Source organism: Chelon labrosus, assembly GCF_963514085.1.
Source record: "Chelon labrosus genome assembly, chromosome: 19".
NCBI lineage: Eukaryota > Metazoa > Chordata > Actinopteri > Mugiliformes > Mugilidae > Chelon > Chelon labrosus.
In genome coordinates this window covers 23,908,762-24,052,940 of record NC_140352.1, presented here as the reverse complement: position 1 = coordinate 24,052,940, position 144,179 = coordinate 23,908,762, and the positions used below count along the sequence as shown (strand labels likewise).

Sequence of the window (144,179 nt, the reverse complement as noted above, 5' to 3'; positions counted from 1 at the left end):
GGGGTGGTGGAGAGACTGATTTTACTACGAAGTGTTTACACATTGCACTGAAGTAGCCTATTCACACATTTCACTGATCACACAGTACTGTATGGCTGACCTATTGTAGACTGTGATTATCATCCTAATAGGAATGCATGTGGCCCCCAGCTTACAACCACACCTTACATTCATGAACATTAACACCTGTTCCAGAACAATGCCACAAATGCACCAGGAGCATCCCCCACAACTGGTTTGACTATGAATTGATAGGAACATTTTCTTATCAACAGAGACTAAGACAAAGAGCAGACATGCACAAACAGAATTTCTTTGTTTCTTTGTTTGAGAAAATACTGAGAGTGTTGAAGGTGGTTAGAAATCATTATAAGTAAATGAAAATGTTTAGATACAGCAATATATCTTTGCACTTTAGTTTCTAATACAATAAAATATGTAAATATGTAATATAATATAAGGCTAAAGGCTAGAATGAGTAAATCATGTGTAGTTTAAAGTTATATTGTGAAAATTTTAATTGAAGTTCCTCTCAAGACGTTCCTCTCAAAAACAGGGCTGTTTTGACTACCACTCTCACCCAACATTGTAATATCGCAACAATTATAAAACAAGCTCTGAATAAAATGTAGGGCATATTTTCCACAATAACTACATATGTTCATGTTCTAGACACTGTAATAAAAATTCAAAGCATTTTACTTACTTGAATCAGATGAATCCAGTCCAGTAAATTGAAGGGATGTTGCTCGATCAAAAAATTGGAGGTTGTGTGACTTCTTGACCTGAGGGCGGGCTTTATATACAAATGCTGGATCCAATCCCATTGTGAGAACAAACAATAGGACCCAGGCCCGGAGTGGCTAATCGGGAGGACCGGGACAATTCCCGGTGGGCCGGTCTGACTTTCGGGCCGCGAGGGCCGGTGTTCAATTATTATTTTTATTTATTTATTTATTTTGGGCCGATGTTCAGTCATGGCACTGAGTGGGTATCACGTGTACCGCTGTCGCTGGGCCGTCTCCACTTGCAGCTCTTTTCTTTTTCTTTTTTTGCAGACGCAGCCTGACGTAACACGTCCGTGCACACCGCACACCGTCAGTGGTGTTTGGAGCCTGGCTGCAGCCCCAGAAATGCAAGGGTGTTTGCAAAATGGAAAATAAAAATAGCAAGGGTGGCGCAGAAAAAGCGAGAATTAAAGGGGAACTCCGGCGCAAAATAAACCTGGGGTTAATAACACATGTGTACCGAGTTCGACCGTTCTCTGGTATTTGTTTTCATGCATTTGTTTTGTTAGTCAAATGTGACCAGTTTTCTTGCAAACCGCTATTTAGCGTATAACGCTAGCCAAAGTTCTCAATGCTGGTTTACATGTAGAGACCCTAGTTATGCTACCGTGTAAGTGTGGTGATATTGTGAGCCTTGTTAGTGGTATAGAAATAGCGATTTCTTTTTATGTGTAGGTGTGCCCCGAAGGCTAGCGTCATACGCTAATTAGCGGTTTGCAAGAAAACTGGTCACATTTGACTAACAAAACAAATACATGAAAACAAATACCAGAGAACGGTCGAACTCGGTACACATGTGTTATTAACCCCAGGTTCATTTTGCGCCGGAGTTCCCCTTTAAAAAGAGAAAAGCACTGGAGACAGATGCAGCCAAATGTGCAAAAATCGGCAGCTTTTTCAATAAAACGTGCTCGCGGTCTGAACGACCAATGAAGATGATGAAACGGGTGAGACAAGATGTTGAACAAAATGCAACTTTACCTGCACCATTCAAGTTAATTAATTAGCCTATCAAGTCAATGAATTGCGTGGCGTTGTAACATATAGCCTGTCTAACCTAACGTTACATAATTTAAATAATAGTATGATGCGACGTCACATAACTGGCCACAAACTTTCTCTTGTAGCCCCTTAGATGCAAGATGCATCACCAAGCACCAGCCATGAGCCCACAGGTCCAGAGTGTGCAGGTAAGATTTCTCATTAAGTGACTATTATTAGAATTAATATAATGAAGAGTATGGTGTAGACCTGCTCTATATGATAAATGCCCTGAGATAATTGATGATGATAGATGATTCAGCACTACAATAATGAAACTGACTTGAATTTTTAACTTGAAAAAGGGGAGATTTGTGTTGAGATTTATGACAATTTTTATGATTTAGTGTCAGAGGCAGAGCCAGGAGCCAGTGGTGAGGAAGAAACAGGTGAGCTAGTGTGTGAACAAGCAAGCATCAGTTCCAATAAAACCACTTTCTATGCCCAAATGATAGTAGTGGCCCGTTATACTTTTTATCATTAGTAATAGTAAAGTAATACGGAATAAGCCTGCCTATTTTGCCATTGAACAAAATCTTAATTGGTTCAGTCAAAAGTTTTGACTGAACCAGTAATGTCAATAATTCCTCCTTATATTTCACAATGCTGTTTCCTTTTTTTTTTTTTTTTTTTGGCACTCCTGAGATTCCATGGAATTCTGCTAGATCTACTTTTGACAAGTTGTTAAACCAGCCTTGAACAGGTTCATACAAAGGCAGGTCTCGGAAGAGTTACTTTAAAAGGGGAGTTAACATTGGGTGGGGTATGTATCATAATGACTCCTAAAACTCTGGAGGAAGGAATAACAGAGACTGCACAGGACACGTTTGCAGAAAGAATAATATACCTTGACAATGGAAAATTGTTTTAATATGAAGGATTATGCCGACGCTGTTGCTTTTCTGGGTCTCTTTTCTGGTTCAGTCAAAACTTTTGACTGAACCAATTACATTATTTTAATGTAACAGGTTGTGATCTAAAGTGGGCCGGTCTGAGGCATGAAACTCCAGGGCTGAAAATGAGTCCCACTCCGGCCCTGATAGGACCCAATGATCATGCTAATGTGGTTGGACCAAAAAATAAATAAATTTAGAGATTTTTTGGAGATTCTTGTAATTCTGCAACAGTGGGTCTTACAGGGTTAATGGAGTAAGTTTATATGTAGTGACAACACTTAAGCAGATAATAAGCCATGTGCGCACTATGATTAGCTGTGTATGCCCAGTTAGTTACCAGTCTGTGAGAGGAAAGGAGTAAATCAGCGTGTGTTGTTTCATTAGCTGTTGATCATGTCAGTTCTTGGTGAGAGTTTCCATCCAATGAAGAACGCCATCTTTGTCAGATCATGCAGGCTGGAACTCTCCACTCCATTGTTCTCCTTTCAAAGTTGTTTCTTGCTAGATTTGAATTTGTCACTGTTAATCACAATATTTTATTACTGAAAACATGTCATTGGGATTAAAGGGACTGCAATAGACTGGTTTAAATTACTTTCTTCAAATAGATCTCAGTTTGTTCATGTCAGTGATGGTTCTTCTACACACACAAAAGCCAGTTCTATTGTAATGCAGGTGACTGTCGAAGGAGGAATTTTTCCCTCTCCTTCAGCCCAGGTTCTTTATACCTATTGGAAAGGTTAGTTCGACTATGAATATACCACCCGACAACTTCTCTCCAATTGACAGTTTATTTAGCACGCAGAGAATAGGTACAGAGTCAGCGCTGAAACTTCAGCCTAACCACCTCATGGGTAGAAAAGGAGAAGCCCCCAACTATTTGTGCACAGGAGTTTTTTTTCTATCTGGGCTCCACCCAAGGACAATAGGAGGAGCGCGGCCTTTTCGTGTATCAGTAGTTTTCAATGTGTAGCCGAGGCTGGCTCTAACTGGTTTCTACAAGGTGAAATATTAGAGTGTGATGCATCCTATCTCGTGAGCAAGGCTGCAGCAAAGCGGTAAACAACCCCGTATCTGGTATGATAGAAGAAGAGCACTTCTTTCAGTTTTTGCCCTCACATAACTCTTTAATATCCAACAGGACACCTTGTTATATTTATTTATGATTCTGTATAAAATAAATTTATCCACCACGTCCTCATCTCTGCAGCCACTGGTGCAGTCTTGCCAGTCAAGTACAAGTTCTAGATGTTGCAATAGTGGTCTTAGTCACAGTCTGATGGTCCGCTGGATCCAACTCACTATAATGCCTCACCCTAGGCTTAGAACCAGCACTGGTGAAGTTTGGATAAGTTAATTTTACATATTTCTCATTTAATAACTGTGTATGATTGTTTCACCTTGGTTCATGAGGTCAATTAAGTTGCAAAAGTGACATTCCTTTGCTGAGTCATTTGTTCATTTCAGTCAAAATTTGAGAAAACATTTATCCTTACTGATGATTTAGGCAATCACCAGTAAAATATTTGACGAAAACCCAGATTCAGTTCTCTCATAATATGTACTGTATACTTGCTTACAGTCAGGTTATTTTTATTTATTTATTAATTCAGTTGTTGTGGGCAGCACAGCGGTGTAGTGGTTCGTGCTGATGCCTCAACAGCAAGAAGGTTCTGGGTTCATACCCACCGGCCTTTCTGTGTGAAGTTTGCATAGTTGTCCCTGTGCCTAGTTCTCCGGCTTCCTCCCACACTACTAACACATGCTTATTTGATTAACTGGTGAGTTGGCTGTAGGTGTGGATGTCACTCTGAATGCTTGTTTGACTTTCTATGTTTGCCCTGCAACCTATCCAGGACCTGACGTATGTGATAGGCTTCAGCCCCCCTGCGACTGGCTAGAGGACAAGTGGCTTCAGGTAAGGAATGAAAGAAGTTGTGACACATTGTAGGCCAAAAGCCTGTAGGCCTACGTTTCTTGATCTGCTTTCTACACCTTTTTGGAAATTATGAAATGATCTGCTTCAGAACAACTGAACACATCTGGGAGACTAGAAATAAACTCTTCTCCAATGTTGAGACATAGCATTGGTTTATTCTTTAAATTCTCCTCCGTATCTAAAATACAGGTGCAGGTCAGAGACGGATCAGAACATAACAATAAAGTTGATGAAATATCCACACTTACGCACACATACATATATCAGTATGTCGATACACTGTGAATTTACAGTATTCACGACATCATTACAGAAAACTTAATAATGATGCATCCCTACAGCATGTATTAAGATCATCACGAGGAAAACCGGTACACACCTCTTTAAATGATCTGCCAGTTCATATTAAATGATTACATTCTAATACTTACTTACAGTATTGTTGTCATTAGTTTATTTAATTTCCAGATATGTGGAACAACCAAAAAATTGCCGAAGAGAGAGAGCAGAACGGTTATATTAGCTAGGAAACAGTTACTGAGGGCTAAACTGTAGAATTATTTGTGACAGAGTGTAATATTTTTAATTATTATTATTATTTTGTTGTTTCCTCATCACTGCTGAACGCCTAAGCTCCAGGCTATATCAGCTGCTGCTGCCACACACCGCAATCTCAGAGGTAACAGTCAAGACGATTTGTGGGTAGACTAGGTCCCAGATTTTGAAAAGGAAGAATCTTCATGTTTTCCAAGTTTTCCAAAAGGGATTCACTAAACTAAACTAAACTGATTCATTAAATCATGCACAACATGCAGCGTTTTGAACTGCTCTTGACAATCTGAAAACAAATTTAGCAGTGTCAGTTGAGGTATTAAAGGAGAGCATGGAATAATCTAATATTAATCTTTTTTAAAAAATCAGTTTAAAGCAAAGCAACCTACAACTAATAAAAGAGGCAGTAGTATTTGACAGTCACATAAACATTAGACAGGTGATGTTGCTTTGTACAGTGCACAAGAGGATCACATTGGACACAGACTTGCATAAAGACCCTGAGTTGTAGAACACATTCGTTTGTGGAACAGGTTCTTGCATTAGGCCCAATGTGTGTCCGTCCAGTTAACTATAATAGTGACACTGTCTATATATGACCTTAGCAACGTGGATAGTACATTGAGTGTGCTGTCAGTTTTGTTTACATACAGAACCTTTTTACATAACAGCTGACACTTCCTGTCTAGACTTAGACTTCATTTTTTGGCTTAATCAAGTGTCCATTAAAGGTGATGTAAGCGTCAAAGTCATCACTGAAGATCGCATTCTCCCTTTCACCTTTAAATAGTCTGACCCACACTTGGTCATCCCTCTCAAGTTCCAACATCAGACTTTGGCTCTGCATGATGGACCGGTCACTGGGCTGGGCGTAGAGAATCACCACCTCCCGGTCATTGTGCATCACATGTAGATATGTCTCCTTCTGGTTCCATGTGTGCACATTCAGGCTGAAGTAGTAGATACCAGGCACATAGCAGTAGAACTTCCCAGTAAACATGTTGAAGTGGCCATAGAGGTTGACCAGCTCTGTGTCGAATACCAGCGTCTGGTAGTAGTCATTCGATTGAAGACCCTTTTTGCGGGCAACAGAGAAGGCTGCGAAGTAGGACTTGCAGGGCTCACCTGGGAGGCCCATGCTCCCTTTGCTGCCCTTTATGCCACCGGGACCGGGAAGACCCATCTGACCAGTTCTGCCTGCTTTTCCATAAGGTCCTCGTTCACCACTATCGCCTTTCTCACCTAGGAGCACCAGAAAGATAAAGATAAGAAACACTGCATGGATTACTGGGAAGACTGTCTTAAAAGATTTAATAGGGCATATTCAAGTGGATTATTTACCTTTGAGCAGAGTGATATTGATCTGTGGTACTATCTGGTACTGCGGGTAATGCCGTTGATGGGGGATCTCTTCACCTGGGTCGCAACATCGTCGACACTCCCTTGGCTCCTTGTGTCTTTATATAGAGTACAACCATACCAAGAGATTAAACTCAAGTCCAATGTAAGTTTTTGGGGTTAGTGTAAGCTAAGACTACTGTAAAATGCTTCCCTACACATTTTTAGTCTTTTACTTTCTCCCACTACTAAAATGTCTACTCAAATCAGTTTGGGCTTGATTTGGGACTGTAAGGTCACTGATTCAAATCAAGGTTTTGCCCACAACTGAGTTGCCTTGAGCAACCACCTAAAACATCTGAGGCTGTTGTGTGGTTAATAAAGGATAATAAAATATAAATGACAAAGCCAGTGAGACGCAGTCACTTATTCACTGTGAAATAGAGGTAAATAAATAAATGGGCAAATTGGGCTAGTCGTATTAAAGTGGATCTACCAAGCAATTTTCAAAAATAAGTCAGTGTCCCTCTCTATTTCGTATTGAATATTGAACTGCAAACACATGTAGACTGCCTAAAAGGATACCTGTCATCTCGATAGTAGCCCTTTGAGTCCATTTCTTCCCGACTGGAGTCTTCTCTGTCATTGTAGGGTGTCCGATACGGGTCCACTGAACAGGCCCAGAGGAGCAGCATGGCACACACACAAGCTGTGGACATCTACATTACACACAAAAACATCATTGCCCAAACACAACATAGACAGATAACTGAGGTATAGTGAACTTTGATATAACCATTCTTGGATCCGGAGTTCCTCTAGCCCGGTGATCACATTAAAGTAGGCTTGATTCATCCTTGGGCCCTTTGAGCTGTACCATCATAAATCTACCAGGGTCATTTGTCAGGTGACACAATTCTCTAGCTCTGACGATCTATCTTTTTACAAGTTGCATTCAACCAATTTAGGAACAGTTACTCAGCAGCTTAACCTGTCAACACTGTATCTATTTAGACTAAGCCATAGGTAGATCCAGCTGTCTTCACTAGGCAAATATTCTCTTGTTTGGTTGCCTTCTTTCACCTGAGCCTCATCAGGTCCCAGTAAATCAAAAATGATGCAATGAGTACTGGTAGGAACTACAAAGAATGATCCAAAACCAAAATAGAAATCCAAAATAGAATTTAAAATCCTTTTTTTCTTTCATACAAAGCAATAACCAAGCTCCATCTTAATGGTTTCCAAAGCTCCAATTCTGGGTTTGGGTGTGCATACACTCTCTCTACTTTTATAGTTTGGCTAAGATTTTGCTTTTGGATACTAAGGGCTGGCACAGGTGAACCTGAAACATCCATTTATAGACATAGGTTGCTCATGGACCTCCCTCAGGTCCTGTTCTCTCCTCTTATCTCTTTCTCTGCCATTATCTCTATCTCTCTCTCACTCCAACTAGTTTAGGCAGACCATCCACCCTCACCAAGTATTTCCGCAAGAGAGATTCATAGCAAAATCATTATGCTTCTAAATGTATAATGTAATTTTGAACTTACTATGTAAAGTGCCCTGAAATGACCTATGGTATAATTTGGTGATATATATCATTGATTAAAATTACAGATCAGATGATGAGGTGCCTCTTTCTATATGCTTACAAATCTGCTTTAATGACTTGAAACTTCAAAGAACTGTGGTCCACACATTATAAATACAGGCAGTCTGTAGATCAATGTATGAAGCAGAGCTTAGAATCCCAGGTCGGTGGACTGAACACATGAGATTAAGTGAGGATTAAGGTTTCCACTGTGAATGCAAAAGTCTTTGAACTACATCTTTAAAGACACAAAGAGAAGCATCACATCCAAATGGGCATTCTTGACACACACACACACACATACATTTCAAGCATGGAAGAAGATTACGGAATAATCCGTGAAGTTAAACACTGACTTTGAAGACAGCATACCTGCCCAATGTTCCGCCAACCATAGGCCAAAGCAGTCTGCTTTCATTCCACTCCATGGATCTCTTTAAATTTGATCCTTCAGCCACTATGCCATCTTAAGATAGTCTATGACTATCTTGAATCCATACAAACAGATGGCAAACACAATCACGTGATTGTCATTGTTGCAGCATGTATTTATCTCATCTTTGTACTGCTTTTAATTTCTAGTTTGTCTCTATAGGAAATCATGCAGTTTCAAGAGTGCATCCACAGATGCTCTCTGCTCCCATGAAAAAAATATTAGATTTCCCTGACCTATATTATGCGAATAACGTTTTGTTTTTTACTTCACACTCATTGAGTGCTCGGCCCTCGTGAAACAAACAACTCACACGATGGCTGGAAGGTTTGCAACACTAAAGCTGTTGCCAACGACAACTAAAGAAGACTCAGCAACCCCACAAGAGGTTGGGGCTGAGATTCCCACCAGTCCCTTTAGAACAGAACAAGACTTATGGATGAGAGGAACATATTCAAGGATCTCAACCAAGTCCAGTTGCTTTGTTTTAAATACTTGCATATGCCATGACCTTTAAATACACTGCTCAAAAATTCTTATAGAAACACTATGAAAACACATCAAATCCCAAGAGTGAACCAAATCAATCTGATTCGGACTGGGTAATGTGTTAGGAATGAAAGGATGCCACATCGTTTGATGGATATAAAAGGGCTCAACCTCCAGAGAGCCTCAAGAAAAAAGGGAGTTTTTCCTTGCCACCGTTGCCTTCAGGCTTGCTCTGGGGGTTTCAGGCCGGGTTTTTGTAAAGCGTCTTGAGACGATTTGTATGGTTATTGACGCTATATAAATAAAATTGAATTGAAAAATTTAATTGAATTCAAAGGTGAAAAAACTATGCGACAGGCTAGTCCATTTACCTGAAATTTCATTGCAGCAACTCAAAATGGTACTCACTAATTTGTAAGGCCCCCATTTGCTTATATGCATGCCTGAAAATGCTCCTAATGAGACGATGGATGGTGTTCTGGGGTATCTCCTCCTGTATCTGGACAAAGGCATCACTGAGCTCCTGGACAGTCTGATGTGCAACCTGGTGACATTGGATGGACCACAACATAATGTCCCAGAGGTGTTCTACCTCCAGCAACTGCCTCACTGCACCAGCACAGGGTCTGACAATGGGTCCTAACCCTAACCCAAGGATTTCATCCCGATACCTACTGGCAGTCAGGGTGCTGTTGTCTAGCTTGTAAAGATATGCCTCCCCAAATCATCACTGACCCACCACCAAACTGATCATTCTGAAGGCAGCATAACATTCTCCACAGCTTCTCCAGACCCTTTCATGTCTGTCACATGTGCGCAGGGTGAACCTGCTCTCATCTGTGAAAAGCACAGGACGACAGAGGACCTGCCAATTTTGGTGTTCTATGGAAAATACCAATCAAGCTCCACGTGCAGGTCAGTGAGCACAAGGCCCACTGGAGGACATCAGGCTCTAAGGCCACCCTCATAAAGTCTGTTCCTGGTTATTTGGCCAGAGACATTCACACCAGTGTCCTGCTGGAGATCATTTTGTAGCACTTTGGCAGTACTCATCCCGTTCCTACTTGCACAAAGGAACAGATAAAGGTCCTGCTGATGGGTTGAGGACCTTCTGCGACCCAGTCCAGCTCTCTCCTGTCTCCTGGAATCTCCTCCATGCTCTTGAGACTATGCTGGGAGACACAGTAAACCTTCTGGCAATGGCACGTACTGATGTTCCATCCTGGAGGAATTGGACAGTCTGTGCAACCTCTGTAGGGTCCAGGTATCGCTTCATGCTACCAGTAGTGACACTGACCCTAGCCAAATGCAAAACTATTGAAAAACAGTCAGTAAAGATGAGGAGGGAAAAATGTCACTGGCCTCCACCAAAGCAAAACTATAAAACCATTCATGTTTTGGGGTTTGTTCTCATTGTTGTCCTTCTAGTGCAGTTGTTGTTAATTTCATTAACACCAAAGCAGCTGATTAACTACCCCCTCTGCTACTTAACTGACCAGATCAGTATCCCAGATGTTAAATTGACTTGATGCTATCCTCCAATTAAAAAGTGTCTTTTTTAGCAGTGTACATAGAGAGGCTAATGTGAGATCATTTCTCCTATTAAAAAAGCAAGCAAGCATATTCTTCTGATTAATTAACTGTTCAACTTGATAGCGAAATTTAAAATCTGTCACTGTCACAGAATGCAACTGCACTGAACTGATTATTCTTCATTCTTGTATTACTTCATCAAGTTTTCCAACTCTACAGAGGGGCAGGATGGAGATTTGTGTGTGTGTGTGTGTGTGTGACAAAGACAGGGAGAGAAGCAAAGGTGCTTATGTGAGGTGGGTGGGTGCGTGCAGTCTCGCCTTATCTGTACCTGCAAGCCTTCACATGCTTCTAACAGCGTAACAGCCTATGCATCAGATTAGATTGGTGTGCACATGCTGTGAGCCCTGCACAGGTCTACCTTTATAGATCTATCTCCAAGGCAAAACTCCACTATTGACCCCCAAATATCTCTCAGTCTATTTACACAGATATACACCAAGACCTGCACCCTGGTCAACATAGACAAGCTGCTAGCATGCACAGTAATGTTGCAGATACTCATTTTCTGAGAGTTTAGATGGTAAACCCTGGAATGTTTAATTGTTCTTACAAAGAAAAGTGTTTGCTCATCTGTAGTTACAGTATAAAGTACAGCTCATATAGGCTTTACAGTATTTTTATAGTATAACCTGACCAGTTTATTTTGGCATGGATGATAACTTTGTAAAATGCTTTGCGATGAACCAAAGAGGCCAGTTGTGTTTACCATGGGGTCATTACCTCCAACGGCACCTTGCACTTGTCTGTTCTAAGGGGAGCTATGTCTTCCAAAAAACAGACCACCACTCGCATGGGACTCAACCTTCCACCAATCACCTTAATAGAGTCCAGTTGGGTTTCCAATGGGTGAATTATTTTCTGTTATCATTCTTGCTCTTAATGTAAGTCAATGCAGATATTTGCCTCTATTCATTATATTTTATATATTATCTTTTGATTTCAATATGTCCATATTACACAACTGGAAAAATTGCTCAGGCTTGCTTGTGTTGCTTAATCATATCATCTTGATTGGCACTAAGCCCTGACTATACAATGAGCAGCCATGCAAAACATTGTTGGGCGGTACTTGTTTTGCTTGAGTGCCATTAAAAAGGTTTTCCAACATATTTTCTATCTCACTGCTGAGCAGCTTGTCGTGGACTTATGGGTGTCTATACAGATATCTTAAATCTCAAACCTGCACACCCTATATTATTTCGAAATAATGTAGTGGCATATACAGTATGACATAAATAAAAGGCTAAATGATTCATGTGGATGAAAAAAAATGGTTGGGATGATGCAGTGGGTGATGAGAGATGCAACATTGGCTAAGGCTAAGTTCGGCTGTTAATTTGCTGTTTAGTACTGCAACTAGTAGCCAATAACGGAAAAATGTCTCCTTCAGCTATGAGCTCTACAGTATTTTATGAAATCAACATCCATCCATGAGTTCTTTTCAAGATGGCGCTGGACGTGCCAACAGCAAGTTACTGTAGGTCCGAGAGTTTTTCTGTGTTTTTGTGTGTTTTTGTGCTGTGTTGAGTCCTTTTCGTCGCCAATCTCAGTGGGAAGTTTAATCCTATGGATGTACATCAGGTGAGGTTTGGAATATGTATATTTTTACACATAGGTGAGGAGGGAGCTAAGAAGGATAAAAGCAAGGAAGGCTACTGGCCCTGATGGCATCCGCACCAGACTTCTCAAAGGCTGTGCAGATCAACTCTGTGGGGGTTTTCTGCACATCTTCAACTTGAGCATCAGTCTGGCGAGAGTTCCACTCCTGTGGAAAACATCTTGTGTGGTTCCAGTTCCCAAGACTGCACATCCCAGTGAGCCAAATCACTTCAGGCCAGTAGTCTTTACCTCTCACCTGATGAAGACCATGGAGAGGATCATGCTGGGCCACCTCCGTCATTTGGTACACAACAACATGGACCCGCTGCAGTTTGCCTATCAACCAGGCATAGGTGTGGAAGACGCTGTCATCTACCTGCTGCACAGATGTCTTTCTCACCTAGTTCTTTGACTTCTCCAGTGCATTCAACACCAATCAACCATCACTGCTCAAGGGGAAGTGGGAAGGAGCTGGACTTGACAGTAGCCTGGCTGCATGGACCACCGACTACCTCACCAACAGACCACAGTACTTGAGGATTCGCGACTGTGTGTCTGATGTGGTAGTCTGCAGCACAGGGGCGCCGCAGGGTACTGTGCTCTCTCCCTTCCTTTTCACCCTATACACATCAGACTTCAGACACAACACTGACAGCTGCCACCTCCAGAAGTTTTCTGATGATACAGCCTGGCAAGTCTGGCATGTATCTCAGGGTAACGATGTGGAGTACAGGCAGGTCATCACCAACTTGACTGGTGTGCTCTGAACCACCTGCACATCCATGCCAGCAAGACGAAGGAGGTGGTGATCAACTTCAGCAGGAAACCACTTCACGCTGGACCAGTGAACATCCAGGGCTTGGACATTGAGGTCATGGAGGAATACAAATACCTGGGTGTTCACCTCAACAATGAACTGGACTGGGCACACAATACAAACGCCCTGTAGAAGAAGGGCCAAAGTCGTCTTCACCTGCTGAGACTACTGAGGTCCTTTGGGGTGTGTAGGTCACTTTCTATGACTCAGTGGTGACTTCTGCCAGACCACTGCATACAGGATGTATACATCAGTAGGAGCTCAGAGAGGGACGGGAAGAGACTCAACAAGCTGGTCAGACAGGCCGGCTCCGTCCTGGACCGCTCTTTGGACTCCACCGAGGAGGTGGGTGAGAGGAGGATGTTAGCCAAGCTGACGTCAATCATGGACAACCTCTTTCACCCACTGCATCAGACTGTAGGAGACCTAAGCAGCTCCTTCAGCAGCAGACTGCTGCATCCACGCAGGTCCTTCATCCCAACTGCCATTAGGCTGTACAACACCAGCCTGAGTCAACAATACCCTACATCCTGAACTTGGCTTTGTTTTGTTTTTTTACACTTATTTTTTTGCACAAATGAATCTTTTTCCACTGCCTTATTTTGCACAAACCACTACCTCACTGTCTTGTCCAATGCAGTTTTAGCAATTATTTATTTTTTAAGTTTCCACCACCACAACGTACATACAGAATGTCTTCATATTTCTGTTTTTCTCTATATATTTTTCAGTGTTGTTATTTCTTTTCTTTTATTGTATTTTGTATATATTTTTGCCAAATTCCACACTACTGTGACAAGGAAATTTCCAACAATGTCTTACGGCTTCTCTACTTAAGTGAAGAGAGAAGACACTGGCCCAATGTTTTTTTTTCCATTTCGGTTTTGTTTGTGTGAATATGGACCCACAAAGTGTCATCTGAAGGTGAAAATGATAAATTCTGTGGTCTGGATATGCTTCATTATTAATAATATATTGCTTAAAAATAAAAGGAGCAATGGTAACTCAAACTGAGAATAACTTCCAGTCCATAAACACTGGTCTCATGGTGCTACATTCTGAAAGTGAAGTCAGCCTAACCACATCAAAATCCCCAGTCTGAGCTTTGTTGACAAGAAGATAAGTGAGAAGCTGCTGCTTCAGTGAGGTGGGTGGTGAGTCGAAGCTGTGCTCTAATCCCGCCAAGCGAAAGCATTTCTTTGCAACACTTGTCACAGAGCCTTGAATGAATTCACTTATAAATGTGTTTTTGTTTTGTTTTTGTTTTTAAAAAAATGTAAGAAGTACACTATATTTTACTGTACTGGGTGAAAACAGCTTGGTACTTCAGGAAAAGCTGATGATAGAAGTTGTCTGCCGGTTGTTTTAGACCTGTTGCATGGGGCAGGTTTGTCCTGTGATTCAGGGTGTATGTGTTTAGACATGTAAAATACCAAGTGAAATATTTTGCACATGGAGTATTAAATGAGTGTACCAGCCAGCTGGGTGTGCTCAACACGGTGAGAACAGCATGATGCCAACACACCTGGTCATGGATGACAATTTGTAACAACAAGCCACAGCTTTTTTTGATATATTTGTTTCTCTGAAGAATATTCTTTGCAAATAATAAAAAGCATACTTACTTTTGTTGTTACAATCCAGTATTTCTTCTCTGGCAATAAAAAGCTTCTGGCTTTCCTTTTTGTTTTTGTTCCACTCTGCTACAATCCCTGCTTTCTTTCTTAGGTCGTTGTCCCGTCTTTCCATCCACAAGTCATTCTTTTTCTCCTCAAACACACACACACAGTGAGGAGGGGGAAAAAGGGAGAAACACTGGCAAAGTGGGAGAGAGGAAGAAATCCTAAATGTTCTGAGGAGGAGGAAGAGGAGGAGGAGCTCCACGAGCAACTTTAACCTAAAGGGGAAAAAGAAAAACACAGAAGAAAAGCTTGTGTGGGAGGAACACAGAATACAACAAAAGGAGGGAGGGTTAAGACTGCAGAAGATTTGTCTCTATCATACTCTGTCAACATGAAACTGCTGTTTTGAACACAGTGCCAGATATGTTGACCCCAGTTTCCTTCAAATTCTCCACTGTTCTTATCATTATATCATCATCATATCAAAGTATTGGATGGAGCACCTAAAAGACAACAAGGATAATACTTGGGTCTATACTTGGGAGGGGAGGGGAGAGAGGGACACACAACAGTTAACATGCTATACAGTAATAGCACAGAATTGCATGACAAGTAGTAGATAGGAAATTAGAGGACAAGAGCTCTGTGCCACAGAAAAGAAAGTGGAGGATGCGAGAGAGGAGAGAAAAGAGAAAGAGGACATGTGTTCGGTGCATCGTCCCCCAGCAGCCCAGGCCTATAGCAGCATAACTGAGGGATGGTTCAGTCCAGCCCTAACTATAAGCTTTATCAAAAAGGAAGGTCTTAAACCTGACCTTAAAAGTAGAGAGGGTGTCTGCCTCCCGAACCCAAACTGGGAGCTGGTTCCACAGGAGAGGAGCCTGATAGCTGAAAGCTCTACCTCCCATTCTATTTTTTGAAATTTGAGGAACCACAAGTAGGCCTGCACTTTCAGACCCCAATGAGGTCTTTAAGATATGATGGAGCTAGGCCTTTAAGGGCCTTGTATGTAAGGAGGAGGATTTTAAATTTTATTCTAGATTTTAAAGGGAGCCAATGAAGAGAAGCTAAAACTGGAGTAATATGATCTCTCTTGCTAATTTCTGTCAATGCTCTTGCCGCGGCATTTTGAATCAATTGGAGGCTTTTTAAAGAGCTATTTGGACAGCCAGACAGTAATGAATTACAGTAATCCAGCCTGGATGACACAAATCCATGAACTAGTATTTCAGCATCACTCTGACACAGGATGTTCCTAATTTTGATGATATTACGCAGGTGAAAGAATGCAGTCCTGGTTTCTTGCTTTATGTGCAATTTAAAGGACATATCCTCGTCAAATATAACACCAAGCTTTTTCACAGTAGTACTGGAGGCCAAGGTAATGCCATCCAAAGAAACCACGTGATTAGATAATGAATCTCTGAGATGTTCAGGACCAAATACAATGACTTCTGTTTTGTCTGAGTTTAAGAGTATGAAATTACAGGTCATCCAAGCCTGTATGTCTTTAAGGCATGCTTGGAGTTTAAGCAGCTGATTCGTTTCATCTGGTTTCATGGATAAATATAGCTGGGTGTCATCTGCATAGCAATGGAAGTTTATGCCATGTTTTCTAATAATCTTGCCTAATGGAAACATGTATAACGTGAAAAGTATGGGTCCTAGCACAGAACCCTGAGGAACTCCATAACTTACTTTTGTATAAGCAGAAGAATCATTGTTGACATGACCAAACTGGAATCTGTCCGACAGATAGGTTTCAAACCAGTCTAATGCAGTTCCTTTAATCTTGATCTCACTTTCAAGTCTCTGTAGTAAAATATTATGATCAATAGTGTCAAATGCCGCACTAAGATCTAGCAGAACAAGTATAGAGACAAGTCCACTGTCAGAAGCCATGAGGAGAGGAGGGCTAAAGGAATTGATGGCTCAACAGAGCTGTGGCTCTTTGTCAGCCTGGCTACAGTGCTGAAAAGAAATCTGGGATTGTTCTTGTTTTCTTCTATTAATGATGAATAATATGCTGTTCTACCATTACAGAGAGCTTTTTTATAAGTTGTTAAACTATCTTTCCAAGCTATGTGAGCTTCTTCACAGTTAGTGGAATGCCAAATTCTTTCTAGCTTTCGGACTGCCTGTTTTGAACAGCGCAACTGTGAATTTTACCAGGGCGCTAGCCTCATCCGATTCATAACCTTCTTTTACAGAGGAGCAGCTAAGTTTAGAGTTGTACTAAGCGATGCTGCAGTGCTATCGACAAAATAATCTATTTGTGTAGGAGTTAAATTGTGGTTGCTGTCGTCCACATCATTGGCACATGGCACTGAGGTAAATAAAGAAGGAATTAATTCCTTATATCTAGTTACAGCATCATCAGATAAACATCTACTGTAATGAAATGTTTTTTCCAGTTCCTGTGTAATCCATTATTGTAAATTCAAAAGTTATGAGGAAATGATCGGACAAAAGAGGGTTATGAGTAAATACTGTTAAACCTTCAGTTTCTATGCTGTATGTTAGGACAAGATCTAAGGTGTGATTAAAACAGTGAGTTGTTCTGTTTACATTGTGAGAAAAGCCAACTGAATCTAATAATGATGTAAATGAAGAGCTAAGGCTGTCACTGACAACATCAACATGGATGTTAAAGTCACCTACTATAATGACTTCATCTGTTCTAAGTACTAAATCACATAAAAACTCAGAGAATTCAGCTAAAAACTCAGAGTAAGGAGCAGGTGGGTGATACGCCGTGACAAAAAGAATTGTTTTTTGTGTTTTCCGGTCTGGATGAGCAAGACTAAGAGTAAGACTTTCAAATGAATTAAAGCTCTCCACTGATCCTTTCAGCTGTATCAGCTGCTAATATTCCACATGCCTTGATTTCTGACAACAAAATGGGATGCAGGACTCACCCAACCCTGGTGCACCTGCTTTGTGGAGTCACTTTGCTCGTCCCCTTCAACATGTCAGGTACACACAGCAACACACACCGAGCTCTAAGTAATTTCCAGTACACACAGACAGACGGACAGAAACAAAAAAGAAACACTTAAGGGACAGGGGTTATCACACATTGCCCATCATAATCTCAAGCAGAGTTGACACAACATTCTCCACTCATCTTCCCCACACTCTCTCTCTCTTTGTCCTCTGGCACCTGACCTCACACCATACTTTTCAAAAACATGAGTGTGAAAGTTGAGCTTAACTCTGGAAATCCCATTTCTATTTAAGAACTGCTTTTGGGGCAGCACAGTGGCGAGATGTTTAGCACTGATGCCTCACAGCGAGAAGGTCACCGGTTTGAATCCATGGGCCGGCTGGGCCTTTCTCTCCGGGTACTCCGGCTTCCTCCCACCATCCAAAGACATGCTCATTAGGTTAATTGGTGATTCTAAATTGGCCGTAGGTGTGAGTGTGAATGGTTGTCTGTCTCTGTGTGTTAGCCCTGCGATGGACTGGAGACCTGTCCAGGGTGTACCCCTGCCTCTCGCCCGATGACAGCTGGGATAGGCTCCAGCAGATCCCCGCGACCCTTAACAGGAATAAGCAGGTATAGAAGATGAATGAATGAATGGGGGTATTTGCAGAGTGTTATTGTGTGTTTACACTGCTGAGAGAGTGTGGTCACCAGCAGTCCAGACCTAACTGCCAGGTCTGAACAGGGTCATAGCTTTGGATCTTTATTGCGATAACATGTACTCGACATGTGGCACAGAAGAAACCTGTAAGATACAATGAAAGTGCTTGTGGTGTATTGTATAAATAACAATTAATTTATAGTACAATGATTGATATACATACGATGTGTATAGATAGAGAATACTGCAAAATATCTCATGTAGCACCTGAGTAGAGATGTTTTAAAAGAAGATAGAAACCTGAGTTTGCATCAGGCTTCAAGGGTGAGACTCACTACACACACTTTTTGCACATGGAGCTTATTCTTGTGCAACACTGACAAGAGTAAGACAGAAATTCATTATCAATAATTAAATTATGGAGTGCGGTATTGTTCAAATGTGTCACTCTTACAAAATAACTGCATGCGATAATTTGAATCAAATGCTCCATATCGGTTGCATCAGTGACTCGACATGTGCTATAAATTTAGCCAGGCAATTCATCTTCTTTGTTGACCACACTCACCATAGGCCCCCTCTCAGGGCCGTCATTCTAAGCTCCATTTTCCCTGCCAGTTCAGCCACTGGATCATTGACTCAACTGTCCCTCAAGGCTGCCAACTCAGCTCTGCCTGTAGCTCTCAGTACCCTCCAGATGTGTGTCCATCTTCTGCTACCATCCTCCTTTTACATTTAAAGCTACAATGCAGGACTTTTGTCTCCCTCTTGAGGCCATGAGTGTAATTACACACAACAGCGTTGACACACCTGTATGCCCAGAATTGATTAGTGCCTTCTCTTCTTCCACATTCCAATGAGGGAAAGCCTTTCCAATATTAATCTGTGTTTGTCTATTTCTTTTTTAGTCTGTGGTCCTTCATGTGAGCTACAACTTTCTTTATAATCTGGAGCATCGTACTCTGTTAGTCTGCTTATTAGTCGATGCTGTTGTTGTAGTGTCTTTTTTGTAAATGCATCAAGTGTTTTATACTGTTTGCATTGCACTGTTGTCTTTGTACTGTTTGCACTGTCTGTCTGCACCATTTGCACTCCTTTGTATTGTCTGCACAAGCTTGTACACATGCTCTTTTTGTACATAGTCCTAAGTTTTCATGTAGCTCTTTGGTCCTGGAGGAATGTCCTCTTACCTTACTCTGTACTGCACCTGCTATATATGGTTGAAATGACAATTAAAAAACACCAGACATTTTGACCTTTGATCTATTTCATTCTTCTTGACTGCCAGAACCAATGTCATACTTCTACAGTGGATGCCACTGCTTTGTCTCCATTGCTACACTTTCTCTTCTTTTATCTCTGGCAAACCAGTGCACCAGCACAGGAATGTCTGAACTGAAACATGGAGACAGTTTTAACTACTGCAGCTCAGTCAGTATTGTGGGCTTGAATGGTGTTCATTTGCTGGATATGTAAACACAATAGCTGTGTTTTGCAGTAAACTTTCTGCTGAGTTGCTGTGCTATTTGGGTCCACTCTTGAGTGACATTATATGATAAAATACTGTATGTCAAAATAATAGCAAATAAACAATGTTCATTGGGTGTTGTGACTTATTCACATGGTTTCCAATTATCCATCTGTAAGGACAGAACATAACGGGTCATATCCGTTTGAAAGGACTTCTCAGCCAATATAAACAGCCAGATCTCTTATGGAGACAGGAAACAAAAACAAGGAGATGCTTTTTTTATCTAATGCAAGAGGACGTGAATCCTTGAGAGTTTGAAATATTGCCAAGTTTCAGCAGACACTTTTTCACGGAAGATCTAAAATCTGAGTTGTGCAGTTAGAAGAGCTTTGAAATGATGTGATGTTGTGTAAATCCGCCTATCGGCGTGTTCAACTCAACACTCTACAGTTTGGGGGGGGGGGGGGGGCACATTCACACTGCTCCTTCAGCCAGAACTCTCACCTTAGATCTTAGCAGTGAGAGTACCCTCAGCATATCACTTTGTAAAAGTGGACCCACATCTGTAGAGTAAGCAGGGCCTTCACTGGGGGAAAAGAAGAGGGTGGGTCATGAAAGCATTCCTTCAGTCAAACCACAAAACACTGACTCGAAAACATCTCCCTCCAACATACCATTTTAAAAACGTCATTCAGAAAACATCCTTTTGTTATTACGCTATTGCATGTGTTGAAACATGCATATATTCATACCACTTTTTTTTATTACAGCGGTAATCCTGTTGTCATCAAATGGACTATGAATGGGACTTGTTCGTCATGTTACAGCAGGTGGTTCAAATGAGGTACTTTTTTATTTAATTTTATCATATGTTCGTCATTAACCACATCATGGAGTGTCAAGTCCGTGACGACTGAGCAAACCCCAACTGATAAAGACATGCTGCTCCAGAAAAACTAGTCAGTGGATCTCATGTTAATGTTACTATTATGGTAAGCTATAGCTGCTTATCCTTTAGATGAGTGGTGAGATGCTGCCTGTACACACAACTATTCACTATTTACAGTAACGTAGATGTGTTTGGATTGTAAAAGGAAACCACACAGACACAGGGTGAATACACTGGTCTCCACCATAGACTGTATAAAGATAGACAGTGGAATAGCTCAAAAGTGAAGCCAAAGCAAGTAGAGCTTCCCCTGGTGTCTGGCTGCAGTATTGGTCATAAGCTCCACCACCTCCATAGTGGATGGGACTTGGGCTAAACTAAAACACTTAAATACACATCAGTTTTTTTATTTTTTTATTTTTTCAAGGATGGTTTCTATCATTTTAGGTAGTTAATATAATCCTGGTGCATGTTGTCCATTTGCCATGCCAACCACTATGTGAAGCGCTCCTGTAGGGCCATGAGAGTTGGAAAAAAATAAAATAAATAAGTACAGTGTATAATCCAATATTTATCTGTAACTGGTGGAGGTAGAGCAAAGCTTGTATTAATCAGCCTGGCTGAAGTGTGGGCGGGTCATCAATTACGTGGGTCCGCGTGGCGCCACTCTCGGACCAGCATCAGTATTGTTATATCCTGAGCATATACAGTTGATATAGTTTGTTTGCACAAAATTGACGTTGTTGAGGAAGTGTGCTGTGCCCAAAGTTTAATAAGTAATTCACTAACAAGACCACGCCTCTTGATATTCAAAGAAGTTTATTTGACCAGGTTAAAGAGAAGGGAAAGCTAGGAGATCGAACGGAAGGGTCGAGGGGTCGAGGGGTCAAGGGGAAGGGAAAGAGAATTGAGTAGCGACTGATGATGATCCTTGGAAGACTGGACGTAGGAACCCAGAGAGAGAGATTCAGGGTGGGGGCATATCTCTGGAGGCGTCGGCTCCTTGACCCCCTGGTTCCTGCAAAGAGATTGTAAAGGAGAAGAGAGAACAGCGAGGGTCGGGGTGGAGGGGTTTGAGAACTGAGTCAAACGGGCGAGGAGAGGTTAGGTGTGTCTATATAGGCAGGTGCGGGAAATTGGGTGCTTGAGCCGTGGTCCTGTTCCTGAACCTCAGTTACTTAACTTCATTTAAACACTTTGGTTGCTAAATATTTCTTAGGGAAATGTGTGGTTTTAATATTAGTCCATTCACAAAAAACATTCGCACATGGCTGGAGTTTGACTGAGAGTTGTTGATTCATTTCCACATCACTACTCTCCATGAATTTATTTTAGTTTAATAAAAAAGAAGAAGCTTAAGCTGAAAATTTTCTCCAGGACTGTTGCTAATTGATGGCACTATTTCCAATCATCCACTAGATGTCACCATTAGCCTGCACTCACACCGCTAGACAGCCTTCAAACTCTTCATATCAGCTATTTATTATTATTTGATGTTTATGACTTTAAATTTCCTTCCTGGATAGTCAGGATTCCACTGGAAAATATCTAATTTAGAACTTGTATTTATATCAAACATGTCAAACACAGACGCAATTGTGTGCAGGCAAAGAAAAATGTTAGAATAATATTCAAGGGTTGTGGGGTCTGCTGGAGCTTATTCCAGCTGTCATTGGGCAAGAGGCAGGGTACACCCTGGACAGGTCGCCAGTCTAACGCAGGGCTAACACAGAGAGACAGACAACCATTCACACTCACATTCACACCTACGGCCTATTTAGAATCACCAATGAACCTAACAAGCATGTCTTTGGATGGTGGGAGGAAGCCGGAGTACCTGGAGAGAACCCACGCAGACACAGGGAGAACATGCAAACTCCACACAGAAAGGTCCCATTCCTGCATCCTGATCTGTGGTTATTATGAAAGATACTTTTAGCCTGTAAGGCTATGATTCATTCATTTACTTATGTAAGGTAAGAATTTTATTGTTTGGTTGAAGCTCAAGTGAAAACACCCTATTACAACAGCCTAAATACTCAGTCTGTAGTAATGGGGTAATTACAGCTTCTTCTTTTCTCTCTACAAACTGATATATTTGACACAGTTAATCATTTAGAGTTGTTGATCAGGTCCTGTATTTGTGTTAATTTGTGCATTTAAGGTGGCCACTGTGGCATGCTGCCACTCTGCACTAGTTGAAGGTTCAACACAAAACAGAGCACGGAAAGGAACAGGTATAGGTAAGGTTAAGGAGAAAAAAAACACCATCAGTGAGACTGTTCTGTTTGTTTTTTTTGTGGTGTTTAGAGAACCAGTGGGGAACATACAGTTATATGTGGATAAAATACCCAGTAGATACAATATTGGATACAATATTAAAACTGAGTCATTTTCTGCTACACTATCACAGTTAGCCCATATTTAAACCATCACTATCTACACCACACATGCTGCATCCTTATCTACAGGCAATAATGCTACACAACACAGGCAGGTTGTCTGCTGGGCATATGACATACATTAAAATGTCCTTACCGCCATGTGTTGTGTGCCACCAAAACGCAGCTTCCATTAGAAAGAGGAATGTACTGTGGTTTTGGATGGCCTTGTATGGGTGATATTTAGTGAAATGAATTACAATCACAAATGATTTCTCTTACTAAATGTAAACTTGTTGTTAGAGAAGGTCACAGGTTCACATCCACCTATGTCCATGGCTTATACCTAGCAAATAAAGTTGCTTGGATTTGATTCATATGCCTCAAAAGATGCCCTGACATTTTATGCCAGGGCAACTGAGCGTTGCTCTTTAATTTTGCCACCTACTAAGGAGTTTGATCTTGTGCTTTTTTGTGACCTGGTTTAAAGCTGGGCGGAATTTTTAATTTCAAAAGCATCTGGACAGAAGCAAGCCCAGTCAACCAATGCTTTATCAGTCTGTACTTTTATAAGGTTAGTTTTTTTAAACAACTAACCGTATATGTTAAACAACAGTAATTGTGTCTGTGAAGGTTCTTAGTAGTCCAGGACATTTTATATCCCAAAACTTATCTGAAACCAGGACAACTGAATTAGAAGGGTTTCTTGAAGACATTTCGCCAGTAATGTACTCGCATATAGCTACTTGGATCCACTGGCGAAATATACCACACTGGGGCCCCTTGATTGTTACAGGATATTTGTACATTGGGCTGAGGGGTACATATGGTCCCATTTTGGGAGCACAGATTAGGATGAGTTTGATTTATTTTGTTTTTCATTTATTCTAAATATAGCACTGGTGCCTCACAGCGAGAAGGTCCCGGGTTCGAATCCATGGGCCAGCTGGGCCTTTCTGTGTGGAGTTTGCATGTTCTCCCTGTGTCTGCGTGGGTTCTCTCCAGGTACTCTGGCTTCCTCCCACTGTCCAAAGACATGCTGGTTAGGCTAATTGGTGAGTCTAAATTGTCCGTAGGTGTGCATGTGAGTGTGAATGGTTGTCTGTCTCTCTGTGTTAGCCCTGCGTTAGACTGGCGACCTGTCCAGGGTGTACCCCGCCTCTCGCCCGATGACAGCTGGGATAGGCTCCAGCAGACCCCGCGACCCTTAACAGGAATAAGCGGTTACAGAAGATGAATGAATGAATGAATGAATATTCTAAATAGTGTCACAACTGAAACAAAGAAGATTGCACATCTGTAACAGTCACCTGAAACCAAGAATAGTGTTTCATAACAACTAAAATGTGTATTTATGAAAAGGCTAGTTTGAGGTTAAAGGTTTATGTTACATTTAAATCCTTGCTGAGATGGTCTGAATGGAACTGTTAGAATAAGAGCTAAGCCTTTCCTTTGTGAATGAAAAAACTGGATAGACTTACACATTAGGTATATAGCCTGTTGTATAAGACCTACTCTCTGTGTTGTGTAGTAGGCTGATGCACATGTCAGGTTATTATTTTGAAGCTTGGACACGACAGTAAGACTCTAATGATTGGATTAAAGTGCCTCATCTCTGGCAACACCCCAGCCAGCTGAGAGTACATTCTGTCCTTGGGTGTGAAACACTTTACGTCTGCTGTTTTAAAAATGCAAAGTTACTGGAAAATTAGCATATATTTTGTTCCTGGACCAGTCTTTATGCAAAGTCTGAACCAAACAACATGCCAGGAGCCCGATGCTGTATGTCCCTCCGAATGAATAGAAAGTAATATGACCTCACCACCATGAGGAAGTCACCAGTCTATCACAGGGCAACAAACACATTCACACTCAAACCCACTATGGACGTAAACTGAGATCATCTGCTGGAGGGAATAGAAGACACAAAAGACATCCTTCACAAGTATCCATGTAGTCATTGTGCAATAACCCTAATGCATCACATTGCTAAATGGAGATGTCTTGATGTGGGAAACATTCAAATGTTTTTGTTTCTCATCATCTTTCTCAAAAAAAAAAAAAAAAAAAAAATAGCTATTAAAAGTGAGAACACTATGCTGTTGTGTTAGACTGTGTTTACATTAATCCCACCGTTTGTGGATGCAGCACAACAGACGCGAACGCAGACACGCTTTGGTACACGTGCCGGCCAGTTACCCAATCTCAAGAACAACAGTTCTGCCATGTGAGCTGCCTCTGCGCTGTGCTGATTGGCCCGCAAACAACCAATGAAAAAAAAGATCCGCATGCAGCCAATCAGAAAAAAAATCCACCAAATCAGTGGGCGTGGCTACAAAGCAGGAGCGCTGCTGGAACATAAGGCTTGAATTTTATGGCATCTGCGCCTATTAACACATCTTTCACCGTTATAGTGTCTCCTGCCATTGTTCATCAATACTAAATACATAATTTTTAGCTTTATCATCAGTCATTTACCACTCATTTTAGTTCCCCAAAACAGGCAGTATGTAGCTTAATTTGGAAAGTATAATCATATGATGTGTGCATTGGGGAAAGTACAGTGGTGCAGGTTTAATTAACTGTGCTGGAAGACCGTGTCAACCATGCTTTTGAAAGCTGCGACAAAACACTAAATATGCCTCAGTAAAAAATTTCTTATTAATTAAACTAGGATGGATCGTATTACATTCACAGAAGTCAGATGTTTTTGGTAATCACAATCTCATGTGCAAGGCGGAAAACGACTTGTTGACACACATTCGTGTATTTCCAAAACATAAATGAATCCGGGGCAGAAGTAGACATTGAGTTTTCATCACAGTTTATGTGACAAACCAAGCAGGGTCCAAAAATGCACATGCATGCTGGATGTAGACTGGTTTCATGCTGAACGGTGCACTTTGTCATCAGACATTAAGGACTGGACGTTTGTTTGTGGGTGTTTTTTCTGTCGGTGTCGCAAATATGTGCATGAAAATAAGTATAAAAAGTTATTTTTCCGTTAAGAATGAGTATAATAATTTGACACAGAATTCCACTGCTATAACAGCAACGAACAAGGACAGTAAAGCTGGACAAATAAAAGAAATAGTAATATATCAAATAACTAGTAACCTAAATAAACCTTCGATGTTCAAGTGACCAACTTTTTGACCTCGCATATTTTTTCCAAACACTTTACAACTTGTTTTTTCCCAGATCTTCCCTTTGTTGCTAGGGGAAGTGACGTGGAAGCGAGTGACAGCTTTCACGGTCTGAGAAAAAAATCAGACAGTGAAGTGAAGCTGCGTACGAACAGGGCTTAATAGTATCAGAAATTATCCGCATCCATCCTTACGTTTAGGGCAATAATGACCCCCAAAATAGGGAGAGCATAAACTACGCTTCTCAGACGATCGGGTGATAGCGATATTATACACCTTCGTTGCTCAGAAAGAAAAGAAAGTGATGGTGAAATTTGGATTGTTACAGAAGTACCTGGGATTCTGGGGGACGGGGGAGTGTGACTGAAGGGTGCTGTAGACCCGTTAAGGAAGGTGGAATATTCGCATAGGTAAACAAACAGGCGAACCGCTTTTGACAGTTAGGATAAGTGACGTTATTTACAGAGGTACAAGCTAAAGAACAGACGAAATGGAGCTGCGAGTGGGGAACCGATACAGACTGGGCAGGAAAATCGGAAGTGGATCTTTCGGGGACATCTATTTAGGTGAGTCAAATGTATCTTCTGCTTGCTCGTACGCGCACTAAACAATATTCCGTTGACATTTGTAACTTTGAAAGCATTCGAGCCCACATTATTTTACCTTCATGTCGTGCTTCTGTTAACCTTAGTTTACGTCGTCAAGCTAGCAGTTCTTTCTCCATATCAATGACCCGCTAAGTTAACAACTGTAAGCTGTTTACTCAAATAAATAGGCAAGGTGATGTGAAGTGTGAGTTTTAAGTACTTCCCTGTGTCGTGTTATTGCAGTAATTGGGATGTAGATGCCTCAGTTTGTAAGCTGACACTATTGTTGACTTAAGTTATTCTTTATAAACATATCCAGGGAATCTTGACAGATCCGCCTTAAGTTGCAGTTATTTACCAGTAGCTAAACGTTCATTTTCTCTCCACGACCGTATAATCTCTACATCATCCTCATCCTCACCATTGAACTAATTAGCCTGCGTTTGATAAGGCTACCTGAGTGGTAGGCATCCCTTTTGCCGTTCCGATGTGGCCTTATATTACATAAGATATATTAGTCCACATAGCTTAATAATGACTAACCAGTACTGGTGTGTCTGTGACAGTGTTAATGATATATCATGGTCAATCCCAAATGACAGATCTATGTTACCCCTTCAACTTGTGCCAAAGTCTGTTTTACAAAATTATAATACAAGTTAGTTTACAGTCCTGAATCCTACACATGAAATAGTTCAGTTTCTGTTTGCTTGAAAGTTTAATCTTGTTAAGACAGTTCTTTGTTCTGTTATTAGTATGATATATGCCTCTTGTTTGTCCAGATAGCTGCAGTAAACTGTCTAAAATTGATGCGATGAAATCTTCCTTACACAGCATGAGACACAATCCTTCCTGCTTTTTCAAATATCAAATTGACACCGTAGTCTTTGTTTCTTTGGAAAGAGGTTTGTGACAAAGCATAAACGTTGATAATACAATGTAATACACAGCGTGCATCATGTGGAGAACATTCGGCAGGAAACAGTCAGAGTTTCCATTTGCTGTTCACAAGAAAATTAAGAACAAGTAGCTCTTATGTAGTCTGTGAAAGCCTAAGCTAGCTTGGTCCTTATGGCTTGTCGGCTGAGTCAGGTTATGAAGATGACCAGCTACACCTGTCATAGCCCTAAGTACAACCCCCTTTCAGTTTTACAGTTTTGCTTCTTCTTATTATGTCACCCATTTGATGTACACCTTGAATTTACTGTTTAAGCAGTCATGTGTTTGTGATCTCCTAAGTACTGGGCACACAGGTTTTTCCAGTTGATGAAGTCATCGTTAGCTTTCAGGCAAATCAGCCTTTGATGGGCAGGCTTAGGAAACTTATCTGGAAATGGTGAGTTTGATCTTTCCGTGACATATACAGATACTAGAGGCTTCTGTTGTGCCTGCACACACAAATTTACTCTGTGTACCTTGTTTTAGGGCTAATGATTTGGTTCATTTATGCTACAGCAGAGAAAGTGCAAAAGTGCAAAAAAAGACATTTGTCATATATTTAGAAAAATATCAGACAATGTCAACATATTCATAATTAAATGAACCATAAAAAAAAAACATCAGTGTACGTAATTTCACTTGTAGAATTGCTCTCTTATCTCTCTCTATTGACACTGATGACTAAACCATCTTGTTTGAACAGGCTTCATTGGAATTGTCCAACTGAGGGCTTATGTTCAGCGTGAGCTCATTACCACAGACAGTTGATTGACCCATGTAGTGTGAGCAAAGAAGTCGTAGGTTCTGGCTGAGCAGGAAGGCAGATTAAAAAGTGTAGCGGGAGTTTAATGCATCTTAAAGTATTATTAAATATTACGCAGTGTCTGTCCAGCTTAAAAGGCTAAAGCCCCAACCTACGTATAGAGCTCATAACCCCTCTCTTTCTAGCTTACAGTTGGTTGGTACTGGATATTCCAGGATCTAATAAACCTCTTGTGTATTCCTTACCCTAAATCTTCCCAAGTGAAACATGCAGAACATAAAAATATTGTTTGTGTATTGAAGGCAACACTCGTCTGTATTCACACAACAGTCCAAGCCCGCTGTCATCATGGTGAATTTGGTGGTAGGAACCAAAGTCATAGACAACACTTGCTTCCAGTTCCACTTGTCGTTTGCCAAAGGTTTTTATTTTCCTATCAGTGTTACTGCTTGCAGAATTCTAATAAAATCCCATGGTCTCTTGTCTCCACATGGCTGTTAGTCGTGTCCTGTGTCTGCGTCCCTTAGCCTGCAATAACTGGTGTGCTGCCAAACTTCAGGGTGTAACGCAAGCTCTACAACTTTCATTCAAGGAGTGCGAATACGTAGACATTAATAGACCGGTCTGATGGTAACTGTTATGATCTTGGAGCATGCGGAGCTGAGGAAGTTGCCTGCCAAACCAAATGTGTTGTACCAAACAGTTGGAGAGGAATACACATACTGTTGTGCCCCTGTGCCTGGTCACAGAAACTGTAATATTGTGTCTAATGATTTCCTGTGGAAAAATGGGTTCCTGTGGATAACAAGAGCCTTCTTATCGAGACAGTACAATAAGTCATTCTCTTTTCCCATTCTTCCTCCTGACACTTCACATTTTACTGCCTTTAATATTGTGTTTTGTCTCCTGAAAGGCTCAGTTTTCAGTTGGCAAATGTTTGTTCAGGGTTCTTTATCCTGTTTGCAGTCGAATCATGACCTATAATAAAATTACAGTGGTGTGTTTCCAGGCTCATCCTCTGATTAAGAATATGTTTGGCTATAGCAGAGGTTCTTTAAAAGTAAAATGTACTTTTATTATACTAAAGGTTAATGACGACAAAAACAAGAATGCAAACAAAAATAAAGACTTACATTTTGAGCTTTGACTTGCTTGTATTCCCTTTCCTGTCATAGAAAGGAAAGGCCTGTGCGTTTATACCATTCCCCTCAATTTAGAATGCCCCAGACAACTGTGACTTCGTACAGTTGTGTTCCATGATGGATTGGGAGGTGGAGGGGTTTTAATGGAAAAGGTACAAGATCCAGTGAGTGCAAAGACCTGTTTTTTATGAACGACCACAAACGCACAGCACAGTAACTTTAGCTTTGTTTGAAAAAGCAGGATAAAGCTGGCTTTTACTTTTTTAAAGTGTTTTTGTGTAATTTAAATGAACTCATCTTTTAAGGTCACCATGTGTAACAATATTTGTTGTTTTGCAGGCACGGATATTTCTGTGGGTGAGGAGGTTGCAATAAAGTTGGAATGTGTAAAGACCAAACACCCCCAGCTCCACATCGAGAGCAAGATCTACAAGATGATGCAAGGAGGAGGTGATCTATTGGCTGACATGTTCTCCATCTTCTCATTTCCTCTCTCTCTGTGTACACTCAATCCAGATTTATGCTTTCCTATTCTGATGCATAATTGCATGATAATCTCTTTACTGCGTCAATTGAATCTGTTATCTTACCATTGTATCTTGTCTAGGGATGCTTTTGCAACCATCATCACATGAAACATATCTCCTGTATTTTGACAGTGTTTGTGTTCTTATATTATTGCATATATTGTTATGTTTTTGCAGTGGGTATTCCAACCATAAAGTGGTGTGGAGCAGAAGGTGATTACAACGTGATGGTGATGGAGCTGCTGGGGCCCAGCCTGGAGGATCTCTTCAACTTTTGCTCCCGCAAGTTCAGCCTCAAGACAGTCCTACTGCTTGCTGATCAGATGGTGAGCCTCGTCACTACACAGACATCCTTTATGTTGCTCTTGGATCAGTATTGCAAATGAAGTCATGCCATATTAAGTTTAACTCAGAACTACGTGTTTACAGATGTTCTTTTCTGATATTGATGCTGTTGAGAAATGTAAGCAGTGACAAGACAATTTTGTTCTTGCTGTTATTTAAATAATCAAACCATGACACTGTGTTAATGAAAATAAAGCAGTAGAAACAACATTTTTAATTAAATCGTAAAAACCGTGTAAGCTAATGTGGATTAAATTACATTACTTGTGTTAGTTATTTGCACTGATTTTCATGGCTCTCATGTACACTCAGGAAACCCCACAAATCTAACCTTGAATTTCCTCCAAAATATGACTTGACTATGGTATACAGAAGTCTGGCAGAGGGAAGCATGCGGTGTAGTGGCCTAATTTGGAATTCTCCTTTATTTCATTCTTGTCAACTACAGATCAGCCGCATTGAGTACATTCACTCAAAGAACTTCATCCACAGAGATGTAAAGCCTGATAACTTCCTGATGGGGCTGGGCAAAAAGGGCAACCTGGTCTACATTATTGACTTTGGCCTGGCAAAAAAATATCGTGACGCTCGCACACACCAGCACATCCCATATCGCGAGAACAAGAACCTGACTGGCACTGCACGCTATGCTTCAATCAACACACATCTCGGGATTGGTACAAAAAATAAATTTTATTCGCCTTTTTGACATGAATATGTAACTTTTTAGACAGTGAATTTGATATATTTTTTTTTTTTATGAGTGCAATAATAACCTTTTCTATATCTTTGTCTTCCTCTACAGAGCAGTCGAGGCGCGATGACCTGGAGTCCTTGGGTTACGTTCTCATGTACTTCAATCTGGGCTCGCTGCCTTGGCAAGGCCTGAAGGCCGCTACCAAGAGGCAGAAGTACGAACGAATCAGTGAAAAGAAAATGTCCACCCCGATCGAAGTGCTTTGCAAGGGATACCCTTGTGAGTCTCAACTTCTTTACGTTACTTTACAGTTTTTCTTGATTTCATAATTCCACATTGAACAGTGTACACTGCCTGGTCAAAAAAAAGCCAACACCTGAATTTAACTAACCAAATAGGTACGAGCCTCCTATTGGATAATTACTGCATGGGCTATTATTTTTCAGCTGGCAACAAATTATTTAACCCCAACTGATGCAATGAGCAGCTTCTCATTTCTTAAACAACCGTGTCTAAAGACACATCCTGTGGTCGTGGAAAAGATGTTAGTCTGTTTGAGAAGGGTCAAATCATTGGCATGCATCAAGTAGAGAAAACATCTAAGGAGATTGAAGAAACTACTAAAACTGGGTTAAGAACTTATTAAAAACTGGAAGGATAGTGGGGAACCATCGTCTTCCAGGAAGAAATGCGGTTGGAAACAAATCCTAAACGTCATCAGCGATCACTTAAACGTTCGGTGAAATCAAATCGAAGAAAAACAAAAATAGAACTCAGGGCTATGTTTAATAGTGAAAGTAAGAGCATTTCCACACGTACAATGTGAAAGATTGGACTCTGGAGCAATGGAAGAAGGCCATATGGTCTGATGAGTCCAGATTTACCCTGTTCCAGAGTGATGGGGGCATCAGGGTAAGAAGAGAGGCAGATGAAGTGATGCACCCATCATGCCTAGTGTCTACTGTACAAGCCTGTGGGGGCAGTGCTATGATCAACATTATGTGTCCAAAGAATGAGGTCAGCTGACTACCTGAATATACTGAATGACCAGGTTATTCCATCAATGGATTTTTTCTTTCCTGATGGAACGGGCATATTCCAAGATGGCAATGCCAGGATTCAGCGGGCTCAAAAAGAGTGGTTCAGGGAGCATGAGACATCATTTTCACACAAGGATTGGCCACCACAGTTTCCAGACCTTAACCCCATTGAGAATCTTTGGGGTGTGCTGGAGAAGGCTTTGCGCAGTGGTCAGACTCTCCCTTCATCAATACAATGCTATGTGTGCTGTAATCAAAGAGAAGGGCGGTTCAACGAAATATTAGTGTGTGTGACCTTTTGTTTTGTTTTGTTTTTTTTGGTGGCGACTTTTTTTTTTTGGCCTGGCAGTGTAATTCAAAAACAGTCCGATCATCTAAGAAATATTTTCTCCCTCTGTGTCACAGCTGAGTTTGCCACCTACCTGAATTTCTGTCGTTCGCTGCGCTTCGATGACAAGCCGGATTACTCGTACCTACGGCAGCTCTTCAGGAACCTGTTCCACCGACAAGGCTTCTCTTATGACTATGTATTTGACTGGAATATGCTCAAGTTTGTGAGTATTTCTCATAATGCCTTTTATACTAGCAAAATTAAAGACTGATGTTTTTGGATTGAAATGATTTTGCTCTTGTTTTTACATTTGATAGTCTTCTAGTTATATAAGTCATATTCGTTCTAGTCAGAATTTGTTCTTTATCGTGGTCTTATAAATGGTGTTTAAGCAGGGAAGACACAACTGAAGCATCCTCATTAGTTGTGGCTACATTGGCTGGGCCATCACTTTAGCCACACTGAAATATTGAGTATTTTCTATGATTGACTATTAGAACCTTCAGTACAAATATCCTTGTGAATTAGAAAGTTTGCATTTTCAGTTTTAGTGAAATAACTTCACGATGATTGGATGGATGGCTGAGAACTGGTATTCATGTCCCCCTCAGAATGAATTTTATTAAATTTTGTTCAAGAAACTAAAAAGTGCTTTCAGATCACTGTTTGTCTGCATTTTCTAAAGATTAGTCAAATTAGTCCGCCGGCATATGAAAAGCAGCTGATTCTGGGCAACATTTTTGCACAGATACAGAACGCCTGCAAGATTGACCAGGAGATAACTGGGATGTGTAAGCCCGTACTTTTGAAAAGGAGTAAAACTAGTAAGACGAGATTTTGGTGATAAAATAATTCAACCAGAAATAATATAATTTACCCAGAACTTAATTTAGAGCCCAGTCACACTAAGTACTTCCAGAGGTTCCTAGTCCCTGGTGAAGGTTTCTGCATTTCTGTCAGCCACAGCAGTAGAAAAAGATAGCTTGCTCACATGTCAAACACATTGAATGGCAAACCTTTCACCTGCATACCATCAGCATGTCAGTGCTGTCATTCCAAGAATGTTAGCCTGCTGAAGTTAACATGTAGCTCACAGCACCATTATGCGAAATACAGGTGTAGAGAGCACCAGCATGTCTGTAGACTTTTCTAAAATCCTCCTGGTGATAATTGCTGCTGTTACACACAGGGAGCCAACCGTGCAGCAGAGGAAGCAGAAAGAGATCGCCGGGTTCGGGAGGACAGATTGAGGCACGGCAGGAACCCAGGGGCCAGAGGAATACCTGCTGCATCAGGACGACCACGAGGAACCCAGGATGGAGCTCCACCAACCCCACTGACACCCACCTCACACACAGGTCAGTTCACTTCAGGTTGCCTCAGCATTGTACTCTGCATCTGTCAGAAAGTGATCCTGATACAAATACTGTAAAAGCCATCACCGTAATCTGTTTAAAGATTTTAAGATTTCAGTTCTAGAGTTCCATGAGTTTCAATGTGTGCTTCTTTCTGATGATCTGCAGTAAAGTTGCAGAAATATGTTTTGTGTAGCATATACGGTCTTCTGTGATATGAACACCACTAGTTTTGTGATTTCAGTTATTTTGCGCTGTATTTAAATATAGTTGACTCACATCTGAAAGTTATGAGATGATGTAAGTAGTGGTGAATTTGAAAAAATGTAGAGGATGTTGATTGTGTGTTGTTTTTCTTCTGTGATCTGCAGCAAACACGTCCCCTCGACAAGTGTCTGGCATGGAGCGTGAGCGAAAGGTCAGCATGCGTCTGCACCGTGGTGCTCCTGTCAATGTGTCGTCCTCAGATCTAACAGGACGGCAGGACACCTCCCGCATGTCCACCTCACAGGTACAAGACTCTGCTTTTATCTCACAGTGTCTTATAACATATGATCACTAAGTAGCAGCTCAACACTTATTATGTACAGCTTCATGTCCAACAAAGTTGGGACACTGTGTAAAATGTAAATGAAAACAGAATGTATTGATTTGTCTAATAATCGTAGTCTAATAAGACATCAGATCAAAGTTATTGTTTTTACATTACATGTGCTAAATTTGAATTTGACAGAAGTAGGATGTTCCAATGTTGGGAATGTTTCGTGGTCTCTATTTCTAATAGCTGGAACTTGTTCCAAAACCTGTATCCAATACAAATTAAAATGTTGAAATTTGTTACTGACTGATATTTTAATCAGGTAATATCCTGTCTTGCAATTTTCAATCAAAGATAGTGTTTAAATGACTTTTATTTACTTTATAAACAGTGTCTCTATTTTTTGGCAACAAACCTGAATATAATTTAATGTCACCCCAGGCTAGGTTTGAATTAAAGCAGGAGGAAGCTGTGCTTTTTATAGTAACAAGTAGCAATTATGTTTACATTAAATAAATAAATAGAAAAAGTGTGGTTAAAATTCATCCAAATTTGTATGTGGCAATTTGCTAAATATCGCTCTCCAATAATCAGTAACTACGGGTTTTTGTCTACATGATTTACAAAAGAGCCAGATCCAGGGCAGCAGAACAAAGTCCATATACTCATATATGCAGCACACCAGCCTCATGTTTCTTGTTAAACAGAAGTGAAGTGCTGCTATTCAGCCATTTTATTTCCAGTTGTGTGGTTGGTGTGGGTTGTGGGTTCTGACATATTGGGCCTTCTCTCTCCCCTCCCCCAACCTCAGAATAGCATTCCCTACGAACATCACGCCAAGTAGACGCTCGCCACGTCCTTGTGTGACGGCGGCAACACATGGTGAGTCCTGTTCATGAAGCACCAGAGATGCATGCGTCCCAACTCCAGTTCAACAGTGGCTGCCTCATTTTAGTCCTGGTTATCTGAAACAAAATCTCTAAAAACAAGTGACATAAGATGACAACATGATAGGCATCAGAGGAGATCAGTAGATTTAAAGCTCATGTCATTACAGAAGTACCTCTAACTGGTATTAGGTGTAAGCACCACCTTATCCAGTTTGAGATTGAGACTTATTACAACCTATTGATGTCATACTACGTAACACCGCCATAGCCATTAGAAGGTATATCTGTTTGGCTGTTGGTGACATCAGTGCTGCATTGTACCACCCTACAGTCACTGAGCGGTTAGATACTGACTGTTTTCTAAGCAGGAGGGTGCAGTCTTCTGAGAACTGTAGTTGATAATGCATCGCAGTGCATCCCTTCTCGGGTTTGATGTAATACAGTGGTGTGAAAATGTGTTTGCCCCCTTCCTGAGTCCTTTTTTTTTTTTTTTTTTGCATGTTTGTTACACCTAAATGTTTCAGATCATCAAACAAATCTAAACATAAGACAAAGATAACACAAGTAAACACAAAACGCAGTTCTTAAATGAAGGTTTTAATTATTAAGGGGGAAAAAAATCCAAACCTACATGGCCCTGTGTCAAAACGGTTTGCCCCCCTGTTAAAACATAACATAACTGTGGTTTATCACACCTGAGTTCAATTTCTTTAGCCACACCCACGCCTGATTACTGCCACACCTGTTCTCAGTCAAGAAATCACTTCCATAGGACCTGCCTGACAAAGTGAAGTAGACCAGAAGATCCTCAAAAGCTAGACATCATGCTGAGAGCTAGAGAAATTCAGGAAGAAATGAGAAAGAAAGTAATTGAGATCTATCAGTCTGGAAAAAGGTTAGAAAGCTGTTTGTAAAGCTTTGGGACTCCAGCAAACCACAGTGAGAGCCGTTATGCACAAATGGTGAAAACATGGAACAGTGTTGAACCTTCCCAGGAGTGGCCAGCCAACCAAAATTACCCCAAGAGCACAGCAACGACTCATCCAAGAGGTCACAAAATACTCCTCAGTTAAGGTCAGTGTTCATGACTCCACCATAAGAAAGCAAGACTAAAACTACTGCTGAGCTTAAAGAACATAAAGGCTCGTTTCAGTTTTGCCAGAAAACATCTTGATGATCCCCAAGACTTTTGGGAAAATACCATGTGGACTGACTTTTTGGAAGGCTAGTGTCCCATTACATCTGGCAAAAAAAAGTAAAAAATGACTTCATACCAACAGTAAAATATGGTGGTAGTAGTGTGATGGTCTGGGGCTATTTTGGTGTTTCAGGACCTGGAAGACTTGCTGTGATAAATGGAACCATGAATTCAGCTGTCTACCAAAAAATCCTGAAGGAGAATGTCTGGCCATCTGTTCGTGACCTCAAGCTGAAGCGAACTTGGGTTCTGCAGCAGGACAATGATCCAAAACACACCAGCAAGTCCACCTCTGAATGGCTAAAGAAAAGCAAAATGAAAGTTTTGGAGTGGCCGAGTTAAAGTTCTGACCTGAATCCTATTGAGATGCTGTGGTATGAAAAAGGCGGTTCATGCTCGAAAAAACCCTCCGACGTGGCTGAATTACAACAATTCTGCAAGGATGAGTGGGCCAAAATTCCTCCACAGCGCTGTAAAAGACTCATTGCAAGTTATTGCAGACGCTTGATTGCAGTTGTTGCTGCTGCTAAGGGTGGCCCAACCAGTTATTAGGTTTAGGGGGCAATCACTTTTTCACACAGGGGCCGGGCCATGCAGGTTTGGATTTTGTTTTCCCTTAATAATAAACACTTTAATGTAAAAACCTTTTTGTGTTTACTTGTGTTATCTTTTTGACTATATTTAAATTAGTTTGATGATCCAAAACATTTAAATGTGACAAACATGCAAAAAAATAAGAAATCAGGAATGGGGCAAACACTGTTTCACACCACTGTACCCCTTTAAACAGCTCTGTGCTTCCCCTGTGTTGATGTCTGAGACCATATCAGTCAGATGTCAGGCCTACTGCCATAGCATCCTAAAGTTCTTTACCTACTGTAGATGCATCCTCCTACTCCTGTTTTGCTTTGCTTGGTGCAGTCCCTTCTTATTGCGCCAGGTTTATCATACCCAGTACTTGAATGAGCTAAAGTTAGTGGTTTGCCTGTGGCTAAGAGCATGTCATCAGTTGTTCAGAAAGAGAGGTCTTTTTGGAACCCTCCAATTAGTTATGTTTCTTCTCTTTGAGTTTGTGTTAACTTGCTGTGACACAGAGATATGATGGTAGATTTGTTACAGTAAATAAAACCCAGTGGCAGTCAACCTACCACGACAAAGAGAGCCAGTTAATTTGTCAAACTTCCTACCTAGGAACTGTGTAGCCATTGTAAATGGTTCTTCTGTTTCCGTGGGTTCCCTCTTATTGTTTACATTGGCAACACGAGAATCTAAGTTTGAGTGTACAGAGACTACGCTTCAGCAGTGTTAGTATTTTAACAGTGTTAGTATATCTGCCCTAGTCTTTTGTCAGCTTTAACAAGTTCAGGTTATCACTTACGTTGTTGTCAAGCTACAGGCAGTAATTGAAAGAAGAAACAATGAATGACATTAAATCTTTCAACATACCGTGGCATGTTTGTGTGCTTCTAAATAAATACAGTCCAACTCATTTTCCTTACAGCCTGGTTATTATTTTGTACAGACTAGATTGTGATGTTTCAATAACTGGCTGCTAACTAACCACTATTATTTACATCATGTGCCTGCAGCTGCTTCACAGCTCTAACAGTGATCAGTACCTTCTCCTTGTGCACATTTCTTGCCTGATGCTGTTAGACTCCTGAAAGCTCGATGGCCTCATCACAGCAGAATTAAACTATTTTTCTGTGAAACACTATAAATATATCCCTTTTCTGTCCAGTTTGGTTTTCACCAAAAATATTTTAGTCTGTGTTCAGAGTGTTTAAATATTAGGATATTATTGTTGGCACCAATTAGCCACCTCTAATTTATAACTGTGCAGCAGTTTCTGAGCTTGTAGCCTATGAGGTTAACATATTGGAGGTGATTTTGAATCTCAATTAAAAGCTTCTACATGTTTCCCCAGAAAGAGTGCCAGTAGAGGGATATATCCATTGATATGAAAAGGATGTGGAGTTTTTGTTGTTTGTTTTGACCCTCCTGCTTCCTGTTCTATTTCTCCTACAGATGGTGTCTGGTGTACCGTCTCCTGGTCGTCATCTAATTGCTCCTCGATGAGCCCCACAATGCAAACTGGCGGAGCAAGCCCTGTTAACTCAGAAGTGATCTGACACACTAATACTACTACCACCATTCATTTGTACTACTTCAGCTATCATCGGAAGTCAGCTTCTGACTAGGCACCAACTGCTTTCTGAATGACTTCTCAGTACTGTCACCTCCTGAATTTTGTACACCGTGTTTCTATCATTCTGTTTCTTTTCCCATTTTTGTGCCGTCCCAAAACATTACACAGCGTGGGACGCAGGACTGTCTCTGTTCGGTTTTCGGGAAACATTTGCACAATCCCACTATATTGCACCAGATTCTGAGTGGGCTGTGGTTTGTCTAAAGCCAACATGGCAACCCAGTGGACACATTTGGCATTGATGACTCTACATTTACAGTGTCTGCTAGTTCACTGGTCAATAGAACAGCCTTGCTCTGCTTTTTGCAGTGAGGTGTGTGTGAAGCTGAACCAGCGGCTTTTCATTTCATGTATACAGTATATGTATGGGCAGAGTTAGAATGAGTTGCTTTTGGGTTTTTTGCTTTGGTATTTTTGACTGTTTCCATTCCCTCTTTTCACCAGTTTTTACAAGGCACCACCACACTCTCTTTATTAAATCTACAGCCGCTTGTATTAAATAAAAAGAAACAACTTCTTTGCATGTGTTAGAGGTGAGCCTTCATAGTTGATACTGAAGGCTCTAGTTGAACTCATGAACATACCAAAAATTAGCTTTGGTGGTGCAGGAGGTTGTGTGTTCACCCATAAGTTGACAAGATGTTTGTCTGTTCACCTTCAGAAACTCTGATGTACTCTGCTGAGCCCTGGTCCCCTTCTAATGTGTACAAAAGACATGTACTGTGTATAGGATAAGGGCATTGTCTGGCATAATTTACCAAACTTCCATTCATTGTGTGCAGATAAACATTCTTGTTTTTCTTATTTGTATTATTTTGAAGCTGTGAAACTCTTGTAATATTGATATGTAAATGTTTCCTCATGTTTTGTTTTCACTGAGCTGTAGGACAGTCTGAACATGACTCTAAAGCTTGGTCCAGGAGCCTGCAGGTCTTGGCTACCATAAGTGTAGTAGTCTCCTTTCTGTCTGCCCCCTTAAGAGCCATGGCGATGTTGCGGGAAGCAAGCAGATATGTTGCACTGAGGGTGAAAGACATTCTGTATGGCATGATTTCTGTCTCGGCTGCTGCTCTCAGTCTGAGAGATTTGGTGATCTTGTAAACTATGACGACATCATGTACACTGGTCGTGCTTTCTTTGTGAATCCTCTTATTGAACTGATTCTTTGAGAGTGTGGAGAGGAAAACTGACCATCTTCTCTTCATGGGCTTTTGCAGCAGCAGTGTGAGGGTTTTTGATATATTCAGCTCATCTGACACTCGGCTTTAATGTATAACTGCCCTGTACGTCAGAAAGAAATGGCCTGTTGTAATTCATTCTTACTGCTGTTCATTCTCTAAATTCAGATTTTGACCATTGACCTCTGGTCTGCTACTGTACACTTACTGAATTATGTAAGTTATCAGATCAGCAAGATTTAATTTCTCACATTTATATTTGCCACTGTATTTGTGTACTTAAACTGTAAATAAATCAATCACTTGTACCTTTTTTTAAGACTTTACTGTACCTGAGTGAATGAATGTGTTCAACAAAGACCAACAGGGTTGCCAAAAACGTAACTGGTTGGACCCGCTTTAGCCCTAAAAAACTGCTAACATTGTTAATGGCATATGTATTTGATGACACCTGTATTGGTGTTTTGTGAACTGTATCTCCTCCACAGTGAATCTCCTATTCAGGTGCTTTATTGGGCTGATATCTGGTGATTAATAGGAGATGACAGGGTGTGTCATTCTGCTGAGGAGGGTGGTACACTGGTTATTAATGAATGGTGGTGGTGTCAAGTGCCCATCTTTTAGACCATTCTGAATTTTTTTAATATTTTATAATATATCACTTTTATAGGACCTATACTAGCAACAGCACTAACGTATTTGTGAGAGGTGTGGTAGCACTAGTGTCTCCAATCTCAGTAAATGCGTAGGCTGTTTCCACTATAAAAACAGCAGATGTAAAGAGGCTTATTTTTACAGCCCAAACACAGCAGCAGTATCATCCACTCACGTTTGTAATTAGGTTAGTGACAGGCCAGCTCTTGGCATAGGTGGTTGCTTATTTTGGTTGGCGCCACCTGCTGGAGGAGGTGCAGTTGCAAGCCCTTAAACATAAATAAATAAAACAATAAATGAAATAAATAATAGTAATAATTTGCAGCCCCAACTGGTGCCCTTTCCTCATGCGCTGTATTGAAAATAAAAAATGAACAAATAGGAAAATTGAACAACTGTTGTTTCCTCATAATCTGATTGACCCTGCACTGAACCAGTCCTGCACCATGCACTGTGGAAGAGGGGAATAGGAAGAGTTATCAGTGCACATCTCAGGAAGCGGTTCCTATTGACAGATGTCATCAACAAGTCATCTTTGTCATATTGGTAACATAATCATGAAAAGGCCATCCAAGCCCTCAGAAAGCGGAAGAAAAGAGGAGGCGGAAAAAAACGTCCCAGTGGAGTGGTATGTCGTCTTCTCTAACATAAAAAAAAAATGCTGTTTGACTTGTCATTTGTACTAGCTAGTGATGTGATAATTATGTTGATCATATCAAGTAATAGTCTGTGCGGCAGCTCCATTTTTTGCTTGTACTGTACAGTAACAGGTAAATCTACCCCACATCTGTCCAGATGCACTGCAGAGAAGAACTTCTCCAAACTGGAGCTTGTCAAAACGTACCAGAGATCCACAACGTCCCAAGAGCATTTGAGTGGACTTGCTTTAATGACCATAAATCGTGAGGTTTCTAAGCTGGTATCAATTTCAAATGCAAGCTATCGAGACTTTGGATAAGATTTTAGTGCTACATTATACACTCACCGGCCACTTTATTAGGTACACCTTGCTAGTACCGGGTTGGACCCCCTTTTGCCTTCAGAACTGCTTTAATCCTTCGTGGCATAGATTCAACAAGGTACTGGAAACACAGTTTGGTCCGTATTGACATGATAGCATCACGCAGTTGCTGCAGATTTGTCGGCTGCACATCCATGATGCGAATCTCCCATTCCACCACATCCCAAAGGTGCTCTATTGGATTGAGATCTGGTGACTGTGGAGGCCATTTGAGTACAGTGAACTCATTGTCATGTTCAAGAAACCAGTCTGAGATGATTCGCGCTTTATGACATGGCGCGTTATCCTGCTGGAAGTAGCCATCAGAAGATGGGTACACTGTGGTCATAAAGGGATGGACATGGTCAGCAACAATACTCAGGTAGGCTGTAGCGTTGACACGATGCTCAATTGGTACTAATGGGCCCAAAGTGTGCCAAGAAAATATCCCCCACACCATTACACCACCACCACCAGCCTGAACCGTTGATACAAGGCAGGATGGATCCATGCTTTCATGTTGTTGACGCCAAATTCTGACCCACTACCATCCGAATGTCGCAGCAGAAATCGAGACTCATCAGACCAGGCAACGTTTTTCCAATCTTCTATTGTCCAATTTTGGTGAGCCTGTGCGAATTGTAGCCTCAGTTTCCTGTTCTTAGCTGACAGGAGTGGCACCCGGTGTGGTCTTCTGCTGCTGTAGCCCATCCGCCTCAAGGTTCGACGTGTTGTGCGTTCAGAGATGCTCTTCTGCATACCTCGGTTGTAACGAGTGGTTATTTGAGTTACTCTTGCCTTTCTATCAGCTCGAACCAGTCTGGCCATTCTCCTCTGACCTCCGGCATCAACAAGGAATTTGCGCCCACAGAACTGCCGCTCACTGGATATTTTCTCTTTTTCGGACCATTCTCTGTAAACCCTAGAGATGGTTGTGCGTGAAAATCCCAGTAGATCAGCAGTTTCTGAAATACTCAGACCAGCCCGTCTGGCACCAACAACCATGACACGTTCAAAGTCACTTAAATCACCTTTCTTCCCCATTCTGATGCTCGGTTTGAACTGCAGCAGATCGTCTTGACCATGTCTACATGCCTAAATGCATTGAGTTGCTGCCATGTGATTGGCTGATTAGAAATTTAAGTTAACGAGCAGTTGGACAGGTGTTACCTAATAAAGTGGCCGGTGAGTGTAGTTTTATGTTGCACCAAACCATCTTGCCTAGGGCACCAAAATGGCTAGATGGAACAGATGGTATACAGCAAGGTGCAACTTTTCAAAGAGTGGAGCAGTCGCATGCATTATCACCAGAATACAAAGACAGAGTGATTAATCAGTTTGCTTCCCAGAAATGTCATTCATGTGAGCAGCTCTTCAACTAAGGTAGATTTGTCTATCTAGACCTACAGTGAAAGGCAGTTACACATGTCCCCTTTAGCTTTCTTGTCTAGATATTTCCTGTCTCTCTTCAGAATTTTATTTCAGTTCATTTGAATTTGCTGCTCATTTTATCAAGTGAGTATGGATTTGTTCACCCAGTATCATGCCTGCTATCAGTCATATATTCTTTCGGACTATTGCCTCTTCAAGGAAGCCTTTTTTGATCAAGCGTACAATAAACCTACGCGACTCAGTGACTGGGCTCATCTCTAATGCCTTATGAGTCATGCCTTATGCCCTTGTTTCAGAAGGCAACAGAATGTTGTTAGTGGGGGCCTTTGAGGGGAGGGGCCTCTGTGGATCATCCCACAGATACTTGATCAGTTTGGGATCTAGTGAATTTGGAGGCCAGGTCAACACCTTGTGCTGTTCTTCATGTTTTTTGAGTTGTTCCTAAACTGTATTTGTGTGTGTGTGTGTCAGGCTGCATCCTGCTGGGGATGGCTGCTGCCATCAAGGAGTGTCATTGCTATGGGGTGGGGGTGCCTGGTCTAGTTTAGGTGTGTGGTACATGTCTAAGTAACATCCACATGACACAACCCTCTCCATTTACCTGGGCTTGGGACCAGCACAAGAAGTACACTGGCTTGTGACCCTCTGTGGCTGGATTCTTTTTAAGATAAGATATTTAAATCCATTATTGTCCCACATTGAGGAACTTTGATACATTGTGGAAATCTGCCATGGGAAGGGGCACGGTGTAGGCAAAGAAGAAATGTGTAGAGCTGCGCCATAACTAAGGCCTACCTAAAGTATATGGTAGAGTCCAAGAGTTTAGGCAGAGGAACAAATAAATAAGTTTTGTACTTGAACAATAATATTAATAACAAGCTAAAACTGTATATTACAATATATTGTATATGATTTATGAACTGTGGGGCGATTGCCAGAGATCAGCTGTGTGCAGTCCCAGTTCATCTTATTACCTATTCTGGCCTGTTAACAGGCTGAATGAAACGACGTCATTTGCATAGCTTTATCCACAGAAAATATATTTGTTGGGGTCAAAAAACACACATCACATGTATCTGAAGTGTGAGACATCACTCAGAAAAATAGCAGTAGAAGTGCAGCAGGTGGGTGCTTCGTCACCCAAGCAGGTTGTGGTTTCTCCCCAGTGTTGGTCTGTTTAGCTTTCAGTCGAACAGATAAAGACCCTGCAGTGCACTAAAGACACAGTAGACAAAATACATTCATCAGTGTACTGGGACTTACTTCAGCTTTGCTGGAGTGTACTAGAGACAAATGCGTTGAGTAGCAACTAGAGCAACTGTCCAAGAGTCACACAGCAATCACAAAACACACAACAAAGGCTTCTGTTACAGCAATGAGCAAACAGCTACATCACACACTGTAGTTCAGCTCTCCGGGATCACGTTGAGTGCAACAATATTACTGTAAATACATTTTTAACCTTTTTTTTTTTTTTTTTTTTTTTTTAAAGTGAATAGTCAATAAATAGTTGCAATAAATAAAACTAATGAATGCAGCAAAGTGAAAGGTCACACTCTTCAAGTCAGTCTGAGTCAGTAGCACACAAACCATCCACCCCATTCAGGTATCTACTTTCACACCGTGAAGACAGGGCCGCTCCGTTTACAGTAGCTCACGGGGTGACAAGCCAACCCTCTCCAAGACAAACCTTGACCTCCCTCCATGTGCTGACAAAGGCTGTGAGATGTAACTGAAATCCCTGAATGTAGAAGACATTCTGCTTTAAAGAAAAGTGTTGAGAACGGTGCAGAAAACCACAAATCAATTTCTTTGTTCTTAGATGCTGTGCATCTTTGAGTAGCCGGGCAAAGAAGTTATCTTACCCAGAAAAGCTGGTATTTGTTGGAAAATGAATTCCTTTTTTTGCTGTATTGGAGTGTATACTTAGTCTTTAACTCCAGGATAATGGTAATGCCCAGAAACTGACCAACGTGATGCATTAGAACCACTTCACGTAATACCACTTCTTAATAATGCGCGCTTGATACTGGTCGATATTAACTCAACTGGTCGGCCGTCTTTGAGGCTCCTCTGTCCATCTCTATGCCATGGATCGTCATCAGTACATGTACATCAGTACAGTATACAGTTTGTCTTATCAATAGTCTTGTCACTCATAATGATGTCTCGGTGTTCTCCTCCTCTATCTCCTTCACCATGTTCATGTCTTCCTCCACTTTAACAGAACTGGCTTTTCCATTCTCTTTTGGCTCCTCTTCGTCTTCGTTGCCGTCCACCCCACAGTTGAGCATCTCCTTCTCTGCAGCAGTCACAGCCATCTCCATTTTAGCCTCTGAGTCTACCTGTTTCCTACTAATGCAGAAGAAGTTGCCCAGGGAAATGACAAAGGCCGACAGTGTGACCTCAACGCCCGCCAACAGGAAGACGTACATATACTGTTGAGTAGCATCCAAGAGGCGACCTGGGGGAGAGAACGAGAATGTTGGTTTGATTGAAGTGACACAACTTCACCTCACCACATACCACAAGAAACATGTGGTAATATTGTACAAACAGTCAGAGGCTGCAACATGACTGCAGTGAATAGTTTAAAGCAACTGTCCATTTTGAGTGCATGCTCTGACCTGCTCCAGGAGGTCCCACTAGCACGGCAACGGCTTCCATCAGCAGCACCAGGCCGATGGCACTGGAGAACTTCTCTGTCCCGACGATAGCCATGAGGACCTCAAACTGGAGCGCTCCCACCATGCCATACGACATGCCGAAGAAGATACAGAAGATCACCAGACCTGTGTAACTATTTGCCTGAGAGAGAAGAAAAAAGCGCAACATATATTAATGATCAGGTCTTTCGACTGGATATACACAAATCAGGCCTAACATACTGTACATCCATACGCCATTCTATTTTTCTTGTAATACAGAACCCAATGCCACATTGTTACCTGTGATCCTACGAGGTCGGTGACCCCATTGAAGATCATAGCAAAGCTGAACAGGTAGACACATCTGGGCCGCATCCATTTCGTTCCTGCTATAAGTCCTGACGCAGGTCGGGCAAACATATCGACAAATCCCAAAATGGTGAGCAGCAGAGCCGACTTGGTGTCCTCGTTCCCCAGGCCTTTAGCATAGTTGACCACAAACACAGGGGGTACAAACAAGCCCAGCACCATAACAGATGCTGCAATGGTGTAGATGAGAAAACCTCTGTCCTTGAATACGCTGAAGTCTAATAGTTTCTTCTTTGCTTTGGGCTTGTCTTCGACCGCGGGAGTGATTTCCTCCACTCCCTGGAGCTTTTTGGGAGGCAACAGGGGCCTCATGAGGGCACCACAGGCACAGCAGTTGAGCAGCATGCCTCCCAATATGAGGAACCCACCCCTCCAGCCATAGTGGTACTGGAGTACCTGCCCCAGTGGGGAGAGACAGCACAGTGCCACGGGGCTGCCTGCTGCCGCCAAGCCGTTGGCCAGAGGACGTTTCTCGCTGAAGTAGCGATTCAGCATTATCAGAGATGGCTGGAAGTTCAATGCCAGACCAAGACCTGGGGGGGGGGTGACAGAAACACAATGCCAAAGCACTGTTACACACTCACACTGACACACACACAAACCAATGAGAAAACATTAGAACCACTCACAGATGAACAAATAATGCTAACTGTCCATTATAAAATGTGTGTGAAGATTCTGTCTTCCAGGTCTTGGTGTGTGGAATGTATGTTGAGACTCTACCTGTAATAACGCCAGTGCAGAGGTAGATGTGTATGATACTTGTGGCAAAGGAAGCCAGAATCATCCCCAGCGAGGCAAAGAGCCCTCCAACCATCATCACAGGTCGGCAGCCGAACTTGTTCACCAGCACGCTGCACAGAGGGCCTAAGAAAACACGGTTCATCAGTGTGCAGTACGAACATACAATATGTGTGCCCCCATTGAACAGTTTAATCCCTGTCCTTGGGTACCTGTGCCATAGAGCATGGCGAGCACTATTGAAGAGATCCAGGCGGTGTCACTGTAGCCGACGTCGAACTCTCGGATCAGCTCCTTGAAGAAGACGCTGACGGCCTTGGGGAAAGCGTAGGAGAAGCCAGTGATGACGAAGCACCCGGCCAACACCGCCCAACCCCAGCCGCCGTCCGGAGCCTTGACCCCAGAAGGCCCGTCGTCCACCACTGCTCCTCCCATTATACTCTGTGAGTGCTAAGGTTAGTCTCTATGAACATGGGGTGAAAAAAAAAACAAAAAAAAAACATTATTATTAACGGCATGGTAAGTATTTCATACCATACTCATGTCCTCAAGCACTTCATGCTTACAATAGACTAAAATAAGGCATATGCATTTGTTTCTAACACATTCATCAGTGCAGGGCGATGCCTTAGTTATTGATCATCTTATTGCTGTGTAACACTGCAGCAGGTTACTGTTGAAAATAAACAAGTTTGGTCAGACACTTTTTACAGTACAGCCCGTCTGTTTCAAAACTGTGTGTGGGACACGGGCTGAATTACTGTTGACAGCTTGTCAGTCCTATTCAGGCAGAGTACACAAACACTGTGTACATACAGACACATCCTTTTATTCCTGTCACAGCTTGCAACCTCTGTAGTGTCCCCTTACAGTACCACACTCTCTCACATAGTATTTCTACAGTTATTATACAGTTTAGTCATTCTAGCTTTGTGTAGCAATGTGATTCTTGTATGTGTTTAATATATATTGTTAAATGACTTGTCACATTGATGGCTTTAAATGGATTGGCTCCTGTTTATACACTTCATTATGTGCACTCGAGAAAAATGGATGCATTCACATGTAAAAATAAATGTTGACATAGCCTAAGAAAGATGGTTATTCAACTGGATGATCATTTTGGAGGAAGTGGTTTGGGAAATATGGATGAGCAAAAGGCCGACATCCACACTGACTGTAGAGCAGCTGGTCGGCCACTGATTTAACACATAGCATCCCAAAATACCAAGACTAGTATAGGCAGCAAACCATTTGCAGTTGTTCAGTGACTGATTCGGTATAAACTACAAATAATAAACATTTAACGTCACTGGCTATTTGTGTTGATTTTGTTGTGTTGTCTGGTAGTGGCTCAGTTTATCTCTGCTGAACCTTCCCTCACCACAAGAGGGAGCTCTCTGACCAGGGTTTATGAGCCGCTACTGTAATTTACAGAAAACTTCATCTTCAGTTTGATGAACTTACTCAGCATTTCACTTCAGGGGGATAATAATAAACCGTTTAAAGCTAAAGGATAAAGTGTCTGCATTCAAAGCCAAACTGGAACTGTGGGGATGTTGAGTTTAAAGGGGCATACTTAACAATTGGGCTCTGGGAGCATGTGAAACAGATGTGAACGGTAAAAAAAATAATAATCTAATTGATCAATTGATTGTTCTTCACAGCAACTAATATGCATCTCATTTCACAATGGCGTGACTAATTCTATGGAACTAGTTATACAGTTATTATACTGATGGTTACGGATAATTCTGAATAATTGTCCTTATAAATTGCATTCTATGCACTGTGCAACTCCCCACTGGCATTAGATCAACATTTAAGCATTTTACAGGCTCTGGCCCTGACCAAACACTCAAAGAACCATTTGTTTAAAAAGCAGAGGGGCAGGAAATTGCATGAGCCCCCTGTAAAGTGCAAGAACTAGCATTGCTAGTGGGCTAACAAAAGTTACTCACAAGTTGTAAAGTATACAGAACTGAACAGACTCTGGAATCATTAGCCTCTGCCACTGTCCTTAGACTCACACTTAGTATGATTTTTCTGACCACATATCCCTATTTTACATTTTCACCCACACCTTGCACTTCAGTAAGTTACACCACATAAATACTCCACACTTTTCCCTCTGCTAGATTACTAGTAATGCTTTGCTGCCATTGTGTTTCAGGCATTTCCTTGTGTTTCCCGTGTTCCCGTTCCCTGAATGTTTTTGTCCTGTCTCTACCTGCCTTCTGGAGTGATTACCTGTTGCCTAAAAGTTGACAAAAGGCTAGTCCACTGAGCACTGAGTCAATAAATCACATTTAATTCAACCTGAATGCGTTTGCAGTCTGAAGTCTATGTTTAATGGAACATACAACCAAGGAGGAGGTGCTGCTATGTAAACCTAAATCAGTGTATCTACAGACAGAGAAAATCAGGAACATCTGTATAGCACCTCAACAGAGTCCCCCTCCCACCGCACCCCCCACATCATAAACACCATCGAAAATGGCCCACTTTGACCCATGCAACATTCTGTCAGGAGTCCCAAGCATCACCACCAATACTAAAATAAGACCCTTACATTCCACAGGGACACACAGGGATCGTTTCATAGTCCCTGATACGCAGATGAAAGAAACTTGGCTGTTATCCTGCATTGTGTATGTGTGTGTGTGTGAGAGAGACAGACATAGTAAAACTGAAGAAGAAATCTTCTCCTGCCTGAACATGTCATCATCATCATGGACAGAGCTACACTGACATACTGACATGTGTTTTTCTGTAGTTACTGTAACAGTTTGGTTTGGTGAACTGTTGTCTTCTTGAAACTAACAGGCCTTTGTACCTACAAGTGTGAAAGTCCCCTATCATAATGCCATGATGCCTCAGTGAACAAAAAACAGGGTGAAGTGACCTATAGCATGAGCTCTATGGGAGTAAATTATAATGCACTTCCAATGAAGCACGTGAGATACTTTGCCCGTAAGATGCCCTGACAGTGTAGTCAGCTGACCACCGTGATATAAATTCCTATATCCTTTACACAGGCTGACCATTAGTAATAGAAAACATCTTTAAAAAACAGTTTTCCATTCAGTACAACTAGTTTGCTTGTCTTTGAGTCACCACTGACTTGGATTAAATATTATTAATGGTGCATTTGTAATGACTGTAGGTTGTAAATCGGATGTATATGTTTATAACACAAGTTATGTGCTGGAGGATGGGGACTTGCTGGCTGCATACATATTTGGGCGTGTATATGCTAGTATTTGGCACAAAACTGGAAATCAGCCGTATGGTGTGGTAAAATATTTAAGGAACCCCTTAAAGTATTATTTTCTCTATATGTACAGTATGCGACTACAACCTCTTGGCTTGGATGAGCTGGCACTCTGCCAGTGACTGGAAGCACCACCTTCAGAAGATGAACTGAAGGGATAAATCTAATATTTTGCAAGATCCAGGTTTGCTGATGGGCGGCTGATGTTTAAGGAGAAGATAGAAACAAGCCGTAAGCACAACACAACAGTGACACAAGGTCTGCTTATGATGAACCTGTGGACAAACAGTTCATGGTGTCTGTGGTGTATGGTTCTCTCTACCTAATGTAGGATTCACTTTCGATCAGAAACAATCTGGCTGTTTGTAGCTCTCACTTTGAATGCTGCTCATATCCAGGGTGTAATTGTTACAACTTTTTATTAGGTAGTTGTTTTATTTCTACACTGTGCGTCTATACGTAATTCCGTGACTGCTTGGAAACTCACTGTTTAGGATGCTTACGGATTCAATATATATAATGCGAATTAGAACCAGACAATGATGCCCACTGTGTCAGTCGGAGAGTTTATGCTTATTGTAATTGAGTTCAGCGCGTGGTGCTACTTTAAACGCCTAATGGCTGCCGCCGTCCTAGGGTCACGTCAGGTGAACGGCGTCGCTTTGTTTCAGTGAGTGGTCCCCGTTGGGAGATGATGCTGTGACATCATCTGCCCCACGGATGCCGCCGAGCGCACGTAGGCACGCCAGCTTCCTATGCGTCACCTAGCGAAGCACACGCTTGTCTAACAACTCCGAGGGCTCATTGCGTCACATTATGTCACTGACTGACAGATTCCCCCACAGAATCCCGGAACCCGGCGCCGACTGCTCTGCGTGGTCAATTCCGCTAGCTCCGTCTTTGTTTATTTGTCCAAGTTAACTGCTTTCCTTGTAAGGAAGAATGACAAGTCACTATTTTAGGGAAGTGTTTCGCTGTGCTAGATTTTATCATTTTACCACACAACAGTACACGCTCGAAAAGTTGATTATACTATGCCCCACCTCAAATTCTACTGAGCATTTATTCCAACCTTGCCCAGATAACAAGTTGCTGTTTTCAGTTTTTCACATAAAGTAGTCTGCTCCTTATTCTCGTACTTACTTGGCTGCTCAACCTGTTAAATAAGTGCGGCAGACAGATGTGTGTAACTGGGAGGACAAACCCAGGTGGCCTACGTGAGGACCGGGGCGTCGATCTTTAATGTGCATCCCCGCAGTCCAGGTGATCTAAAGAGGACCAGCTGGACCGGCAGCGGTGGCACATTATTCTCACAACCTCATCAGCATCATTCACAATCGTATTTTACACATTATAGGAGACTCTTCGCCCATCCGCTTTACTCTGTGTTGTTATCCATTCAGCCTCACCACCAACCTGTTACTTGTTACACAAGGCTATGGAATATCATAAAATACATTCAGAGAAGAAGGTAACACAGACACACGCAGAACCCAGTGGGTAGAAATAAGAAAAACAAAACTCATTCTTTACCTGCCGAGATGCTGTCGCCCTCCTCCAAGAAGCGCTTCTTCGTACACGCCGTGAGCGCGCATCCGGAGCGCGTCTTAAATAAACGGCGGCGCGCGGACAGGAAACCGTGATCATGCCGTGGTTTTGTCAAACTCCGGCCCCGCCCCCGAATGAATTAAATAAGACATCCTCAATGACCCTTTTGTCACTGACTCGTTTCGCTGTGTTTCGCAACCAACGTGTATAAACTGACCATATTATAAAAAAGAAGAAGAACAAAAACTGAATCAATATCAGATGGTTAAGATGTGACCATGGTCCTGCTGGATGCCAGCTGTGCTAAGGTTTACAGTCCCATAGCCTATAGGCTAGACATAAGGACATTATAAGTTTATCGCTTGCTATTTGTTCTCACTGCTTCACTGATTTGCAGTACTGCGTCTTGGGTTTTAAGCGTTTAAGTAGACAAGTAGACAAGCAGACAACTTAGTTCATTCTAGTGAAGTAGGACCAAGAACCATTGAGTATCACTGTAGCCGGGGACCAGTTTGACAGACGTACGATTTCCATGGAAACCGTGATCCCATGACAATGGAAAAAGCAAGGAAGTTATCGCCGAATGTTTTCATGTCTTGTTGACTATGAAGTATGAAGACTGATAAGCACAAGCGAAACTAAGTTTCTGTTGCTGTCTTGTGGTAAGTTACCTACGTTAACGTTCTAATTCACTGCGTCTGTTTTTACTGGACCTAAATGTACTTACACCATTGCACAATGGGAACGCACATTTAAGTCCACATAATGCTACATAAGTCCACATAATGCTACATAAGTCCACATAAAAATAATCATTTTTTTAAAAAATGCACTGTAGCTTCAAGTTTTGGTTTATGGTTAAGCAAGGTATTTTTTGGGGGGGCGCCCTTCAGAGTTTTCTACATGTCTCGTGCATCTGTTTATTAATTATTTGCACTTATCTATGAGTTGCAAAAGTGCGTGACTAAGTAAGTAAGAGTCAGCTCATGGGCAGATGCCCTGTGATTTTCTTTTAGAATTCACTGATATAATTCAGAATTCATTGGTCAACGATGACAAGCTGCCCTGGCTTAGATGCAGACATTACCACCCCCATGTTTCACAAAAAATAATAGTAAAAAAATATTTTCTGTCTTATGGTAAATGGCCTTGCTTTTATATAGCGCTTTTCTACCTGTTGGTACTCAAGGCTCTTTACAGTCACAGACTCATCTACCCATTCGCTCACACATTCACACACGCACTGGGAGCAACTGGGGGTTCAGTGTCTTGCTCAAGGACACTTCAGCATGTGGCACATTCCGGGGATCGAACCGCTAACCCTCTGGTTCGTGGACAACCCGCTCTACCTCCTGAGCCACAGCCACCCTGAGCCACAACCGTCCAGGCTTTGATTACATAAACATATTCTGTATTGCAAAATTGCAAAATTGCAAAAAAAAAAAATACATACAAATACATACTACAGAAATAATGTTGATATTTCTACAGGAAGTAAATTAACTATTAGAATATATAATTGTAAATGTAATAGAATGTAATAGAATATGTGCATTATACTACATGATGATCAATATTGTGGCTCCTAGGTGTTCTTTCGTTCCACCATGCATTCAGATGGGGACAGCGGACTGAAAGACCTGGAGGCCAAGCTAGCCAGTAAAGAAAAGGAACTGAAGGAGCTCCAGGCAATGAAAATTCAACAGCTGGGAAGTTCCCTAAAAAAGGCCCAGGAGGAGTGCTCCTCCCTCAGGTACCACTGCCTCCTCAGTATATACACTTGCCAATGGATAGCAGGTATTGACATTTGGCACATGTACTGCATTTTATCAATTTGGCTCTAGTTTTTCATCGAACATGTCTCTGACCATGCCTTTTGGCCAGACCTGTCATGAATTCAGTTCATGCTGTGGATGGGAGGCTTTGGACATTCTTTCTTTTGTAATGTTGGAATCAGTATAATTTATTTACTATATTATTTATACATACATCGGATTGAGCTCACTCGTTATTTAGTTTCTAGGAAACTAAAACGATCTTGACACCAGTCTGAACTCTGTTAGGCCTGAGTCAAGTTGCAAAAGAATATATTTCCTCACCCATCTCTCTATCCGTACAGATTTATTTGCGCAGGTTTTGAAATATGTGTCAGAGATATCAAAACAATGGAGGTTCGTGGGTTATCAAGAGTAACCAGGACATTGTATCTGGCAAGACATATTGCTATTGAAATGTTTAAATGTCATTTTTTTAATCCAACAAACTAAATTCTATCCACATCTGCTCAGATATCTTGCAGCATACAAATTAAAGCAAAAATATCTGACGCGAACAATATCACCCAAAAAAATGCCACAAGTAAATGTGTGACAAAACATGTCAAACAGTATGTTTAAGAAATGTATGGCCTTCCACGTTTAAGGAGCCTGACTTAGATTTTTAGTGGCTCCTTCTCTGGCATATATAGTTTTCTTGTACTTCCACACACACATACGCTGATCAGGCCACCTGCCTAATATTGTGCCTATTGTGCTCGGGGAATGGACATGGGCCTTCTGAGGGTGTCCTGTGGTGTCTGGCAACAGAATGTTGTTAGTGGGGGCCTTTGAGTCCTATGGGTTGAGGGGAGGGGCCTCTGTGGATCATCCCACAGATACTTGATCAGTTTGGGATCTAGTGAATTTGGAGGCCAGGTCAACACCTTGTGATGTTCTTCATGTTTTTTTGAGTTGTTCCTAAAGCGTTTTTGTGTGTGTGCCTGTGTCAGGCTGCATCCTGCTGGGGATGGCTGCTGCCATCAAGGAGTGTCATTGCTATGGGCTGGGAGTGCCTGGTCTGGTCTAGGTGGGTGCTACATGTCTAAGTAACATCCACATGAATGCCAGGTCCAAAAGTTTCCCAGCAGAACATTGGATTGTCACAAGATGGTTAATTTTATTCTTCTCCTTTCAGTGGTTTTAATGTACATAGACAGATGAGACTTGGTTTAAATGAGAGGCTCATGTCTGGGGACGGTGGTGGGGGGATTATACCAGCACATTCTAAAAGAGAATGACAGGACACCTGTCTGAGTTGAACCTAAAGAGAAACTGGGTCATGCAGCAAGACAACAACCCCAAGCTCACAAGTTGTTCTACAAAAGAATGGTTAAAGTATAACAAAATTAATGTTTTTGGAAGTCAAAGTCCTGACCTCAATCCAATAGAAATGTTGTGGAAAGACCTGAAAGCAAGCAGTTCATGTGAGGAAACCCGCCAACGTCTCAGAATTAAGAATGGGCTAAAATTCCCGTAAGCCACTGTAGACGACTGATCAGCATGTACCGGAAAGGTTGTTTTGCTGTTATTGCATAAGAGGATCACAGCACATACTGAAAACAAGGGTTCACATACTTTCACAACACACAGGTTTATACAAATGATTTCTTGAATAGATAAACACAGAAGTATAATATTTTAGTTTTTATTTGTTTGATTGGGTTCTCTCCTAATAGGGGACTTGTGAAAATCCGCTGATGTTTTGAGTCATTTTTATGCAGAAATGTTGAAAATTGTGAGGGGTGCACAAATGACAGCTCAAGGAATATAGCTGAGTACATTTTTTTATACTTTTTACAACTGTTACAATTATTGGATTGGATTTGACTTAATTTTTCAGTTTTCAGATGGACAACAATGACAAAAAAGCTAATGATGTCAACTTTATGAGTTATTCTTTTGAACACACTAATAGTATTGAATGCTTCTTTTGTCAGAGAACACTACCAGCAACTGAAAGAGGATTTCCAGTTCAACCTGGCCATCCTGGATGAACGAGACAGAGAGCTGGAAAGATATGATGTTATGACTGCCAGGGATCTCTCAGAGAAACAACACAGGTACAGTCTATCTGACTATAGATTCCATTGAAGAGCATGTACAATAAATAAAAAAGGTTAAAAAAATATATTATTACTGTACTCCATTGAAAAATATACAGAATATGCTTTGTGAAACTGCGCATGATATAGAAAATATACAGAAAAAATGGTCCATAGGCTTTTTGAGCTTGTTAGATATATTTTTCACTTTGATATGGTGTAAGGACTGCCATTATTTCTTTCTAAAAGAAAAGATGTTACACCTGTACTTTTCTTGCTATGTGCTATGCTATGTTAAAATGTCTCCTGCAAATTAGGTCCATGGATGACCTACTCTACCTCTACGTTCAGCCATTTTTGAATTTCATGCCATCATTTAAGAGATCAAATCCTGGACTTCCGGTTTCACAATCAGCATGTGCAACAAGCTAGTGCTAGCCACTCTGCTACATGTGGTGATTGTGACAAAAACAAAGAGAATATTCTATATATAATAAGATTTTTGAATCTTTTTGAAAAAATGTTAGCTATGACTAAATGGATGACTGAAATATCTTTCCTTTTGATTTCCAAGATGAAGGAAAGACACTATTTTAATCACATGTTGACTTTGCCTGAGGAATTATTAAATGCATTATATTAAATCAAGAAAGCAAGAAGAACAGTATTGGCCCAACAGAGACACTTTCTCAATCTGCTGTTACTTAAATGCTGCTCTCATTTTCAGGCAAGCAGAGCTGAGCCAGCTCCACATGCAAATCACCAAGCTGAAGGAGCAGAGAGCCAGAGAGGCCAGGGAGAGGCAGGAGGAGCTCCATAAAAATCACCACAGTGCTCTTCAGCACAGGCAGCAGTTGGACGAGCTAAAGAGGTGAGGCAAAATAATATTTCAGCTGCAATCAGCCCATTCTTAACTTAACATTGCCAGTGAAAACCATTGCCTTAATGCTTGAGGCCATTAAGCGGAGGCTTTTAAATGAAATGGGTATGTCTGATTGATTTATCTGTGAGGCTTCCTTGTAAATAGGGTCTATTTGCTTTCTTTTAAAGCTAATTTGTAGCATGAGAATGAGCCAAATAAAGTAGATACAACCTGGAGGACAAACCATCTTAGAGAATTGAGACAAAGTTAAATGATCTACATATAATGAGGCCTAAATTGAACAATGTCCTTTAAAGCTGGAGTTGACCATAGTTTTTGACAAAATGCAAGGGTGACAAAGAACATACTTGGTGTGTTCCTCTAGATGGCAGGAAATAAGAAGAGCATAAAGTGTTAGAAAACATTTTGGGGTCAGATCCAACCTAGCAAGCACAACAAACACGTCAGCCACTGGATACAGTCAAAGGCATTTTCAGCACCTGTTGACACTGTGTCTTCTGGAAGGCATGTGGTGTCGGAGATGAGTACAAACTTACCAGTAACTAAATGTTAGAGAATGAATGGCTGCCTTTGCTAATGTCATTCTAAAGCAATACGGTCAAATGCTAAACATTAACCATTTGACTGTTGAGAACTTGAAGCTAACTGTTAATTTTTTCCTTAATGAGTTTTAGAAGTGATAGAATGTTCAGTACACAAAGATTGAAAGGGGCTGTTCTTATTTATAGTTCACAATTTAGAAAGTTCTCAACCCCAAATTGAACTACTTCTTATTTTTTCCTCATTTCTTCTGTGCTTTATATAAGCTGCTCTGAACTATTCTTATTTAGTAGAACCTCTTCCTTCTCTATTTCCAGCTCCCAATCATTGCCATTTCCCAAAATAAATCACTTACTGTACTACCGTAGAATCATGGACAGAGATTGCTTTTAAAAGCCACAGCCGTTGAGCCACCGATAACGATTTCTTGTGAGCATTGTTTAATCCTACCAAGACCTGTAGGATTGTTCAACTCATTGTATTGTTTCAAATAAATTGCCAGTGTGACTGATGTTTAGGCCGGCAAACACAATTCATTTTTCAGCATTATATATTATAAAAGTTATGTATTAGATTGAGATTGTGTGTTTTAGAACTGTGGCTGAAGAAATTCAATCCCACATGGAGGAGTATGACCGGATGAAATTGGATTTGCAGTGCAGGATAAAAGACTTGGAAGGAGAACTTGCCCAACAGAGACAGGTGAACAAACACACATTTTCATTCCCATTAAGGTAAACGGTTCATAAAGAATATACAGATGTGACACAGTGTAAAACACAGTGGGCTATTGACACAAATCGACCAAGCAATGAGCTCTAGGTCTTGTGTTACAACCCGTCACACTTGGCTCAATACAGTGGTGAGCCATGCAGTCTGCACGACTAAAATAACTAATAGAGCAGCCAGACATTCAGCAGGGATCAGAAGCAGACCTTTAGGATGAACCCAGACAAAAGACACAATTTCTGAACCTATATAGTGGCTATTACACTGAGTTGGCTGACTTGTCCCAACATCAGGTAAGATGAGGAGATGCTAACACTGAGTGATAAATAGGGTGCATTTAGACTGGTGCTGGCTCTGGGGAGTGTACTTTCTGTTTACCTGACACTCTGATGACAACATGAAAGATTCATCATCATCCTCTCCTCACTTTATTCAAAAGTACAGTGGAGTACACACCCGTACTAGATTAGTGAAATGAAAATGACTCAGTGCCTATAATTTCTTTTAACTGCTATGTATTTATACATTTTTCTAAACTCATTTCAATGTCATGTTGTTGAAAATAAATTGCCAAAAATTGCCAGTTTACATTTTCACAACTGTATTCAGTAAACTGCTTGGTTCTGGTTCATGGTTCCTCAACTAAAAACAAGAACTAACGTAGAAGTAACTGGCCTATGTAGAAAAATATGAGGTCAAATATTCACAACTGCCTTGCAAATAAAAGTGATTTCAGTTGCACTGTAAACTGTTTGAAGTTGTTTTTTTTATATTGTAATGTAGTACTGCACAATACAAAATGCAACGTAGAGGCTTACATGATGCTACTGTTGTGTTTTGGTAAGGCAACTACAATATCAATAATTGTAATAGTTGTAAAAAGTATAAAAAAATATACTCAGCTATAATCTTTTTTGGGAAAACAGGAGATGACCTCAGCTTTTGACAGTGAACTCAGACAGCGGGAACATGAGTTCAACTTGAAAATGGATGAGTTGCGTGCTTTGGTTCTGTCTCATGATATCAAGGTGAGTAGAATGTCTCTTAGGAAACAGGGTGTGTGTTACTCAAATAATGAGTCTATTCATGTTGTCCATCTTTTGCACGTTTGTGGTGTAATGGGTACTCATACAATATTTATATAGTACAGTAGTATTCTAAATCTAAATAATCTAAGTAGATGAGCAGACTGCATGGTTTCATTTTATGGTTTGCATCTAATGTCACAATGGCTCTTCCTTCACACCTAATGCTGTTTTAATTTACCACTGCTTGTGCTTGTGTCCAGGTGAAGCTGCTTTCTAAAGAGTCTGAAGTTCACTGCCAAGCTCATCTTCAGGCCACAGAGGCTCTCAATGAATCCAGGGAATTCTGTCAGCAGATACAGACTCAACTGCAACACAAAGACCAGGAGATCAAAAACATCATTGTTATCAAGGACAATAGGTACGCTCTTGTAATGAGTGAGTGTGTATGTGTTTGTGAATGAGTTTAACATGAGAATATTTTCTGCCCTAGGATAAAGGAGCTTGGGGACAAGCTGAAGCAGAAAGAGACCCAACTAAAGGAGAAGAAAGATGAGCACATTAAGAAGTGAGTCATTAATCAATCAAGAGTCAGCTGCTGCCACTGGTACTAAATGAATAATCAAGTAAAAGAGAGAGAAGGAAAGAAAAATTTACAAATTTTTCAACATATACATTTCTTTTTATGCTTCCATACCAGCAACTGCGGTGTCCGGGGCATTTACATAGTGTCAACAATGGGATGTCTGAAGAGTTTTGAAGCTCAGTGTGAATGGCACCAGATGTTGCCATCTGACTAACTCCTGTCTAATCCACAAATGGTCAAAGAGGTGAACTGTGAGTGGAGCTGAGGTGGGCAGGTGATGTCAGATCAGATTCTCGTGACTTTTCTTGCAGTAATATGAATAAAAACTAAAGGAGAAACTGCCCAAGTATAAATAAATGCAAGGACATGCTCGTTTTACAGTGACCAAAATGTTTTATTCAAAACTAACCACCAAAAACGTGGTGTCAACAGACTGACAACACACAATATTAAAATATTTTTGTATTTGCAGAATATTACACAAAAGAGACAGGTAACACAACACAGGTAATTGTCTGCGTGGGTTCTCTCCAGGTACTCCAGCTTCCTCCCTCTGTCCAAAGACATGCTTGTTAGGTTCACTGGTGATTCTAAATTGGCCGTAGGTGTGAGTGTGAGAGGAAGTGTGAATGGTTGTCTGTCTCTCTGTGTTAGCCCTGCGATAGACTGGAGACCTGTCCAGGGTGTACCCCCACCGGTTACGGAGGATGAATGAGTGAATGAATAAAAGTTCACTTTTTTAAGGCGTTAAAGAGCTGCAACATGTCACTGGATGTGCTGAATTTGCACATAACAAGGCATTTCGATTTGTCTCTTAGCTTCCTTGTTAAGTCTTGTTCAGAAGCCATCTGCTGATCCTTGCGAGAGTCTGTCGTTGTCTGAATGATGTCAGTAAAAAGGTTCTTAAAAACTGAGAATGAGTTTTTGCAGTTTCAAGATTTCCTGTTATGTTAAATTAGACTTAGAAAAATGAAATACTTGCCGGTATACGATACAGTTTGAAGAGCTATCCGTGGTTCTGAACTGACAGCTCCGCCCATCTGTAACACACAGTAACAGACAGCGACACAGCGGTTGAGCTGTCTACTATGAACAAGAAGCTATGGTCTGGCATCTCTACGCACGTCTCTTTCCACCCTAGTAGCTTAAGGCTATGTTGGGCTGGCAAAAAAAAATGTTGTCGGTTGGTGAATGCTTGTTCATTAGACACAAATACTACATGCAGCTTGTGGTTTAGGCAGTGCACGTACAGTATTTCACTGCCCATATCTAATGTTGTCAGGTCTGTAATGGTAAATTCAGAACAAGAGTTGGAAGCGGTCTCTCTGTTATGCCAGTGGGTCCTACGTGCACCAGTGGTGTCTCTGGTGCTGTCAGCTTTAAGTATACCAGGATTCTTCAGTCTCCCTCACCGTTGTCTCTGTTACCAGTTGGGGATCCTTCTCGATGTTAAAATCCAGCAGAGACATGAACAGTCCACTTCTTCTCAAATGCCTTAAATTTACCCCTCAGTGGCAACTGCTGCCCACCAGTATCCACATGATCTCAACCAGAGAGGAAACATTATAATGCTTTCTTTTTATTTGATCCGTATTTAAGTGGATATAGCTCTACCTATTTCGTGCAGCTTCCTCTTTCTCTCCACATAGTCTTACAGGCCAGGTGTTCCTTTGACGTGACATGTTTGTGAAAGCCTTTGTTGGTTTCCGTGACATGCTTCCAGTCACTGTAGCCTTTTGTGGGGATGGCTGAGTGGAAAAGGCTCCCCTCCCCCAGGTAGTAAACAGTTTAGCATCTAAACTTGCAGCAGCAGCAGCAGCAGAACGTCTTATCGGCTTTCACTCCAGCTAGTGCCTATTCTAGTACCAGGCAGTGAAGACACATTTCCACTTCCATGCACACAGACTCATTAGGTTGGTGTGGTGCCTAACCTGTTTAGGTTCTGTCTACTGTCTTCTTCTGAAAGCGACTGCTTTGCCTGTGAACTTGAACTTACTGCTGTTGAAGGGGGTGGCGCAACAATTTTTTTGGCGGGAAATCTTTAACATGGAGATGTATGGGATTTGACTCTCCTTTTGAGCCAGCCTCAAGTGGCTCATTCAAGGAATTGCAGTTGGTGCTAAACACACACTGAGCTTCAAAACCACATTTCTACATTGGCCTCAAATTCAGTCCCAGAGTATGCCGTTTTTATTCAGGGGCATTATGTTTTCAGATTGGCCATGTATAACGTATGTACATCATTTTATGTTTATCTTCAAGTATCTGGGCTGCTTTTCTGTCGGATTTACTAAAACGACATTTGGAAATGTAATTGACGTGGTTAAGTGAACAGTAATAAGAAACCACTTATTTATATAAAGTTTTTATTTTTTCTTCCTTGTCCTGGTTTTCTAGTTTTCACACCTTGTGTCACATATCATAAAGGCTTGCCATGACAACAGTTTTGTCTTGGTATTCATTACAATCAACTAGTTGTTTAGTAGTATCTTCTCTTTTCTGTTCTAGAGATGTATCCTCAGTCAATCTTACCAGCATAAAATGTAAATAAACATTAAATAGCTAATATTGTTTATAATATTTTTTTATTTGGAATCTGTCTTCTCATATCTAACCATATGGCTGTTTGGTCAAGATTTGGGGATGTGGTCCGAGCTCTGAAAAAACGCGAAGCTCAACTGGAGACTCAGCATCAGGCCCACAAAGAGCAGCTGCAGAAGGCTGAGGAACACATTGTTAATCTTCAGCGAAATATGGAAGACCAGCAGAAGACGATGGAGCAGAAAGACGAGACAATCCAGAGGTGACACAGGCGGCACTTTTGGACCACAGGAACCTTTTCATAGTCCTATACCTAAGTACCCTATTTTGTTTGTGTGTGTCCACACCGCACGAATTACATTATTATGGTTCATAGACCTCAATTTCAATGGTCTATACAAAATATATTTATTATGTATAGAGCCTATTGCTGCATTCTAAGTGAATTTGTGAGCTTGAAGTTATTGCTGCCTTCAAATTAAACTTGTGGTTACCACATGGGAAGTCATGTTCACAAAATATGTGGCAATGAAGCGATCGCAAGAGCTCTAAGTTGTAAAGCGCCTTTAAATGGGGTTGTCAAGACACCCTATTGAGGTATTCATAGCCTCATAAGTGGAACGTCCGAGTTCACGAGTGTGACATGTTTGCTGTTGTGCTGTAATTTAGTAGCACAGTTTTCTTCATAATTTTATGATGTGCTTGAGGAAAATGTTGATATTCCAATATGGCTCAACTTTAAGAAGCCACCAGACTACCAATTTATCAAGCTAACAAGTGGGTAACTTGATGTTGGAAATACAAAGGGATAAGGATCTGAGTGTTTTCCTCAGACACATTATAAAATTGCAAAGAATAACTCTATACATCTATACCACAAGAGGGGGGAGTTTGTAAGACTCCTCTTGTGATCATGGTAGACACAACCCCATTTGAATGCATCGTAATGTGAATTGTTTGGTGTGAAACACTGATGAAACAAAGATGGGGAAAAAATAACTCAGTTGCTGTCTTTCTCTCTCTCTCTCTATCTCCCCCCTTTCTGTCTCTCACACACATGCACCACACATTGACAAACCTGATTAAATCTGTGTGTTTCAGACATAAGACTTTATAAGCAGTGTGCATACTGTGTGTGGACACAGCAGCAGGGACTACCATTGATGATATAGCCTTTTTTCCAGAGAAGCTGTGTTATATATAAACTGTGTGTGTGCCTGTCTGTGTTTCCAAAGGCTGCACATGGATGTAGAAGCAATCCGGACTGACTGGGACAAATACATCAAACAGGTCTCCAGTGAGATGGTTGTAAAAGATACTGAAATCATCACCCTTCAGGAGAGAGAAACTAAACTCAAGACTGAGCTGGAGAGGAGCAGGGAACAGATTGAAAGGTGAGAAGCCAGGGAAATGGGAAGATGTAGGGAGAAATGCAGATGAAAGAGGTGGGAAGGAAGAGACGAGATAAAAATATATATATATGATTACGTACCAAGAAGAGAATCATTTAACCTAAAGAGAATATGGAAGTTATAGAAAAGAGATTTAACGTGATAAGCGGATAAGCAAAATTACAAATATGACCTTTATGACCTGTTCCGAGTTGTCCTTTATGACTTACTATTTGTCTGTATGTATTTGTTGTTAGGTATAAGCAGCAGTTGAGTGCTGGTTTGGAGAGAGAGAGGGCTTTAGAACAAAGAGGAGTCCAAATGAAGCTGGAATGGCAGAGGCGCTGTGAGGACATAAAGGCTGAACACTACCTGGCCAGTGAGCAGCTGATACAAGACCTGACCCAGGCCAGAGACCAGGTGAGCCTCTCACACATGACACAACCTCTGCCACCACACACTATATGACATACAGTATGCATATGGCTGCATGCACTGCAAATGTGATTGGAAATTTCCTTTGAAAGGTTTTGAGTGCTTCAGTTTTGTAGATACAGAAAAAAAGCAGGTTAGTTAGATCTCTACAACTTGCAAATCCAATGTTGATGTCAGAGACTGATGGGCAATTGTGCAAAAGGCGTACAACAAGTTATTTCTGTTTGAAGACTCTTTGTGTGTTGGCACTGTGTAAATGAGGATCAAATGCTTGTCTAGCTATGTCAAGACAAAATATATTCCATGATTTGTATTTTTTAACATAGTTCACTGCACATCCTCATTTACGGTACTGTAGTTACACACAATCCTCTATATATGTGTATGCTACACTTAGTGGCTCTAGGTGCATAATGTGTCCAAGTAAACGTTTGATTAAATCTGTGTGATGGTAGGCAAACAGCAGCCTGTACTCATGTATAGGGCATTATGCCACTTGTTTGAGCAGTGCATTGATCTTTGTCAGTGTGCCGAGACAGAAATAGCAGAAGCACCTTTGTTATATCCTGGTTTGAAAGCCCAGGCTGATGATGCAGTCAATAATGGCACCAACACAGTTTTTCATCCCTGTCAGGCTAAAGCAGAGCTGAAGGAGAAAGAACAAGAACTGCGGGACGTGACTGTCTTACTACAATCTGTTAGAACTGAGAGAAATCAGGCAGTACAGGTGAGAGTCCACCCACCTTATACTATGCAGATTAATAGAACAATTAGGAGGTGCTGCTAACCTTCTAACTAAAACAATACAAAAAACATTATAACAAAAGTATAACTGTGTGATTACACAACACACGGGGTACGGATTCCTTGTTTTCACAACTCCACACATACACACACGCAGATAAGCAGAGTGACTTTAGTGCCGTATGATTTTCAGTGTGTTTCCTCTGTCTGAATTTCCTGTTTGTGTAACCACATCTGGTTGTCGCTTATCTGCATTTGAAGAGAAAACAAGCTGTTAGTGAAGCTGTAAAGTAGAGCAGCTCAGCAGCATAAAGCTCTAAATATTATGTTAGACAGCAGAAAAGCAGTGACACCATCTACATCTGTAGACCAGCTGACAAATCTCACACAGTTATTGAGGTTTGTTTCTAATGGTCCTGTTATGTCTGAATAAAGCCACAATGAGCATTTATGTAACAGACACGCCTGCATAACTAAAGCCAGCAGTGGTCCATATTGAATATCTGGAAAAGGGCACAGTCAGAAACTGAAACCAGACACTGTTTGTCCATAAATAACACTGAGCATCTTTTATATCCCGTAGGATTAATCACTGCTTTGAAAAGTCAATCAAACATGGCACATCTGCCGTTAACTAATCTGCTTACTTCTATACTATCGGTTATAAATTCAGAAAGGTCTTAAACACTAGCACTGAGATTCAAGTTCAGACTACTTCATTGCTGATTTACTTTTATAATAGAAGGGATACTGTTAAAAGTTAGTTAAAAGAAGTTGTATGCTTACCAACAAATGTACTAGAGGTTAGTGTCTTGGATGGAGCGTGTTTAAGTATAAAAATAACTTCAGGATTGAAGCTTTTTATAGGACTTAATGGCTGCGTGATTTATAAATGAGTCTCTAATAATATTAATTACTGTGCAGGAAGGGAGATATTTAAATGACTGAATTGCAAGCACGGGAGAGCACAAACAAGTTCAATTGGATCACACATAGCAAATACTAAGCATTACAATAAAATTGAGACAAAGATAAAAAAGGAAAAAGGTGAATACCATTACAAAAATATGGTGAGCAAATAAATATGTAGCATTTTAAATCTGTTTTAGAGATGGTATGCAAGGCATAATGAATACATGAAATGATTGTTATCCTCAAAAAAAAGCAGGCCTGATCAAAAGTACAATTATAAATTAATTATAGTGCATAAGACGCACCATTGATGCTCAGTTTAAACATTCAAGAAGATACAAAAAGTTAGAATTATTTAGTTCTGATGCAATTGTTAGTCTTTTACAATCTACAGATTGTCTAAATCCCCTAACCCCAAAACCTGAAAAAAAAAATAATAATAAAAAAAAAACCTTCTTCTGCAGGAGACTGTAAAATAAAGCTCCTGACGCTGACCAATATTAGTACGATAATCATAAAGGCACAGGTGAGATGACTGGGTTCAGCACTTCAAGCTGCTATGAGTGGCCTATCTTGTTTTGTCCACAATTTAAATGGAGTGGAAGCCAACAGTGTGCTGGTCAGGCTACGGAGCAGTCCTACAGAGAAGATTTCCTTTTCATCAAATGACACCTACAGAAACCAAAATGTTCTTTGAGCCAGTGCAGACTGTCCGTGAAGCAGCCATACCAGCTATGACACAAATCCAGCTGAATATCTCAAAATGAATTTACTCAGGGTATTAACAGAAGATGTAAATGATCCCTCTTAGGTTTAACAAATATACTGCAGGCTAGCCCCCACCCTGTCCGCACATGCACACGCACACGCACTCAAGAGTTGTCCTGTTTTTGGCCTTTGGCCTTTTGATAGTGTTCTGAAAAGTATGCTGGCCTTTTAGTTTGGCTCAGTGCCTCCCCAACATACCATACTCTGTGAGCTCCCCTGAAATCCACAGGGAAAACATACCATGGTCCTGTGATCTCATAAGCTAAATACTTGGAATGCATCTGTACATACTCAAAATATCATATAATTGTATATTTTTTATTTATTCACAGTACATTAGGTTGCATATTCTAACCTAATGGGCAGATGTCCCAACATGTGTCTGCCATGTCAAAAATATACAATACTGAATACCATTTAGATAGATAGATAGATAGATAGATAGATAGATAGATAGATAGATAGATAGATAGATAGATAGATAGACAGATAAATAGATAGATAATATAGAAGTGACATAATATAATATACAGTTTAACATCTGGTTATGCACAGAAATGACAAAATACAGGACAATGAGAACACACTGAAATTTTCATTTTAATTATTTTTTTTTCATCTATGTATCATCATTTGAACTATAATTATATTTTTTAATAACTTTAAAAAAAAATTGTTAAACATCCTAGGATGGTCCTGACTCAGTTTCTTTTACTATACCCTACAGTTAGCATAGAGTGGAAGTAGATCATTCAACACAGCAATATGTCAGTGAACCAACCAGCTGTATGCTCACATTCATGTCAAAATGTCACAGTGACAAATGACACCCAGAAATGTTTCCAGCGTTGAAGCCTAGTGCTGAAGGTTACAATTATGGAAAGCTGAACTTGGTATTTTATCTATTCAAATGTGTGGATGCCTGAATGAAGTGATATGTGACAGCCAGGTACCAGAGAATGTCCAAAAAATCCAAAGCTTATTGAAGAACTTCAAGTCATACATGAGAAAGCCACTAGCAAGCCTGATGTCTGTACTTAACTCTTGTGGGTTTTATCAAGGAAGATATATATTATCTATAAAGATAGATAAGATACAGATATATCTTATCTATCTTTACTTTCATTAACAGCTGAGCACTGCTTTGGTATCTTATTGCATGTGTTCAGATAAGAAGCACTCACAGCATAGTCATAATCTAGAATGAATGGTAGGTCCTTAGCGTGTCTATTGGCCATACCAGTGTTAAGGCACTTCTGAAATGTTGTTGCCAACATTTTGGCAATCTCCTACAAAATCAGCTCCACACAGTGTCTGTGCAGAGCTGCCAGATTTGTATGTTTTCTGTACAATTTGACAACTTAGCGCCAACAAAGTAACAAATCCCCCAATAAATGCAATAATTGTTGTCAAATTAAATCAATTATATGAGATAAAAACATGAAGTACATTGCTTTTTTCTGGATGAGTGTGTCTTTGTCAACCCACAGGGTCTCGCACCGAAGATCGATTCTCTGGCATCAGAAGAGATCCATCGTCTGCAGGAACAGAACCACACCCTGCGTGCTGTTGTTTCCCAGATGAGAAAGGAAATGGAGAGTCTCAGCCATGTCCAGCTCCATCCCCAGACTGAGACACAGGCCTCTTCTTCTCCGTCAGTTCAGCATCCAGGATTGTCTGCCACCACCTCAATTGCACCTTCAGCTCATACTCAGATGGATTCTGGACCACCTGCCCGATCCAATGACAAAGTCAACCCAGCAGGTGTGGTCAGCACTCCAAACGCAGCAAAACATTTTGCTGAATGACTACTGGAAGAAAATAGTAATAAGCAAATGTGGGCCCATTGGTTCTGATAATTTGTGCGTTAGGTTTAGGATAGTTTTCTTAGACAAACAAAGACGCCACCAAACATTTCCATTGGGTTGCTTTGTCATAGCTTGCACACATTACTTTGTCAGAAAACCTCATAAGCCTTGTTTTTTCATTTGTTAGTTGATGCAAATGACTCGCAACACTGATTGTAACCATGGAAACATTGGTCTGCAGGTGTCATTAATAGTTACCTTTGTACTTATAAGCCTGTGTGTACGTGGGTTAAATCTTTACGCTGTCTAACTACATTAAATAGTTGAATATAGTTAAATCTTATAACAGTATGACTTATAACAGTGCAGGTTAGTCTAAAACATCTTGATAAAATCTGCCCCAGGCTACACTCAGCCCTTGGAGCAGGAGGCGTCTATGGTGAGCTGGAACCTTAATGGGCAGCTGGGATCTGGCACAGGACTGCCCAGACTGGCTCCAGCCCCACACAAAACTGCACAGGACCAGGCATACACAGACAACTCACACTTAGAGAACCAAGGTCTTAAGCAAGGTATTTTGAATTCACCATTTGTGTTTGTCTTGTGTTAAATTAAGTGTTATTTAAATATTGCCAATTATAATGTGGCATGAAGGGCCTGCGGAACTTTAGGGAAAAAACATTCCCATCTTTGACTTCCAATACACCCCTGAAATATACATTATATTCCATATATTATATTTACAGTATATGCATGTAAACTTTGTTTTCATTTTTCTTTCTCAGATGGCCTGTGTCAGGGGGAACATGCCAACACTTCTGCTTTGACAATGGAGGACAGAGGAACTCAAACGGAACCTGTTCCTGCCACAAATATCATGGAACAGGTACTGAATGAAATCAGTATAGCTGAGGCTGGCCTGTCAGTTTAATTCACTAGTACATTCAGTTCCCACCTAGTTTAGTGCGGATGAAACACTTTCACAACTTCCTGCCCCTCCCTTTGCTTTATTTCCTTTACCAGTAGCACAGCTGGCTTCAGCTCTTGGACCAAACATTTATGGGTGTGGTATGGTGCCTGGTCAGGCCATGAGAGCTGACCAGTCAAGGCAAACTAGGATTTAGGTGTAGGGAACAGTTCTGCCTCAGTTTTTACAGGAAACTTGTAAATATGCACAAACAAATAGCACTTTCCCAGCTGTTTCATGGGGACTTTAAAGCTACTGATATCTGACGCAGCTGAAACAAAGGCAACTGGACTTTTTTTTAAAAAAAAGACATTTCACCACACTTTTGTTTGGCTGTACAAGCACCCGAAAGCTTGAGAACCTTCACAGACAAATGTCCAAACTCATCTTCCTTCCAGAGTGCACTGGTGCGTCAACTCCTAGAGGAAAACCTGTTTTTGCAGCAGGGGGCCTCAAGTCTGATGTCAGGAGCTGTGCATGAAAATGTCCATCGTGCTAAAAGTAACCCTCCTCTCCTGCATACAAGGCTGAAGAAGGCAGTGTCCTGGATTGCCCGTTTGAGTAGAGATAAGCAGCAGCTGATAGAGATGTGCAACTTCCTCCGTGCCCAAATCAGCACTGCTGGAGCACAAGGTACAGTGACAGATGACACGCACCATTACACACATCACATGACGTGACAGAGTTATTAATACTATGTGTAAGTAAAGGGAAGCAGAGTTACCAGTCAAGCCAGGCTTTTATTTAAGGAACTGACCATTCTTTTCCTACACAACAAATCAGGGAAACCACAAGATATGACACTGGCTTCAAAAGTTTCATGCAATGCAGTAAAATCCATTGCTATATAGGCTAACTGTCATCAGTTTCTCATGACATTGTGCCAGAGTCTTGCTGGTAAACATTTGTGGCCATCTGTCTGCTTTTATCACAGCTTTGCCAATAGGCTATTTGCAGTCTCTCCCTTTAATTAGCTAGTTTAGATCCCTGCTGCTCTCAAGTTTCTTTCTTGCATCTTGGCTCCTCCAAGTGGGGATGCAAGAGATGCGAGTAAAAGACACTCCCTCCATCATCATATTGAGGAAACAGCAAAGACCTCATGTTACACAGCATAAATGTATTCTAATGTGTGGAAACATTACGTAAAAACTGAGTCAACTGGCGCTTGATAAATACAAAACTTTAGCATCTCTGGAGTTGCTGGAGGTAGTCCTTGAAAACTCTCTGGGTCACCAGCCTGAGGACAGGGGAAGACAGCAGGGAGCATAATTGAAAGCACCCATAGTCTGTGTATTCAACAGAACCAGTGGAGCCAGAGAGGGACCCCTCCTCAGAGAAACAAGGAGACCAGCATGACCGGCTCTCTGTTCTGGAACAGCTGCAGTACCAGCTCACCACACAGGTATTTGCGCCAACTCTGTAGCGCAAGTCTCCTCAGATCTGTCTCTCACTAATAAACTGTCCTTTCTCCTGTTCATTCAAATATCTTCTATAATACATGTCTGGTGCTTGAAGTCATCCAGTATATAATCATTCACTATAACAATTCACTTCAATTCAATTCAATTTTATTTATATAGCGTCAATAACAATACAAATTGTCTCAAGACGCTTTACAAAAACCAGCCTGAAACCCCCAGAGCAAGCCTGAAGGCGATGGTGGCAAGGAAAAACTCCCTTTTAACGGAAAGAAACCCATGGTTCAGTCCAGCCCTAATTATAAGCTTGATGAAAAAGCCTGACCTTGAAAATAGAGAGGGTGTCTGCCTCCCGGACCCAAACTGGGAGCTGGTTCCACAGGAGAGGAGCCTGATAGCTGAAGGCTCTACCTCCCATTCTATTTTTTGAAATTCTTGGAACCACAAGTAGGCCTGCACTTTCAGATCAAAGTGATCTATTGGGATGATATGGTACAATGAGGTCTTGAAGATATGATGGAGCTAGGCCTTTAAGGGCCTGGTTGCCCTGACTAAGGCCTTGCTTGGAAGAGTCCTGATGGTTGCAAACTAATTCCATTTTCACAATAACTGATGCCGATCCTTGGAACACACAAATGTCTAGAAGTGGTTTTATACCCGTGCCCTGATATATGCCTTGTTGCAAATGTTATTACGGAGGTCTACAGAAAGAATAGTTTCTTATACTTCTTTGTAAATTCCATAACCTAATTTAAAACGTGTGTGTCTTTCTAAATCAAATCAGTTCAGTTTGCCACAGGTTGATCAAGATTAATATACAACTTAGAGAAAAACTGAGTGCCCTCAGGAAAAGGTCTGAACGAATGAATGAGTGACTAGTTTTGATTATTAAAACAAAATTATTAAACATTTTATCATCTACAACCGTCCCAAAAGTGAAGGGGTCTGCACTCTTGCTGAAGTGATTATATGTCTTACCTCTGGGGCGAACTACCCGAAAGGTCACAGAGGATGAATATTATGTATTTCTCTGTGATACCACCAGAGAGCACAGTGGCTCCACTATTGTATTTGCGCCGTCAGGAGTTGCAGTACGCTCTGAAGCAGAGGCCTTGCACTGTTGCTGAGCAGCTCGTCACAGGAACCAGCAACCAAGGCCCTTCCGCAAAAGGACATGTCAACACTCACCAGGGACACAAAACCATAAGCAGTTCTGAGGTAACAGCAGAACATCAAACGCTGCAGTAATTGATTACTGTGCAGTAAATTAATAAAAATGTATAGGATAGGAAGTGAAGCAAGTGCAGTGTTGTGGTGTCTCAATTTCAAGACTTACAATGAGTGAAATATTTTAATATGAAATAATGGCTTTCTTCTTCTTCAGAGCTCCAATTACAAAGAGAACACTCCTCCTCTCAGCCAGACACAGGCACAACCACTCTCAGGTCTGTCCAGGCCTCGGCTGTCATCAGAGGAATCGCTGCGGTCCTTGAACGAGCTGTGGGGGATTCTGGACAATGGACTCAGTCAATCTATTTTCTCAGAAGGTAACTACATCGATACAACTGACACAAGCACACTTTTCCCTCTACACAGATGATGCTTCGGTGGACCCACCCACAACTTAAGTTAAAAGTTCGACTTTCAATCTCAGTGTACAGGATGCTAAATGCTATGTGCCAGCTGTTTGATGAGACGTGGCGCAAAACACTCACCAATGTGCCTTCTGTTACTCCACTGCAATACTGACACAGTAATGAAATACCAGTCTGCCTAGAAGACCAACTGCCTCTAATCTGTTCCAAACTAGTTCAGCTTTGCTCAGTCAATATGTTACGACGCTAGCCTGTTGTTCATATAAAGGAAAAGTTCAAATGTGTATGTCAGCTGTTATCACCTAGCACATATCAGACTGCATAAATGACCAGTATTATTAATGGGTCATACTCTGCATACAGAAATCTTAGGTTACATGATAGCTTATAGGTTAGAAACTTTGCATATCCATGCACATTTAACGCCCTGCAGCTAAGTGACCTCATGTACATAAAACATACAGTCTATGTGGATTTAGACAGTCCCAGATTCTTTACCCAGCCTTTCTTTACATGACCTTACTGTTGTCTAATAGACGTTATCTCATTGGTTAGGGACAGTACATCCATAGAATGTCTCTTTATCAAAATATGCAGCTTCTCTGTTGGGTAGGAGTCAAGGACAGATAGACAGACTTGTTCTTACTCAATGCGCGGCTCTGTCAGCTCTCCAGGGTACAGTTTCTCAACCAGAGCAGCAGCCATGCCAGGCTGAGGCGGTGTGATCAGCATCATACCATTTAATAATTGTGAAACCAGAAAAACCTGGCACAAGGTTTGAATACACGTGATGACTGATGATAACGGCACTGAGTAGGTCAAAGAGTTTATTAAAGGTAGAAACAGCTGCGTGACCATTGATTAATTTAAATGTGAGCAAGAGGGTAATGTACAAAAGTAAGCAGTTTAGAAAAGGGTATCTATAGATTTCAAATTTAGTTTTATCTTTGACTCCATGTGAATTTCAATTTAAGATTACATCTACTCTGCTTTACTTTAACTGTTATCACCAATGTGAGGAAACAACTGAATGACCTCTTGTTGTTAACAGGTTTGAAAGGGTTCAACAAGTTGAAGTCTGATCTGAACAAAATGCTGAACCCTAAATTGCTTTAAATGTGTATATGTTGCTTTGGATCCTTGAAGTGTGTACTTGAAGATAAACAGCACTATTATTTAGTTTGGTGACTCCCAGTGACTCCCAGTGACTCCCATGCTTCATGGGTTTTGTCCAATTCAATGCCTTTATGAATAAAAAACAGTGAAGGCCCCATATGTGAATCTTTGAGAATAGCACTAGCAATATTCAAATAAAGATAATATTTATTTAAATTAAGATCCAAAAACATTTTATGCCACTGATGATCACGCACCTTGTAACACTAATCCCGTCAGACAGCCCAAAATTTGTGAATAGACTTGGTTAAAGTTGTGTCATCTGTGGCAGGCACTGAAATTACACTTCTCTTGTCTGCACCCAAAGGTGAAGGTGACCTCAGCAGGAAGGAGATGGCTACGTCTGGTGGTTCTGAAGTCCAGATGATGGTGTGTGGTAGCGCTTTTGCTCACAACCAGCCATCTACTCAGGTCCAGCAGAGGAGTAACCCCTCTACAACACCATCAAGCTCTACCAAGACCAGCAGACCTGCAGTCCGTGGCAGAATGAACAAGATCAGAAACTACAACATTAAAGACTGACATAGGACATAGGACATAGGACAATCTGTCAGATCACTCCCATACCTCTGTGAAAGCAGTTTTTAAATTCTTCTAAGACTCCGCAGTGGCTTTTACATGTCTAAACTAGCCCTGATTACGTCAGTAATGTCCCTGGAGTTAAATTAAACAGAGGGAACTTGACAAAGGGACAATACGTTTCAGTGGGCTTAAATGAAAAGGTTAAAACTACATTGTTTTTTTTTTTGTTGTTGTTTTTTTGGTTTGACCCATACTAACTGAAGGCCCAGATATCTCAGTCTATGCTGCTTTGATTAATGCCATTCATTTGTAATTGACGTATTTTTGATTTTCTTGAGATACCATGCTACCGGTCTGGAAGATAGCTGGCCTTCCATCTAAAAGAGGCCCAAAGCAGTGTTAAACATCTTTACCTTGACTCTACCAAGTGCCTGGTAAGAAGGGAGGTTTGGAGAGAAGAATGGCATTTAAATTAACTTTTCCCCACTTTATTTTGTAGCTTTTGAATGCATTTGATATAAAGATGAAGATAACTGTTTGCGTAGTTTTTATTTGTAACTGACATAGCTATTGCCCACTGCTTGTGTGTGTGTGTGTTAATGGTCATCAGTCTTGTTGAGTTGGGACATTTTCTAAGTTTTGAGGAGATCAGGCTAAGTTACTTTACTCTGCGCTGTTGTGTTTGACTCAAGTCTCAATAGTCTCTGTGCTTCCATCAGGGACCTCAGTAATTGGGTTCTTTAGGGACAGACTGGCCCCTGATAATAAAAGTAGGATATCTGGAGCTCTCTGCCTCTGAAACACTGCCTTTAACACAGAGGGTTACCCAAACCCCATGGACTGATCTCTTCAGCCATACTGCACCCCAACCATGAGGCTGGGTATCACAAACTCTCATCTTGCTGGGATCTGATAGGAGCACCTTACAGCAGTGCATTGCAGTTGTACAGATGGAGGTACTCTGACTGTCTTGTGTCTCAGAATCCAGATAAATACTGTTATTCCACCTCTGCAGGAGACATAATTGCCACTGTACCACTTTCACCTTTTCTTCCCAACACAGTTGCATGTGACAAGTGTGCCACTGAATCCAGAAATGGAGGCAAATAAGCTCGTCCTCTGCAAAAGATCTCTTTTTCCTCTCAGGTACACTGATGTCAGGGCTGGCCTCATCCATCTTTTAAAGACGTGTGGCATTAGGGACGGGTTGAATGTAAGGGCAGCTAACTGACATCATGAGCTTACCTCTCTTTGGTTCTGGAAACATGGTACACCACTGAAACACTGACCTTATGCCACTGTCAACTTTAATTAAATGACAGACTTACACTGAGAATAGCAAAAGAGGCAAAACCCTGATTCGTACGTGGTACTTATAGATGATATGTACAGGAGGTCAACATGGCATGTCTGCGACTTTGTTTGTCTAAGACTGTTTCAGAAATCAAGTTTAACAAACTCTCATTGCAACCCTGAACTCTGAGTTAGTTCAGTCAACTTTGAGTATGCTGATTATGAATTAAGTCGTCATCAGCAGAGCTTCAATACAATGATTAAACACAGCTAAATAAACAGTGGAGCCATTTTTATCCAGTGGACTAAGAAATATGCCTCTGTGCCACTGATGACCATGACATTTATCTCACATAACGCAAGTGGGGTGATGTACAAATGAGTGAACACTATTACATTTTATTCTGTGTAGTTCACTCATTCATCACTTACCCAACTTGGTCTTCATTGATATATTTACCGTATATTACATTAACATTTTAAATATGTAATGTATGTATAAATAAAATGCAAGTGACAGCAAGTGAAACTGGTTTAAACAAATAAAACTTTATGAACCTATACTTGTAGCATAATTAGTTTCACCAGCATTTAATGTTAATATCTTAACATAGTCCAGTTTTACAATCTTGAAGGCCGTTCAGCTGCACCATAGTCATCCTCACTCACGTAATCTCCAACATGATATGCTAGCTATGATAGGAACATTCTGTCAATGCAACCAGTCACATCGTGACAAGTGAATGATCATTGATCATTGTTTTATGTCTCTGAAACGTCATGTAGATTTGTTTTATTTAAACAGTTATTACCTAAGTAATTTATGGTAAATGTTTAAGTGCGGGGGAACTGGTTGACAGCTTACATAGTGCCACTATGTTATAAAGGATAGTGTGCAAATCTATAATGTGGTTGAGCAATACTTGACTTGTTCTATCAAGGTGAGGTTTTCAGACAGGAGAAAAAACTCAGTGTGCTTCATTGGTGGAACTAAATTCATATTCAGTGACAATGATAATGGTGTACACGGTCTTCCTTGCAGTGTAAGCTCATATTCATTATTTTAGCAACAATATGGAAATCTGAGCCACCGTGTAAAGCACCCTGCAGCTCAACTAAATTCCAATAGCAGCATAGCATCATGCTTACAATTATTATAAGAATTCTAATTAATCTGCACCACTGCTGATTGTTAATCTAATCATCATGAGACAAACTTATTCCCAGTGTGCTACATGATAATGAGGCTCCCTGGTACACTTGTGTTGACAGGCCCAGACATAAAGCTTAGCTACAACTACAGCAGCAGTCCAGGTTATGTCAAGTAAAAACTGCTGTAAGAAACATCTGGTTTTCTTGTTACAATTCAACTACAGTGTGTAAATTTGACAGAGACTCGCCAGGGTACAGTTATGAATACAATCTTGAGCAAAGATAGGACACCCTGGCAGTTCATGTTTAATGCACCGACCATAAATGGAAACGTCCCTGATTTGCATCTGACTGGGGAGCTTCGTTGAAAGTAATCATAAACTTCTCTCTCCACTCATTTCCTCCTCCTTCTCTTCTCGCATCTTTCAACTAAAGAAGACGTAAAAATACCTTCTTTTTTTACTATCACCATCAGAGAATATACTTGCTGAAGGTATAATCAATACATAAATCCTATATATAGTCAGATGCGTTTTTAAATTAATTCAAAGAATTCATATTCTCCTTCACTGTGCGACACTCATAAAATCTGCAATACACAATCTACTGCTATTTTGCTTTGAAATGTATGATCGTGAAGTCAGTAGGTACTTAATTCCAGCCAGTAGAACCTGTCTGTCTGTTCCACTGTTGATCTCAGGTGCACTGTGTGCTTTCAGACACTTGTTATCACCGTGCTGTTACAGTAGGTCAACAGGAGAAAAACTCTTTTTTCAAACTGTTTCCTCACAACATCATGCCATCTGAAATGCTGAACTCTCATAACCCCTAGAAGTCACACGAGCTTTTCCGGGCTGCGTCACCGCTCGGCCCCGCCTGTTAATCACCCTATCTCAAAACAGTACCCGCCCACCTGTTGCGATTGGAGGAGCCCTCACACCCCCGCTCCGTGAATGGTCAATTCAATTGTCATCCAGAGTGCTTCCTGGTTTGAGCCCTCGTGTCCCAACGCCGGGATGTACCTTCGTTTTTCAAGAGAAGTTACGTAATGTTAAACTTGAACAAGAAAGGGATTCTCAAGCTTCTATTTATATATAAGATCAATAGGCGGACGAGTTTTTATTATTATTGTTATTTTTTTTAATAAAAGTTCTTTAATATGTTGTGGGCCTAAAATAGCAATAGTTCTCAGTTAAATTGAGAAAATATTCATATTTAATTTTTAATAAAATAAGGACATATTTGCGTTTCCGTATTTAATAAATAACTAAATATTCATGAAATAAAATAAAATCTTTCTAAATATTACAAAACAGAGTAGGGATCCACGCTGTCAAGTCAAACTAAAGGCATCAGGTCTTGTTTTTAGCCATGCTAACAATGAGTCTCTGTAAACCAGTCTACCATTTAAAACATCTCGACTAAATGGAAGCGATAGAACAGATAATTGTTTTCCCAGACAGTGTATTCTCATGACCCTTTCTCGTCGATTAGGATGCCATTCTAGGAACAGAATAGAAATATTATTTTGTTAACAGAAAATTATTATTAAAAAAAAAAAAAGTCATAACTTTCTCTCCGCTGCCACCGGTAGCTTTTTGCTGAGTCACGCAGATGGACGTTTTTCAAATAAATCTGTGTTGCATACTATAAACTGTAATATAAACTGTTAAAATCAGCGATGATAGGTTAGCCGGCAACTGTCATTCTGTTGTCTAGATGAGAGTCAGTCTGAACTCCAGTAACCCCGTCTCAACATTTTATTTTTTTTTCTCGGGGCCGTCCAACGAATTACTCCATCGCTGGCTGGCTCACGGAGCCCTGCCTCTTCTCTCATTGGACTGCGCGGCCAAGCGGCTGTCAGCCCATGTGGCGTGGCCAGGCAGAATGTGAGACACTTAAATTCATCAGGGGGAAAAAAGAGATTCAAAGAAGCACGGAGGGTAACCCTCACAGCAAGGAAACGATAAGTCTTCTTACACTGTGGACCAACTGAAGCTAGCTAGGTGAAGTTGCTCGAGAGAATACACGCGCTAGTATTTAACCAAGTGATTCGAGTTCATCATTTTTTGGGGACATTTGAACACAGGTAAGTTCTCTAACGGTTCCACCTGATAACATTTAGTCACTGACTTTATCTCTACTGTTAGTACTGTAAATATCTGTGTCTTTGTATCGACTTATGACTTAAATAAAAAAGGAAATACTGCGACATGACTTGACATTATTAGCTTTAGTTTCTTCTATTTGACTTCTGTGTGGTCGTGTATTCTGCGTTCATGGTCTGATGTATGCAGCTTTTGTTTCCTGTCCAGCGTTTGGAAATGGTTCTATTGATGGTTCTGGCGTTTCTGCTTCTCTACAGTGTTGCACTGTGGAATTGAAACGACAGTACCGTCACTTTAAATGGAGAGGATGTGTTAAATATGGGGGGGTATTTGCAGACAGTCGTACATCATCACCAGGGCAGTTCTGCTTTTACTGTTCTAAACTCTGGCTCTAGTCCTAAACGCCAGCATCAGCTCGGTTGAATGCAGGCTGTCTGGTAACCGGTCTGAGAGGTTGGAACTAATAATGCCACCGCAGCGTCACATCAGGAACATTTCCAGAAGTTGTCGTGCTTGTCCGTCTGGTCACATTTCGGTAGTTTAAGAGTGTTCTTAGGGATGCCTTCATTTTGATTCCTGTTGGGATGCTGCAGCACTCCCGTCTCTGGCCCAGTGTCACAAGAGAGACGCTGGTGATGAGCCACTTTTGTCCACTGCCATGCAGGTCACTGAGGCCTGTACAAAGTGTGCCAGGTTGGCTGGAGGATGAATGACATTCATTCTTCATCCCATGCTGCAGACTCATCATTTCCTGCACAGATTTGAGGGTGGCTCCTGTGCCTGCTGGATGACAATCTGAGATGTCCTCTTTTGTTGTGAGTGACTGGCACAGTGTCTGGCTTCTACATGGCTCAGTTAAACAAGAAAATACTAAAGATGGCATAAAGAGGCTGTACTAAATTCCATGATCTAATGTAGTTTGCTCAATTTGACATGCGGTTGAGGAATTTCTCTCCCTCTCTCTCTCTCTCCTCTGTGTGGTCATCATTCTTTCTTTTCCACCACGTTGGTCATCAACCAACAACAAAAAATCACAAATGATGTAGGAATGAATCCAAAATTTGCACATGACATACAGTAGAAATGTTAGATGCTGAAATTGTTAGCCATCAGAGAGGTGTCTGAATGGTCCCACATTCTGCAGAATGACACTAGGTCAGCCAGTCAGTCCTTCAGAATCTTCCTCTACAAGAAGAAGGAGTCCGGCAGTGGGTCATATGGCAGACAGTGCGATGTCAACATCATGGAGTCTGTCTCGGATTACATGCAGGGGCAGAAAGGGCAGAGACAGACTAAATTCGCAGAGGTATTGTGGAAAGATGTTTGGAAGAACGTATGCAAATGCATCTAGGATAATTGATGCTGTTATTGCTGATTTTACAACTGTGAGAAAGAATAACTGATCAGAACTCAGCATATGAAGTGAACTGGTTTTTGTAATCTAGGAACAAGTTGTTCCTTTTCTACTCCGTGATGATATTGCTTCCTGCAGAGTAATGATAGGGTTTGGCAGTTGTCGTCACTGTGTTTCCACCTTCAGGGGTTTTTAACAAAATGGCGACAAGTCATTTCTTATTGTGGTGTTCTGTTGGCTGAGCTGAGCAGGCTAATATCCAGAACGATCCGGCTAAAGAGAAGACGGTGAGGGATATGTCTAGATGATATCCTTGTTGGCATCATTGTGTGTGTCTGCTGTCATGTGCAGGGTGTTAGTATGTGATCTGGGTCAGGTAAGGCTAGTTACTGCACTGACGGTGCTGCATCAGATCTAATCCATGGCCAGTCTTTAGTCCAAATCCTTTCAGGCAGTGAGCAACAGAGAGGCCAGAATAGCCTCTGATAGCATGACTGACTTGTGTTCACCAGTCTGATCATCTTCACTTTTATTCGTTGTGTGGAATTCAAACATGTTTCCCTTCATTCTGCCATCAAATTCTTATATGGCACATCATCAGTGGCATGCAGTGAGATGTTGCCAGTTCTGAACTAGTGTTCAACTAATGAAAAATGAATTTACTCATTACTCGATCAACCAAAGGTGAACTGACAAAAACAAAAAAAAGGAATAGTTTAAAAAGGTTATTAACTGCTCATGACTAGTGAGAAAGCAGAGCAGATAGATCCTTAAGAGATGGCATTAACCTCTTTGTGTTTGGAAATCTTTTGAAGTAGGCTACTGTCTATAAACAGATGAGGCTTGTGAATACAACATTACTGCTGTATATGTAGAAAATAGCTGGCAATATGCATTACAGATTATCATAGCAGTGTGTGGAGAAAGATTAATGCAACCAAAATACAAAAAAAAAATCTGGATAAGTAAGTGAAGGAACATGATGCTTAACACATGATGCATGCAGCTGAACACGCCACCCAGGAATTAACCTTCTGTCTTGATAGTGGGCCACGGATTGCTCATCTCGACAAAGTACTCCCCTCCATAACTGCATGGATTTATCTCTCGTTGTATTCAGCTGCTTTGCTGTCTCTATGATACTTTACCTGTCTGCTCATGTGTAAACAGCTAGTTACTGTCAACAAATCAGAAGAGCAGCCTAAAATCCTCTGCTGTGGTTTTGGAAAACCTGTTTTTCATCCAGTTCTATTTTAAATGTCCTGTCATTGTTTGCATCCACTTGTTCCCTTGTTGGAAGTGTCTCCACAAACCAGTGTGGAGTTATTTTGTCCGCTCACCTTTCCCCTGGTTGAACAGGGCCAGTATGAAATGAATGTCGGTCATGCTTTCCATATGAACAGCAGTGCAGCTGTTCTAGAGGTTAGTGGTAGGGTAACACCTTGCTGAATGTCTTGACTTACTCCCTAACAGACGTGGACAGCTGATGTGAACTGTTGCAAAGTAAAGATGCGTATTTGACAACAATGCATGCCACGTGCTGGTAAGACATTTACTGCTGCGAACATGTGCAGATTATGAAATTCATAAAATGAGTATGGCCGCGACCTTCTGAGCTATGTGGACACAATTTGAGTTTAAGGCATGTCATGCTTCTATTTTGGGTTAACTTCTTCATATGTGTAATCATTTGATGCTTCTGTTTGTCTTTGATCAATTTGTCTCTCTTGATATTATAACAACACCCTGAAATATGTTTCCCAGACTATGCGCTCTACGGTGGGACGATGACTTGCGTTCATATTATGGTTCGTGTACAGTAACACCGTCCCCAGCTGCTAGCTCATCGGCTGATGCGTCTGGGCCTGCTGACACAAAAAGGCCTGACCTAGAAAGTGCGAACAAAGACCAAGACAGACACACACATACACAGTACAACATGGATGTGCCCATGGACACAGAGTAGTCTGTCGGCAGACTCCATTGTCTGCTGTAAGTGCTCTTTCATGCGTAACCACAGGGACTCATTTCCAAACCTGCCAGTCAACAATTACATATGCTCCAATACGGAAGCATTTTAGTGTAAATTAATATTTTTAAATAACTGACACAAGGGCGTCATTTAAACATCTTGCACGTCAATTTTTGTCGCAGTGAAAAATCTGAAGGCATTCAGTGTTTCAGCGTATTCCTTCTCTTGTTTTTTGTACAGTTTATCAGTGATTGTTGCACTGATGAGATGTGGCAGCACAGCTTGCTCTCACTAAACCAGTTATCCGCAAAATCAGCTGAGTAGGGAGCCACGTAATGCATTCAGGAATTTGAATTCTGTTTCAACCGATTCTTCAAATTCCAAGAGAAGGTGCAGGTCTAAATGGAGACTTTAGAAAACTGTAGCGTGTTCCTGTTATTAAATGAATGTATTGCAGACAGAAGAGAATTGTAATGGTTTATAACATTATTTGTGCTGTTAGTGTTTAACACATGACATCAAGGGTGTTGTGTCTCAAATTGCAAATAAATGTTGTTTGCCTTTGTATATATATTTAGCTAGAGAGAAAATTATGTTTCACATTACACAGTCCACCAAGCACATTTCCAATTTGGTGAAAAGGGGGCCAAAAAACTGATGGACCAATTTAGTTTTAAATTGGTCCATCAGTTAATCCACATGACCTTTTATTCCTTGACTTTTGAGTGGTTATTATAATGTACAATAATGCAAAAGTTCAGTCCAAATCCTGATTGGAGATCCATGTCTGGCTGAATGGGGGATTTCGACTTGGTCATGTACTGTACATCAGGGATATCAATCATACAGCCCACGGGCCAAAACCGGCATGCTAGAGGATCTAATCTGGCCCGCGGCATGAATTTGCAAAGTGCAAAATGTGGAAATTCATAGAAAATTACTGGTATTTTTCTATGTTCAACATGGTTCCTGAACGATAGATCCTTAAGAGATGGCATTAACCTCTTTGTGTTTGGAAATCTTTTGAAGTAGGCTACTGTCTATAAACAGATGAGGCTTGTGAATACAACATTACTGCTGTATATTTAGAAAATAGCTGGCAATATGCATTACAGATTATCATAGCAGTGTGTGGAGAAAGATTAATGGAACCAAAATACAAAAAATCTGGATAAGTAAGTGAAGGAACATGATATTATCATAGATTAAAATAGCTGGCAATATGCATTACAGATTCAACATGGTTCCTGAACGCACCATTTTCTTGTGGGTATGGACAGGTGTCAATCTGTTTTATTAGCCAATTAGTGATGTTCAAGTTAACCTACCAGGTAACCAGATGGGTGGGACCGAGAGGAGAGAGACGGAGCGAGAAAGACAGTCACCGCTAAAACTTAGTGTGATTTAGTGACGTATCTTCCTGCACGACTTCGTGTATTTGTTTGCTGGAGAGACTGGACGCTTAGTGGGAGCCTTTTCTGTCGGGAATTCTACTTAATTGATGCTAAACCTGACCACACTGTGGACTGTTGCTAATTAGCTCCTCGTGCTAGCAGTATGAGAGACTTGTTCTTGGGAAACAGTTGTTGCACCAAGCTGCTGAGAACCTACTTGATGCTTATGGATGTGGACGGAGCCTGAGAACGTGTTTCTTTACCACAGTGACAGGACACTGCTGGAGGAGGGGGTTGCCAAACTATATCTAATAGCACTCTGCATCCTATATTTGTGATAATGTATTTGCTGGTAACGAGTAGGGAGCTATGGGGCTCCAGTGTTTTTGTTAACGTATGGGAGGCTGAGCTCTCATGGGCAGCATAGCTGGATATCAAGCTAACCAGGTCTCTCTGCATCCTAGAAAGAGTCAGACATTCTGACTGCTGCTATACACACATCCCAAATTTAATACTCTAGTAGACCTGTCACATGTGTACACATATCCTTATGACCACCTTCCTCATATTGTGTAGGCCTCCTTGTGCCTCCAAAACAGTTGTGACTCATCAGAGAATGGACATGGGCCTTCTGAGGGTGTCCTGTGGCGTCTGGCAACAGAATATTGTTAGTGGGGGCCTTTGGGTCCAATGGGTTGAGTGGAAGGGACCCTGTGGATCAGGCTTGTTCCAGTGCACCCCACAGATACTTGATCAGTTTGGGATCTAGTGAATTTGGAGGCCAGGTCAACACCTTGTGCTGTTCTTCATGTTTTTATGTGTGTGCCTGTGTCAGACTGCATCCTGCTGGTGATTGCAGTGTCATTGCTATGGGGTGGGGCTGCCTGGTCTGGTCTAGGTGGGATGGTACATGTCTAAGTAACATCCACATGAATTCCAGGTCCAAAGGTTTCCCAGCAGAACATTGAATTGTGACAAGAAGATCAATGTGATTCACTCCTCCTGTCAGTGGTTGTAATGCCATGCCTGATCGGTGAATAATGTGTATTTAAAATAAAGAATGTAAACTACTGATGGCTTACACCGCCTCTCTCTCTGTATTTGCAGTGATTCACCATGGATGAGATAGTCATAACTGGGATATCCGGCCGTTTGCCAGAATCTAATAACCTGGAGGAATTCTGGGAAAACCTCATCAATGGTGTGGACATGGTGACAGAAGACAACCGGCGGTGGACACCAGGTAAAACCTCCCATATTTGTTTCTGTGCTGTGTGTATCCAATGCAAAGTTGATTTTATTGCATTACATTTAAATTAGCCCGTAGCCCTGTGGTAGCTCCAGTTATTGAGGATGAATGTGCAGTAATGAATAATGCTTTATGTGATCTTCACAACAAGTCAAACACTGGGCAGGTTGATGTCATTTGGAGTCTCAGTGACCTGAGTAGTCAGTGTATTTTATATTGGGATGCATTTCGCTCCTATTTTATTCCCATGATGATAACTGTATGGAGATAAAAGCAAATCAGAGGGTAGAGAGATGGGGAAAGGCTTGTAACAACTGCTGTATTACAGAAAGTGGGTGAAGTGATGACTCTGAATTTGTTCATCCTGAAATTAGGAAAGATTTGGTGTTCCATTCCAGAAACAGAGGTCACTGTAACCATTAGTGCTGATTGGTAGGAGACTATGAAAGTTTATGTTTCTGTAAATGTTAAATAGACTTTAAACTCCTTTTAACTCTAACTTGGATGCACTTTCCACTGTAATCCACTGTAGTCTGTGTCTTTTCTTCACTTAGCGCTTCTCTATTTCCAGTTTCCATCTGAATACAAGAATCTGAATATATGTTGGATATACTATGTGATTCCTAACATAGTTTTTGTCGCCAACGCTTGTTTGACATTCTCTAAAAGCAATTTTATGACTGAGACTGTGTTCGTTCATTTTTATAAAGAGGACCCTTCATTATGAACTTTTCTTGCCAGTGATATCACACTATTTAACTGAATATTGAAGACATTCAGCAGTTTATATAGACCTGAAACACTGCATTTAGTTTATTATCATTCATTCAGTTTAGCTTGGTTCTGTCTGAAGTTCAGTACCTTTACCAACACTGCTGACTTATTTAAACCAATGGAGCACTTTATTATTTAAACCAATGGAGTTCTTTATTATTTAACCCGCTATATCCACCCGCTACTTCAGCTATGCAGAAATAGCGGTTGGATGACTATTGTGTCAATCCCGCTCTTTAATCACTAACATGGTTTGACACGGTTGTAATGACCCTCCGTTGATAAGATAAAACTGTCTTTCTCAAATGATAAGTCTTTTCTAGAAGGTTATCTTAGGAAGTCAAGCTGTAAACATTTTATTGTCTCCATCATTTAGTTTATGAGTTAATCTGCTTGTCTGTGTTCTCTTGGTACAGACATATTAATTTGTGTGTCCCTGGGTGTCTCAGAAAGCTTATCATAGAAATCATTTAACTTTACTGTGGGAATACAGTAGCCTCAAGTAATTCCCCAGCTATCTGCTCTTGCACATACCTGATGACCAATGTGCAGCCTCTTCTTAGAACATGGCAGCAAAAAATTCTGCTTTTTCTTGGAGCCACCTGAATTGAAACCCCATTTTATTGCCAGAGTGGCCTCGTTCAGGAAGCTGTGTTTCTTTTGTTCACTGTGCCTGACTTGACTACCTAACAGTGATTCAAGAAATCTGTATCTCTCTATCCTGCTCTTATTTTGCTTTAATAATTTACATTTTCGTTTATTATAAACTTGAGTTTTTCCTCCCTCCGCTCTGCTGTCCCTCTGCTGTTTCAAATCCTTAGTCTCCTCTTTTTCCTCTTTTCCTTTCCTGGAATAAAAGGCCCGTCTGTCAGTGCCTGGCAACCATGTCAACCTTACATTCATGTGCTGAAAGGGTTGGATTGGGCCTGCTGATGCAGAGACCACACACTGCTCATCATGGGAGAATGGGTAGAATAGGGAGAATAGAAAGTTGAAAAGAGAAAGTAGACGAGGGTTCCTGAACTTGGGTAGTCCTTGGAAAAAAAAGTGAATGGTATCTAACATGTCTTCTTTACGAGGACTAATGTACAGCAAGCTAGTTAGCTCCAACTTGAAGTAAAATGGATCTTGCTCAGAATAACAAGTAGTCATTTTTTTTGCTGCCTTGTGTATTGTTTGTTTGTTTGTAGCCTGTAAATCAGACAAAATTTTAGTGGAAGATGTTTGGTCTGGTGGTTGCTCCATTTGGAATTCATTATGATCAGCAAAGAGCTGGCCGGCCAATCAAATTGTTTTGACAGGCTTTATGCACTGAAGATTATTAGCAACGTAGTCATACATGTCGTTTGAGTGCTGTTGAGTAGATTTAGTTTACAACAAAATGGCTCTGTCTGGCTGTAGGACTATCCACTAACCTTAACACGCCCCATATTGAAATCCAAATGCCGTATTATTAGTCTCTCTACACCGGCCCATGTTAAACCTGCAGTGTGGAACTGCTGTCTCCCTCTTCTGGCAGTTACAGTAGTTACACAAACAGTGTTGACTCCGGTGTTGTATTTCTACTAGCTCTGGAAAGTCTCGTGCAGAATTATTATATGATATGTATAGTTTCACCAACTCCAGGACAATAATCCTTCACCATAGGGTCCACCAAACTCTTAGTTGCACTATCCCATGCCATCTCCATCGCTGACGTTTCTCCTGTCTTCAGCTCTGACGAAACACTTATTTCTGGTCAACATAAAATAGATCACGACCAGTGCCCAAGTGCAGGCAACTCACTACAAACACCAGGTTTAAAATTCTTGTATACTACAGCAAGATTTACCTGCTGCTGATCAGCTTTAACAGAACTATGTGACATGGTTTGGCAAAAGATCTGACTTTTATTTAAATGGGAAAGTGCAGCAACTCTAGTTTTAAGATTCTGTATATACCGTGGCACCGACCATTGAAGAAAGTCTTCATCATCTTCATCATCTCACCATTATCCTTCTAAATCTCAGAAACTTGTGTTTATTGATATTTTGATATTGCTTGGTCAGATGTGCTGTCCACTGTTCTCTCTGCACTTGAGATTTCAACCACTTTTGTGAGGAGTTATTTTGAAAATGTTTTTCCACTTTTTTTCAAGGTCTGTATGGTCTTCCAAAGAGAAACGGTAAACTGAAAGACATCAGCCACTTCGATGCAGCCTTCTTCGGAGTCCACCCTAAACAGGCCAATACCATGGACCCCCAGCTCCGTCTCATGCTGGAGATTGCCTATGAGGCTATCTTAGATGGAGGTAAGGAAACGGGGTGAAACAAAAAGTAAACGTTTACTGGAAAGTGTGTTCTTCTTTTTTTAATCGGCTCTTTTAAAAACTGTTTAAAAAAAATAAAAATGTTGTGATCCAGGACTGAACCCAGCCTCGCTGCGCGGCAGTAAGACAGGCGTCTACATCGGGGTGAGTGGCTCAGAGGCTGGTGAGGCGTTCAGCAGAGATCCAGAAGAACTTCTGGGCTACAGCATGACCGGCTGCCAGCGTGCCATGTTGGCCAACAGGCTCTCCTACTTCTTTGACTTCAGCGGTACGTGCACCCAGTCAACTGTAACTCATGCTTCCATTGTTTGTGAGATCAATGTCTGTGAGTCTTCTCTCTCCCTGCTTTTGTTCCATGTTGTGAAGTCTTCATTTTGTGCGGGTTCAGGTGTTCTTAAAAGCTCATCTCAAACTCATTAGATGCTAAATCATTAGATATGTACAAATAACCTAAGCCTGTCTGCTTTTTAGTTGTCTCTTTTTGGTTTTCATTTTACCTTTTCATTACCTTTTTGTCTTGCACCTTGCAATACATATGCACAGAAAACTCCTGTGATTTAATGGGAGTAACTGAGTAATGTGTATTTTCTCAGAATTGAGAACATGTGCCATGCTATATTATTTTTTATTTATTTATTTATGTTTATTTATGTTTTTAACCATTTCACATTCTGGATGTCCCTGGCTCATTATACAGAGTTGTAGGCTCTAATCCTCCTTCCCTCTTCTCTTGTACAGGCCCCAGCACCGCCATAGACACAGCCTGCTCCTCCAGCTTGCTGGCTTTAGAAAATGCCTTTCACGCCATTCGCCAGGGCCACTGTGATGCTGCTCTGGTGGGCGGAGTCAACCTGCTGCTCAAGCCAAACACCTCGGTGCAGTTCATGAAACTGGGCATGCTCAGTCCTGAGGGCACTTGCAAGTCCTTCGACTCATCAGGTCTCAGGGCATACATACTGATCTTTTGACATTTATTATAGTGAAATAAAAATTATTTAATGAATTAATTATCATGTAAACTTATTGTACTTTGAAATGTTGTACATCTGCCCATCTTTAATCTTTAATTAAACCTTTGTACGTTTGTATTATTTGCACTTGTTGATGCACTTTGTGTTTTAAAAACTTTGTGGTTAAAAATATAACGTTTATATTTTTGGACAGGAAATGGATACTGCCGTTCTGAAGCAGCAGTAGCAGTGCTGCTCACCAAGCGATCTATGGCTAAAAGGGTCTACGCAACAGTCATCAATGCAGGCAACAACACAGATGGATACAAAGAGCAAGGTGAGGACACACACTAAAAGCCTGGAGGCTCTAAACTCATGCTTTGATGCAAAAGTATGTCATTTGATTAAGGAAGTTTCAATACCTATCAGTTGTAAAATTTGATGAGATGACAACTTGATTGTGGTGTTTTGGTTTAGGTTTTGCTTAGTTGTTGCAAGTTGGACACCTTCTTTTGTTAATATCCTTCAGAAACACTGATCTAAAATTAGCGGATGTGACCAGAAAGTCTGTGATGTAAATGTGTGAATGAAGGAGCAGTTATGGTTTCATGCTTAACATCACACATTCATCTTGGTTCCTCAGGTGTAACATTTCCTTCTGGTGAGATGCAACAGAGGCTGGTTCGCTCCCTCTACCAGGAGGCCAACATAACACCTGAGCAGGTGGAGTACGTTGAAGCGCACGGCACAGGAACAAAGGTCAGTGCACATAGCAGTCTAGTCTCCAGATCACACCTGTAGCTTGTATACGTCTAATACGTATACTGAGGTTGATGAGGCTGAAAATAGAAATATTGTTTGAAATTTGAACAAGTCATATTCACACAATGTGCGTCTTATCTCTGCAACCTCTCTACTCTCTTACATGCAGGTTGGGGACCCACAGGAGGTCAATGGTATCGTCAGTGTTTTCTGTGAATCAAAGAGAGAGCCTTTGCTTATTGGCTCCACCAAGTCTAACATGGGCCACCCTGAACCTGCCTCTGGCCTGGCTGCCCTGGCAAAGGTGAGGACTACACGCCTGTTACTGACTGAAGGTTAATATGTCAGACCAAGCGTTTTCTGAATAATAATGGTGGTATGAGAAACCTGATGTTAGAGCCTCTCCCTGGTTATAGCACGCTGTCTTTCACAACTGTTTTTCCAACTTTAGTGTGTCTTTGTAGCGTTGACCCAAATAACTATACGACGAGGGTTACAATAGAGACTTTATGGTGTTCACATGACAGGTTGTATGATTGATAGGAAAAATGAAACATGCAGTGCAACCATACTTGGGAAATTACTAATTATCTAGATATCAAAAATATATGCATACATGTGACTCAAATACCAAAACAATCTAATTTCTCATTGATAAAAAGTGTGACGTTTACCAAATGGGGATTCCCTGCTACTCCGTCACATTGGTTACTAATTAACTATTTTTTTAGTTGAAGCCTTAAATATATTTGGTGCAAGGAACACTCACACTCTCCTTAAGAATCTCCTAAAATCTTTGATGTTCAGTTGGCTTAAAAAGGTACTTGTTGATCAAACCATTTTAATCATTATTTTTAGTTTACTTAGTAATGCTTACTCAATTTCTGGATCATTGCTTTCATTCGTGATACAGGTGTTGCTGTCTATGGAGAGAGGAGTCTGGGCTCCAAACCTCCACTTCAACAGTCCTAACCCTGACATCCCTGCTCTCACCGATGGTCGGGTTCAAGTCGTCGATCGGCCTATTCCCATCCGAGGAGGCATTGTTGGGATCAACTCCTTTGGATTTGGAGGTTCAAATGTTCACATCATCCTTCGTCCGGCTGACAAGGCAGCTGGCTCCGCTTTGCCCCGGACTGTTCCCAGAATGCTTCAGGCCTGTGGTCGTACGGAGCCTGCGGTGAACGCCGTGCTCCAGAAGGGGAAGGAACACTCTACAGATGACCACTTCCTGTCTTTGCTGAATGAAGTCTCAGGAGCACCCACTGCCAATATGCCATACCGAGGTTACACTTTGATTGGCTCTGAGAGTGATGTCATGGAGGTGCAGCAGGTCCAAGCCACTGGCAGGCCACTCTGGTACATCTGTTCAGGTGAGTGATCCTGCAGGTAGATGAAACACAGCAATTTGTGAACACTGTAATCAGGAAATATTTTGACACATACAATATATAAAATATATAACGGCCAACTGAAATTCTTAGTGACTGAGGTGTTGCTGGATTGAGGTGTGTGACAGTACATTGTATTGACAGGTATGGGAACACAGTGGGCTGGTATGGGCCGTAGTCTCATGCAGCTGCCAGACTTCAGAGAGTCCATTCTGCGGTCAGACACAGCCCTGAAGGACACCGGCCTGGTTGTGTCTCGTCTGCTCATGGATGCTGACGATGGCACATTTGAGGACACCGTTCATGCTTTTGTTGGACTTGCTGCCATACAGGTAGAGCAGACAAAAGCACACATTCATATAGACTTTTCATATGATGCTTTAAAAATGTTGTCTATGTTAGTTTTCAGTCCCTAACCAATAATAACATTTATTAGAATTCTTTTAAATATTCAGACTGGATCCAAATAAATAGTGGTCAGGTTTAGTCTGTTTGCTTGAATAATTGAGATATCCAAGGCAATTTGATGTGTCAGGATGTTTTTGAAGTTAGTTTAAAACTCATCTGGAGTTGCTATCAATGCAAGAATGGACAGTTGACTGCTGTACAATAAAAGATTAATAAAATTGTTTCAGTGAGATAAGATAAACGATTAAACACAAATCATCATGTCCATATTTCTTCTTTATCATTACAGATAGCGCAGATCGACCTGCTGACCAAGATGGGTCTGCAGCCTGACGGCATCATAGGACACTCAGTGGGAGAGCTGGCTTGCGGCTACGCCGACGGCTCCCTCAGTCACACTGAGGCCATCCTTGCTGCCTACTGGAGAGGCCGCTGCATCAAGGAGGCCAACCTCCCTCCAGGAGGCATGGCGGCAGTTGGTAAGAGAGAACACCTAATTTCAAAAAGAAATTTTTTTTTACAGTTGCTTCAAAACATATTCAGGCCCCTTTACTTTAGTTACACTTTGTAATATTTTTTTTTTTCAATTTTATTTAAAACCTAATGGATGATTCCACAATCCACACTTCATGTTAGGACATAAAACAAGTGACCTCTCTATAGACGTCCACGATACAACTGGTAGAGCAACTATACAGAAGACCCTCTGGGTAAACGGCACATTAACAGCCTATTGGGAGTTTCTAAAACTGCATTTAAATGAATTTAAAGCACATTAGGGAAAAGATAAGGACAGGGAGACTCTGTAGAACATCGCTAGAGAAACCTAAATATGGCAGTTGACAGTCACTGACAGGTCTGTCAACTGTCAACAGGACAGCTGTATGCCTGTGTCTGTGTTTGTATTTAATAACTGCACATATCTTACCTTTGTGCTTGCTGTCTGCATTCCAGGGTTGACCTGGAAGGAGTGCATTGCTCAGTGTCCTCAGGGAGTGGTTCCAGCTTGCCACAATTCTGAGGACACAGTCACCATCTCCGGCCCTCAGGTCAAACAATCTATTTATAACAGACAAAGAAACTGAATTTCACTTGCTTAGCTCATTCTTGTTTTGCTACATACTCAGCCAGCAACAGCATTGTTTCTAAAGTGCATATGACTTGACATAATGAGCAAGCTTTTATTGGGTTCATTAAATAGAGGTTTAATTCCAGCAACCTTAAAGAAATGTGGTGGGTAGCCTGTTAACACAGACAAATTATTCGGAAGTGTTAATATAGAGTCACACTTTCATGAGTAGTCATGGGCTGTGAGGCTGCAGCATGATAAAGATTATTATTTAAGGTAGCTGCCTTCCACTGTGCTGGCACAAGGCATTGAAGTAAAAGAGAACAATGGAAGTAGCTTCCATTTTGTTACAACATTATGAGATTAACATAATGTATTTCCCCCCAAATGCCTTGGTCCATCATTGTAAATTCAAATAAAAAATGAGTGGTCAAGGAAGTACGTCTAGCTTCCTAGTTACAAAATTAGAAGACCCTCATTATTAGACTGAATTTACTGAAGTTTTTTGTATGACAAAAGACAACAGGAAGGGAAGAAGTAGTTGGCTGGTAAATTGTTAATAATGATAGCAAAATAATAGGAAAAGTGCCAGAATGCGTTCAAGTATGAAACATCCGCAGAGTGATGTGTCTTGACAGATGTGGTGTGTTTGATTCTCCAGGATGCGATCAGTGCGTTTGTGTCCGTGCTGAAAGACCAGGGAGTGTTTGCAAAGGAGGTTCGTAGCGCTGGCGTTGCTTTTCACTCCTACTACATGGCCTCCATCGCTCCAACCCTGCTGGATGCTCTGAAAAGGGTACGTTGCTTTGCTGGGAAACGGGTTCCCTTTTAAATTGCCCTAATGCAGATCAGTTGTTTGGCTTTGGCCTGTATTTGAATATTACTAAACATTAAAAATGTGATACGTCATCCTGTGTACAGGTGATCAAGGAGCCCCGGCAGCGTTCATCCCGCTGGGTAAGCACCAGCATCCCTCAGTCTGACTGGGACTCTCCTCTGGCTCTGTACAGCTCGGCTGACTACCATGTCAACAACCTGGTGAGCCCTGTGCTTTTCCAAGAGGGCCTCCAACTGGTGCCTGAAAATGCTGTTGTTGTGGAGATCGCACCCCACGCTCTGCTGCAGGTATGCTTAGAATGTCGTTGATAAACCTTTGCACCTCTTTGACTACTTTTGTCAGGTGTGAACGCATTTGAAACAAATAATTAATGAATTAACAAAAGAACTATATGAGTCAGTGGAGCATTTCTTCTATAACTTCATGCTGAGACATAGGAAATGAAGGACATCATCTGACGACAACTGTTTATTTTGTCATTTTTATACCGAAGACCTAGTGTCTGTGGTAAGAGCATGTACTCACCACTGAAAGCCACAACAATATCTTTTACTGAGCTTAAATAAATCCACGAACACATGTGCCTTGATCCCAAAGCTGTCTCCCTGCAGACAACAACAGGTTTGGACATCTCCTCGATGTCTCAACCGTGTCCTGAATATCAGCAGAGATAGTCATAATTTCCTAAGTTGAGACAGCTGTTGAAGGCCTGAAAATAAGCAAAATACTTCACCTAAGATGCCTGATAAATACAGGCTAAGTCTTTCACCTATTAAAACTAATGAAGCTGATTCTGTATGGCCTTGGCATGAAGAATATTATTGGGAGATCATGATATTGGTGGCATCATGATATTGAAGTGCTTGTGTCCTGTCATGATCACCATCTTACTGTATTTCTCATCTGTTTTCTGCACAGGCCATCCTCAAGCGTAGCCTAAAGCACACATGTTGCATCCTTCCGTTGATGAAGAGAGGCCACGCCAACAACCTTGAGTTCTTCCTCTCAAACATTGGCAAAGTCTACATGAATGGGTCAGTAGATGAGTCACTCATTTAGTAACTTGTCCTGCCCCAGTTTTCTGTAGGGGCTTTTCAGTGAAGCCTATCTCCTTCTTCTCTTTTCGCTCCTTCCTGACTGTTAAAATAAGAATTATTTTTACTGCCCCTCTTTAGCATCAACGTGGATAGTAATGGCCTCTGCCCAGCTGTGAAGTACCCTGTGCCGGTTGGTACCCCTCAGATCTCCCCCTTAGTGCAGTGGGACCATGCTCAGACATGGGATATCCCCAAGGCAGAAGATTTTCTTTCTGGCTCAGGAGGGTCCAATTCTTCCACCGTCTATAACATTGGTGAGAAATATACATCTAGATTGCACATCTTTCCTCTTGTGCCATTTTAAGAGAAGATGTTTAACCCTACTTTCATTTCATTTGACAGACATAAACCCAGAGTCTGCAGACCACTATCTCTTAGGACACTGCATTGATGGGCGTGTCCTCTACCCAGCAACCGGTTACCTGGTGCTGGCCTGGCGTACCTTGGTTAGAAGTCTGGGGGTTGTCATGGAAGCCACCCCTATCACGTTTGAGGACGTGACCATCCACAGGGCTACCATCCTGCCAAAGACTGGTGAGAAGATCAGAAGGACTGTGGGGCTTTGGGCCTTGATCTTTAATGATGGTGGACTGATGAGTTGCTTAATTCTCGGCGTACTGGTTTTTGCATCAACCTGTCTTCTCTCTTCACCTTTCCGTTTCTCTTAGGCTCTGTCCAGTTAGAAGTAAATCTCATGCCTGCCACCAAGAAGTTTGAGGTTTCAGAGAATGGAAACCTGGCTGTCAGTGGTGAGTACCAGTAGAGTCCTTTCAGCGTGTAGTGCAGTATATAAGCTAAAGTGTTTCTTTTTCCTCACATTGATTCCCATTTACATAGTGGAAAATAATAATGGAGCTACTTGGATCAGACAGAACAACATAAACTGTTAAAATGTATAGTAAATTGCTCTGCTTTTTCGCTGCATAAACCTCCAATATTCCTGTGAATCTTCTCTTATGCTGTTATTTTTGGATTTTCAGGTAAGGTGAGCTTTCTGGAGGATGCAGCCCTTGATGCATTCCATAGTCAGATAAGTCAACAAGCCTCCAATGACAGTGACCCCAAAACAAAACTCAAAGCACATGATGTTTACAAAGAGCTGCGGCTGCGTGGCTATGACTATAAGAAGACCTTTCAAGGCATCTTGGAGTCCAACAATGCAGGTAACAGTGACTTTTATTTCTTGCTTTTCAAATCTTGTTTCGATTTTCCACAGACAATATGATCAGCATCTGTAATTTGATTGTCTGTTTCCAGGAGACAGTGGCAAGCTGCAGTGGACAGGAAACTGGGTGACCTTTCTGGACACCATGCTGCAGATGATCGTGGTCGGGCTGCCTGGTCGAAGTTTGCGTTTGCCAACCAGAATCCGCTCGGTGTGCATTGACCCAGCTATCCATGTGGAGAAAGTCTGCGAGTACACTGATGGAAAACAAGGTGTGTGTTAACTTTCTCAGACACAGGTTATGATACAATGTGGGTTGGCTATATGCAAAGAATTTCTCTATGTAGATGGAAGCAACACACTGTCTAGGCTGCTGATCTAGTTTTATTTATTTTTTTGCTCCTTATTAGAAACATGTTTATATTCTGTAAATCTTGAAAGCAGAACTTTCTCCTCTCCTTTACACAGCTGTAGATGTCCATGTAAACCGCAGCCTTGACAACATTGTTGCTGGTGGAGTCCAGATCTCCGGTCTACATGCTACTGTGGCTCCCCGTCGGCAGCAGCAGCAGAGTCCCCCCACCCTGGAGGAGTTTGTGTTTGTACCCAGTGTGGAGACAGAGTGCCTTGCAGCCAATGGGAAACTTGCCCAGCAGCTGAGGCTCTGCAGAGGTACAGATAAACCTGTCATCTCTGTGGCCATTAGGCTTGTCATTAATTTCAATTGATGGCTTTAAATTTGGATCATATTTTTAAATAGTTTAGATTACATGTCCAATGCACATATTTGTAGTATAAACATGTAATAATACAGTGCCTGCACATAGGAGGGTTAGTTGGTCATTAGGCAATTGTTAATTTCCTTGTAATGTTTTTGATACGCTGCTATAACTTTGAAATCTCCTCTATAATTTAATTTAATAATAGTTCTGTGCATTTCCACGGTGGCTGACAGCACAACAAGAAATCATGCCAAATTGCTCACTGGTGGTGAATTTTTCTTTTCATCCAGGTTTAATGCTCAGATTGCAGCAAAAGTTGGCCCCTCATGGTGTGAAGCTCTCCATTCCTGGGCTACAAGAGGAGACTGCTGATCTTCTTCCCGGCCCTGAGCCCTCTAAGCCTGGCCTTGTGAAGCTGCTGACCCTGCTTTGTGATCTGGAGCTAAACGGGAACCTTCACTCTGAGTTGGAGCAGGTGGTGGAGAAGGAGCGGGCGTGTCTGCTGCAGGATAGCCTGCTGCAGGGTCTGCTAGAAAATCTGGCCCTTAGACACTGTCTGGACATCACCATGGAAAACAGTGCCCCAGGCAAGATCAAAGTGTTTGAGGTAAGATAAAACTGGGCAAAAGTCATCCAGATGCAGAATGACTGAATTATGTGAATTAATCTTTATCTCTCTTCACTGTGTGATTCCTGCCAGGCTCTCTCAGACGATGGACAACTCTTCTCGCGTGTGGTACCCCTCCTTAACATCCAGCCCATGATGCAGGTGGACTACACTGCCACAGCGACCAAGTTGGACCTTCTGTCCTCCCACCAGGCCACTCTGGAGGAGCTGGGCATCACATCGGGTCAGTGGGACCCTCTGGTAGGCCCAGCTCCTGGAGGCATGGCGTCAGGGGCAGACCTAGTAGTGTGTAACCACACATGGAGTTCTCTAGCGACAGACCCTGCGCTACTAGTGGAAAATTTGGCATCTGGAGCCAAACAACATGGGTTTATTCTCCTCCACACCCTGCTAAAGGGAGAGACTCTGGGGGAGACGGTTGCCTTCCTCCGCAGTACTGCTCAGAACAGCAGCCAACAACTACTCACACAGGTCAATGGAAACAATATTCAAATCACAAACTGAATAGTGAGATATTCACCCTTCTGTGCATGCTTCATTGGTTTTATGTGCCTTATAGACAATACATTGATGTGGACTCCTTACTTCGATAGATAAGATTACTCTGTCAATATGCATGAATATTTCTCCCTCAAGTTGGTTCAGACGCATAGTTATTATATTCCTAGTCTTATTTTTTAGTTAATGAGCAGATCAGTAAAATCCTCTAATTAATAGAGGGAATGTTTTTCTAATGTCAATTCATTCCTCTTGCCAGGCTGAGTGGGAGAAAGTGTTCACTGAGGCCTCCCTCAGCCTGGTGGCTGTCAAGAAGTCTTTTTATGGCTCTGCCCTCTTCCTGTGTCGCCGTCGGTCTCCAGGCAAGCAGCCCGTTTTCCTGCCTGTGGACAGCACCGACTATAAGTGGGTGGAAACACTCAAGGTGGGTTTCTTGTCCCATTTAGTTTTCAACTTCTACATTGAAACTATAAAAAGTACAGTACATTCAGAAAGCATTCGGTATCCTTTACTCTTTTGACACTTTATTAGTTTGTGGATCCGTGTCCTGTAAATTGATAGATGTGTGAACAGTGTGCTATTTTGTGGATCTGTGCAGAAGGAGCTGATGACAGAATCAGCAGACGCCCCGGTGTGGTTGACTGCTTCTAAAGCCCACTGTGGCATTGTGGGAATGGTCAACTGTCTGCGGCAGGAGCCAGGTGGCAACCGAATACGGTGAGACATATTCTCAATCAGATGTGCTCCTACTAGTGTGGTAGAATTTTGTATTCTTAGTGAAACATGTAAAAAGGGTTAGGGTGGCACATGCATCTAACTCTTGAGTAAATGGTAATTTAATTTATAATTAACATATTTCATGTGCTCTTTCTGGTTTCTGTTCTCTGGCATCAGCTGCTTATTTGTGTCCAATCTCAACGAGTCTTCAGCTGCTCCAAGCCTCCAGCCAGGCAATAAGTCCATTAAGCCAGTGATGGAGAGGGATCTGGTTATGAATGTGTTCAGAGACGGATGCTGGGGCACCTTCAGACACCAGCTTATCACTCATGGTATGAAAATATTGCTTATCTTGAGACCAGTTGGACTGATACATTTCTACTTGTTCCACTACAACCTTTTATATTGCCACAGCATTAAATTATTTCCATGTCAAGACAATTTAACTATGCAGTGGAGGTATAGTTCACATTCCAAAGCTTCTTGTGAATAGACAACTAGTAAAGTTCTTTGACCAACACGTTCATTAGTGATTCATTGATTGGAACTCCTGACTCCAATGAGCGTAGAGGTTCTCACACTACACCCATTGAAGCATTCGTCTGTCTTGTGGTTGTCAGATCTAAATGAAGAGTTGACGGAGGCTGCCTACGTCAACGTGCTGACTCGAGGTGACCTGTCTTCTCTGCGCTGGATTGCTTCTCCACTCCGCCACTTTGTGTCCACCAACCCCAACGTGCAACTGTGCCGTGTCTACTACAGCTCACTCAACTTCAGAGATATCATGCTGGCCACTGGCAAATTGCCACCAGATGCTATTCCAGGTAGAGACGCTCAACAAGGAATCTCGTACTTCCTTTAATAGTATCCCTCAGCATCTAACGTGTAACAGTCTTAGAACATTGAAACAACAATGGTCATGAGGCACACACAATTGGATAACTTCTCAATTTTGTCTTATGCTAGGGGACCAAGCCCTGCAGCAGTGCATGTTGGGTATGGAGTTTTCCGGTCGTGACCCCACTGGTAAGCGTGTGATGGGGCTGCTGCCTGCTAAAGGCCTGGCGACAACTGTGGATGCTGACAAACGGTTCCTTTGGGAAGTTCCCCTCAGCTGGTCAGTGTCCTATTTTTCAATATGCTGTAGGTGTTTATTGTGGACAGCCATTAGCCTTATAACAGTTATACGAATGTTAAAATATGACTTCAAGTTTTATTCCAAATGACAAACAAAATGCAGCTGTTCTCTGACATTCAGTTGTTAGCCAAAAACCTCTAAATGTTTGAAACACTGTAGATAGCAAGCCCAGGAGAGAACAGGGACTTATTGTGGTTGTTGTGGGAAAGATTGTGATCATAAAATGATTATGGACATTTTTATGGAAATATGATAGAAATCACAAATAAAGCAGGGCATTGTTTTTAATGTAGTATACTGTTTATCAAACGAATACATCAGAAATTCCATGAGAAAAGATTTTGATCACATTTAAGAGGTTTTAGCTAATGAATAGTCCTTTTCACAGAGAGATTGACCAGAGCAGTACAATGTCATGTAAAAGCCCCCCTCATTATGCTGCCTTTAGTGTGTACTTAGCTTGTGCTGAGAGACTGTGTCTAAGGGCAGTGAGAACTTGAGCAGTGTGTGCATTCAAGGTGAGGTGGGAGACATGTTTTTGTTGGAAAGTGATGCTTGGATAGTATCTATGTATACAGCATTTCTGTCTAAAGGAGAGCATAATGTGATGCCTGTGTGTGTGTCTGTGTGTGCAGGACACTGGAGCAAGCAGCCTCTGTGCCTGTAGTCTACGCCACAGCCTATTACTCTCTGGTGGTGCGAGGCAGACTCCGCCCCGGAGAGACCGTTCTCATCCACTCAGGGTCAGGGGGTGTCGGCCAGGCTGCCATCGCCATAGCACTCAGCAAGAAATGCAGAGTCTTCACTACAGTTGGTTAGTGTTTAAGACTCTCATACGCTCTGTCATAGTGACAACTTGATCTGTTATGATTTCTAATTCAATGTCCTTTATTATATACGTAAAATGAACTTTCTACCACCAAAATCCAGCACTTTTTTTAATGTTTTTTTCCTCATAATTATGTTTTGTAGATAGTATGAGTCACTAAATCATAATCATGAAATGTTATGAGGTACTGAGTCATAATTATTAGACACAAAACTGGGAAAGGCTTTTTAACCCAAACTCTTTTATGTGGTGTCACTAGGTTCTGCAGAGAAACGGGCCTACCTGCAGCAGAGGTTCCCTCAGCTGTCAGCAGAGTCTTTCGCTAACTCCAGAGACACTTCTTTTGAACAGCATGTTCTGCTCCACACACAGGGCAAAGGTCAGTCCCTTCTAGCTGTAGTAATGCGTTGTCTTCAGTATACTGTTCCTCACACAATTTCTATATATTCTTTCTGCAGGATTTCTTATCACCTGAAATTAAAGGGTTAACCACATGACCAGTTTAAGATGATGTAGCAGCAAGATGCAGTTTCAACTTGTGTAGAAAGTGCTAACTTCAAACTATCTACTGGTTTTTAAATTGTGTTGATAGGCCAAGTAAAACTAGACTTATTATAAATAATTTACGCCATGCTTTTTCCTGAATATTGTCGTCATGTCTGGTGCGCATTTAGTGCAGGAAGAAACAGTCAAAAGGAAAACGCTAGCAAGCGGAAAGTGATGGTGCTCAAAAGAAAAAAAACAAAAAAAACATTACACCCTCTTTCCTGTTGGTGGTAAAATAATCACATCAACCAATCAGAAAATTATATGGTAATGGTTGCTAAGGAAGAGGGAAATGTTGCAGGAGAGACGCCATATACAGTCTATGGAGTGAGAGTTGAGACATTTAGACATTACTTATTGTGTTTACAGTTTAGATTTGCATTCTAAGTTATAAAAATGGTTTGTTAAACATGTTTGTGAAAAAATTACAGTCACACACGTGAGGTTGTGCTGAAAAGAATGACACCAAACAAGGCAAGGTAATCTGTTTTTAAGATGAAAATATAAAGGTAAAACCAAAAGTAGGCAAAAACGGCCAATTATACTATAGTCCTCAGAGGGTTAAGGGAGATCACCTGGTGAATTTTTCAAAGGCGAGCACAAAAACATGTTTTTATTATTAAATGCCTAATTTAGTTTAGGCTAAAGACTCAGATTAAGATCTTCCACGCATTAATTAGACCAATCTTTCATTCAGTTACACTTCAAACAGAACATCCCTGTATCAAGTACACTATTTATGTAACATGTCATGTGTGTGTTTCAGGTGTGGATGTGGTGCTGAACTCTCTGGCTGAGGAGAAGCTACAGGCTAGTATTCGCTGCTTAGCCAGACACGGACGATTCCTGGAGATCGGCAAATATGACCTTTCCAACAACTCCCCACTGGGTAGGAAGCCTCAGACTCACATACTAAAGATCACAGTAACGTGTAGTGTCGCTTCTTCCTTTGATTTCAGAAACAGTCTTCTGAATATTGGAAGACATGTGAATAGTCCAGAATGTACATTCCTGACTATAATTCATATTCATCCAAACTGAAATGGAGAACAACAATGCAGTATAGAGGAAGAGAATTTAGATGGAGCGCTGTCATTAAACCTGGAATGTCCTCATTATTCTGACAGGAACACAGAATATAAAATGAAAGTAACATTGACGTTTTGTTGCTGCTCCTTTTCTGGTTCTCATTGAATCTGTAATTCCTTGAACAGTGTCATATTGTTGTGACCAATGCAGGCATGGCTCTGTTCCTGAAGAATGTGGCATTCCATGGTATCCTGCTGGACGCTCTCTTTGAAGAGGGCAACCAGGAGTGGGAGGACGTGTCCCAGCTACTGAAGGAGGGCATTAAGGGAGGTGTAGTTCAGCCTCTAAAGACCACAGTGTTTGAGAGGGACCAAGTGGAGCAGGCATTCAGATACATGGCTCAGGGCAAGCACATCGGCAAGGTCCTCCTGCAGGTCAGTTTCCTGCTTTGACTTTCAGACTTTGATATACAGAGGGTACAATGGAATGATTCATAAAGTTCATAATAGACCCACTTCATGTGATGATTACTGTAAACTCTAACACTATACTGGTACTTACAGTCTTTTTTTTTTTTTTTGTCTCTTCACACAGGTTCGGGATGAGGAAAAGGGTGCAGCTGTCCAACCTGCTACCCCTCTGTCTCTTACAGCAATCTGTCGCACCTTCTGCCTTTCATCCCACTCCTACATTATCACTGGTGGACTCGGGGGTTTCGGTCTGGAGCTGGGTCAGTGGCTGATGGAGAGAGGAGCCCGCAAATTGGTGCTGACTTCTAGATCTGGCATCAGGAATGGTAAGGCACAACACAAGATCCATAAGAATTAGTCAACTGCATTAGTACACATTTTTGAGAGTGTTTATTTTGCTGACGCCCCAGGGACTCTAAAGAGATCAATGTTAAGGAGGTACTAGGGCTGGTCTTTTCAAGGTACATCAATATACAGTGCCTGGCCAAAAAATAAGTAGCCACCTGAAAAAAAAAAAGGTCACACACACTAATATTTCATTGAACCACCTTTAGCTTTGATTACATCACAGCATTCACTGTGGCATTGTTTCAATAAGCTGAAAGATAATCACCCATGCAGTAATTATCAAATAGGAGGCTCGTACATACACTATATTACCAAAAGTATTCGCTCACCTGCCTTTACTCATTCTATGAACTGAAGTGCCATCCCATTCCTAACTCATAGAATTCAATATGATGTCGGTCCACCTTTTGCAGCTATTACAGCTTCAACTCTTCTGGGAAGACTGTCCACAAGGTTGAGGAGAGTGTTTATAGGAATTTTTGACCATTCTTCCAAAAGCGCATTGGTGAGGTCACACACTGATGTTGGTCGAGAAGGCCTGGCTCTCAGTCTCCGCTCTAATTCATCCCAAAGGTGTTCTATCGGGTTCAGGTCAGGACTCTGTGCAGGCCAGTCAAGTTCATCCACACCAGACTCTGTCATCCACGTCTTTATGGACCTTGCTTTGTGCACTGGTGCACAGTCATGTTGGAAGAGGAAGGGGCCCGCTCCAAACTGTTCCCACAAGGTTGGGAGCATGGAATTGTCCAAAATGTTTTGGTATCCTGAAGCATTCAATGTTCCTTTCACTGGAACTAAGGGGCCAAGCCCAGCTCCTGAAAAACAACCCCATACCATAATTCCTCCTCCACCAAATTTCACAGTTGGCACAATGCAATCTGAAATGTACCGTTCTCCTGGCAACCTCCAAACCCAGACTCGTCCATCAGATTGCCAGATGGAAAAGCGTGATTCATCACTCCAGAGAACGCGTCTCCACTGCTCTAGAGGCCAGTGGCGGCGTGCTTTACACCATTGCATCCGACGCCTTGCATTGCACTTGGTGATGTGTGGCTTGGCTGCAGCTGCTCGGCCATGGAAACCCATTCCATGAAGCTCTCTGCGTACTGTACTTGGGCTAATCTGAAGGTCACATGAAGTTTGTAGCTCTGTAGCAATTGACTGTGCAGAAAGTCGGCGACCTCTTTGCACTATGCGCTTCAGCATCCGCTGACCCCTCTCCGTCACTTTACGTGGCCTACCACTTCGTGGCTGAGTTGCTGTTTTTCCCAAACGCTTCCATTTTGTTATAATAGAGCTGACAGTTGACTGTGGAATATTTAGGAGCGAGGAAATTTCACGACTGGATTTGTTGCACAAGTGGCATCCTATGACAGTTCCACGCTGGAATTCACTGAGCTCCTGAGAGCGGCCCATTCTTTCACAAATGTCTTGTTTCACAGTCTGCATGCCTGAGTGCTTGAATTTATACACCTGGGGCCAGGCCAAGTGATTAGAACACCTGATTCTGATCATTTGAATGGGTGAGCGAATACTTTTGGTAATATAGTGTATTTCCTTACTTAAATCCAGGTGGTGATTTGTTTTTGGCCAGTGTATTTTCACATATATCTTTTCAGATATAGTGACCCAATTTATGTCAATGTAGTCTGATGTTACTTTACATAACCTATTTTTTCTGTGAAGCCGTGCAGAGTAAAACTATAAATATACTCTATTTTAGTCAGTTCCATCTGTTCTTTAAAACAGCTAAGGGAGAATTTTCAGTGCAACATTTCCATAGAGGCACTATTTGAGGCCCTTCCCAGGCAAGGTCATGGATTAAGACAATTAATCATTTCCTGTAGATGTTTGACAGACACAAACATTATTAAACTGAATATCAGAATATCTTTGTAAGTAGTTTCAACACAGTTTTACTTTCTTACTGTTCCTAGGTTACCAGGCGAAACGGGTTCGTGAATGGCAGAGTCAAGGTGTAGAAGTGCTGGTCTCGACCAGTGATGTCAGCACGCTGGAGGGAGCAGAGCAACTCATTGTTGAGGCCGGTGCACTGGGCCCAGTGGGCGGTGTCTTCCACCTGGCCATGGTAACAGTTATTCCCCATATAAATATCCAAGTATATAGTCATGGCCTGTCAGTTGGGTCCTCTCAGTTCAAACCTATAGAAATGGATAGATTGCTATGAGATTTTGTGGAGAAACTTAATACACCAATGAGAGTAACTTGGTAACAAAATCCTGAACATCTCAGTACTCTTTTAATACATAGACACCAAAGGCTGGTCTTGTTGGCATTATTTCTCCAAAACTGTGTCTCCTTTAAAATTTGCAGTTTCATTTCCACTTCAGTCTAAACTTTGTTACTCTGCTGGCTGTGTCACTCTCAGGTGTTGAAAGATGGCATGTTGGAGAACTTGACTCCTCAGCTCTTCATCGATGTTAACCGACCTAAATATGATGGCACCATAAACCTGGACAAGTAAGACACCCATTTACTCCTCGTTCTGGTTAAACTGTGCAACTTTAATCAAGAACTGCTGAACGATTCTCTCTGGATCTTGATGCACCTGTTTCCATTCTTTACCCAGAATAACAAGAAAGCTGTGTCCAGACCTCAGTTACTTCGTGGCCTTCTCCTCGGTCAGCTGCGGCCGTGGCAATGCCGGTCAAAGTAACTACGGTTACGCCAACTCATCCATGGAGCGCGTGTGTGAAAAGCGCCGCTACGACGGCCTACCTGGACTAGCAGTGCAGTGGGGTGCCATTGGCGATGTGGGTGTGGTGCTGGAGACGATGGGTGGTAATGACGCAGTAATCGGTGGCACCCTACCACAGCGCATCGCATCCTGCCTGGAGGTGCTCGACATGTTCCTGTGCCAGCAGCACCCAGTGATGTCAAGCTTTGTACTGGCCGAGAGGACGGTGGTTAAGAGCGAGGCAGGCAGCCAGAGAGACTTGGTGGAGGCTGTTGCTCATATTCTCGGTAAGATGCTGTTCACTGTAAAAGATGAAAGAGAATAGACCTGAAACCACTTGTATGGTCCACTGTAAAACACTGTAAAACAATTTACATCTCATTTGTATTTATTTGAAATATTGATGAAGTCAAACCAACAGAACTCTGACTCTTCACCCTTAGGTGTGCGGGATGTGAACAGCCTGAACGCTGATGCCTCATTGGCTGACTTGGGCCTGGACTCTTTGATGGGTGTAGAGGTTCGCCAGACTCTGGAGCGTGACTACGATATCGTCATGGCAATGAGGGAGATCCGCCAGCTCACCATTAACAAGCTGCGAGAGCTGGCCAATAGCAAGCCAGATGGATCAGATGGTATTTTTTTCTTCTTTTTTTTTTGACTTAGATATAATGAATCAGTACAGTCACATTTGATCCATGTTAATTCAGTCTTTTAAAACCTGCACAGAAAAGAAAGAATTCATTTTTCTTTGCTGTTTCCAACTATCTAGGATCTCACCTTGCTACAGGGAAAAGGGATGGCGTTCGCTCTGTGTTGGACACCGACCTGACCCAGCTGTTAGTCGACCCCACTGACTCCACTGTGATGCCTCTCAACGATGTTCAGAGCCAGGAGAGACCACTGTTCCTGGTCCATCCCATTGAAGGTTCCATTGGCGCTTTTAAGACGCTTGCCTCCAAGCTTAGCGTGCCTTGCTATGGCCTGCAGTGCACAAAAGGTATTCTGCATTTACAGACTAACTTGTTTAGGCTCACACAAGCTTTTCACAGCTTTTCATAGTTTTTTACATTGTGGAACAATACTAAAGAAACTGCATGCACGAGAATGTTACCTGGAAGTTTTCCAGCAGTCTTGAAGGCAGTCAAAATCATCACAAACCATCTCAGTTATAGTTTAGGTCAAGTGATTGTGGACCAGATCATTTCACCTTGTTCAAACGGCACCTACAAAGCCTGGAGGTGTACTCTGACTCATTCACTCTTGAAAAACAAGTGATGGTCCCACCAAGCTCAAACCTGCAAAATGTTTTGGTAGTCATGCTGGTTAGGATTTGCCATTAGTTCTGAATAAATAGGCAACAGTAGCTTGGCATAACCATCTAGATACTATCATTCACCTTCTCTTTATCCCACAAAGAGAGCAGAAATTTCATATTTAGACTTGTTGGACCAAAGTCCAAATTTCCACTGGTCTTATGTCCATTCCTTGTGTTTTACATTGCATTACATCCATTGCCAGTAAATCCTCTGAAGAGCTATGTTGTCATTTGGTTGGATCTAACGCATACACTTAAACTTCTGCCCTCCTTTCATTTTGAATGAGTAGCAAGATAAAAAGTTCAGACTTGTAGTTCCAAGTGGGCAATAATAAGCCATGACATGGTGGCGGTTCTTATGAAAGTTGCCTTCATTTCAGCGTTTTCAGCTCTTGACTTCTTTTGAATTGGCTGACCTGTCTGTCTGGTTGATGTGTATATGTCCAAATGTTTTACTGGTACTGTGCATGTTCTGTATCAAACACACTCTGCAGTACTTCTAGATCTCAGTGTCAGGATATTCTAGTTGTGTTTTCAGGCTCATCTTAGTTTATCCCCTCTGCTCCCTCCAGCTGCTCCTCTGGACAGCATCCAGTCGCTGTCAGCCTACTATGTGAACTGTATCAGACAAGTTCAGCCAGATGGGCCGTATAGAATTGCTGGCTACTCCTTCGGTGCCTGCGTAGCCTTTGAAATGTGCTCTCAGCTGCAGACCCAGAATCAGCCTGTGGAGAGCCTGTTTCTGTTTGACGGATCACACTCCTACGTGGCTGCCTACACACAGGTTAGAAAAGAGATCCACACATCACACACAACATTCAGTGAAAGGAGACTTATCTTGTTTTAGCATTTGTCAGTTACTCATATCAACTGCTCTTTTCAAGGTTCAGATAGTTTTAACCTGAGGAAATAAAAAGGTGAACATTTGATGATGAGGAAGTTTGGTGATCGTATCAAGCTAACTCTGTCTTTGGTTTTCAGAGCTACAGGGCCAAGCTGACACCAGGCAAAGAGTCCGAGGCTGAGACTGAAGCCCTGTGTGCCTTCATCCAGCAGTTCACCGGCATCGAATACAACAAGGTACACGTCCTATGACACATGTACACAAACACATGCTCCCCAAAGAGTTCCATCAGTCAGTCAAATGAGTCTGAAACTGCTTTGGATGGAGGTTTAGCCTTCAGTAAAGGTTTCTGGTGTCTAACAACACCACACCTAGATGTGTAGTTCTCAAGACTGATGGCTTCATATTAAGTGCTGATTGGTAGTTTCATCTCCTCACTTAACAATCATCCCAGAGCAAAAGTAACACTGAAGACTCAAGAAGTGCAAATACAGTACAAATACAGTGCAAGATCAGGGTCGTACTTATTCGTTGCTATATCAGCATATTAGAATATTGTCTTGCTAGTTACCCAGCACTATTCTAGCAGTTGTTTCACTCTTTTATCAATGGTTATTATTTCCTTTTGTTGTACCCACACTTATGTACTGTATGTTTTTTTTCATGTTTTTGAAGAATTACAAGTTTTAATGCTAGCTAACTGTTTCCATTCCTACCATTCCTTCCTCTTCTCCTGCAGCTTTTGGAAAGTCTACTCCCGCTGTCGGACCTGGAGGCCCGTGTCAACGTGGCGGTGGATCTCATCACCTCCAGCCACAACAACATCAGCCGGGACTCGCTGCACTTTGCAGCCACCACCTTCTACTACAAGCTAAAGGCCGCTGATGGCTACGTGCCCACCACAAAATACCATGGCAACGTGACGCTACTGCGTGCCAAAACCAACAGCGAGTACGAACAAAACCTGGGAGCTGACTATAAACTCGGCGAGGTAACATAACACACACATTTGCACTAGCTTCAGAATGTGTTTTTATAAAAACACATTTTTTAAACCTATACATGGTTTTATCATTTTTATCCTTGGAATCTTTCTTTTTATTCCTAATTCTAAATGTTAGCTCTTCTTCTTGAGCCTACATCTAACTGCACAAACTGTAAATATGTGACTCTCTTTACTTTAATGTTGAATCATTTCCGTCTGACGTGTGTTTGTTCAGGTCTGTGATGGCAAGGTGTCTGTCCACGTCATCGAGGGAGACCACCGCACTTTCCTACAAGGAGAGGGCGTGGAGTCCATCAGCAGCATCATCCATAACTCACTGGCTGAGCCTCGGGTCACGGCAAGAGAGGGTTAAACATGCCCATTCAAGCCACACCCAGCGCACCTCCACCTCCACTTTTACACTGATTCCACAACATTCCCGGCATGGTTCACCTTCCTCCTATTAGTTCAGTACCTAGAAATTAGTTTTATCCAGTCAGAATAACGTGGCAAGTCTTTGGACGCAGCACCTGTGCCAGTTTTTTCTAATGTCCCCAACTCATTGGAGCTCTTCACATCTCAGTAGTCGAGCAGTAGACGCCCCTAACCTATCTGGAATATAACTGGAATCCTCTCATGGGGTGAATAAAACATGCTGTGAGTTTGTACATGTTTAGTGAAAAGTTCTGTCATTATGTTTCAGTTCTAATATTATTCTAATCGATTTTCTCTCACAAATCATGAATGACACATAGCTGTTTAAATCATACATATTCATACCACACAACAAGAAAATGATGTATTAGACATTAATGTTAAACTACGTAACACTAAACCATGCGTTGCTTCTGACTGGTGCTTGTGCATGCAGAAGCCCCATCCAAAAACTGTCGAGCTAACCTTTCCAGCTCAGGAGCTTTTAGATTTTTCATGTGAAATAAAAAGTATTGTTACATCCAGAGAACATGGACGGCTTTAGCTCTCATCTACAGAGGGTCACATTTACATTGTAGCAGCCGCCATGCTCTCTGATGGAGTTTGTAGTTTTACATTAGCAACAGGATGGCTAACTAATCTGAGATAGGTCATCTCTCTTTGTTACTGTGTTGACATCCTTTTAACTGAAAAGAGCATCTTTACAAGCATAAACGAGACATAATGCCATAAAACTTACCTTGTCACGAAGGCCATGCAGGAACGTACAGCCTCTGATTCCCAATAGATTACTTTGATTGAACTAGATGTTGCAGTTTGCAGTCAGGTAAATTGCTTACTTCTTTTAATTTAAATCCCTTTATTATCATGTGTAGATGGTAGTAGAATGTCCTAAACTTCCTGGTCCTCCTGGATCTCTAACTGGATCAACTGGAAATAACCTGGCCTAGTGCTGCATGAAAAGCTGGCCCTGGAAATCTAGTGAACAAAGCAATATCAAGTTAGCAGCCCCGTAGTTTTTGTCACATAAAGTAGATGTACGGTTTCTCTCTCACGGCTTATGTGCACAAATGCTGGGGCAAAAGGTCTACTGACCTTGCAGTAAAATCTGACCATTCATTACTGCTAGTGAATAATATATTAATAATGGTTTACTTTATCTGTTTGTAGTTTCTTTAGTTTTTTTTACATTTGTGTCTTTGACAATACGTAAATGTAGTGTTTTTTATTTTTTATTTCCATGATGTCATTCCATTGAATCGACCAGCAGCTGTTTAGATTGTTAAACAGTTAACAAAACCAAAACTCACTTTAACTATGGAAAAGCATCAAAACATGGTTAATAATGCTGCAGAAGCAGAAACAGAATCATGAAGGACAGGCATACTACAGAATGAATGGACTGTATAACTTCACTATGATCCATTCTGGTACATAAGACAGATGGTTTTGACGGAACATGATGAGTAATTCGTTTTATAATGTGGTTCCCAAGTTGTTGTTTTGTTTGTTGTTGTTTTATAATTTGATGTGTAAAGAAATATGTCCATGTTCCCTCATGGTAATGAACTATAATTATGATTTTTCTATCAACTTATAGCACTTGAAACATGTTTGTTGTTAAAAATGACTAACACTGTGCAACTTGGGTTGTGTGCAAATGAACTGTATCGATGTTAATGTACTGTCTGAAATGCAACAGGTAACTGAGATGTAGTCTTAACTCGCTGTCACCATGGTGACCAACGGTACATTATTACATATGGTGCCAGTGGTTGATTATCCTGTCTGGGAAGTAGGTGTTAGGAAACTAACAGAATAAGTTGACGCTGCCAGGACAACAGTGAACCTAGCTACCAGCTGATGTGTTTATTGGTTGCTGTGCTCCAAAACAAATGTTCTGCTGTCTAAACCAAGGTCAGTTATGTAGTTTTAAGGGCCAAACCTGGTCAAACATGTTATTTTGATAGAGCCATAGAGAGTACCAAATGCCTCACTGACCTTAAGGCACCTTCTAAATAGTGGGATCCTCTGTCCTTGGATCTTTGTTGAAACTGTTTACTGAGAGGCTGTATCTTAGAGCTGTCTCTGACTCCATGGACCTCACGTGGTTTCATGACCCCCAGAGACTCGTTCAGTCAGGCTGACCTCTGAGACCTCATATCTGGTCAGTGAAGGGGCAGGTGACTGGAGACAAACGTGGTGAATGATTGCAGTGAGAAGGAGAAGGAAGTGACAGCATATGCTCCTCTTTTCTTTTTTTTTTAAATGTAATATTTCCTGTATGTATTATATTACTAATAAAAGACTCTCACTAAATGACTTTAGGACTATTTGTCTTTTTCCTTAAACCCAGTAAATTAAACATGATGTATGGATTTCTGTTTGAGCAATCTGAATAAGGGAGCACACTGTTAATACTGTATGGAGGACAGAATGACACTTAACAATGGTTATATATTAGGTAGTCTGTTGCAAGTGAATAAAACAATAGCTTGAGTTGTTTTGAAGAAAAATTGAGTTGTACCCTTACAAGAAAAGATTTTATCAGAAGAGATCATTTGGAAGTATTTGATGATATTAATAGGTTAGAAGAGAAGGCTGGGACTCTGCAGATGAGAAGAATCTGTATGTAATGTAGTTGCAAAAGGTTGGAGTTGTGCTGGAACCTTATAGAGTCACCGATCAGCCACAACATTAAAACCACTGACAGGGGAAGTGAATAACATTGACCATCTTATGACAATACAGTGTTCTGCTTTTGGACCTGGTATTCATTCATGTGGATGTTACTTAGACATGTAGCACCCACCTAGACCAGATGGTGGGTCTAGATCCATGTTTTCTGCTCTGTTCAATCCAAACCAGCTGAACAAGACATTGCAATCCATCCATTACAATCACATCTCTCTCCTGCTGCTGTCACTGTTGTTTTCTTGGTCACTTTGGGTCAGTACTCTTATCTCTTCGTCTCTCGTTCTGATCTCCAATATCAGGTCCTCTCTATCCACCAGTGGTTTTCAATAGAAGAACGACATCTTCCTCCTCTGTATGACACTGTATGTCCTAGGAGTAACCTGTTACAGAATGACACATCTGTTAGCCCGTGACCTAGGCCCTTTCTACACAAAGCACATCCTTCCCCTGCTGAGCCACAGAACCAGCTGCTGTGTGATCATGACTCATCTTTTGTTCCTGCTGGCTATGTCTGCCCACACATCATCTCTGGGATCAGGAATGGTGTCAAAAGTTCAAGCTCAGCTGTAGACCTGCCACTTTGTGTAATGTCAGGAACGGGTACCAGCCAGTGTTGACACATGCTGTTTGTTTAACAGACTCCATACAATCAGCATCACCTTCTCTGCTTTCCTCTTGGCCACAGGACTGGAGGTTTCATGACTGAAACGAGACTCATGACTGGCCATTAGACAGAATTCCTTGGAAATAAGCAGTGAACGCACCACAGTTGATAACATGATGTATTTGGTGCCTTGTTTCAGTTTGCCTGATTATGTGAAGTCTCATATTCACTGTCCTTTAACTCTCTGTGGTAGTGTGCAGTGGGGTTTTCATTACCAGGGACACTGTCACATTGTTTCAAAATGTCATTTAACCATTATAAAATGGTTGAAGGGTTTTATTACAAACGGTGGTATGAACAGTATGGTGGAGCCTATCCCAGCTTAGCCCTGTACATACACTGGTGACCTGACCAGGGCGTACCCTGCCTCTGAAACAATGTCTGGAACCCTCTTGTGATGCTCTAGACTCTAGAGGATAAGCTGTAACAGAATGAATAATAAATGAATGAACTAGCAAAATGTTTGCTAACCAGAACATACAGGCCAGGGGCAGGAAGAATCCATGGAAAAAAGAACATTTCCACTTACTAAATAATGCCAAATTCTGAAAGCACATCCACATTCTAAAACAGAAGTGAACATTATATTTAAGCACCGATCAGTCATATCATTATGACCACCTTCCTAATATTGTGTAGGTCTCCCTTGTGCCTAAAAAACAGTTGTGACTCATCAGAGAATGGACATGGGCCTTCTGAGGGTGTCCTGTGGTGTCTGGTAACAGAATGTTGTTAGTGGGGGCCTTTGGGTCCTATGGGTTGAGGGGAGGGGCCTCTGTGGATCATCCCACAGATACTTGATCACTTTGAGATCTATTGAATTTGGAGGCCAGGTCAACACCTTGTGCATGAATGCTACGTCCAAAAGTTTGAATTGTCAACAAGATGGTCAATGACATTCATTTCCCCTGTCAGTGGTCATAATGTTATGCCTGATAGGTGTACTTCGCCACAGTGACCGACTCATACAGAGCAGCCAGGAGAAGAGATGCACATCAACAAGAGGAGGGTTCAGTGGAGAGAACAGAACCAGATTAAAGTCTGTCTGAAGCACAGCACCAAAAACACAAGAACATGCTATGAAAAGTGTTTCAGCAGAACAAAAGAAGCATGGGGCCAATTACAATACAGAAGAGATTTTTTATTTTCATTTGAGAAATACAGAGTATGCACTGAGGGTAAAATATTATTTTTTTGTGAAATGGTTTTATGGCAAACCAGCATTAAACTCTAAGGTCATGGCTACATGTTTTAATCACAAGACCGTCTGAAGAATTTAGTTTTATTAATCAACACTTTTTTCAGACACCTTAATGATAAAAGTGATCATAACTGCAGCTCATAGATGCTACCTGTTAACCAGATTCACTCGTACACTGCTACACTTAACTGCATCACTATTTGACGCTGCAGAAACATTGAGTGAGAAGAACACTAGCATAGTGTTTTGGCTTTGTCAAAGCAGAAAGAAAAAGAGTATGTGAGGATGAAAGCATGTACATCCAACATCCTAACAGCTAACGTCAGCACTTCTTCCTATGTCTGTGTACATGTGTATTTCAGCAGTCTGTGGTACATGGATCTAAATATGCCCTCTGCCTGGACTCTGCTTTACAAATAAAGGTCCAAATAAAGTTAAATAAAGCAAGGTCTTTCTCATTTTTTCTCATGTTGGCTAGAGATATGCAGCCAACACACATATGCCTTAATAAAAACGTTTCTAATGACCGATTATGAACAAGCATTTGTGCACGAAAACAAACCGACAGAGGACCGACAAAGAAACCAATCGTTTTAATATGCCGCCCAGGTCTGGGTTGACAAGCGTGACGTTATCACTCACAAACGGAATGCAGTTCTTAGAAGAAGGACGTGTCTGAGGAGAAGGCCCCTGCCAGTCTAAACTCATCCCTCATCAACACGCAGAAGAGCCGCTGAGGCAAAGCTTTGGAATACGGCGCAGGCCGCGGGACACACGTGCGCAGCAGGATCTCCCGGCCTGCTGGGGGCGGGAAGTCGGGTACTTTGCTGCTTGATCCAGTCGGCTTCCTGTCAAACACCAGTTCATCGTCCACTGGAGCCAGCAGGGCAGCCTGAGGGTGGAGATAAGGTGACATGTTACTAACAAGATAAAATAAAGGCTGATTCTGATCTGTTACACTTGAAGAACTGCAGCCTGGTGCACCAGTTATAGATATATTGTGTAAAATGTATGTTGTTGTTTTTTTGTTTTGCTAGTATGCTTCTTATAAAATATATTAAAAAAAACATGTAAAAATTTGTGCTTGAGTTTAGATGTCATCTGAAGAAATAAGAAACAAGTTGTTTTGGCTTTGGCTGAGCTAAGCATGCCCTGATGTGTGGTTGTCAGTTTTAAATTTACTGGTGAAGCAGGCTGCAGAATTACACCAATCCACATTGGAGTGATGCTGACAGAGAAAAGGGGATTTATTGGAGACACAGGGTCATACAGGGTGAGTATGGTTATATGGGTACTACACTCTAAGGAGACATCTTTGTCCACAGGCAACTAACGGATAATTAATTCATTTCTATGTACGGCTAGCTAGACAATGCTGCAGTAACGCTAACAGTTCTGGTTTTATAAGTATGCTAGACAAACAAGTAATAGCTTCCTTGCTGTTGTAGACATCTACATAGGTCCTCTTTGTTAAGGCTTTTCAAGACCAGAGGCCAATTACAACAGTTTTTATGTTCCAGCTAAGCAGGACTGTAAAGCAGGTATATCAAACAGTCCCAACATTATGACCACCTTGAAATAAATAACCGATTATGTTGTTGACATGGCACCTATCAGGGGGTGGGATATTTTAAGCAGCAAGAGAAGATTTTCTCCTCAAAGGTGATGTATTAGAAGGAGGGAAACAGGCAAGCGTAACGATTTGACAAGGGCCAAATTGGGATGGACGACTGGGTCAGAACATCTGCTGGTCTGCAGTGGTCAGTACCAAGATCCAAGAAAGGAAAGTGGTGGACCAGTGACAGGATCATGGACGGCCAAGGATCACTGATGCAAGTGGGAAGCAAAGGCAGCGTGACGCATTGGGCTAGACCTTGGGACCTGCCATTCAAATGGCAAATGGTACGAATGGTTAGAAGAACACGAAAATGAATTCTAGGTGGAGACTTCAACAAATTCCACAGATCTAAATCCAATCCAGCACCTGTGGGATGTCAGATACCACAGCACACTTTCAGGGGCCTAGTGGAGTACATGCCTTGAAGGTTCAAGGCTGTTTTGGCAGCAAAATGGGGACCTACACAAGACAGGTCATGATGTTATGACTGATGGATGGAGGATGAGTCACTGGACAACCCAAACTGCATGTTTTTAGACTATGGGAGACATCCAGAGCAGTCACAGAATAGTCTTCAGAGAGCCCCTGCCAGCAAACAGGTTCCAACCCAGAACCTTCTCTCTAATGTTCTCTGGATCCACTCACATCAAGTCACTTGTGCATTTGTACATTCATTTATACAAGTCTGGTTTGGGTAATTTAAAATGTATTGAGACTGGCTCCAATACATTAGATCTTTAATTTTAAATCGCCATTCATATTCATTCATGCTATATAATAACAGTTCATGACATTTATTAACCTGTTGTTTCTCTACATATGTGATATGAGTCAAAGATGTGACCCTGTAGACACTAATTAGAAACCTAAATAAGAGGTTCACAACCAAGGTCAGATGGTGAAATTAAATACATAAAAACTAAGAATAAAGTTCCTGGAATCAAGTTTCTGTACCTTGGATATGTAATCTACATGCAAACACATAGAAGACCCCACAAATACATCACTGCAGTAAAAATAAGGTAAAATACACAGAGTCTAAGTCAGACTGAAACTAAGGAAGACATTGTTCCCCCAGTCACAAGCAAAGAAGAAAGGAAAATGGTTCTACTTGTTTCCTGGATAAATGTATCCATCTGTGGTAGGTGAGTGTTAACCAAAACACACAGGCTATCTAATCAAAGCTCACTATGTGCATCAATACTATCATCAATACATCAATACAGGGGCAACAACACTAAAAACTACCACACAGAATATTTAATAGTGCAAACCTCCATGTCACCAAAAATACCATGCTATCAAAGCAGGTCACAGCAGACAAACGTGGGACGAAATGGAGACAAGATACAAACATTTCTGTTTAGATGACTGCAAAGAGAAGCTCTTTCTGTGCTCTCAGTGTTGTCATCTGTTCAATCAAAGTTTTGGAATGAAATGTGGCTGCGGATGTGTGCGTGTTCAGTTCAGATCCTCGTAAGCTCACATGCCAGTTCATTGGGTACGCTAGAGAAAACTGACGCATTCTAATTTAACAGTCCGGCACTGAATCCCCCTTCATGACTGGTAAAATGTTCAGTTGGTGCTGATATAGCATCGGAAATTTGATCATTCTGGGGGCTGTAGTCTGTGGTGTTAAACTGGACTGAATTAAACTCTTAGGTGTTTCTGTTATTTAGCCAAACCGCTGACTAAAACGGGTTGTCAAAATAACAGATAATAGTACTTCAAACCACAGCCTCCACAATAAAAACACAGTTGAATCAACAGCTTCCTCAGTTACTTTAAACTAATGCTGAATACCAGAATCTTCATCGAGATAAGATTTAGTGCAGGACTGTTACATTAGAATGTATTTGGTCTCACTAGTGTACCTAATGAACTGGCAAGTGAGTGTGTTTGCATGCAGTGTGTGGGTATGCCGGTGCATTAAATAACAGTAGTATTCATAAGTGAGTTCAGTATTGTTCATTTAATGCTTCCATACTGTCTATATGAACACGTGTCTATACAATTGCATGAACTTTGCAAAGAGCGCTCATTCTGTGTGTGTGTGTGAATCTTAGAATCTCTCCTTTCATCTCGATTTGGAGGCTGCTATTTATTTTACAGCTACTTCTTACTTACAATGAGCTTTACAATAAAAAGCAGCCTGCTGTAGGAAATTACAATCATCAAAGTGGAGTTTATATGCTAAAACAGGTACAAAGACGATACAGTAGAGGATGGAAAAAAAAACAGAACTTTCTGTTTATCAGACTACACGGTAGATAAGACAGAATTGTTGATCATTTTAATTTCAAGAGGTCTTCATTCAGTGAGACTGCATGTTTGCCTAGGCATTTATTTGTGTGCATGTCGATACGAATATGTTGTTGCGATGTCACTGAGGGACTTTAGAGGAGTAGGGAACAACAGTAGTTGAGAGGAAAAGTCTTATTGCTTGTGGTTACCTCGTCAGTGGTGAAGTCAGCCAGCTTGACGCAAGCAGCAAGGAGAAAAACAACACAAAAACACAGTCGAATGGAGGAAATGTACAACTAAAAAGAAAAAGCACATACTGTATTTGCACCAAGAGGGTCTGGTACACTGTAATGCAGTACATACCTGACCCTCCCGATGCAGGAGCAGCAGAGTTTGACGACAGAAATCTTATAATAAAAAGTATCTGAACTTCGTCAACACTCTCTTTGCTCCATTCCCTACTGTCTGTGCCAACCCAGATATTCTATAAATATAAAATATTTGGTTTCTTTTAATGTGATCAAAATTACAACAAGGGGTTAATAAGAACTGTACTCAATAAACAAAACAGAATAGCCTTTTGCTTATCGAGTCAGGTGTTTCAACTTTAGACTGTAAAAAAAAAAAATAGACACCATGACAGCTCCTCAAAAGTGAAGCCAAAGCATGTAGAGCTCCCCCTGGTGTCTGGCTGAAGTATAGGTCATAAGCTCCACCCCCTCCATGTTAGTGGATAGGGCAAACTGAAACACTAAAATACATGCCAGATAAATTGTTTTCAAGGATAGTTTCAGTCATTTTAGGTAGTTAATATAATGCTGATGTATGTTCAAGTGTCAAATTTTCGGAGAAGTTTTGTTTTAGTTATTTGATGCTTTAAAAACAGGATGTGACAACATGATGATTGACAGTTACCATTGACAACCGCCATGTGACGCGGTCTTGAAGGACCGTGAGAGTAGGACAAATAAAAAATAAAGTCTGTGCAGTGTATAACCCAACATTCCTTTGAAACTGGAGGTAGAGCAGAGCACAAACACCAGTGAGTGAGACGTGAGTGAGACTGAAATGGAGTCTTCCATTTATTTTTTTTTTACATTCTATGGTTTCAACCACAGAACTTCAAATGGAACCAGATGATAGAGTCTGGTGGCTGTACAGAGTTACATGCAGTACAAACAACGTTATCTAGCAGGACTGTTCCAAATACTGAAGCCGTGTTTTTGAACTTATAATTAATTTGGGTGTGAAAGGTTCTGGTCAATCTGACACATTTCAGACACTTGACGTTTTGTACATTTTAAACATCCATAGCTCTGCAAGTAGGCAAGTATTAAAGATGTTTCAGTAAGATCTGTCTCTCTTGTGGAAATGGCCACCTTTCTGCCAGATTAACGAACTTGGAACCGCACAGATACCCACAAGAGTTTGCTGTTAATATTTTTAATATTTCTGCAGCAATGGTTGCAGTAAAGGCTGTTCATAATGTCTTTCTTCAGTGGTAGACACAAATTACCCCCCAAAAATGGGGTCAGATGTCAAATCTGACAGCTTCTAGTATACACAGTATTTCTTATGTTCAATAATTCTTTGATGTAGGAAGCAATACTTTAACAGTAGATTCTGGTGAAGAAGAACAAGATATATGGCTCAAAGTTCAGGAAAAAAAGATAACTGAACTCATTAATCTATGTATGACTAGGGTTTGTTAAAGACTAGATACTCACCTGGACTTGGAGGAAAGCGTTTAGATTACAGGTAAGTATCAGATGAACAACACCCACAGATGTTCCTATTAAAACCCCTAAATCAGTCATTAAGAACTAAAGAAGCTACTTGGATGAAACGTCATCATGGACCCTACATGTCCAGTTGCCCTTGTCTCAGCTTGTTTTTTGGATATACCATGACCTGGATGACTGAGAATCTTCACAGACATACAGCCCTGAATTATTGTAAATTATGTTAAATGTTATAATTCTTGTCAAATTACCTGAATAATATTTTGCTGTTAAGTAACAAACAGTCAGTTTTCATGGTGTTGTATTTATCACTATTACTGTGTATTTGTAAATTGGACATGTCAGTGCAACATTGCACTCCGTTTGATAATGAACAGGTTATGTGATAAGTCATATCTGTCAAGTTCCGTGAAGTCCACAGCTATTAGAAATGATAGCCCAGATTACTGACAGAAATGTAGAACAGCATTGACCACAAGAACACTGTCAGCTGCGGCTTGTAGATGCTTCCTTGGCTAAGAAACTAGTATAAAAAAAACTCAATCAAGACAAGACAGGGGGAGGGGTGCACATAACCAAACAATCCAGTCTTCATTATAGACTTTGGTGTGAAAATGAAACTGTGACATACACAACATGCAGCAGCAACAGTGCAGTGATTGCGTCAATGTGGAAATTCACGGCTTGAGACATCATATTTGCTGTCTCTGTTACAGAAGTACACAAGACTTATGGTATGTCACTGAAGCCTGTGTCTGTAATAATCTGAACAAATGCGGTTACTACAAATCAGTGATGCCAATCATTTTGACTGTGACTGTATCATTTAAGATTATTGGATTGGTGCATCACATAGACTGTAAAAAAAAAAAAAAGAAAAAAAAAGGGAACCCCATGACAGCTCCTTATAAGCATGTGCAGCTCCCCCTGGTGGCTGGCTGCAGTATAGGTCATAAGCTCAACCTCATCCATGTTAGTGGACCAAACTAAAATACTAAAACACACATCAAATAAGTTTTCAAGAAAGTAGTAGTATTAATTAAACGCAGAAGTGTGGGCAAGTCTTTGACAACATGGCTCCATCCTCAGACATTACTGTGCAGAATCTGATTCCAAATTCGCAAGATGGCGCCGCCCGTATCTCTGGAATTCTAGCATCAATTTGACCAATAGAAGGAAGTGGGGATGCGTCGTCCATTTTTTTCTACAGTCTATGCGATTACTACAGATACACCAACATCTTATAATTCAGTTTGCGCTTCAAAGTAGTTGCAAGACACCAGATGCATGTAGCTACTTCCTTCAGCATAAAGAGCAGGGTGCTAGATGCAAGAGGGGGAGAGCGTTTGAGGCTGCTTACCCTCTGAGCGTTAATAAATAGTTTATGGATGATGCTGCCAGCCGGCCCCTGGCCAGCTCCAATCACCACCACCTCTGGTTCTTCCAGCAGGGAGATCACAAACCTGGGGAAAAAAACATTCCATTTAAATAAAACATTGTCATGAAGGTCTGATTCATGCAGTCTCCTTCAAACAGATGATGTTGCAATCATCTAATGGTGTGTAAAGCTGTCTTCAAGACCAGCGACTACTTTAAGCAACCTAAAATATGAAACATAGTTTGCTCTTCTCCTCACTAAATAATTCCATTTGTATTATTTTATAGCTAGTGAATCCGTATTGTTTTATCCTGTAGAAAACCATTCAATGAGTAGGTGTGTCGGAACTGTAAACTGCAAACTTTCTTCGGCCTCAAACTTCAGATCCTTTCTTCGTCAAACTGTGTACTAGCCACCTGAAATTAAATTGTATATTTTGTGGACTTAAAAGGTGATCATATTAAAACAGTGTGTAACATACTTCTCCAGCTCATCTGTGCTTTCTCCCTTTTCGTCCTCACCGATGGCGAACTTGGCCTTCAGCGACCGAGCTTGGGTTATGACCGTCTCCATGGTCATCAGCTGGTTAATAAAATCCTACACACAGAGGTGCATACTGTCAGAACAGGAGCTGGAGGAACCAACATATTAAAACATATTAAAAGTACAATACAGCTAGCACAGCGTGAAGAACCTTATCGGTCCGCTGGAGACGTTCAACATTTCTCAAATATGCAGCATCAGTTAACACCAAAAAATCCTACATAATATGTTCATATACTGAGATGAAATGTCGAATATGGTTGGGAAAAGCAGAGGTGACTAAAAGTCTGAGACCACAACAGAAATCACATTTCCATGTAAACCTGGAAATAATCACAATTTAAACTGGTATTCTCTCAGGGGCTTTCTTTCATATCAAATGATGGCTGAACTGAAAGCTTGGTGAAAGACAATGTAAAATGCTTTGTATCAAAAAAAAAAAAGACCAACCAAAAGTGAGCACAACATCAGATGTTCACTGAGATTGAAAAGAAATGTCATCTTCCTAATAGAATTTGCTAATACAGAATGCAAAACTCAAATCAATGGAAATCCAGTGAATACTCACCTCTAAACCACTTATCAGGAGCTAAACAACGTCGTATTGTTTATCAAAACCCTATCAACTGATGAATCTGTGTTAGAAATTTGTGGAAGTGACATAAGTTTAGAAGGTAAGAAGACCAACTGGAGACAGTGCAGTGAAACATAGCGGTGGGAATGTTCAACTCTGGGGGTGTTTCGCTAAGAAGAATTCACATTTGCAGCAGGATTATGAGCCCAAACACATCTTAAAGATGTACCTGCAGACCAAACAAGACCAGGGAGTGCCGACTGTCATCGACACTCGCATGACCTTAAACCCACAAGCCACACATTTATGAGGCACTTGAAGATGGAGAAAGCCAAACATTCATTACAACATAAGAAGCTCTTTGAGAAATTAAGATATTTTGAAATTCATGCACCATTTGAGATTAAACTATTCTCTACTTTTATTTATGTAGATTTAAAGAGCTGTAGGGCATTCTGTTTATATAAGCTTTATTGTGTCAATTGCCTGATATTCAGAAAGATAAGAAAGTGAAACCAGAACAAAACTCTGGACTGTTTAGTGATGAAATGAACTGTATTTCCTTTTAAAACCAGTCTGATAGTGGAGATTCCAGTCCAGCTGTCACTGACCTCTAACTTCTTGTAGTCGTGGTTGGGGGGGTGCAGCAGCTTGCTGGCTTGAGACGTAGCCTGCTGAATGCTTTTCTTGACTGATGGAATGTCTTCTACTGACTCTGTTAGAGAGGGAATGAAGAGGAGACATGAAAAACTACAACAAAAAGTTGCAAGAGCCATAGAAGGGAGGCAATCAATTAAAGGTGGGGGACTATGGAATGATCAGCCCATCGTTATACCTCACCCTAACATACAGGTTCTAATGAATATATTATCCCACAGTGTGGACATTTGAATAATTTTCAATTTTTCTATTGATATTTTCCACTTAGTTGTTTTTCTGGGATGGCTGCCATGACATAAGGCTCCTGACTTTCCTTTTTGATCAAGCTTATAGTTAGGGCTGGACTGAACCATCCCTTAGTTATGCTGCTATAGGCCTAGGTTGCTGGGGGATGATGAACTCTTTTCTCTCGCACTGAGCGCCTATCCTCTAATTTCTTCTCTATTATTACTTACGCAATTGTGTGCAATGTTTCACTAGAAAAATATGCACCTTACCCAAAACAAGTGTCCATGTAAGTTAATGTCATTTGACTGTACATTAATAACATTTTGCCAGGCTGCTGTGTATTTGGTTGCACAAGCAAAAACTCCAAAACAGAGAGAGAAGGAAGAGAGGATCGCACTAATGAGATGTCTTCTTTGCACGCTGGTGCTGCCTTCTGATCTGCTCATTTTCCACAGTGGGAACTAAGTCACTTGTTTTATGTCATCCTGTTAGCTTAACTTGGCATATGGGGGCACAGAGACAACCCATAAATATATATTAACATTAACATGCCATTGTCTTCTGAGATTATGATTATGTCAGCCTGTAATTGGATGGTCCTCCAGCCAATCAGAGCCATGTTGTATTAGGTTATGATGATGTGCCCATTTTTAACAAGCTGTTTCAGCCATACTGAAAGTTTCAATCTCCCCATTAAAACATGGAAAATGATGCTCGTCTTAATTTCTTTTCTTATTTATTGTATTAATCTTCGGAATAACAGTTATTAAAAACAAAACAACAAGCCTATTTGTTTTACTGTTCATCTGCTGACCCACCTTCCTCCTTCAACTTCAGCATAGCAGCATGGATTATACAGGGCAGGAGATGACGGGCCAGGTCTGCAGGTTTCTGCATTGCCAAATAGTGCAGAACCTAAATGGAAAGAAAACCCTAGTTTAGTTTCCTCAGTTCATGTTGCCCCTGTTTGCTACCCTCGTTCAGAGGACAACATGCAGGTACTGACTATCAGAAAGATACATACAAATATAAAACAGTGTTGTTGTTTCAGCTCACATTCTAACTCACTGTATCTTAAACCAATATTATTCATCATGTATTGTAAAGTTTATATCTATTTATACAGATTAAGACTTTAGAAGGTGACATATTCCAATATATATTTTGTTGAAGTTCATAACTTTCACAAAAAAAAACAATAAGAACCACTGATATATAGATTACTGTATAAAGTCATGAAATTTATTGTTTATTAAATATGTTTTCCACCACGAGTTCAAGTGACCTTGGCCAGTGGCCCTAGGGTACTCCTGTGTGAAACTCATGATTTAAAGCAATCCCTTTCATATAATTCAGACAAATTTAGCTAGTCACAGATGGTGACTGTCAGCTGTAGATGTATCATATCTGTGCATACTGGATATTTATATTACCTTCTCCGCCTCCTTAGTGTCGTCAAAAAGCCTCTTCTGGCGGCGTGCAGGTGTAATCCTGGCCGTCTCCCAAGCCTCCACCCACATGTTGCCTGGGATCTTCATCCTGGCACTGAGTTCCCCTCTCACCACTGTGTTACCCTTCTCATCGACCACCTCCTCCTCCACATAATCCCGAGGAGAGTACCAGCGCACAAAGTCTTCCAGAACACAGCCTGGGTTGGCTGCCTGTGGAGAGAGTTTTATTTCAGCTTATGTTCAACCATAACTTTTATGTGAAATTATATTATAACTGAATTGTAATGCCATCTACATTTCTCTGTCATTTATTGTCAGATAGCACCATCAGGTTATGTCCTGATATGCATCCTAAAATCAAGTTCTCATCTTTACAAGCCAATCTCATAGTAATGAGTATCATATATCATAGTATTATTATGTACATTCTAATATGCTGCAAGTCATTTTTTGAATGTGGAGAGCTTTTGCAATTTCAGGAAAAGGCATAACTGGAAGTTTGCTGGTCAGTATAATTGTATGATAAATGATAATTATTTTCTAAAAATCATTTTCACTGCTAGCAAAGTAATGGTATAGTAATACAGAGGATTGGTGTCGTCTAAAGGGTTAAAGCAACACCAGAGATCTCGGGGTTAAGACATAATGCAGCATTCTGATTGAAAGACACCAATATTTACACATCATTTCACAACTCACCTGATAAATAAAGGGGAGAAACAATGAAGAGAGAAAATGAAAGTAACATAGTGGGAATGCAGATACAAACAAAAACAAAGGGGAATCTGAAATAAGCTTCAGCAATCAGTGAACATCTGAATTTTCTAAGTGTGATTGGAGCTGGAATGGCATTTACTGCTGGAATTTATATTTATCCGAGGAGAGGAGAGTTTTTTTTTTTTTTGGCCTCAATGCAATGTAATGTCTGTGTATGATTTATGGCATGAGGAAGAAACCAAACAGACTGATCAAAAGTGGTTTCCGTGTGTTATTAGTGTGTATTAGTTGTCAGTGATCAAGTGCTTCTAACAAAGTGCATGCCATGTTTTGCAAAGCTGCTCTTTATTCTATCATAATACACACCTGACCTACACTATTAAGTTAAGGTTGTGCTGTTAGACTCTTCATTATTGTGCTTCCTGCAGCCCTTTTTTTAATTCTAGAATGTGTGCCATGTGTTGCTAAAGACGCCTCCAAAACCTGCCACTTCTTTTGTACACAGAGACAGGAAAAACACTGCAACTTTAGATGATGGTGTAAAGTGAAGCAGCTCAACTATAAATTATGACATGACCTGTAAAAATGACTTCATGCATACATGTGTATACAACATGTATGAATTCATCTACCGATTCACTTGTTTCAGTTGACAACTTCAGCATTAAAAGCAACTTACATGGTCTTGGCTGATCACTGATCACATCAAATCAAATCAATATGTACACTGGCCTGTACATTTTGACAGTGGACACTGTCCTGCCACAGAATAGAGATTCAGCTAAAACCTTGACTTTGGACCATATGGAACTTGAAAGACTAGCTCTATTTGTCATTTCTCTTCTGTTTTAAACTATTGCTGTTGCAGCTTCTAGACTGAAGTCAGGAACTACAGCGCTGACAGTGATGCTAACTTCGTGATCAGCTGACTTCGCTTTCCAAAGAAGGTGCCAATAAAAACTTGAAAAAATACTTGAACTTTACTAGTAAAGGTAGAGGGACAAAAAGGAGAGAAAGAAAGAGCAATGGAGCTGTGGCAGAATGAATGGGACGGTGTTCATAGGTTATGGACATCATAACAAAATACAGGAAAGTTTAGCTGCAGCCTCAAGTGATTGTATTGTTCATGATAACAATCAGGTTTCAAGTTTAATGAGCACACATAATGTGAGATGTTTGAATGTGCTAAGCATTCAGATATTGTTCATGCCATCAGCACAAATGAATGAAAATCTGAATCGTCGTACTGCACAGATGAACAATACGAGTGAGTATGCAGCCTGTCTCACCTTGAAGGACTCCATGTCAGAGAGCAGGCATGCACTCTGCATGCGAGCCCGGAGGTGTGTACCTTCGGCTGACGTGCCCAGTTTGGCCAGTACTTCAGACTGCTCCTCTAACAGGTCCTCTGTCATGGGAGCAGGTTCCTGACAAAGAAATGCACACACATCAACACTGATGGACTCAATAACGTCATTATAGAGCTCACTCTGCCTTTTGAATTCTATGGTTCAGAAGATGATAAGGTTTAAGACCATGCAGAGAAAGCTAATGTCTTTGAGCTTCCACCGACAGAATGTTTCCTTGCCGAGCTGCAGCAGGGGTTTTTCATCAATGAAAGGGGATTATAACTTGTGACCTGTGCATGTTGCCAATTTTGTAAAATAGTCACCACTCTTCCAAATGTGCTACAAATGGAATAAACAGTATTGCCATTCCTTTACCCTCTCCCATCTCTATCAAATCTGGTTTCATCAGCAGTTTCCCACCATGATGCTGCCATCAAGGAGTGTCATTGCTATGGGGTGGGGGTGCCTGGTCTGGTCTAAGTGGGTGGTACATGTCTAATTGACATCCACATGAATGCCAGGTCCAAAAGTTTCCCAGCAGAACACTGGACTGTCACAAGATGGTCAATGTTATTTACTCCTCCTGTCAGTGGTTTTAATGTTGTGGCTGATCGGTGTATAATAACTTATTTTACACATAATACATTAATAATATCAGTGATAGATGAATGTGTTAGAAGAACAGAATGAGACAGAGAAATCCTGACCTGTGTGACAGGAACATAGAGGGGTTCTGTAGAGTTGAGCAGAGTCATGTTGTTGTAGGGGTGCAGTCGGCCTTCTGCTTTGCTCTTAGTGCCATCCTTTCCTCCCTCACTATTTGAAGCCTCTGTCTCCCCCTGGTCACTCAGGCACTCAAAGAACTCATCCTCGCTGTCGCTCCAAGAGTCCCAGGACTTTCCTTGAGAAGTGGACGTAGCTGCGGCTGTAGCAGACTCTGGCGCTTGACGACTGTTGTGCGTGCCACTGGACACCCTGCGCTCTCTCTCTTTGCCTCCCTCCGATGCCTTGCGAGCCTCGTCTCTGGCCCTTTTCCTCTCTATGCAGCAGTTCAGCATCTATCCAAGAAGAAATAGACAGGGAAAACTTAACATGACTGTCTTCATCTCTGTTTAAGTGGTGACTGTCAGTCAGTCAGTCAGTCAGTAATGTTCCTTACATTCCAAGCACGACATTACAAAACATTCCAAACTTTTTGCTACAGAATGAGAGCACAGAAATGTAATGAGTTTAGTGGACGTTTTATTTAGGATATGCATTCATTTATCTGACATGGTCAAAGTTAAATACATTGGCAGGGAGATAGCTGGTTTGACTATAAACACAAAATTATTTTTCGAAATGAGAAGAATCTCCTCAAAAGTGTAAAATTAGTTTATTGATAGTTTTTCATAGTTTAACAATTTTACCTTCCTTGAGCATATGAGTGAGAAGAGCACTGGAGTGATTCCATTTGCAGTGAAATCAATAATTCTTCCACTTATACTTTTGTATAAGGGGTTTCTGTGTTAGGACCAATACTTTTGACATTATACATGCTTCCCTTAGACAATATTATTAGGAAACACTGCATACATTTCCATTGCTATGCCCAGCTATATTTATCCATGAAGCTAGACGAAACAGCTGGTTAAATTCCAGCATGCTTTGTGAACATAACCTATATACCATTGCCTTTTCTAAACTCACTGTATTTGGCCTTAAAAAAAATAGTTTCCATCTAATCAAATAGCCTCTCTGGATGGCATTACCTTTTTTACATATTGTTTGAAAATATATGGGTGTGCAGAAGGCCTTCCACGGATTAAAATAAATATTGTGGTTCTCCCTGAGGCGGCTACAGCTGTAAGCCATGTCGGCATTTGATTTATCCAAACACTCAAATGACTACCTGCAGCTTCTGATGCAAAAGGCAACAGCGAAGATCAGGAGCCCCCGCAGCCAATCTGTAGATTAGGAAGCACAGAGAAAGGACAGATATGTGTGAACAGGACTGTGTTAATAGAGTGATTAAATACACACGTACTACTTGTATAACACAAAATACCGTTTGCATCTTAGATGTATGTACACTTTCTGTATTTCATGACAAAGTACTTACAAAACACATGATGATGAAAAACATGCAAATGAAAAGTACATGCGAGAAGAGTAAGTATGTGCTGTACCCACCCATAGATGAGGTAGTTGTTTTCCCAGCGGTAGCGCAACTCGAGGACAAACTCCTGCCAGAGGTGGGCAACAGCCCGCAGACCGCCATAGTTGTAGTTTACTAGACACACGCATAACGCCAGCCGGTACGTTAAACTGTCACAGGGTGCTGACTTCAGCTGGAGGAAAAGGTTCTGAAGGAAGGGGATAGACAGGAGGATAAGTCAGTGCGTGGAAAAGTTTGCACAACATTATTAGGTGTTTACTTACTCTGTAGTCTATTTTTCTAGCAGAATATATGTTTGGTAAAGCAGAATATTGTATTGTATAGTGTTTTATACACAACAGCACAGTATATACTGTACTGTATGCAGTGATCACTCTGTTAACAGCAACATTACTTGGGTGATTTGTGCACATATTTTTCATAGATTTACAATATTTTTTGTTATTAAGTGTAAAGTATTTTTCCCTCATTATCTATTTATCCATGTCTCTAGTTCTTGTTACGATTCTGAGTCAGTCACTAATGCTTGAAAATGTACATTGCTATACAGTTTATTTTTTTATTTTTTTTAAGTTAAATTTCACCTGACTACACACTTTGACAGTCCAACTGTCAAAGTGTATAATTTCTGAAAGGGCAAACATACATAATCAGAGTTTTTATCTGGCTTGGTGGTCCCGAAGGAGTTTGACTGGGCAGTTTTGTTCTTAGTTTTCTCTGGTGACTTCTCCACAGCGGCATCTGGGAAGAGATACTGACACAAGGAAAAACAAGAGATAGTGAGACAATAAACACACACTAAGACAAGAATACTGAGATACTGAGACAAGAATACTGAGATATTTAGCCCTCGTGCTACCTTTGGGGTCTCTGGGACCCCAAGCGAATGGACAGACAGATAGAGATCATGCAAGAGGGTAGCACGAGGGTTAGACGAGTACAAAATGAGATACTGAGATAAAAACAGAGGTACCTACAAAGCTGAGATACTGAAACAACAAGAACTAACAAAAGTGCAATTCGGTCCTCTTTTTACATAAAACCAATCCATCTGCATTCATATCTTTTGCCTGACACAGGAGCTGAATATTAGTTTAACCAAGCCTTAATCAGGTGTGTACTAACATCATAAATGTATTTTCCTGTCATAAAGAAGAATATCCAGCATGGTTCGGCAAGGGTTTGATTCTCAGGGCCTTTCTGTGTGGAGTTTGCATGTTCTCCCCGCGTTTTTCTCCAGGCACTCCGGTTTCCTCCCATCAGCAAAAACATGGGTGCTAGGCGCCGGGTCAACTTGGCTCACAGTGGCGGCGCGCACGGTTGCAGCGGCTCAGGACTAACCCTCCATCCAACCGTGTAATTTCGTTGTACATTGTATAATGACAAAATAGAGCACTTTACTATATCCCAACTGTCTTTGCTGTCATACATGTCTCCTGATTGGTCCATGTGAAAATGGCTCTCATGGTGGCAACATCCTCCACATACTTCCCTTTGTAACAGGTCACAGTCTCTGCATACTCATAGATATGTGTATGATGATGACACGTAACTCGGGCTTCCTCCCACTGTCCAAAGACATGCTCATTTGGTTCATTGGTGATTCTAAATTGGCCGTAGGTGTGAGTGTGAATGGTTGTCTGTCTCTCTGTGTTAGCCCTGTGATAGACTGGTGACCTGTCCAGGGTGTACCCTGCCTCTCGCCCGATGACAGCTGGGATAGGCTCCAGCCTCCCTCCAGAGGACAAGTGGTTACAGAAAATGAATGAATGAATAATGACATGTAGCAGTCTTTCTAATTAGAGCTGGGAGGACTATACACAGCCACCAGACACTGGCCTGAAATGTCCTTCTTAGCAACAACAAATCTTTTATATTTCTTCTTTTACAATGAAAAAGCAGGACCAGTTCTGAATAATTGATATCAACTAATGTAGCATCTGTAAGACAGAGTTGGGGTTTCTGTACAACTGAAAACACAACAGTCTTTCTACACGTGTTGACTAAGTGGCTGAATCTGTATGCAATCCACTTTGCTTTCTAGGGACTGTAAGTTTGATAGAAAGACACAGAGGGAAGCAGTATCATGCAGCATCCTGGCTCTTCAAGTCTCTTAGGAAGACTGACGCCAAATGAATCATCTGCTGCAGTTGATTTCCAGTTATTCTGCAGCAGTAATGTCTATTTTCAGGTTCAGCATGGTGTTACTACATTACTTTATGTGTTTTAGACAAACACTTGTACACTCATCCAAAAAAGGCAGCTGCCACAGTGTGTCCCCAAACCAGGGACTCATTTGCCCACTTAACAAGTCCTCAAGCTGCGATCTTATGCAATGTGCAACATGTAATGTGCAATGATTGTACTCAGTATTAATATATCAGTGCTACTTTTCAGCCTCCTCACATTTTTTCCCATTTTGGCTACAATAAGTTGAGGCATGGTCTCAGATATGCATACCATGATTGTAAAAAACACAGACATTTACTGCATAGTTTGGTTCATTCTAAACTGATGGTCTACAGTGAAATTGCAGTTATGTGTTTGCGTCGTGTCTTCAAGTCTAAAAGTACCTTCTACTGTCATGTTTTATGTGGCAACAACATCCATATAAAACAATACGCCTGCCAGAGTAACCCTTACCAGAAGGACAGAATTGAGTACATCGGTGTTGAGTGGTGACTCATCAATGCGTCTGTGGCGGCGGATGTGCTTTCGGGCCGTGTGCACCATGTTGGAGACAGACAGTTTGTTAATTGGCACAGCAGCCGCTGGCTCGGTCAGCTTGGATAGAGCAGAGCTGATGTCGCTGTTTTCTGCAGGGGAGAAATACAGAAGTTATTACCAATCACATTTTACACTGCAAAAGATACCATATGTACAGTATTCCCATACAGTACCAGGCAAAAGGAATATATGAGGACAAAACATTTAAATAACTTTTATGTAATTTGCAAAAAAACAGACAACGGAACACCTTCTCCAAAAGGCTCCAACAATGTTGTTGTCTCAAGGGCTGCTAGAGGACTGATAGTAACTGGCACATTTTGCACATGGTAGCTTTTGGTTGGTGTAATTTATTCATTTCATTTTGTATATATATTTCTCTATCTTTATAGATTATGTACAGTATGCGGAGTGCCTGTATATTGCTGCTGCGACAGTGAAATTTCCCTTTTCGGGATTAAAAAAAGTGTCCTCCACCATGGGCTGTTTTCCCTGCTAGCCTCTGGGAAGAGGTTTCGCGGCATCTGAAGCAGAATAACCAGGTTATGTAACAGCTTCATCCCAAAAGCCCTAACTTACTTTATTCTAGTTTTTTTTCTCAATCTGTGTATAGTGGCTGTTGGGTGTCAGTGTAATTTCATTCAAATGTACACAGCTGGTGTATAGCTTTGAATGACAATAAATAAACTTTAAGTCTATCTTTCTATGCTTGTAGAAAGACATTACTATCTGTCTCACATCCGTTTCCGTTAGACTTGTTAAGTTGCATGGCGCAGTGGTAAAGTGGTTAACACTAACACCGCCCAGCAAGAAGGTTTTCAGTTAGAACCTGCTGCCTGGCTGGGGCCTTTCTGTGCAGAGCATGCATGTTCTCCCTGTGCTGTTTTCTCTGGGTGCTCCAGCTTCTTCCCACATTCCCACATAGGGTTAATTGGTGACTCTAAACTGGCTCTAAAGGATAAGGTAATAGATAATGGATCATGACAGCCAGATTCATGTTGTTAATATGTAATGCTGGTAAAGCTGATGAATTGATCCTCTCTTGGTCTTTCTTTCCTGAGGCAGACCTCATGACTGATGCTTTCAACACAGCAGTTGATGGCTTTTGCACATGAACGTCTTGGAATGATTAGGTGTACTGCATATCGAGGGGAATATCCTCATGTTGTGGAGATGAGTACTAAAAGGCTGACTGCCAATATTTCAGTTAGTGGGTTTGACGCTTAGGATGCAGTGTATATAGTGATATTACAGAGAGGAACAAAAGTTCAGCCAGTGACCTGACCTTTGCCCTCCTCTTCAGTCAATCCTCTTCCCAGAACCTCTTCTGTAGACTCCTTCCTACAGCACAACTTAAAGAACTCAGTCAGAAAGTCACCTAAACGGGAAGAGAAGAATGTGTCAGACCCATCCAACATTAGCCACACAGCTGAGGGCTTCATACTTTGTCTAGCTGAAGAATACAGTTTACGTATTCTACTCATACACCAAGCAGCTCTACAATCACTGGACATATCTGATAACATTTGCTGTTGGAACATTTCTGAAACAGAATGACTTGTATGGGAGACAGACTAAACAATATAATCTAATGGCCTTACTGTAATGGAATGTGATTTAACTTACCCAGTAAACACTGAGGGTTTTCAGCTGCCCTGACTCGAACTGACCAGTGAGGAGCTTGGAGAGGGTCAAGGTCACTGGCAGATAATAAACAGAGAGCATGGACATAGTAAAGTCATGTCAGTAGAGATACAGATAACTAGATCTACTGCACACACTGGAGGATTTAGAACACTCTTACCTGTAGACATCATTGTCCACTACTATGCCCTCTGTCAGGTGAGGCCAGGTGGTTGCAAGATGAAGTTCACTGCAACAGACACAAACAAACAACTTGGTTTTCTCTTTTATATAAATATCACACATAAACATGAAGAAAAATGCAATTAAAAGACAACAAACAAAAAGTAATAGTTCTCATATCTACTACACACATGGATAATTGAAATATAATCAGAACATCAGTATTGTTTGTACTTTACTGTAGGGTTTAAGAATGCATTTTAATCTAGGTCTTTACCTGATTGGTTCCTCACAGGCTCCAAACGGAAGCTTCCCAAACTCCACCCCTCCTACCTCACCTCCAAGAAGTGTGTCAAAGTCTACAAGAGGCCCCACCGCCCAAAGAATACACAGCAAGTTAGATTAAAAAAAAAACCTGCTGAACTGCACAGCAGGGCATTTGCTTGACATTTCAATGTGAAAGGCAAAGGTCACAGATGCCACAAAAGAGGCACAAACATTTTATTATTTTTATATTACACATTTTAAAGGAATATTCGGATTCGGAAGTCGCATTCAACAATTGAATAATGATTAAATATTAAAATCATTCAACAGTATTACAGATTTTTTGCTCCAACATTGTATTATTGTATTTGTGTAACAACAACATCTTCTGTTCTATATGTACCCACCTGGAGGCTGCTGTGGCCATGAATGCTGTTGCCAGTCTTGGAGAATATAGGTAAACCGAATGGCAATGTTGACTGGAAGTGAAGGGAACATGGTACAACCCTAATGAAAAGAGAAATGAGGAAGACGCTTAGGTGCATAAGAAAAAAGAAATAAGAGAAAATACAATGAGGAGGATCTTTGGTGATGACAAGAGTCTACAGGATCCATATAACGCAGGCAAAATTCACCTCAAATAGGATGAAGTCTAAACTAACTGAACTGAGGATGTAATTACCATTAAAATGCAACTGTATACTGTAACACCTAATAACAGTCCACATCATAAATGCCTTTGCTTTAGAAACATTTTAGGGCCTTGAGCACCTCTACATTACATCTTAGCATCCCCAAAGTACTAAAAACTAGTCGTAATAATAATGCATTTTATTGTCCGTTAGAGATGACACAAGTTCAAACACTTGAGTGGCTCAGAGCAGAAAGCTCATGACAAAAATCATCGTTCTTTTAAATCAGTCGTGTGGATTTAAAACACATGCCACCTGGTGCGTTATCAAGTTAGTTGAATACAACACGTTTGTGTGAGACTATTAGTGCAAAGAGGGAGTGAGGAGGATGGAGAGAGAGGACAAGAGCAGGAAGAACCAGGTGAGTAAATGGGCAGATTGTGAAGTTAAATGAAAAAAACATTTAATTAGCTCAAATTTAAGATGCATTTCATTGGTGCTATTAAAATTATTTCAACGGATATTCTAAAGAGGACATATCCATTAAAACCTTGCCCTGGTTAACCATAAATGCCATTTGTTGCTGGTGACAGTTTTTTGCTGGCGAGTGTAGCTCATTCAAATCTATGAGTGCGTGATAGTAACTAAAAACCATGTACAGCATACCAACACAACTAGAAAATATGAAATCCATATCTGTTCCCAGTTTCTTTAAACTTCTTCAAGAGTATTTGAGCCAGGTGATATATCACATATATAAAGTTCTTTCATATATCTCCCTCCATCGAACTTACTATCTTAGACTTGAAGATGTCCAGCAGCCCAGACAGGTGGTTGTACTGGCTCGGCACCTTGCGGAGTTGAACAATCTCAAAGTCGGTGCGCACTCCCGGTCCTTGGCACTCTCCAGTATACATCCGACGCCACTTCTGCTGGACTTGCACAAACATGGGCACCTGGCTGAACGCATGAGAGAAAAATAAATTATTAGTACAAAGAGAGAGTTTACCCTACCTCTTGTATACCACCCTGCTGCAGGTTGTCTCGATCAGCTAGATCCCAACCACCTACAGGTGTCCTTAGGAGCTGTTTTGGCTGTTTTGAAGCTCAGTGTGCTAGCTCAAATGGTGGAGTTTGACTGGAGATGAGGCAGGTGGGTGACACTGAGGCAGACAACTGTGACCTATGAGGAAGCTCACCTGTCACTAAAGTTATTATTAACCATAAGCACTGATGTCATTTAAATAACTCATTATAAATATTCAGCCTATAATGGGTCAACTTTAAATCTAACTTTCTATAATGGTGGCTAAAGTATGAGCTATGTACTGGATGAAATCCATCATTATTGTAGAATAAGCAGGAGTCTTCTAAACAACAGTTTCTTCTGCTAGCATTATATCTGTCTTATAAACAAATTTCTGTTTACAATCACTGTTACAATCACATAGTATGTAACCTTGAGTTTTTATAAATGTGCCGAATACATTTCGTTCCTCATTTCTCTTCAGTCTTGAAATTTCTGTTGTTCACATCCATGTTTACTGACTTAACAAGAATGGTTATCATGTCATCCCGCAAAAAGTGCCTGTTCTTTCCCAAAGATTTAGTTGTTGTCCAAGGACAACATATCAGATTGTTCTGTGGAACAAACTATCTGGACCAACATTAGTGGTTGGTTAAAGCTCAGTAGTTTGTCTGTTATGAGGGAGACATTGGATTACATACACATATTAATTCTATGATTTAGTGCTTGCTTTGCAACTTGTAGTTTAATTAAAGTGGGGCTTATGTCTTATTCATAAAATGCTTTGCTTTTTTAGCACCATCAGTTTGATTACCATATTTTCCTCATAAAATCCAGTTTCAAAAAAGTGTTGCATATTCAAGAACTAGGCAGTGAAGTGCTGACAATATTGGTCCTGCAATGGAGATAATAGCTGTTTTACGTAATGAGGAGAATCAGAAGGACAGGCTGAAAATGGTGAAAAATTAATTTGACTGCTTCAAAGAAAATGTGAGGATAGAGCGGTAGTATGTAACTGAAAGAGTGTCAGGTCTGAATACGCGTACTTAAAGCTTGTCGCTTGCGATGGGATAGCCCAGGATCAATACGCAAGGTCTCAACAGACCCTATGTGCATGGTGCAGATGTTTTCAGAGTGATAAGTGATGTGACTACCTGAGAATATATTGGCTGATAGTCACATTCTCTTATATTCAATCCACAATCCACCAAAACAGCAGGGGAGCTTGGAGAGACACAGCCCTTGTTCTTTAGACCTGGTCTTTTGTGCTTGCACTTGCATGATGAGAACAAGAGCAGTATAACTGAAGCATCAAACCCTTGATGACATTCATTAGTCATTAGTGTAAAAATGGTACAAATGTGATTAACTCAACAAAAAACTGTTAAGGGCTGCATTCTGTGAATTTAATATGTGCCTGAATATAGTGTGAGGCCACCTGTCTGAAAGCTGAAGTTGACCCAGATGTGGACCTTTCAAGTCAAAACCACCAAAGAACGACCAAGAAGAAATGGAGAACAATAGCCTAGTCTAAGCACAGATGGAATTTTGCATGGAGATGTAAAACTGAATTCAGTAAGCCACTGTCAGAGATAAGAAGACATTTATGCAAAACACCTACAACTAGTTAACTCTGATAGGTAACGCGTCTGACGCGTTTAAAAATGTATTTAATCGCAGTTTGTATTCCAAACAACGCGAAACTTTTGTCAGTGCACAATTTCCTGGTACACCGATTACACATCAGAGCCCGGCTAACAGCTACCAAAATGGAGGAACTGGATGAAAGCACGTTACCAGGACTGATGGAAGGCAAATTTTATTTTTAAAAAACTACCTGATGGATGCCCTGATAAAAGTGGGATTTTGTACAAGTTGTGCAAAAAAAAAAAAAAAGAGTTTGCATACCACCAAAGAACTTCAACCCTACAGTGCCATCTAAATGCAAAGCATGTTGCAGTGACCACAGAAACCGCTGGAGCTGTTAGCGCTAGCAGTCCCGGTCCGAGTACGGACAAGACATGTCGGCAGCACAAACTGTTTTTTGTTTTTTTTTACCATTTAAAGTCAATACTGTACTTTAAGTACTTAAATGTCACAAGATGGTTGCCACTCGTATCCCCAGGAAAATACCGTCAGTTTGGCGAATGCAAGGAAGTGGGGACGTATTGTCCATATTTATACAGTCTATGGTTTTCTCAAAGTAGTGCTCTGAGTGATCTCTGGAGCAACGCAGACAAAACAATTATGAGAAAGTTATCTTGAGTTGAAAAATGGACTCACCAGCCACTGTTAGCCAGAGAGATGGAGATGGAGCTGAGGAGGAGATTGCATTTGGACTCGCTGATAATGGCCTCGCAGTTTGCTCCAGGGCTGATGACCACAAACTCTCGTAGGCCATACCTGTGAGCATTAAAGCAGAATATTCACGCTAGCATCATATTTTTCAACACTGTATTCATAGCAACCGGTTTGTATCTCTTAACAACAGCATATCGAGCGCCTGAAAGAGTGGCAGCAGGTCACAGTAGCTCCGTGATTCTTACAATTTTTGTGTGTTCCTTCGATCTTTTTTTTTTTTCTAACTTATTCTTGAATCCTATGCCAAAAAACTATCACCATGTTTTTTGGCCGCTTTTGTCTTTTTAAGATGCTTTTTTTCGTTTTTTCTGGACTTTCAGTGCTGAGCTGTAGCGCTCAGCAGAGTGGCCGTCCTTTCGTATACACACGAGAGCAACTGCTAGCGCTGTCCATACCCCCTGCGCTGTTCGGAGCGAGGCCTGAGATTCCCGAGGAACTTAGGAAGAAGCGCCGGAGATGCCGTGCTGGCGCGAAAGTGAAAGAGCGGAGACGGAAATTCAAACCAGCGGTACCATCTGTCCTTATGGGGAACGTGAGGTCTCTGGTTAATAAGATGGACGAACTGTGTGCGCTTGTTAGGACCCAGAGGGAGTACGCCGTGAGCAGTATTTTGTGTTTTACGGAGACCTGGCTGCACGCGAACTTCCCGGACCACAGTGCATCTTTACCCGGCTTCAAGACTCTACGGGCGGATAGAGACACGGTCCTGAGCGGTAAGAAGAACGGCGGCGGGATTGCTGTTTTTGTGAATGAGAGATGGTGCAACCCTGCTCATTTGACTGTGAAGGAGCGTGTCTGTACGCCGGACATTGAACTTTTAGCTGTGGGAATGCGTCCATATTATTTACCGAGGGAATTCACGTCTGTCATCTTTGTGGGAGTTTACATCCCTCCCTCAGCGGACAAGGCAGCAGCGAGTGACACCATCCACGCCACTGTTGCCAGGCAACAGTCCAAACACCCGGAGGCCCTCGTTGTCATTTCTGGGGATTTTAACCACATCACCTTGGACACTGTTTTACCCACTTTCCACCAGTTTGTTCATTGTGCGACCCGGGAAAATAGAACTCTGGACCTACTGTATGCTAATTCAAAGGATGCATACAGTGCCACTGCCCTGCCCCCACTGGGACGGTCTGATCACAACTTGGTGTTGTTAACACCTGAGTATGTCCCTGCAGCGAAGAGACAGCCTGTCTCCACGAGGACAGTTAGGAGGTGGAGTGAGGAGGCTAGCGACGCTCTGCAGGACTGCTTTGATACCACCAACTGGGACGTGCTCTGCCAGCCCCATGGGAATGACATTGACAGCATGACAGACTGCATCACGGACTATATAAACTTCTGTGAGGATACAGTAATCCCTACAAGGACTGTCCGCTGTTATCCTAACAACAAGCCCTGGATCACCAGCCAGCTGAAGGATCTGCTGAACAAGAAGAAGCAGGCCTTCAGATCTGGAGATAAGGACGAGTTGAAGAGGATACAGTGGCAACTCAAGGTCCAGCTGAAGGAGTGTAAGGACGCCTACAGGAGGAAGTTGGAGGTCAAGCTCCAGCAGAACAACACCCGGGACGTGTGGAGGGGCATGAAGCTGATCACTGGCTTCAACATCAAAGCCAAACAACAGGACGGTGGCCCAGACAGAGCCAACGAGCTTAATGTCTTCTTCAATAGATTCACCACTGGACCCCCTGCTGGCCCTCCACCCCCCACCACTCCAGTCTTTACACCCCCCCAGACGGCCAATCAACAACTCACCACTGATCCCTTCCTGCCTATCACCTCTGCTCTCCCCCCTACTCCCACCCCCACTGAGAAGACCAGCCCTATGACTGTGACGCCTGGCCAGGTGAGAAGACAGCTGGAGAGAGTCAAACAAGGCAAGACAGCAGGCCCCGATCGTGTCAACCCCCGGGTCCTGAGGACTTGCGCTTCACAGCTGTCTGGCATCCTGCACTTCATCTTCAACCTGAGTCTGAAGCTGGAAAGGATACCGGTGCTGTGGAAAACATCCTGCATAGTGCCGGTGCCCAAGAAGCCCATCCCATCTGGCCTCAACGACTTCAGACCGGTTGCACTGACGTCACATGTCATGAAGGTCCTGGAGAGACTCGTCCTGGCTCAGCTGAGACCCCTGGTGACCCCTGTCTTGGACCCTCTTCAGTTTGCGTATCAGCCTCATGTTGGTGTGGATGATGCTGTCATCTACCTGCTGCACCGTGCTCACTCTCACCTGGATGGTGGAAAGGGCTCTGTGAGGATCATGTTCTTTGATTTCTCCAGTGCTTTTAACACCATTCAGCCCTTTCTGATGAGTGAGAAGCTGCTCAGGATGGGTGTCAGCTCTTCCATTGTTTCCTGGATTACTGATTACTTGTCTGACAGGCCCCAGTTTGTGCGGCTGGGGGGCTCCCTGTCTGATACTGTTGTCAGTAATGTGGGGGCACCACAGGGGACTGTCCTGTCTCCATTTCTGTTCACTCTCTACACCTCTGATTTCCAGTACAGCTCTGGGTCCTGCCACCTGCAGAAGTTCTCAGATGACTCTGCAGTGGTTGGGTGTATTAGAGATGGACAGGAGGTGGAGTACAGGACACTGATCGCAGACTTTGTGGAGTGGTCCCAGACAAACCACCTACTCCTGAATGTGGACAAGACCAAGGAGCTGGTCATTGACTTCAGGAAGAAGAGGACACCAGTGGAGCCCATCTCCATCCAGGGTCTGGAGGTGGAAGTAGTGGACCATTATAAGTACCTGGGAGTCCACATGAACAGCAGACTGGACTGGAGGGACAACAGTGATGCTGTGTACAAGAAAGGACTGAGTAGACTCTACTTCCTGAGGAAGCTTAGGTCTTTTAACGTGTGCAGCAAGTTGCTGGAGATGTTCTACCAGTCTGTTGTTGAGAGTGCCCTGTACTTTGCTGTGGTTTGTTGGGGGAGCAGCACCAGCAAAAAGGACATAAGTAGGATCGACAAATTGATCCGAAAGGCTGGTCATGTGATTGGCAGTAAGTTGGAGACGTTTGTCTCAGTGAGGGACAGGAGGACACTGGACAAACTGCTCTCCATCATGGACAATCCGTCACATCCACTACACCAGACAATAGAGGGGCAGCGGAGCTCATTCTCCAACAGGCTGATCCAGCTCCGCTCCCACACTGAACGCTACAGGACTACTTTCATACCATTCTCTGTCCAGTTGTACAACAACTCACCTTTCTGTGACAGATAACTCATTGTTATTAATGTTAATGGATACTACTGCACCTTACACCTTACCCTGTATATATAATTTATATTTATATTCTTCCATTTCTTGTACATTTGTTCATATTCTAATATGATAATTTGTACATTTTGGCTTATACTATTTCTATTTTATGTTACTAGATCTTATTCTACTTATTTTTTATTTCTATTTTATTTAACTTAATCTTTTCTTTTTATCTGAGGTTCTTAAGAGTGTGTTTTTTATGACAACTAAGCTACTGTAACCAAGCAATTTCCCTTGTGGATCAATAAAGTTTATCTAAGTCTAAGTCTAAGTCATATGCTTCAATTTAGACATGGATGACTTTAGCTTAATACAGTATTTTGTTTAGAGGTGGTGCTGTTTTGTTTCATTTTGCCCCAGCAGTGAACAACATGCAGAGTCCATACCACTAACTTTGGAATAAGACTGATAGGAGCAGCTGGCTGACATTTCTTTGGGTCATCTTGGTGATACTAGATGCGACCTCAAAGCGTTCCAGGAGAACGAAGTTGAACATAAACAACAAACATGGCTGAGCGGGATAAGATAATATTTGTTTTGTCTCTGAAGTTACTAACAATGATCGAATTGAGGTCTCTCAAAGTTTTTCCACCAGCAAGGTAATATACTTAGCTAATAGTAGATGCTCAACAAACCTCCTCTCTTTTTGTCAGACTCATTTCTTCATAAATAATCATACAATTGTATATTTTATTTTAAGTGCGGTTACGCTTATAAGAAAAGCTTTCATCTCCTCCACGTTTTCATGGTAATTTCTCCAGGCGGTTCTCATTTGTCTGAAATATATACTTTATTAGGAACACCAGTACACCTGCTCTCCACGAAGGCCACGTAGCACTGGTACAGTGCAAAAAATCAGGCTGATGCAGGTCAAAGCTTCAGTTAAGTAAACCAGCAATTTCCACTTATTTCTCTAGTATGAAAATGTAATGACTGCCTGAACTCACCATCTGACCAGGCAGTGGGCTCGAGGTGGGAAATCATTGTTCATACACAGAAGGTCCTGCATTGCCAAGGGTAAGGCATCTGGGCACAAAAGCAAATGCTGTGTTAAACATGCCATCCTATATCTTACTGTCAAGTTATCAGTTATCAGAGTTTTCCACAGTTTTCGTCCCATCTGATTTCATCTTAGTGGTATCAACATTAGTTGTGAGTGGAGTGCTGCATTAGATGGCCTGACCTCCACAATTACCCAACATAAACCCATCTGAGATGGTTTAGGATCAGTTGGACCACAAACAGAAGGAAAAGCAGCTAACAGGCTTCAGAATGTAAATTAACAGGATAAATAAAGACAAACCCTTGGGTGAGAGAATGTATCTAGACTTTCGATTTGAACTGTACATATTCTGGAAGGTTCAGACATGACAGTACCTTCCTCGAGTTTGTCCTTCCCATCGTCTCCCTCACAGTCTTGTTTCAGAAAGTAGTGGGTTATGAAGAACTTAAAGTCAGCAAAATGGATATCCTGAGAGTCCTCCCCCCAGGTGCCGCTGGTGTATTCACCCTGTGTTCAAATAGCAAAGCGTTAGAATGAAGAGAATGAATAAATACAGGCAGCGCAGTACCCTCTGACATTACACAGGCAAACATTAAAGGATTCACGAGAGCAGAATACCTTTTCTGGAGACAACTTTACTGCAGAGCTTCCCGTTAGCTTCCAGTCATTTAACACTTCCTCAACTCTTGACACAAACCTTCAGGGAGAGAAAGGGGTTTTACAAGTAGTAATGGGAATTGGCTGAACATACAGAACAAGATATGGTATACACCAATAACTGACTTGTGCTTCATGTTTCAATTCAGGAAGTTGGCAGTTCATTTCAATCAGCTCACTGCTGTACAACAAACACTGACCAACCTCTCTGTAGAAAATCTACTTAATGTTTACTTTAAAGTTCAAGCTTAGCCTTGTCTTGACATTTAATAGTACAGTATTTTGATACACACAAAGGATCTTTTAATGAATTTAAAACAGAAAAATATGCTGAAACCAGACAACCAAACAATATCGCCCAAGTCATTCTCCAATACAAACCAGTGAGTGACCAGTAAATAACTGAGCCAATTGGCAACTTTACTGCAACTGACATTGAAGGGCTTTAGAAAGCTGCTTGCAGGGCAACGCAAGATATAAAGATCTACCAAGACCAAGGTGGTTGTATAGTTGTGTCAATCCAGAAGTTATATAATATGAAAATATTTAATATTTATTCATGTGCTGTCCAGATATAAAAAAAGACTAGTTTCTAGGAATCTTGGTTAGGGATGAAATGCCCTGAATGTTACTGAACACATCTTTAAATGACTTAGTTAACTAAGATGACAGGTTCACTGTAGGGCCTTATATCAGATTAGAGATACCAGCCAAAGGCTTTTACTTTATTACTGCTCAGATCCAGCTATCTCACACTGTGAGGGCTGAGTTGTGTCAGCATTCCACTGAGCTCTGTTCACAGTGTCACACATTTCTCTTTCTTCTGCTGACCGTTATATTTCCAACTGCTTAGTACAAGAAGACCTCGAGTAGCATCGTGTCTTACTATAAAAAAAAAAAAACACTGGCTAAAAATGTACCTTTTCCTTATTTAATTGATATTGTTAATTGTCGCAGTACATATGTTTATCATCGTCAAGATAGGTAACAGATCCAACATGTCCGCTAGACAACGGTGTTTTTCTTTAGTAGCACAGAATGTAAAAAGAACTAATGATTAGTCAAGTAATAGGTATGGTTAGGTTAAGTATCCAGGAAATAAATTAACATTGTGATCAACGGAACAAATGATTTTAAGTGAGTGTGTAATAGGTGTAACCTGGACATTTCAGTGATCAGAGCAATAATGGCATTTCCTACCGTTCCCACTCTGAGGCGGTGGTGAAATCCGTGATCTCAAAAACCTCTGACTCGGGCTGGAAGAGAGAAGCACATTAAGATCGGACATAAATGCAGTTCTGCTGTCAAAACACTTCTTGCACTTGGTTGTTTTGCTAAGCAAACTCACATCGTTGTCAGCAGCCATGTTGATGCCCAGCTGTTTTTCTTCTTCTGCGACTATAATTTCCTGTTTCCGGTCGTGTAGACGCGTGGTTTATTGCTGCCCCCTGCAGGTCCAAAACAATACTACCAAAAATACAAGCTTAAACGAGGACATCCGGACTTGAAGGGTTTCTTGAACATGTTACAGAAGCTTCTTCAGTTCTAAAATGCTGGTGAGGAATATGGGTTTAAATAGGAACATATGTCACTATCACCATGTCCACTTACAACTCACATAACGAGGGAATGTCTAAGGACACGTTAATGTCCAGAGTCTCCAGTCTTATGGCAAATGATAATTGATCTTATTTGGACTTTTCTACCTATACTCAAAGCATCTTACAGTCACAATGACATATCTACCTATTCATTCACACAAGCACACACATCGACACACTAGTGCCAAGCACTGGGAGTAACATGGGGTTCAGTGCCTCAATGGAGGCCACTTTGGCATGTGGTCCATTTACCAGGGATTGAACCTGGTTCGTGAACAACTCGCTCTGCCTACTGAGACACAGCCTCCCCAGGAGTCAACAAGAGTGAAACTTTCTGGGAACACACCCTAACTGTGTTGTGATATCTCAGTCCACCTCCCCCGTTCAGAGAAGGGTTTTCCAGTTTGACATAGATGTTTTCGTTCTCTGACTAAAATGTGGACGTTGTTGTCCTCAAAGGAGTGTCCTTGTCCTTTAGGTGTAGGTGGACAGCTGAATCCTGGCCTGTGGATTGTTTGTTAAAATAGCATTTATTGTGGAAGTATTAAAACAGTTTCCTCCAAATACAGAGTAGTATCTCGTCGATAACAGACGCTAGTCATACGAGTTTCTGAGGGGCAACAACGGATGTTCCTATTTAAACCCCAACTCCCTGTCTGTAAGAACTGAAGAAGCTACTTGGATGAGTGGCGAAACACAGATGGAGCAGGTTTCTGTATCAGCCGAGCGAGGTCTGGCCCTGAAAATGAGCCCCTGGGCCAGGTAGGACGGATTTGAGTAGTTTTGATGCTTACACCTTATTAAGTTGGATTGTAGCTTAATGAATGGCTGAAAATAATATAATAATAATAAAACAGAAAATAAACTAAACTGAAAAACATTATTTTGGGTTTTTTTTATCAGCATTTTTATTTTTTATTTTTTTTTTGTTTTACACATCTTAATTGTCTTGGTGAAAGTCTTATTTGACCCATTCATCCACCTTAACCATGTCACTTTTCAGGAAGAAAGCCCTGAAATTGAACCTCTCCCACTACTTTAGTTGTGTGGCCTGGGCATACTGCACAGTTCACTGGCAGATTACAGTCAGGAGCTTTGTTGTACCACCCCAAGATTTTCCATGGCCCTATCTGGGCACATCTAAAATCAAAAAAAGCTTTAGGTTGACTGTATGACAGTAGCCAACCTGCCTGATAGCCCTCCAACAATATCAAGCAGGCTGAGATTGCGGCTGCTGTATCCCTGTATCACTCTTGTAGACCTGCAGCTTCAAGTCATTTCCACGCTGATTCACTAATATATATAATCTTTGTAAATACTGTGAAAATCAAGAAAATATTTACCTATGAATGAACTATGAAACCTGCCTTTAAAAATTCTAATTAAAATGAGTAATCTTGAATAACCCCTGAATAACTTTCAGTATTACTGTGTGCCTTTTTTTAATTTTCCAAAATTAGGCAAATGTAGGGCCTGTGGGATTTATGTGTTTTTATGGATGCTACACATTGACTGTATATACTAGATGCTACATCATTCATTTCCTGCTTACATCGTTTTTGTGGTAATATATTTATCCACACTTACCACTAGGGGGCAGAGTATTGTTTTTGTTTCGTGCACTTGACCTGATTAAACAGAGCATGAGACGGGCAGTTCAAGTTGA

The 144,179-nt window shown here is 41.3% G+C and overlaps 6 protein-coding genes across 11 annotated transcripts; 3 read left to right on the top strand and 3 right to left on the bottom strand.

Moving 5' to 3' along the window:
• Positions 1-4,343: 4,343 nt before the first annotated feature.
• Positions 4,344-14,964, bottom strand: c1qtnf1 (C1q and TNF related 1). The gene is made up of 4 exons (XM_084567103.1): positions 14,705-14,964; positions 7,140-7,273; positions 6,558-6,673; positions 4,344-6,458 (listed from the first exon to the last, which is right to left on the bottom strand). Exons 2-4 carry the CDS (start codon positions 7,271-7,273, stop codon positions 5,908-5,910), a joined length of 801 nt encoding a protein of 266 aa, XP_084423229.1. The 5' UTR covers positions 14,705-14,964; the 3' UTR covers positions 4,344-5,907.
• Positions 14,965-26,305: 11,341 nt separating this feature from the next.
• csnk1db (casein kinase 1, delta b) lies at positions 26,306-40,227 on the top strand. 3 transcript variants are annotated; one of them, XM_084567389.1, is made up of 10 exons: positions 26,306-26,741; positions 29,946-30,056; positions 30,311-30,459; positions 30,927-31,155; positions 31,284-31,454; positions 32,621-32,769; positions 33,736-33,904; positions 34,273-34,412; positions 35,256-35,321; positions 38,556-40,227. In XM_084567389.1, exons 1-9 carry the CDS (start codon positions 26,666-26,668, stop codon positions 35,304-35,306), a joined length of 1,245 nt encoding a protein of 414 aa, XP_084423515.1. In that variant the 5' UTR covers positions 26,306-26,665; the 3' UTR covers positions 35,307-35,321; positions 38,556-40,227. The 3 variants fall into 3 exon arrangements, with proteins under 3 accessions (XP_084423515.1, XP_084423517.1, XP_084423516.1); XM_084567391.1 differs by having other exon boundaries at positions 35,251-35,321; XM_084567390.1 differs by lacking the exon at positions 35,256-35,321.
• A 3,313-nt stretch (positions 40,228-43,540) lies between these two features.
• slc16a3b (solute carrier family 16 member 3b) lies at positions 43,541-51,642 on the bottom strand. 2 transcript variants are annotated; one of them, XM_084567628.1, is made up of 6 exons: positions 51,526-51,642; positions 46,931-47,181; positions 46,701-46,844; positions 45,909-46,510; positions 45,588-45,768; positions 43,541-45,424 (listed from the first exon to the last, which is right to left on the bottom strand). In XM_084567628.1, the coding sequence occupies exons 2-6, from the start codon at positions 47,151-47,153 to the stop codon at positions 45,117-45,119; spliced, it is 1,458 nt and encodes a 485-aa protein (XP_084423754.1). In that variant the 5' UTR covers positions 47,154-47,181; positions 51,526-51,642; the 3' UTR covers positions 43,541-45,116. The 2 variants fall into 2 exon arrangements, with proteins under 2 accessions (XP_084423754.1, XP_084423755.1); XM_084567629.1 differs by lacking the exon at positions 51,526-51,642 and having other exon boundaries at positions 46,931-47,292.
• Positions 51,643-52,072: 430 nt separating this feature from the next.
• ccdc57 (coiled-coil domain containing 57) lies at positions 52,073-76,624 on the top strand. Of its 3 annotated transcripts, XM_084567597.1 has the most exons (20): positions 52,073-52,202; positions 53,130-53,293; positions 55,295-55,417; positions 56,127-56,270; positions 57,416-57,524; positions 58,478-58,579; positions 58,840-58,997; positions 59,070-59,144; positions 61,798-61,965; positions 62,939-63,097; positions 63,352-63,514; positions 64,164-64,256; positions 67,444-67,717; positions 68,166-68,333; positions 68,547-68,647; positions 69,127-69,361; positions 70,030-70,130; positions 71,230-71,364; positions 71,531-71,693; positions 73,225-76,624. In XM_084567597.1, exons 2-20 carry the CDS (start codon positions 53,148-53,150, stop codon positions 73,437-73,439), a joined length of 2,832 nt encoding a protein of 943 aa, XP_084423723.1. In that variant the 5' UTR covers positions 52,073-52,202; positions 53,130-53,147; the 3' UTR covers positions 73,440-76,624. The 3 variants fall into 3 exon arrangements, with proteins under 3 accessions (XP_084423723.1, XP_084423725.1, XP_084423724.1); XM_084567599.1 differs by lacking the exon at positions 68,166-68,333; XM_084567598.1 differs by lacking the exon at positions 52,073-52,202 and having other exon boundaries at positions 53,117-53,293.
• Positions 76,625-77,683: 1,059 nt separating this feature from the next.
• On the top strand, positions 77,684-110,250 carry fasn (fatty acid synthase). The gene is made up of 42 exons (XM_084567102.1): positions 77,684-77,973; positions 83,820-83,955; positions 86,873-87,025; positions 87,138-87,311; positions 87,782-87,982; positions 88,208-88,330; positions 88,637-88,752; positions 88,925-89,059; positions 89,669-90,128; positions 90,291-90,478; positions 90,844-91,033; positions 91,509-91,603; positions 92,285-92,419; positions 92,545-92,748; positions 93,380-93,495; positions 93,637-93,812; positions 93,901-94,092; positions 94,227-94,307; positions 94,539-94,721; positions 94,816-94,995; positions 95,192-95,395; positions 95,736-96,052; positions 96,146-96,544; positions 96,831-96,995; positions 97,170-97,288; positions 97,466-97,620; positions 97,909-98,112; positions 98,255-98,405; positions 99,062-99,240; positions 99,515-99,634; positions 100,568-100,690; positions 101,041-101,264; positions 101,425-101,626; positions 103,586-103,737; positions 104,038-104,129; positions 104,239-104,633; positions 104,790-104,981; positions 105,119-105,346; positions 106,237-106,448; positions 106,646-106,744; positions 107,248-107,499; positions 107,729-110,250. Exons 2-42 carry the CDS (start codon positions 83,829-83,831, stop codon positions 107,864-107,866), a joined length of 7,551 nt encoding a protein of 2,516 aa, XP_084423228.1. The 5' UTR covers positions 77,684-77,973; positions 83,820-83,828; the 3' UTR covers positions 107,867-110,250.
• A 2,159-nt stretch (positions 110,251-112,409) lies between these two features.
• Positions 112,410-142,291, bottom strand: rab3gap1 (RAB3 GTPase activating protein subunit 1). Its single transcript, XM_084567101.1, has 24 exons — positions 142,261-142,291; positions 142,113-142,168; positions 140,874-140,952; positions 140,630-140,762; positions 140,200-140,278; positions 135,895-136,014; positions 133,379-133,544; positions 132,360-132,459; positions 131,963-132,044; positions 131,684-131,752; positions 131,506-131,579; positions 131,165-131,257; positions 129,796-129,968; positions 127,799-127,906; positions 127,167-127,339; positions 126,886-126,940; positions 125,702-126,052; positions 124,935-125,072; positions 122,911-123,138; positions 122,296-122,392; positions 121,201-121,304; positions 119,954-120,069; positions 119,455-119,557; positions 112,410-113,382 (listed from the first exon to the last, which is right to left on the bottom strand). The coding sequence occupies exons 1-24, from the start codon at positions 142,276-142,278 to the stop codon at positions 113,149-113,151; spliced, it is 2,949 nt and encodes a 982-aa protein (XP_084423227.1). The 5' UTR covers positions 142,279-142,291; the 3' UTR covers positions 112,410-113,148.
• Between the last annotated feature and the right edge of the window lie 1,888 nt (positions 142,292-144,179).

Coding starts and splice junctions, on each gene's coding strand:
- c1qtnf1 (XM_084567103.1), bottom strand. CDS start 7,273: ATGTCCACAGCTTGTGTGTGTGCCATGCTGCTCCTCTGGGCCTGTTCA. Junction 6,674..7,139: donor GGCTACTATCGAGATGACAG/GTATCCTTTTAG, acceptor CTCTATATAAAG/ACACAAGGAGCCAAGGGAGT. Junction 6,459..6,557: donor CAATATCACTCTGCTCAAAG/GTAAATAATCCA, acceptor TGGTGCTCCTAG/GTGAGAAAGGCGATAGTGGT.
- csnk1db (XM_084567390.1), top strand. CDS start 26,666: ATGGAGCTGCGAGTGGGGAACCGATACAGACTGGGCAGGAAAATCGGA. Junction 31,156..31,283: donor CAACACACATCTCGGGATTG/GTACAAAAAATA, acceptor CTTCCTCTACAG/AGCAGTCGAGGCGCGATGAC. Junction 34,413..38,555: donor CCCGCATGTCCACCTCACAG/GTACAAGACTCT, acceptor TTTCTCCTACAG/ATGGTGTCTGGTGTACCGTC.
- slc16a3b (XM_084567628.1), bottom strand. CDS start 47,153: ATGGGAGGAGCAGTGGTGGACGACGGGCCTTCTGGGGTCAAGGCTCCG. Junction 46,845..46,930: donor CGCCATGCTCTATGGCACAG/GTACCCAAGGAC, acceptor GTGTTTTCTTAG/GCCCTCTGTGCAGCGTGCTG. Junction 45,425..45,587: donor AGTGGGACCTCCTGGAGCAG/GTCAGAGCATGC, acceptor TCTCTCCCCCAG/GTCGCCTCTTGGATGCTACT.
- ccdc57 (XM_084567597.1), top strand. CDS start 53,148: ATGCATTCAGATGGGGACAGCGGACTGAAAGACCTGGAGGCCAAGCTA. Junction 68,648..69,126: donor CCACAAATATCATGGAACAG/GTACTGAATGAA, acceptor TCTTCCTTCCAG/AGTGCACTGGTGCGTCAACT. Junction 71,365..71,530: donor AAACCATAAGCAGTTCTGAG/GTAACAGCAGAA, acceptor CTTCTTCTTCAG/AGCTCCAATTACAAAGAGAA.
- fasn (XM_084567102.1), top strand. CDS start 83,829: ATGGATGAGATAGTCATAACTGGGATATCCGGCCGTTTGCCAGAATCT. Junction 99,635..100,567: donor GCTCCACACACAGGGCAAAG/GTCAGTCCCTTC, acceptor TGTGTGTTTCAG/GTGTGGATGTGGTGCTGAAC. Junction 100,691..101,040: donor TTCCAACAACTCCCCACTGG/GTAGGAAGCCTC, acceptor TGACCAATGCAG/GCATGGCTCTGTTCCTGAAG.
- rab3gap1 (XM_084567101.1), bottom strand. Junction 140,763..140,873: donor TAAAGTTGTCTCCAGAAAAG/GTATTCTGCTCT, acceptor ATTTGAACACAG/GGTGAATACACCAGCGGCAC. Junction 121,305..122,295: donor GCTGAAGTTGAAGGAGGAAG/GTGGGTCAGCAG, acceptor CCTCTCTAACAG/AGTCAGTAGAAGACATTCCA.